Genomic DNA, 128,409 nt, shown 5'->3' with positions numbered 1-128,409 from the left:
GCCCAGGCAATGGTAAGTTTTGACGTAAAGTCTTCGTGAATTCAAAGTTGAGGACGTTCCTTCTTAGATTCAGTGCAGCTGTGGACCAATGAGCGGCTGCCGGCTGTGAGCGGGGTCCTATTCCCCGGGGGAGGGGTGCGCTGCTGGACGCCGCTCTTCACAGGAATTCGCTCACAGCTCTGAGGGGGCGGGTCAGAAGTGATTGACACCTCTGTAAACCAATAGCAGGGACTCAGACGAAGACAAAGAGAGTCGATGTGCCGAGATCACTCACTTTCTCTGGGTCTGGAAGAGAGAAGGAGCGCCTGGGAACATATTTTAGAATAAACTTAAATTGACTTGTTTTATCGCAGAACAACCAAATAAAACCTTTATGTTTGGTGACAGACTATTTTAAACGTTTGGTCACTTTGAGGTACATACTGTCTACATTCAGTGTTAAAGTCTAGTGTTAAAGTGGAACCGCTCTAAAATGAGCCGGAAACTGCATCTGTGTAAGAATGAGTGTTTTAAAATAAGAGCGGTATTTCCAACGAGGGCCACAGGGGGGCAGTGTGAGCCCGCAGCGCTTTACCTCCTCTCCCTCCTTTAATGATTTTGCTGGTAGTTTTATGGAGAGAGATTAGTCTCAAAATACTTTACAAATGCGTAAATGTTAATCCACAAATTAAACACAAGTCACAGATATGTTTCACTGTTCACAAATGAACACATCACACTCTGTGTCTCACGGTCTGCAGTTTGTACAAATACAGTTACATTCATAAACGTGTGTTTGGTTTTCATAGATATATCATCATTTTATGTGAAAATAAATACATTTGTTTAAATTTACATTGAATATATTTGTAAAATCACTGTCTCGAATTTAAAATGTATTTGTAAAGTGTTGAATCTGCGTTTGTGGAAGTCACTGCGTTTATTTGTTTATTTCCTCTCGAGGGTTTTTATTTGGAGCAAACTGGAGGATTTCCTTTAATAAAATTTAGAATAAAAATGACAGGAACACGATAATTTAAAGATCCTTTATTGAAGTGACATGTCCTGATATCTTCATTACATTCACTAAATAAGAAACATCTATAATTAAATTATATTTACAAACTAATTTAGGGGGCAGTGTGTTCATCTGAACACAGAGTAAAACATAATAAACACTCTTCACAACAAGGACACACTTCCTTAAAGAGTCATTTAAAACCATGCAGAGAAACTAGATGAAGTACAGTGCACTTCTCTGTACGTCTGTTTATATTCTTAGTTTAAGTTGAGCCACATTCACCTGAAAAGGGTGCAGCACTGTCTCAGAATTCATTAAACCATCACTACATTACAGTGAGTTTCCACTTCACTAAGTTCACCTCACTTGCAGCTACATGCACTGACTACACTGTCATATACACCCACTGTGACTGAGTGCTCATGGGAGGTTTGCTGAATATTACGACTGTTTGTAAGTTATTAGCACCATTTCTACCATTGTCCATTAATGGAGAGGAGCTGCTATAAATATTCATTTCAATAGTGGGCCATTTTTGAGGGTGTTACTTAAGGGTTTACACATTTAAACTGATTATAATCCAGTACTGTGCTGAGTACAAAACAAACACAGTCCCATAATGTTCTGTAATCACATTAAATACACACTGAAAATAAATCCTACTGTTGATTATACACATTGATGTACAGTCGTCTACAACAAAAAGTGGACAGGGAGTGTTCTCCAAAAACATTCAGTATTTTGGATTCAAATTTCAGTCCAGAATCCCTCAGTCTGTTTTACTACATTACTTCATGTCCCTGATCAGTGTCATCATGCCATATAACACACAGCACTGTATTATTTAAACTATTACCATTTCCCATCATTGGTCTTTACATTTTAGAGCTTTTTCCTGGCTGTGAAACATGTTCTGTTACGTCACTGTGGACATTTACATCACAAAGCTCAACTCATCTTCTTCTCTGTTTAGTCCCTTTAAGTGTGGCAACAGGACAAGCAAAGAAGTCCAGACTCTACTCTGAGCTGCTCCTGGGGCGCTGAGCTCCTCACACGATCACAGAGAGATGCCCAGTAACCCACCTCAGTTCAGCCTCTCGTATCCACAGACTTGTTCTTTTAACCATCATTGTCTTGTTCTTTTGACCATGATCTTTGGGTGGACACACAGACTGAGTGTAAAACTGAGAGCTTTGCTTTAAGGCCCAGCTTCTTCTTCACCACCACAGTCCAGCACAATGACCACAGGACTGCAGCCCCTACACCCAGCCTATGATTAATCTCACATTCCCTCTTCTCATCGCTCCTGAACAACTGACCCCAAGATACAGAGACTCCTCCAATTTGAGTGGGTTCTTGACCCCTACGTGGAGGGAGCACACCATCTTTTTCTGGGAAATAACCATGGCCTCTTTGAGGTGCTGATTTACAGACAGACTGCAACAAAAGCTCAAGTGCACGCTGGAGTCCTCCGTACACCATCATCTGCAGAGATGACACCTCCCAAATCCCCTGAGAGAACACTCCTGTCCCATTAATATTTATTGGTGAATATAATTTCAGCTTGGGACCTGTTCTTTATCAAGTACATTATACTCATTAGTGGTGTCAATGTAAACACACAACTAATGTGAAATGTTTTTAAACATTTAATTTAAAATAAATTAATAACTGTATCAAATTTGACCATGACTTCCTCCAATTATACAACTGTTTTACAGAACAAGTCACGTAGGCAATGTAAACACAGCATTACTACTGTTGTTCTCATAAATCTCATAACTAACCTTCACTCTCGCCGTCTCTCTCTCGCGCACGAGCTCACAAACAGCTGCTGCTAGAAGTTTGGCTCATTGTTGTCCCCCATCTTCCTCCTTAATCCACACATTCATCTCTCAGAGTTGTTGAAGTTAGATAATGGAGGTGTTTTATCGTCTGAGCTCTGAGCTGTGAGCTGCAGTTTTCTCAGTTAAATGAACACTATGTAGTATTTTTACCTTAAAATCACAACGATGTTCCACTGAGCTGTAACAGCGAGAATAGAGCCTCTGTGGCTGCTACACTGGGTCTTCTGCTGGTTTACTGCACTAAGAAACTTCTGAATCACAGGGTGGAGGACTCTCCCGAGAAATGCGTAATGCTTTACAGAGAAGAGTCTAGCTCGGTATTCCTGGTACAGACATTATATGGCAGAGAGAGTGACGTATATTTAAACATAAGGCCTTAAGTGCAGTATTAAGAGATGTTCACTGTTCTGTGTGTTTAGACGTATGCTCTGTGTCTGTGCTCCAAAGAGAGAAATGTTCAGGATAAGCTGTCACTGAGGATAGAGATTATACATTTTACTCCTCCCTTAGTCCCTTGAACGTGCAAATGTAGACCAGATTCCTATTTGGAAACATTAAGAATTATATAGATCAGGGTCCTAGCCAAGAGCTGGCAGAGAGAAAGTAGAGAGAAAATGGGAAGAGACGAGTGCTCGCTGAACACCGCTGACACCTCTCTCACAGGATCCTTAAGAACCAATACACTGTTTCTGTAAATAAAGATGTATTTATGCCTTTAACCATGTCTGTGGAGATTATTTTCCATCACCTGTCTTCACAACACAGCAAATAAACAACAAGAGCAAGGAGGAGAGAGAGAGAGAGAGAGAGAGAGAGAGAGAGAGAGAGAGAGAATGAATGGTCATACAAGAGTTAATACTGGACTGAATTAACACAGTAGAATACATCCCAATCTGTGTTTCACTGTATGCAATTTGTACAAATACAGTTAAATTAATAAATACACAGATATATCATAATTTTATGTGAAAATAAATACACTTGTTTACATTTACATTGTATATATTTTAAAGTCGGAGTCTCAAATTAAAGTTTTTTTTTTTGTAAATTGTTGAATCTGAGTTTGTGGATCGAGTCACTCAGCTACTTTCCTTACTGTGGAGTTGTCCTAACACTGAGGCCACAGTGGAAGTGAAAGTTGCAGAAAGAGAAGAGGGAGGGCTCTGCACTTCACCGCTTCGACTTTAAAGTAAGTTCGTTAATGATCTTTAATGCGTTTAAACCGTTGTGGAGTCTCTTCGTTGAATCTGTTAAATTATTAAAACCACTCAATCCTGCGTGTGAACAGGGACAAAGCTCACAGTGACGGCGGTGTGAAAGTGATGAACATCTCTCTGAATTTAAACCGCTGTGGAATAAGCTGCTGTAGCTGTAGATAAACGCTTTAAACCGGAAATCACGGCAGATCTGCGGATACATGAATAAAACATTTAAAACAAACGGGACCTGACGTTCGCTCCGTGGTGTGGACATCAAACAGGGACTTCTTCCACCGAGAGCTGCGAGTGTCTTCAACTAAAGCTGTTTTTAAGCGGTGCTCCAGCTCTGGTCTGGTCCGAGGAGAAGCGCGTTCATGTGATTAATGTGAAACTCCGGTGAAGTTCGTTTCATATTCGCATATTCAGATTTATTTCTTCAATAGCTCTCAAACTGTGCATGCAGATGACTTAATGCTTACATATATTATGTAATATAATTACTTTATAATACTTTATAATAATTATAATACTTACAAATACTTTGTTTTTGGGATCCAAGACAAGCAGCTACAACTCAGTGTATGTCAGAAATGTTTGCCATTTAAAAAACACGAAATATATTGTTTACTATGGGCTGCCGCCATCTCCGCGAGAGCTAACCCAGTAAACATTTAGCCGTTGATTCAACGTTGAAATAACGTACTTGACTGTCGTCTAATCAACGTTTTCTTAAGGTTGAAAATGAAAGTTGAAAAGACGTCCAAACACAGACGTTGAAAAAACAACGTTAATTGTACCAGTCAGTTCACAATCCCGGTTGGAAAAAACATTACACCCATAGGTAAAAAGCAAAATATTTATAAACATATTGGCAAATTTTTGTAATTAGCCCAAAATATGTGACTCAAACATGGCATACATGTATAAATGTATATATAAAAAAATTTATATAATATATATATATATATATATATATATATATATATATATATATATATATATATATATATATAATGAAAATATAAAAAAAAATAATGTTCTGTATTCAGTTACACATGTAAATGAAACAAAAATTTGCATACTAAGAAAATTAAGTACAGATTTGAACAAAGTATAGAGTGTACAAAAGCTTGTCACTGGGGCTGTACCTCTTTTAGGTACAATGCAGTACCTTTCAGTGTTCTTTTATGTAGTCATGTTTTTGTACTAGTTAATGTACTTGGAACCATAAGGGGCTAAAATGTATCATTACCATTAGCTTTATATATACCACCCCAGTGACAAACCATTTTGTACCCTGTGGTGACTAAAGTGTACCAGAATTATTAACACAAATATTCATAATGGGTGGTACGGTGGCACAGCAGTTACTGTTGCAGTTACACAGCTCCAGGGACCTGGAGGTTATGGGTTCGATTCCTGCTCCAGGTGACTGTCTATGAGGAGTTGGTGTGTCCTCCCCACTTATGTAAAAAGGCAAAATGAAAAATATAGCAATTTTTAAATGAATAAAAATCCACCTGAAGAGGAAATACACAAAACCGACATTTTAATATATACATTAAATTTTACCTTTTTTTTAATCTGTTTAACCCAATAAATTTAATTAATAAAAATATGACAGTGGAAGGAAATATTTGCTTGTGTTTTCAGTACACATCTGTTAGAATGAAATTTGAAAATATTGTACTGGCAGTCATACCACAGGTTATACTGTACATGTCCACGCACAGGCCAATGTGTTGTTTGAGTTTGGCAAAGGTAAACTTTCTATGCAGATATTGTGTGCATTGTTTCAGTGGAGGCATGAAAGGTTTAGTACAGGAGGTTGATCACTCGAGTCACACTCTGCAACTCCATGTTTAAAATGCATCTCTGGAGAAATGTCATGATGTTTTCAGGTATGCAGGGTATTCAATTTTGAAGTCGTGATACATACAGGAGTTTGTGAAGAAGGCCTCATCTACTGCACTATGACAGCAAACCTCAACTCAGCTTTCACCACACTCTGGCTTCCTTTGGAAACACCAGTTTCCCAGTCCTGATCTGTCACGGTGGCGTGAGGAGAGGACTTACGGGAGGCGGACACACTCGCTACAACACAGACAGTTTAATGAAGAGCAAACAGAACAAACGAACTAGACGAGGGACACGAAATAACATTACTTATAAACATAGGAAACAGGCAGGAGACCGAACGAGGAACGAGAAAAGAGAAACGAAAAATAAACACTAATATAACAACAAACGAACTTGAAGGTAAACACGAATGAGGCATGAAAGGAGTAAGAGAGACGAGCAAGAACGAGGACGAAAACATAACATAACAAACGACAAATGACCGATAACAGGAAGTGACAAGACCGGAACTTATATACATCAACAAACAAGAGACACCTGACACAGATAACGAGGGAAAATGACCAGGAGGCGGAACAAAGGTGGAGCTAGAGTGAAACGAGTGTGGAGATAGGAAAAACAACACAGACAGAGCCACATGGAAGGGGAAAACAAACAAGAAAGTGCCAGGGTGTGACATGATCTTTCAGCTGAATTATCATATATTATGTTGTAGGTTCACCCTACAGAAAAACAGATATAGACTTGGCATGACACACTAAGTCATAATACTGACTTTCCGTTGACTGTGACTATTTCAGTTGGTGTGGCAACAGTTTACTTTATTATACTTAATGAGGGGGTCAGAGTTGTAAGTCAAGAAAAACAAGTTATTCTTGCCTATACATCATGAAGAAAAATGCTTTAATAATGATCCCATACCTATTAACTATTAATTTATATTGGTGCCCCCCTCTGGAGTTTGGTGTTTTCTTACTGTGTCTGTATGGGTTTCCTTTGTGTGCTCGTGGTTTCCTCCCATGATCCAAACACACATTGTTTTATCGCCCAATCTAAGTTTAATCTCACGACTTATCAAAGCAGGTGAAACTTATTCGTGGCCAGAATAAGATATCACCCATAAGATTAGTTGAGAGCGGATACATTAGCGTTATAAGCCGACTTCTGAAGGCACCACTTCTGGAGACTCGAGTGACGAGCTAACTACTCTGAGACGCCTCCCCTTTCTCAGGGGAAAGACCAGCCAGGCCTGCAGTCCTCCGTGAAAGGGAACTCCCGACCGACGTCACCCCACCTAAGGCCAAGAGTGTCTGACTCAAACTGGAAGGAATCCCCTTTCCAGCGAGCCTACCTTCAACGACGCGGGGAGGACAAGAAGCAAAACCCGGAGCACGGAGATTAAAACTGTGGGACGCGACGGCTCGGAAAAGGCAAAAGAGTAAGCAAGCAAAACTTCACTCACTTTTCAAAGCTGGTGTCTAATTAAGTCTCTTGATAAATTTATACATTCATTAAAACCTCAGTTAGTAACACATTAGTTACAAGTCCTAGCGCCTAGCTTATCTTTAAATTCGAATCGGCTTCACCTGCATTGATGCCGTGAGACTTTGAGATTATGCTATGTTAAGTAAATATTCTTTTTGTTAATAAATATTTCCATTATTTGAAATCACAGTGTGTGGAGTCTGTTCATTAAAAGTCTGAAGATCCTGAAGAACTCACGTAGCTTGGCCATTATTCATTCTCTAACTACTTGTTAATGTTTTAATTATTTAAGTCAATCATAAAATTTTAATTATTATCATTAGTCAAACATCAGTAATCTAAAGAGTTTGAATAAGGTCAAACGCTATAAACAAAATATACAAATATATATAATATATATATTTGTATATATATCACGGTGTATACACAACATACACTACATATACCATTATTATTTTTGGCGCCCACGCGAGGCCAGGAAAAAGGCTTTTAATGAACAAACTGTAAACACTGATAAATAATCTCAGCTTGGGTTTATGAAATGCTTTCCGCTGTTTATGTTGCTGAATAACGATTGAGATTCAAAGCTTGATGTGGGCAATTTTGTGTTGTGTATGTTACTGATGAAAATCTGTTCTGTGGTATATACCGTTGAAAAAAATAAGCTTGGTTGTTTTTGAAGTGCGCGGCTCTGCGCCATTTTGTATGCATTAAATTTAGGCCTCGGCAGCCCCCCATTGCGCGTATTCCGCTTTGGGACATTGCAGCGGTTCAACCCTCGATATATTTATATATATATCACGGTGTATACACAACATACACTACAATATTATATATAATATTTTCAGAATTATAAAAGATACAATAATACTTATATGATGTTGGTTCACTTGCTACCAGCACTGGGCATTTGGTGACAAAGCTGTTGATGCATCTGTTGACCTCCTTGCTTGATAAAATTACTGAAACCTTCAGATCTCTGCAACATTGAAAAGTGGCACATTTTCTAGCTTTCGCTTGAGTGACATATGCAAGGTGTGCTGGAGGATGGACAGTATTGACTCAAAACATGTATGGTTTCATTAATAATCAGATCACAGCTTATAAGTTTTAAAATATTATTACTAATTCTACAATATAATAAAATACATACTTGCATTAGTGTTCTCCACAACATTTATATTTCACAATTAAACCTTTGGGAACATGAACATTTTCCAAGTTAGTTGGAGTTTGACGTTATCAATTGGTCCCGAAATGATGGACTTGTTTTCAACGCATTTCGGACGTCCATTGACGTTGTCAATTGGTCCTGAAATAACTTGACTTGTTTTCAATTAATTTTGGACGTCCACTGACGTTTAAAATATGTCCTTGACGGACCAACTACTTTTAGACCTTTTTTGAACGTCCAGGGACGTTCCTTGTTTACTGGGTTAAAACTTAAAAACGGTTAGAAAATCAGGATTATGTTTTCCTCGGGTACAATTTGAGATTACTGATATTGTTCCAAAACTGTACATGAATCCAAAAAGGGGGGGAAATCACCGTAAATATCTTCAGACTCTTACAGGGGTTTAGTCTGTGAACCTTCTCTAGATAGAGTTTATTGTTCTAAATGTAGACTTCAACATTTTTAAAGATTTCTCTGGGAGCTTGGGTCTTTCATTTCTCTTATCCTTTAGCTTATATACTGTGTTGAATATTTTAGATTCAAATAAGCCCACAGTTTAGATATGTTTATGTTTTTAACTGAAATTAATTTCCAAAACCATACAAAACCAAGTACAAAGTGTGTCATCAGTTAAATTCAATTTAAAACATTTATGTGGTTCTGTGTGTTTTAATGTAGATGAGGGGAAAATAACACATCACTTCTCTTCAGTCTCTCACACAGTAACTGTCTTGTTGTGTTGTGTGATACTGTAGTAAACATAAATACATTATGTGATTCCCACAGCATTACTTCTGCATTATTCCAAAGTGCACACTAGCGTACTACAAAGGGTATAAAAAATAGTAATGCTTAATTATCAGAAGGGCACTCGGTAGAAGGTCAAGTTCAGTCAGTTGTGGTTTGGGACACAGCATTAATCAGACGCACCAGTGAATTTAGCCTTTAAAGATGGAACTGAATATACAAATAAAATGCAGGTAAATAAACAGTTTTAAAAACAAAGGTCTTTATTGAGCTTGATAAATTGCGATACAACACCAAACCTTACTAATCAAATGTGCACAACGTTAACAAAAACATGAACTTGGTTCAAGCGTGGTCCAGACTTTCAGGTATAAACACACTTTAAAACACAGTTTAAACATTACATTACAGTAATTACTTCATATGAGCGATGTATGAGATAGTAGATGAAACAGGAGCTCTGTCTGTGTGTCACAAACTCACTGTGTATGTGTTAATGTCACAGGCTGTGTCAGTGCCCTAGTCATTAAGTCATTTGTTTTTTTGTTGTTCTGACATTTCTGCATTAGTCTGAACACAAAAAAGTGCACTGTTTTCAGTGCATTCAAACAATCCACAACACACCTCCATCAGCAGCGTACAACCAATGTAACAGAGCAGACAGCGGATTCTCTCTGGCTCCTTTTATCTCTCTTTCTCTCTGGCTCTTTTTATCTCCCTTTCTGTCTGGCTCTTTTTTTCTCTCTCTCTGTCTGCCTCTATCTCTCTGTCGCTTTCTCTCTCTCTCTCTCTCTCTCTCTCGCTTTCTCTCTCTGCCTTTCTCTCTCTCTGTCTCTTTGTCACTTTTCTGGTTTTATTGAACTGTCTTAGGGCTGGACAATAATTTTATGTTAATATATATATCACAATATTAAATGTTTCAATAACAAAGATATGATTTTAAAACACATGTTCAATATTTCTGTATACATTATTTACAGCACGTGTTACTGACTGACGTTCATTACAGGGCACTGCTCTCAATTTTAAAGTTAGTTTATAAATATTACAGGTTCCAACAAATTGCAAATGCTTTTGGACATGCATCAATTGCTTCCAGACAATTCTCTGCTGTTTTATAACTGTGGACAAAACTGTCCTGCATGTTTGTTGATGCAAATAATTGGAACAGAAGAGATTAACACAGAGTTTGAGTGAACAATCAAAACAGTTTATTATACAGAATTCTGGGAAGAACAGTACAGCATGCTTCTTCTCCCTTAGCTGGTCTGTTCTTTGCCTAAGTGACCTCTGACTCCCTGTATTATAATAATGGTAGTCCTTCCCCCTAGGTATATGTTTCACCTGATTGGCTCCCTGATGAGTCAGTCATTGCTAGGGTGTTGCTAAGGCTTTCCAATGACCTAGTGACCCCTCTGCTAGAACACCCTGTTGTTTACTGCTGAGTTCAAGCAGTTAATCACACACACCCTTCACACACACCCCTTTTCCTGTTGCGCAGATTATAAAGTTAATACTGTTTCTTAAAAATAATAAAAGTTTCAAGCTAGCTGAAAAATATAATGATTACTGAATCATTTTCCCACAATTCCCATTTTGACCTGTCCTAATGACAGGTCAACATTACACATATACTGTGTGAATCAGTGGTGATAGCGGGCATTTACACCACACCCTTTTTAAGGGAGGGGCAACCTCAGTCCTACACACCACTTCTTTTCTAAATGGTTTTATTGCCCTATATGTGTATGTGTAAAGGTGTAAAGTCTTCTGTCTTCTTATGGCGAGCAGGTCTGCGCTGGGAGCAAGGGTAGACTGCCCTTGTTGTGCTCCTGCCTCAGGGGATTATTCTGCCCCTATGTTGGTTGAGGCTACCTGATCTGCCTCTTCTGAAGTATTGTTTTCCTTCAGTGAATGTTTAATATTGGGTGCCGGTGCAGCTCTGCACTGTGTGAGGTGGTACCACTGTGAACCTTTACCCCTCAGCCGGACTGCGCAGCTGGTTCTCTCCGTCAACTGGTAAGGCCCTGTCCAGCGAGGTTCACACCACTTCCGCTTAATGACCTTCAGGAGCACTAAGGGTGAGACTGTCACTTCTGGATCCTTCTCTTCCGGTTCTTCTCCTTCTCTCCTTTCCTGCACCTGTATAGAGAGATCTTTACAAACAGCTTTTAGTTCTTCATATAACTGTCGGTACTCTGCTTGAGGTAGTTTCTGGGGAGACGCAAGCACATTGTTGGGGCCCAGAAATGGCATGCGCCTCACTAATTCAAAATGAGTAAATCCTGTAGTTCTATTCACTGAACTACGGACACTAATTAAAGCAATTGGAAGGGCATCAAGCCAATTCATGCCCGTGGCCAGTTTGATTTTTGCTAATTTGGTTTTCAAAGTTTGATTCATCCTTTCCACCTGACCTTGTGAAGCCGGATGGTACACACAACCATAGCTATGTTTCAATCCTAGTGATTGTTCTACCCACTGCAGTGTCTTACTAGTAAAATGAGTTCCATTATCGGAGTGAATCTTTTTAGGAAACCCATGTTGAGGGATCCAGTGGTTGGTCAACATTTTGCAGACTGATTTGGCATCCCCCTTAATTGTGGGGATTGCCTCTACCAATCCTGAATACCTATCTACTACCACTAGAAGGTACTTATATTTGCGTATAGGATCGATCATATCTGTATAATCAATCTGAATTTCTTCCCCGTGGGTTAATGGCCGTGGAAACCTTCCCTGTGTTAACTTGTATGCCTTTCCTGTGTTATAAATGAGGCAAATGTTACAGTTACAAATAATAGCAAATACAGATAAAACAAAAACATCTGAGATTTCAATACACTTACACAGATTACATTTCATGAGTCTATAAGTCTTCATAATAAACAGTTGTTACAATTTTTAATATCACTCGTATAATGGTTTATCAATATCAAAGATTACTAATAATAAACAATTCAATAGGAACGTATGACATAATATTGTCTTTTCAGCAATTCACATCTTCTGATGTGATGTTGATGACATATTGAGCTTCAGCAAGTCTTCACCATTCTGTTTCAAAGTCCTTCTGTTTTCCTCTCCTCTATTGTGAGTTTTTGGATCCCTGTAGCATTTCAGGAACCTCGAACAACCATCCTCCCTTACAGTGATCTTCCCCCCTTTTTCTTTCTGGAAGAAAGAAACAACAGCCAGTATCTTTTGCAAAAATGACAGATGCAAATAAACATCAAATACAACTTTAATAATAGTAAATAGTAAAAATAGTATTACTAATGGATTAAACCCAAATGAGCAACATTAAAGCTCAACATCCAACTGAAACAACACCATTCCAACACACTTTATTAATTCATTCCAAATTTCATCTTGTGGCAGCTCTCTCCATATAAGGCCATTCCTCAGTTCCACTGGCCTAACACTATTACCCCATACAATGTGTCTCAATTTCATCAAACTATTGCATTCAAAGAGAACCCAAACAAATTACTGCTCCACCAATTCACTCTCACCCACTATGTTAAATTTATCCTCTATTTCCCTTATATTTTAGATCATAAGCACAACACATGCACCACACCCATAGAAAAACTCAGTTCAAATGCACCCATTCTCAGGAGCTCCAAACCCCTACACTATACATCAATATTTTCCGTACATTTATATTTTTAATTTGCCCAAATAACTATTAGTTTCTATTTAAACCAAATCAACGTGGCTTTTATCAGTACGTCACAAATCAAAGTCCTGCCATCTCTCTCTTTTTCAAGAGTGGAACAATCAAAGTGTAAGATCTTAAAGCTTCAGCGAAATTTAGAGGAGCTTAAACCCGTGATCTCTTTTTTCTCCCAATAAAAGCCAACACATGGAGATTTCAAATTCTCCCCTTTTCCCCAATAACAATTTTACCTTTAATTCCCATAATTAAACCTTACAGTTTCCCCAATGTACCCTATTAATTACTCTCCTTTTCCTATTCTCAGCATCTAAAAACGTCTTTCTGGAGCTCATTGTCTATAGTTTTCTTAATGTATAGTCTCCCAGAATGCTCATTTATTTTTACTTTTTCTTTTTTTTTTAATTTAAAAACGTCTTCCGTTCAGGCTCATTTAAATAACTGTCCTTGAACGAAGCTCATAATTTTTACCATTACAAATTTCTTTCCCTATTAATTTCTAAATCTCTCATTCTTCATCACATTTCCCCTCTTTCTCTAAACACTCTCTCTCTCTGACACTCTTTGGGCAGAGGTGTCCTTTCCCCCCTTTCTCTAAACACACCCACAGAAAATGTATGGCTCTTTACAGCGCAAGGGAAAGACCACTTCTCCCCACACACACTCATGAGTAACCAAAGAAGGGAGGGGGGTTGATCATTCCCCCACTTTCTCCTTTTTCTCCCAAAAAAATTCTTTCAGCTGACACACACACATAGTTACAGACTAAGGGGCAAAGTTATAGGATGGGAAAAGGGAGGGGTGAGAGACACACTCACACTGACACACACACATACACAGCAAGACACTCCTTTTTTTTCTTAACTCACTAAGCACACACACACATACACATCATCCAACAACCCCCAAACAGCGCTTACACACACACATCACTTTCAACACAATTCTCATAGTTGACTCATTCACACATTAACAGCATGCTTTCTTATTGTCGCCCTTTCTTTTATTTCCTTATTTCCTTATTCCTTTATTTTTAATTTATGCTACCTTATGAGGTGTAATAATTCAAAAAGAGGCAGCATCAATACAGTGTTCGTCAACAGTGTTTCGAGTGGGCACCCCTAATTAAATCTCTGCATCACACCTCCAGTTTCTCATCAAACTGACCCAAAAAATCACCTAGTGAATTTTTCAGGATTTACGGCCGGGCTAATCCCGCCTCCAGGGGAGGGCTTAAATCCAAAATCTGTGGCATCCTCTCTTTATTTAACTCTATTATCTCTTTTCCTCTTTTTTCCCATATATTCCTCTTATATTCCTTATATTCCTTTAACCTTAAATAAATTTTAAATAAATTTTAACCAAATGCCACTGGGCCCAGGGCTTCTCACTATTTCAATATAATCCAATTCCACAATAACTCAAAGATTACTTTCACGCAATGACTGTGATTCATGTCTTACAGTTTCAAACAAAAATAGGGCCCTGTTTACCCAAACGTGCATGTCATCATCAGCTCACCTCATCGTTACTAATTAAGCTATTCTACACTTATACTTCAACTTTTCCTTTCCTTTTCTTTTTTCCTTTTCTTCTATTCCTTTTTACTCTTTTCTTCTATTCCCTTTTATTCCCTTCATTTCTCTATTATTATGACTATAGTTAAACATTTAGAACGGAGAAACTTTATCCAGCACCATCATCAACACAACACTGCATACACTAATGAGTCTATCTCGGTGCAACTCTTTCTGCATCAGACAGCCCAAACACCCAACCAGCGCTCAAATTTGTGAAAATCTCACCTTCTATTTGCCGGCTTTAAGCGGGAGTTCAAATGCAGGAGCCGTCCGAAGCAGGAAGACCACAACTCAGCATCCCATCCTCGTCACCATCTTTGTTGTTACCTTTGCTGTGTTGTGAAGACCGGTGATGGAAAAGAATCTCCGCAGACACGGTTAAAAGTGTAAATACATCTTTATTTACCAAAACAGTGTCTTACGGGTTCTTAAGGATCCCGTGAGAGGAGTGTTCAATTCAGTGCTCAAAATCTCTCTCCCCCCTCCTGGCTAGGACCCCAATCTATATGGTTCTCTAACCTTACCAAATATAGTAAACATAGAGGTTGGTTAATGTTTGCATATACTAAGGGAGGGGTAAAATTCATAGTCTCTTACCCTCACTGACAGCTTATCCTAAACATTTCTCTCTGTGGAACACAGACACAGAGCATATGGCTGAACATAAAAAACAGTGAACATTCCTTAATACTGCACTTAAGGCCTTCTAATTAAATATACCTCAATACACAAATGTTGAACTAGTTGTCAAAAGCAGTCAAGAATATCTTATGCGTTTCTTTATAATTTTTTCTGAAAATGTCTCCCAGATTGAACAATTCCTCTCAGGTGAACCTCAGCTTTCACTGATGAGGAGTGTTTGTAACCAATGATAAGCCACTTCTCCACAGTCCCTGAAAGCTGAATCCCATGAACCCTCAATTGGCAAGCATATATGAACCAAGCAGGACATAGTGTGTGCCATTTTGTCAATACAGTGACACAGAAATGAAAGGTCAGCATCGTGGAAGAGAGGTGAGGATGTGTGGAGGAAGGGGAAGGGGACAAACCAGGGGAAGAAGAAGAAGAGGCCAAGTACATAGGCAGATTCCTGATGAAATTAGGGCTACAGAAAACGGCGTCCTCGCCCATATCCCCTGTGTTGGTCCATACAACACACAGCATTTCTGACTTTTTTAGCCACTCTTTAGAGGGACATAATCACTGAGAATGAAAGGGGTCTAAATGGGACCATCTGAACAAGTTTGTTGGGATAAAGTGCGTTTTCACCACTCAGATTTGGTCAGACAGTGGTTTGCAGCACATGAAAGGCTGCTGGTGGAATATCTCCCTCCATACTCCCCATTCCTTAATGCAATAGAGAAGTTTTTCTCTGCCTGGAGGTGGAAGGTATATGACCAGCATTCACAGACCCAAATGGCCCTGTTAGTGACCATGGATGCAGCTATGGATGATATCACAGCAGCATCCTGCAGAGGGTAGATTCACCACTCGAGGAGATGATGTTCGCTGTGATGTCAATGCAAACATGTGGCCAGACAGACAGGAACGTATGGATGTGCAAGAATGATTTACAGTACTTTGTATGTTCCTAGCCCTGTGAAGGACTGGCGCCCCCTTCAGGGTGTATTCCCGCCTTGCGCCCAATGATTCCAGGTAGGCTCTGGACCCACCGCGACCCTGAACTGGATAAGGGTTACAGATAATGAATGAATGAATAAATGAATGTATGTGGGAGACTGACAGCAAGAAATTGGACTTGAATTTTGTTTGCACTGCAATTCATTGACAAAAAACAGATAGAAACTCAGGAAAGAGACGACTGTTTGAGAGAACTCTAGAACTCAAAAGAAAAACTGTAAAAATTAGAAACTTACTCTACACATTCAAAACAACCTGAGACAACAACTTAAGGAATTATAGTGCTTTCATTTCTGTACATCCAGACGCTCTTTTCTGTTGGGCCACATGTTTTCATTCACGTCACACTGGACTTTCCTCCCTCTTCCTCTGTCCTCTTCCTCTGTCTTGTCCCCTCAGCCTTCCTCCACGCACCCCTCTTCTTGACTGTTCACCCTGTTTTCAGCCTTGTCTTTCCATTGTGAGACTTAGTGACATTGCAGTGTTTGGTGTCTATATATGTTTGTCAATTGAAAGTTCATGAGATACACCTTTGACCTATGGTAGAGAGCTGTTTGATCATAGCTTGATCTAAAACTTCACAAATTCCTCTTCTTAACCAAAAGCCAAGATTCAACTGAGAACAATTTAATCAATTTAGAATAAATTACCAAAATTTACCAAAAGGGTTTCATAGAAATGTATAAATTATGCCTGAGAGATTATGACAACATGCTCAGCACGTTTGCATGTAATGACCTAGGCGATGACCTAAAGCCTAAATGTTTTGAAGGGTAAGAAAATTCAACAGAAAATCAGTAGAACACATTTTGATAAACGTGACATAAGGAATTGAGAATGCAAAAAACAGCCGATAATTGTACATGACCATCTGCATTAATGTACAAAAGCATTTGCAAAATGTGAAACACAATGAGAAATGCTATTATGATGTGCACAAGTGATAAGGAGATGTGAAGATTGAATGAATAGTTTTGAGAATTTCAATTCTGATCTGAGAAATGAACCAAACAGACTGTAGAACTGTCTGTAGAAAGAAAAACTGTAACAAAGATATGATTTTAAAACACATTTTCAATATTTATGTATACATTATTTACAGCACATTTACAGCAACACTGACATTCATTACAGGGCACTGCCCTCAATTTTAGAGTTAGTTTATAAATATTAATATTGACAAAGCCAAGAGGGTGTTGTTTGATGGTAATGTCATGTTTCTTTCAGTTCTTGGCAGTTTTTCTTTGGCTTTTTTTATTGTTCATATCGATATGAGAATTATCGTATTGACCGAAATTAAGAAATATATTGTGATATAAATTTTGGTTCGTATCGTCCAGCCTTTAATGAGAATATCTTTTCACAGGAAGCAGAGAAGAATATCCAGTGTCCAGCTTTATCTATAAAGTATAGAAACTTCATGATGGAGACTCATGACTTCAGCAGCGGAAAAAGAGCTTCAGACTCAAAGTGTGTTACTTTCTATTACTGATTTTATACATCATTACTTTTTCCAGTTTTATTGATTCCTGCTACTCACGTGTCAGTGATGTTGATTCCCAGAGGTCCCAGTCGTACGATGCAGCATTTAATTATGGAATATTCGAGGGATAAATAAGAATTTTACGTTTAAATAAGTAGCACACTGTCACAGATCACGGGGCGGACTGACGGAAGCGGACGCACTTGCTAAAACATGGAGAGTTTTTATTTTAACAAAAGATCTAACAAAACAAAGACAAGCTATAAAGAAAACAACAAGACGAGGATATTAAACTGGGGACGGGAAAAACACAGAAAGACAAATCTATGAAACAAACATGACCTGACTAGAAAACAGGAGATAAACAACACGACATGACTTGTGACAAAACAAAGGTGAAACAACGACAAAAGAAAATGAAACGACGACAGGGAAAACTTCGGAGACAGACAGATAACATGACCAACTTGACAGTGGACAACGGAGAAATGAGAAATGTTCGACCAACAGGACGTGAGACAAGGGGGCTTAAATACTAGACACTGACAAGACGCACCTGGACAGATAACGAGGAGGACGAGTTAACACATAACACAGACGAGGAGGCGGAACAAAGGCGGGACAAAGGTGGAGACAAGGACAATAACAGACAAAGCCATGTGCAGATAAAGCACATGGCAGGGACAACAAACCTGACAGGACGAGGGCGTGACACACACATTGTCTTAAGCAGATATAGACGTAAGTATTTTTATTCAGTAAGATTACTTGTTCTGCTGCACTGTGGCTTAATCTGCTTCTTCTTTTACTGATGATATCACCAGCTTTTGAAAACACACATTCAACATAATACAAAAAAAAAAAAAATGGGGAATGCTTCGACAGTGTGTGGAATGTCCCATCCCTAGTAACAAAGAGCCTTTTAGATTTTTCTTGAGTTTAGTAATAATAATAATAATCATTCATTCATTCATTATCTGTAACTGCTTATCCAATTCAGGGTCGCGGTGGGTCCAGAGTCTACCTGGAATCATTGGGCACAAGGCGGGGATACACCCTGGAGGGGACGCCAGTCCTTCACAAGGCAACACAGACACACACACACATTCACTCACACTCACACCTACGGACATTTTGAGTCGCCAATCCACCTGCAACGTGTGTTTTTGGACTGTGGGAGGAAACCAGAGCACCCGGAGGAAACCCACGCGGACACGGGGAGAACACACCAACTCCTAATAATAATAATAATACTTTTTATTTCATCTGTCACTCAAGGACACCTTACAGAAAAAAGTAGGCAATAGAATAAATAATAAAGAAACAAAAGAGTAAGCAACATTAAAAAAGTTAGAATAAGACAACACAACTGAGTCAGTCTTAAACAGGTGGGTTTTGAGTGTGGACTTAAATTGTAAAAGTGAGTTTATATTCCTTATGTCCGGTGGTAAAGAATTCAAATTCTGTGGAGCAGATCGACTGAAGGCTCTACTCCCCATGGTAGTGAGACAGGCGGAAGGTTCAGACAGATGAATGGAGAGAGATGATCTGAGGGTGCGAGGGGGAGTAGCAACATGGAGAAGATTGGAAAGATATTGTCACAGTTGAAGGAGGATGAGGAGGTGGACGTACACGCAAGGAAGATTTATTAAACCAAAACTAAGGCAAACACCCAACAAACAGAAAACAAACAGGAGCAGGGAGGCAAGAAAACAAACAAGAACTCAGGGAACATAACTGTGATCTGGTGGTAATGTGTAAGACAGCAAACAAAGAAACACATCTACACACACAAGAACTGACAAGGGAACACTGAAACAAAGGGACTATATATACACAGATCACTGATAAGGAACACCTGGGGACAACAACGAGAAGGCAGGACTACAAAGGAGACTCCGAACAGAGGGCAGAGCTAAGGCAGGACTAGGGCGGAGACAGGAAGAATAAACAGAGCCATGTGCTAAATGAGCACATGGCTAGAAAAACAAACACAGGACGTGATAGATATGGAGGAGAAAAATTGTGGATGGCCTTGAATGTGAGCAGAAGGATTCTGTTTGTGGAGTGTGCAGTGTTTGTGTGGTGTGTTTGTGGAGAGTGCGTTTTTGTGTGGCATGTTGTTAGTGTGCAGTGTTTGTGTGGTGTGTTTGTGGAGTGTGCAGTGTTTGTGTGGTGTGTTTGTGGAGTGTGCAGTGTTTGTGTGGTGTGTTTGTGGAGTGTGCAGTGTTTTTGTGGTGTGTTTGTGAAGAGTGCGTTTTTGTGTGGCATGTTGTTAGTGTGCAGTGTTTGTGTGGTGTGTTTGTGGAGTGTGCAGTGTTTGTGTGGTGAATTTGTGGAGTGTGCAGTGTTTTTGTGGTGTGTTTGTGGAGAGTGCGTTTTTGTGTGGCATGTTGTTAGTGTGCAGTGTTTGTGTGGTGTGTTTGTGGAGTGTGCAGTGTTTGTGTGGTGTGTTTGTGGAGTGTGCAGTGTTTGTGTGGTATGTTTGTGGAGTGTGCAGTGTTTGTGTGGTGTGTTTGTGGAGTGTGCGGTGTTTGTGTAGTGTGTTTGTGGAGTGTGCAGTGTTTGTGTGGTGAGTTTGTGGAGTGTGCAGTGTTTGTGTGGTGTTTGTGGAGAGTGCGTTTTTGTGTGGCATGTTGTTAGTGTGCAGTGTTTGTGTGGTGTGTTTGTGGAGTGTGCAGTGTTTGTGGAGTGTGCGGTGTTTGTGTGGTGTGTTTGTGGAGTGTGCTGTGTTTGTGGAGTGTGCAGTGTTTGTGTGGTGAGTTTGTGGAGTGTGCGGTGTTTGTGTGGTGTGTTTGTGGAGTGTGCGGTGTTTGTGTGCGGTGTTTGTGGAGTGTGCGGTGTTTGTGGAGTGTGCGGTGTTTGTGTGGTGTGTTTGTGTGGTAACAAGACTGAAGACTGAACAAGACTGAAGTCTTGTTACTAGGTACAGATACTCAGATACATTCACTCAGAAATGCTGCTATTAATCTTGATAACTCAACAGTAAAACACAATACCATTATTAAAAACTTAGGGGTAGCCTTTGATTCGACTCTCACATTTGATACCCACATATCCAATACAGTCAAAACCGCCTTCTTCCACCTACGCAATATTGCCAAAATTCGGCATATTTTATCATTAAAAGATGCAGAGAAACTAGTGCATGCATTTATAACTTCATGTCTAGACTACTGCAACACGCTCCTGGTAGGGAGCTCGTGCAAAGCGTTACACAAGCTTCAGTTAGTTCAAAATGCAGCAGCCAGGGTGTTCACTAGACCATATCACCCCAGTTCTCTCGTCCCTACACTGGCTACCTGTAAAATTTCGCATTGACTATAAAATACTCCGCTTAGCTTATAAACCTCTAAATGGTTTAGGCCCGCAGTATCTTACTGAACTTCTCATACCTTATCGCCCGTCACGTACACTTCGTTCACAGGATGCCCATCTACTCTTTGTTCCTCGCTTTAAGAAAAACACTGCAGGAGGAAGAGCATTTTCTCACAAAGCTCCTCAACTCTGGAATAGACTTCCGCTTACTGTTCGGGGCTCAGACACACTCTCATTCTTTAAATCTAGATTAAAAACCTACATTTTCAAACAAGCTTTTGGTTAATCACTCACTTCCAGGTTACTCCTTCTCTATTGGTGTTTTTGAGCTGGTTTTCATATTATCACTGTTCTGTATTAACCCTGTCATATCACCATAGCTACAGCTTTTTAGTTAGCTTTCTAACCGCCAACACGCTGTCTGTTGCTGGGTTCTCTTACCTGACCCGTGGAAGCTTTTTTCGCAGGACAAATTTGCCCGTTCTTTACCATGACCCTTCTAACCTCTGTATTTTTATTTGTTACCTTTGTCTGGTTTTCTTTCTCCTGTCTCTCTCATGCTTTGAGATGTCCTGCTGCTCTCCAGGTGTTGCCCTGATCCAGCCCCTGTGTATCCTGTGTAGTGGAAATAGTATGCACACGTTGCGGTTGCATTTGCACTACATAGCGGAGTCAATGATAATTCATTATTATTTTATTAATAATTAATTATTTAATTCATTTTGCTAAACGCCATGTTTGGGAGCCATTAACTAATATGTAGTGTCTTTACCTGTCTTAATTTCAGCTTAGACAAGTAGGTCATCTTCACATATTATACAGCAGAATTAGCTAGAATTAGTTATTATTAATGAATTATGCTCATTGACACGCCATGGGTTCTTGACTCTGAAATGGAATCTGAACTAGAAGTTATAATTCCATACAAGAAAGGTGCACACACAAACAAATAACCAAGGATTAGTTTTATCACAAAACTGGTTTATTAATAATAATATCAAATAATTAATATTGATTAGACATTCATATAATAAAATGGATTACAGCGATATATGAGGGAACAGGGAGATTAATATATGAGGGAATTTCTCTATGATAATTATTGTCCTAAGTTCTAAGAAAGGCTATTGTTTATCCAAGCAAACTTTCAGTACCAACCCATGAGCCATGAGAGACATGAGACCATGTGACCTTACGTATCCGGAGATGAACGGGGAGCATGTCGCTGACGGTGACTTCCTGGAGAATTGCAGACGTGGGCCTTGTAGGTTGCAACTGCGGGCGTTCATTTTCTCCCAAGGCTTTCGGACGCAGCCGTCAGAGCTGGTGGTGTTCTGAAGGTCTCTGTGGGGATTCTTCGTCATCGCTAATCTGCTGCCTTGTGAGAGAGAGACACATCCATGCAGGTCTCTCCTGGGGCCTCATCTCAGAAGATCATTCTGAGGGTGCGTGCAGCCGTCCTCTTTGTGGCGTTGTCGTCGTTTGGAGGGTCAGAGGTCTAAGGTTGCCTTCATGCTCTGGGTGTGGCGTTGAAATTTCGCTAGGGTTAAACTATAGCTTTTCTTAATCTGTAGTTTCTATCTGGACCACGCTTTAAAGGCCAAAGACTGTTTAAGAAAGCCATGAGTCTGACGCCTGCAGAGTCATTTCCAAAACTCAGGTAATTTTACTCTTTTAGCTTTGAAAAAGGCTAAAAGATATAACGCCCCAAGTGTCTGGAGCCTTGAAGTGAAGAGTCGAACATCGGAGAAAAAGGGGCAGAAGCCCAAACAGCTTAAAAGCTCAACAACTTGAAAAAGCTTGTGTCATTTGGTGCCACAGGTTTTTAACCAGTGTTTAGAAAACCCGCCCTGAATACCTGATTCGTCATCAATGAGGGAGAATTGGAGCCTTTCTTGCTCCTGATTGGCTGTTTCCTGTACCTTGGGAGTGGCATCACATAGAATTTATGACACTTGACAAGACAAAGACTTGACCATCCCTGAGTGAATACTTTGCCATATAAAAGATTAGATGTTAACACAAAGTAATATCATTAAGAAAAAGACAACCATGTTCTATATAATTATTAACCAACTAAACACATAGTATGTGGCTACCTTGGTTCTACATAAATTCATATAAACAAAAATGATTTTAAACACATGTAAATTAGTTCCACCTATTTTGTCAAAACAGGATTAATCCCAAACAGTTGTGCACATATGTAACTTCAAATTGTTTTAAACCAATGGGAATTAAGGTTTGTGATTGTTTTGTTTAACAATCTTTCAAAAGGTGTGAGAGAACAATTTTAATCAAATTTGAGTCTGTTTGTCTCTCTGCACTTTGCTGAGATTCTCCTCTTGAACCTGGGACCTTGGGTCGTAAACGTCCTGGAGTGAGGTTTTACGAGCCTGCTCTGGATGCTAATCTTACATTCCGATCTTTGTTGGAAATGTCTCTGAAAACTAGCGAAAGCTTGGGTATTTAAAATCACATCTTCAGAAAGTAAAAATTTCTTATTAGAAATTAATACACATTCATCATATCCACTACACCTGTACAAGATCCTGGCCTTGTCTCATCTACAACATCATGCTTGGCCATGCTGTTTTATCTCATATTAACTCTGCACCTACTTTTAACTCACACAGAATCCCTGATCACCTTCTCCTTCCTCAGACTCATACATCACTAATACACTACATTTATATTACTATAACCCCTTCATCTGTCATCATTTCACTTTTACTTCTGTTCTGTTCTCTGTTATGTCTCCGGTGTCAACCCGAGGAGGATGGGTTCCCTGTATGAGTCTTGGTTCCTTCCAAGGTTTCTTCCTCGTGTGCTGAGGGAGTTTTTTCTTGCCACTGTTGCCCTTGGCTTGCTCATAGGAGGCTTGGACCTGGATCTCTGTAAAACTGCTTTGTGAAAAGCGCTATATAAATAAAATTTGATTTGATTTGATTTGTTTGTAGAGTGTGCGGTTTTTGTGTGGTGTGTTTGTGGAGAGTGCATTTTTTGTGTGGCATGTTGTTAGTGCGGTGTTTGTGTGGTGTTAGTGGAGTGTGCAGTGTTTGTGTGGTGTGTTAGTGGAGTGTGCAGTGTTTGTGTGGTTTGTGTAGTGTGTTAATGGAGTGTGTGGTTTTTGTGTGGTGTATTTGTGGAGAGTGAGTTTTTGTGTGGCATTTTGTTGGTGTGCAGTGTTTGTGTGGTGTGCTAGTGGAGTGTGTGGTGTGTTTGTGGAGTGTAAAGTTCATAGCGTAGCTTTAACTCTTCCTTATGTCTCCACTTCACATTTCCAGATGGCAGACATTCAGAGCAGAATCTCCAGAGCCCAGCTGTGTGTCTCTGAAGAGCAACAACTCAATGTTTCTTCCTCCACGTTTCAGCAATGAAAGAATCAGTTCTGATCTGAGGTGAGACATGAGCCACATTCTAGTGAGTTTTACCATGACTCGCCTCAACAAGCAGCCTTTTAATTTTTCTTGAGTTTTCTTTTGTGTGTGTGCGTTTTTGCAGTGTGTTTGTGGAGAGTGAGTTTTTGTGTGGTGTGTTTGTGGAGTGTGCAGTGTTTGTGTGGTGTGTTTGTGGAGTGTGCAGTGTTTGTGTGGTGTGTTTGTGGAGTGTGCAGTGTTTGTGTGGTGTATTCGTGGAGTGTGCGATTTTGTGTGGCATGTTGTTAGTGTGCAGTGTTTGTGTGGTGTGTTTGTGGAGTGTGCAGTGTTTGTGTGGTGTGTTTGTGGAATGTGCGGTGTTTGTGTGCGGTGTTTGTGGAGAGTGCGGTGTTTGTGGAGTGTGCTGTGTTTGTGTGGTGTGTTTGTAGAGTGTGCGGTGTTTGTGTGGTGTGTTTGTGGCATGTGCAGTGTTTGTGTGGTTTGTGTAGTGTGTTAATGGAGTGTGTGGTTTTTGTGTGGTGTATTTGTGGAGAGTGAGTTTTTGTGTGGCGTTTTGTTGGTGTGCAGTGTTTGTGTGGTGTGCTAGTGGAGTGTGTGGTGTGTTTGTGGAGTGTACATTTCCTAGCGTAGCTTTAACTCTTCCTTATGTCTCCACTTCACATTTCCAGAGAGCAGACATTCAGAGCAGAATCTCCAGAGCCCAGCTGTGTGTCTCTGAAGAGCAACAAGTCAATGTTTCTTCCTCCACGTTTCAGCAATGAAAGAATAAGTTCTGATCTGAGGTGAGACATGAACCACATTCTAGTGAGTTTTAGCATGACTCGCCTCAACAAGCAGCCTTTTAATTTTTCTTGAGTTTTCTTTTGTGTGTGTGCGTTTTTTCAGTGTGTTTGTGGAGAGTGAGTTTTTGTGTGGCGTGTTGTTAGTGTGCGGTGTTTGTGTGGTGTGTTTGTGGAGTGTGCGGTGTTTGTGGAGAGAAAGGATTTGGCAAATTTTCATGGGCTCAACCCACATTGTGCTCTCACCAGTCCTGTTCACCCTGTACACATCTGACTTCTGCTACAACACTGAGTCGTGCCACATGCAGAAGTTCTCTGATGATACTGCGATTGTGGCGTGTATCAGGAACGAGCAGGAGGAGGAGTACAGGAGCCTGGTGGAGGTCTTTGTGCAATGGTGCAAACTGAACCACCTCCAACTGAACACTTCAAAGACCAAGGAGATGGTGGTGGACATCCGCAGGTCAAAGCCTGTCCTGCTACCAGTCACCATCGATGGGGTCGACGTGGAGGTGGTGGACACATATAAGTATCTGGGTTTACACCTAGACAATAAACTGGACTGGTCAGCCAACACTGAAGCACTCTACAAGAAAGGGCAGAGCAGGCTGTGCTTCCTGAGGAGGTTGGGGTCCTTCAATGTCTGCAGCAAGCTCCTCAAGATGTTTTACCAGACTGTTGTTGCCAGTGTCCTCTTTTATGCTGTGGTATGCTGGGGAGGAAGCATAAAGAAGAGGGATGCTGGGCGACTAGACAGGCTGGTTAAGAAAGCTGGCTCTGTGGTGGGGGCTGAACTGGAGTGCATCACTTCCATATCAAACAAGAGGACCCTGAACAAACTGATTAGCATCTTGGACAATGAGTGCCATCCACTCCACAGTATCATAACCAAGCAGAAGAGCTTGATCAGCTGGAGACTTCGCTCACTGCCAGGCTCAACTGACAGACTGAGGAAGTCATTTGTCCCCAGGGCTATTGAGATGTTCAATGCTTCACTAAAGGGGAGAGGAGAGATGGACTTCTCTACATAGTCTGTCTGCCCATCCAACACCACCACCACCTCCACCTCCTCCATATTTGTGCTTCTGTACCTAACTGGACAATAGACAGGTCAACCACTGGACAAGTCAACCAACTCATCTACCTCATGTGTACCTTAATCTGATAGCTACAATAGTAGGTTTATACTTAATACAGGTACATTGCACTGAGTTGCCTTGCCTTGCACTATTTTATTTAATATATTTATTTCTAATTCTGAAACTGCACTGTTATTGCACTGTACTTATATTGCACATTCCATACCCTTTGCACTATCCACACTTTTTCAACTTTTAAACCATATGCTGCACTAAAGAGATCATCCTCAGCTGCTCACAGTATCACAGATCCTTGCCAGGCTATGTTTGATTATTCTGATGAATGATTGATTATTCTTAAGCACACTATGTCAACTTCTTGGGTAGTTGATTTTGATACTTTGATATTTGTTTTAGTTTTTTTTTTTTTTACTTTATTAGTTCATTGCTGTTTAGTGATTGTTGTATGTGATGTCTGTAAGTCTGTAAGCTACTGAGACCTTGAATTTCCCCTGGGGATCAATAAAGTATCTATCTATCTATCTATCTATCTATCTATCTATCTACTCAGCTCTACTGCTCATCCCACAAATGCATGTTCCTTACAAATGTGACACCATTTAAAAGGGACATTAACAGTCTTTCCAATGGTACAAGATTTATTGCCAAGAAGCATTGTTACAACAAAGAAATAATCTACAAACACACATTTCCTTACTTTTTATGCTGAGTTTAGTTTATTACAGAGACCACTACCAGAAACCTCTGCTTTTCAAAGGTAGTTCTAAATCCTCCAGTAATGTATTTCAGGCTTTGGTCTTTGTTTACTGAAGTATGATTGTGAGAATATGTAAATGTACTCACTCACTTTTAGTTTATAATTCCTCTCTTTTGATGTATTTCAGAATGAGTTTTAAATATTAAAATATTAAGATCAGTTCTAAAGGGAATATGCAAACAGTGAAGTGTTCATTTGTTGGATTTTTTGTAACATCCCGTGAACAGTACATTACTGAAGTAAAGATGAGAAACAACATTGGTTCCATTTCTTAGTGCCTTGTGTCAGGCAGGTGATCCACTTTTCTAAATATGTGACATTGATTTATTTTCTGTAAATACAAATCGTGTTTATTTTCTCAGGTTTAAGCCATGTTTCTGTGTCAGTAACACATTACCCTCTGTGCTAAAATGATTATTAGTAGATGAAGAAATGGAGAGTAGCTACTCTTTGGTTGAACTGAGTTGTCAGTGAATTACTCACTTGTACAAACTTATGTTTAAGTCAAGTTCAAGTTTCAGACTCTCTCACTCTTACATATTCTGATTCATCAACACTTTGATTTTTCCTCTAGCTCTGGGACAGATGTGCGGCTCCAGGGTGGTTCCAGGTGTGGAGTGTGTGAGCAGATTCAGACAGATCCAGTCTCTATCACCTGTGGACACTCTTTTTGTAGACAGTGCATCAGGAGCCTTAGAGACCAGTCTGTCCACTCAGGAGACTTGACCTGTCCCTGCTGCATAAAGAGGTTTAAAACAGGCTCTGTTCAGTTTCCACACACGGAGGAGTCCATGGAGCTGGAAGAATACAAACCAGTGGATGACGTTCTGCTCAGTGTCTCAGAGAGAAACAAAATCAGCCTGAAGAACAAGTACGAGAGCTTATTTGAGGGATTCAAAACACAAGAGAATAAAATCCTCCTGAACAGGGTTTACACTCAGCTCTACATCATCGAGGGAGAGAGGGAAGGAGTGAATGAAGAACATGAAGTTTTACAGATTGAGAACAAACCCTGGAAACAAAACCTGCCAGATACACCAATAAACTGTTTAGACATATTTAACCCTGTACAGTGTACGATGGGAGAAATGGAAGAAGACAACACCAGAGCTGTGATGGATGAAGATGTGAGACGTGAAGAAGGAGAAGAAGATAAAGATCCACAAGTGGAAAAACTTAAAAGCGTTCTGACTAAAGGCATTGCTGGCATTGGAAAAACTGTCTCTGTGCAGAAGTTCATTCTGGACTGGGCTGAAGGAAAAGCCAATCAGGATATAGAGTTCATGTTTGTGCTTCCATTCCGAGAGCTGAACCTGATTAAAGACAAACAGTACAGTCTTCATGGACTTCTGTGTGACCTCCATCCTGAGCTCCGAGGTCTGGACACAAAGGAATATGACGTGTGTAAAACTGTGTTCATATTTGACGGCCTCGATGAAAGCAGAATTCCACTGAAGTTCTCAGAGTGTGAGAAAGTGTCAGACGTGACCAAGGTGTCTTCAGTGGACGTGTTGATGACAAACCTCATCAAAGGAGACCTGCTTCCCTCTGCTCACATCTGGATAACCTCCAGACCAGCAGCAGCCAATCAGATCCCCTCTCAGTACGTCAGCCGTGTGACAGAAATTCAGGGATTCAATGATCCACAGAAGGAGGAGTACTTCAGGAAGAGGATTAATGACCAACACCAAGCCGACAGTGTCATCTTCCACATTAAGACGACGAGGAGTCTCCACATCATGTGCCACATTCCAGTCTTCTGCTGGATCTCAGTGACTGTGCTTCAGCGAATCATGAAACAAGGGACCACAGAAATCCCTAAAACTCTAACTGCAATGTACTCACACTTCCTGTGCACTCAGACAATCATGAGGAAGGAGAAGTATGAGGAGGAAGGTGAGAGAGGAACTCTACAGGAACTCCTGAGATCCAACAGGAACATGTTTCTGAAACTGTCTGAACTGGCTTTCAAACAGCTGATGAGGGGCAATGTAATGTTCTACGAAGACGACCTGAGAGAGTGTGGGATTGATGTCACTGAGGCCTCAGTGTACTCTGGGATTTGCACTGAGATCTTTAGGGAGGAGTCTGTGCTTTACCAGAGGAAGGTTTACTGCTTTGTGCATCTGAGCTTTCAGGAGTTCCTGGCTGCTTTCTATGTGTTTCACTGCTGTGTGAACAACAACGCGGAGGAACTGCAGCTTCTGAAGCCTCAGTACATGAAGTGGTCTGACAGTATTTCACTGGACGAGCTGCTGGAAGGAGCTGTGCGTACAGCTATAGAGAGTAAGACTGGACACCTGGATCTGTTTCTCCGTTTTCTGTTGGGCATCTCACTGGAGTCCAATCAACAACTCCTGCAGGACCTCCTGACACACACAGTGAGCAGCTCTGAGAGCATCAAGGAAACAGTTCAGTACATCAAACGCATTATAGAACTAGAGGATCTTCCTCCTGACAGATCTATCAACCTCTTCCTGTGTCTCACTGAAATGAATGACTCCTCTTTATCCAGTAAAATCCAGGAGTATCTCAAATCCAAGGATCAGTCAAATGAGAGACTGTCTGTTGGAGAGTGTTTAGCGTTAGCCTACATGCTCGTGAACTCAGACGAGGTGCTGGATGAACTGGACTTGAGGAAGTACAACACCACTGAGCTGGGCTATTGTAGACTGATCCCAGTTGTGAGCAACTGCAGAAAGGCCATGTGAGTGTTTTCTACATGTGTTTTTTTATATTTTTCAGTGTTGTTGTTGACTGAGACAAGTTTCCAGATTGTTTTACTGTGAGTAGAAGTTCCTCACTGTGTGTATAATTAGGATGTGATAAATAAAATGAATGAGACATTACAGAACAGGTGGAGTTTGATGAACATGGATAAGACTGATGCCTTTCTCTTGTTTTCTCACTCACACTGTATCTCACACAAATCCCCTAAGTTTATAAAAGCAGCAAATCTGATGTTTGATTCCTGTGAGGCTGAATTTCAAGGAGTGTTCAGACTTGTAGTTCAGTTTCCTTGGGTTGGACCAAATATGTAAATTCATATATTGTTATATTTTAGTTCTGGTTTGGTCCTGAACCAAATATGTATTTTAAAAAAGTGATGATGTATGACGTGCAAGCGACGCATGTATGACATTAGTTTTGTCGTCTAAACAATGCCCCACACTGAGCTTAATGCACTTCTCGGGGCTGTGTACCTGGTGGTATTTTTTTTTCAACTGGAAACACAACAAAACGTGGTCAAATGGATAAAGGAGTAAAAACAGCACCTGAAATTCCTCTACTGCACAGAATAAAAAAGCAGTTGCTGTTTGTTTGGTGACAGTGTCAAAAGGAAGCGTTCACATTTGCTCTAACAAACCAAACTAACAGACAGTTCCTCACCTTCACTTTTTACTGTATTATGCACTGTGTTTACATTGTGTTGCAGATTGTCTGGCTGTAAGCTGACCATGAATTCCTGTGAAACTCTCTGCTCTGTTCTGAAATCACCAAACTCACCCCTGAAAGAGCTGAAGTTCAGTGAGACTGAGCTGCAGGATTCAGGAGGGAAGCTGATCTCTGAGGCACTGAAGAGTTCAAACTGTAAACTGGAGACTCTCAGGTGAGATTTTGGCTGAATGTCCATGTGGATAATGAGGGTATTCTCCTGCCCCGATTGGCTGTAGTTTGCCCTCGAAAAGTTTAGGCCATTGTTTTTACATCCATAAAGTTGAGAGATTTTACTATTTGTGTTTGTACTATATTCTATTAGTAAACTGACATTTATTCCCAAAAGAAAACATTATAATAATTAAATAATTTGCGGCACAGTGACTACGACTACATAAGGCATGACAGAAGATGATCAGTTCAAGGAAGGACTAGAGACTAGACCCTGGGCTAAAGTGAGACTAAGACCAGTCACTCACTCCCCTGCTCTTATGTGTGTATTCTCCTGCTCCAGCCAACTGTAGTTTACTCTCGCTCTGTTTATGTTTGTGAAAGAAGAGTGAAGAGTGTTTAGTTTGGAGTGAATGTGGAAATAGAATGTAAATAGCACTAAAACATTCAGAATAACATTCAAAACAAATGTTCAGATTGAGCTCATAATGTACACATCCCTGAATAATTAATATTGGAGAAATACTGATGTATGAAAATCTCATAATTCCTGATTCACATGAGTCTGAATTTCACATTCTCTATTTTAACTTCACTTTCTCCTGTATTTACTTTACCTTGCAGACTCACAGACTGTAAATTCACCCTGAATTCCTATGAAAGTCTCTGCTCTGCTCTGACATCACCAAACTCACCCCTGAAAGAGCCAGACCTCAGTCAGACTGACCTGCAGGATTCAGGAGTGAAGCTGGTCTCTGAGGGATGGAGGAGTTCACACTGTACACTGGAGATAATCAGGTGAGATTTCTGTGTGTTCCTGAATAGAAAAGGTTTGTAGAAACAGTAAGATTTGCTCTAGTTTTACACAGAACATTTAATAAAGGTGGGTCTGTGATTTGGACAGAAGTGATCTAAATGTTTCTGATATTCAACATTCAAAGCTCACATAGTTTTCCATTGAATGGTGCAGAGGATGGCTCTGAGATTGTTTACGTTACAAGGTTTTAAACCAGTCACCTCAGTGTGTTTATTAGGAACATTTGGTGGTTCATCTTTGAGGTAAAGTCTTAGTTTTAATATTTCAGGTGTTATAAATGGACAGCTGTGATGTAGTGGTCAGAGAAGAGGGTTTGGGGCTGGAAGGTCTCTGATTCAATCCCCACGACCCACAGGAATAATTGTGCGGGTTGGGACTGAACGGAAATTTTTTATTGTATTTATTGTCATTGTAGCAGTACAATAAAATTAGGAAATACTTGCTTTAAAGTGCAAAGATTAACACTGAACAGAGCACTAACATTTATATTACAGTAGGGTTAGGGTTAAAAAAAAAAAGTTAAACATTTATAAATAAATAAAGTGCACTGTTCCTCATTCTGCAGTTGTGCAGTTACAGCTTGAGCATAAAAACTGTTTTTTAGTTTTTTGTTTGTTCTGGCCGTCAGTGAAAATGAAGAGCACTGTCCTCCTTCAGTCCACATGTGTGTGTGTGTGTGTCTGTTTACTCAAAGACAAATTTCATTGTACAATGACAAAAAAAGCATTTAATTTCACCACAGAATGCGGTGGAGGGAAATTTCCAAAACTCTATTCATTTTCCCAATAAAGGAAATTCCTTTACCCCAGAGGATCTTTCCAGAGGAATAAGAACAGAGCACTGATCTACAAAGTGAAAGCACTACTTCAGCGGTGATGAGTCACAGTTAGCGTTACTGCCACATAGCTCCAGCGTCTCTGGGTCCTAGAGTCAGTCCTCACCTTGAGTCACTGACTGTGAAGAGTGTGGTGTGTTCTCCCTGTGTCTGTGTGGGTTTCCTCTAGTGACTCTGGTTTCATCCCACAGTCCAGACACACATGTTGGTGTGAGTGAGTGAGTGCGTGCCTTCCTTCCTTCCTTCCAGTGATTTTTAGTAAGACTCCAGTCCCACTGCGACCCTGATCAGGATGAAGCTGTAACTGACATTTAACAAATGAATGTATTCCTTCATTCACTGGTTATTTTGGTGACATTTAGAGCAGACTGTAGCTATTTTCCATCGAGACTAGTCCTCAACACTGTCATCATCTGACTGTAACTCTCTCTTCCCCCGTTTCTGCCTCCTGAAGTGAGAGGGAGTTTAAAGAGAGTTTCATTTTGGGGGTGAAAGTTCATGTGGAGAAGAGAATACAAACAGTGCTGAAAATATTCAGAACAATATTCAGAAAAAATGTTCAGACTGAGTCTGTTATTAATGCCCCTCTGAATAATGTAAATAATGGAAAGTATTATTTTACTCATTAATCTCATTAAACTGATTTTGAGTCTGAAATCCACATTCTGTTTGAACTGTGCTGTATTTACTTTGCTTTGCAGACTGAATGTGTATAAACTCACCATGAATTCCTGTGAAGTTCACTTCTCTGCTCTGAAATCACCAAACTCCTCCCTGAAAGAGCTGGACCTCAGTCACACTGAGCTGCAGGAATCAGAAGTGAAGCTAATCTCTGACGGACTGAAGAGTTCAAACAGTAAAGTGGAGATACTCAGGTATGACAAGCTTTTTATCTTTTAATTTCTGACAGAAATGTTTGAAAGTGTTTGAAATATCAGATTGTGGAGGTCTGAGGGCGTGGCTCTGCTGCTTCAGCTTCATGATTCACTTTATATTTTACACACAGCACATGTTCACTATGTTCTTATTCTTATTTCATATTTTATGGGGCATTTTATTGAATGAGTCTCATCAAACCACACTCTCCAACACTATTTACTGAGATCTTCCACATGGATCTGGATTTTTGGAGCTGTCAGTTCAGGAACGAGACGAAGGGACTGAAGCACATGCAGAGATGGAGATTTATTAAACAAGTAACGGGAACAAGAAATAAACAAAGGGAGCACAAATGACACAGACACAAAATGAAGGACAAACCAGGGACACAGAGAGGAGCTTATGAAGGAAAACACGATAGGAAACACCTGTGAACGCTCAGGACTCACAGGTGCAGGGCGTGGCTAGGAAACGAGCGGAAAAGACACATGGCAAGAAAAACAGAACTGAACACGTGATCAAAACATGACAAAGGACATAAACACTGGAGAACAGTCACAGATTATAACAGGAGTTAATAACAGGGGCAGCCGTGGCCTTGAGGTTAGAGAAGTGAGCTTGAGGCCGGGAGGTTGCCGCTTAAATTTTTCAAGGAAAAGTTCATTCAAATTTCAAATCAAATCAAATTTATTTATATAGCGCTTTTCACAACTGATGTTGTCACAAAGCCGCTTCACAGAATTCCAGTAAGACAAGATTTGACATGAAATGTAAAAACAAATGTAAAACCCTCAAGTGAGCAAGCCAGGGGCGACAGTGGCAAGGAAAAACTCCCCCAGCTGAGGAAGAAACTTTGGGAGGAACCAAGGCTCACAAGGGGTGACCTATCCTCTTCTGGTCAATCTACTGGTGATAATAGTTAGTAGTCCATGAGAACTTGTGTAGGGGCAGCTTCAAGGTACTTGGTGGTTGCAGGAGCGTGGGCAGCTGATCTGAAGCTTGGAGGAGGATCTCAACAGTCATCCATCAGTGTCCAGACAGACAGGTGGGCACTCGTTTACTCGGAAAGATGTAAAGGGATGGAATTAGTTTTGAACTGTTTTGTGTAGAAAATATGAAAATTTCCAGAGTGTGGCTAATGACTCCGGCAGATCTGACTATGACTAAACTAAAAGGAGAGAACCAGAAGGACACACAGACACGGGAGCATCCTGAAACACTGGCATCCCTCCGCTCCACCGTCAACAAACCTGAGTGATCGCGAGAAGCGGCGGGACGACAGCACCAGCGTCTCAGTTTACTATAATTCCCTGTGTCCATGCACCCCCCGGATCTGCCGCCTTTATGTATGGGGGAGCATTAGCTATCAAATGATAAACTAAACAAATGAGTTTTTAGCCTACATTTGAAGATTGCGACTGTGTCTGAGTCCCGAACATTTTCTGGAAGATCATTCCAGAGTTTGGGGGCTTTATAAGAAAAGGCTCTTCCCCCAGCTGAGACCTTCTGAATTCTGGGAACAATTAAAAAACCAGTAGTCTGTGATCTGAGTGAACGTGAAGACTCATAATAGGAAATTGTATCTTGAAGGTATTCAGGAGCAAGCCCATGTAGAGCTTTATATGCTAATAACAAAATTTTGTAGTCAATGCAGAATTTAACAGGCAGCCAATGAAGAGATGATAGAACTGGGCTAATATGTTCATATTTTCTAGTTTTAGTGAGGACCCTGGCTGCAGCATTTTGAACTAGTTGAAGTTTTCTTAAATTGCTGCTGGTGCATCCTGACAGTATTGCGTTACAGTAGTCAAGCCTTGAAGTAATAAAGGCATGTACTAATGTTTCTGCATCCTGAAGGAATAAGACATTTCTAATCTTAGCAATATTGCGAAGATGTAAAAAAGCTGTCCTAGTGATACTGCCTATGTGTTGATCAAATGATAAATCTGGGTCAATTATGACACCAAGATTTTTTGCTGCTGAACCAGGTTTAACTGGAAAGTCAGCGAGATTTAAAATTAAATCTGATAATTTATTTCTTGCCACTTTTGGACCCAAAAGCAGGACCTCTGTTTTGTTGCTGTTTAGAAGGAGGAAGTTACGCAACATCCAGCCTTTCACGTCTTTTACACAGTCCTCTATTTTCTTTAATCTGTGTTTGTCATCGGGCTTGGCTGAAATATACAATTGCGTGTCGTTAAAAGTTAATGTCATGGTTTCTTATAACTGTGCCTAGCGGTAACATGTATGTAACTTGTGGAATTCCAAATCTTACTTTAGAATAATTTGAATTTAGATTGTTTACTTTTACGAATTGGTAACGTTCCGTGAAGTAAGATTTGAACCATAATAGGGCTGTCCCTGTGATTCCAACCATGTTTTCTAACCTTTCTAGGAGAATATTGTGGTCTATTGTATCGAAGGCTGCGCTTAGGTCAAGAAGCACCAACAGGGATACGTGGCTTTGATCAGAGGCAAGAAGAAGATCATTTGTTATCTTGACTAGAGCTGTCTCTGTACTATGATGTTGCCTGAATCCAGATTGGAATTTTACATATATATGATTCTTATGTAGATATGAACTAAGTTGTTGGGCCACGGCTTTTTCTAAGATCTTGGACAGAAATGGCAAATTTGAAATAGGCCTGTATTTAGACAGTGTACTAGCATCAAGATTTGGTTTCTTGATCATAGGTTTAATAACTGCTAGTTTAAAAGCTTTGGGTACATGTCCCAGGCTAAGGGATGAGTTTACTATAGTTAGTTAAGAGGACTGATAATAGCTGGTAGTACTTCTTTGAGCAATTTTGTGGGAATTGCATCAAGTGTGCAAGTTGTACAGTTTGCGGAAGTGATAATTTTCTCTAGTTCTAATTGTGGGAGTGGGTAAAAGGTTTCAAGTCTTTCTTTTACAGTTACATTATATTTTATATCATTTACATCGGGTGGCAGCCAGGATGGATTTAATCCTGTGGCTTGAGTTTGTTGTCTAATATTCTCAGTTTTATTATTAAAAAAGTCCATAAAATCTTTACTGGTGAGAGTTGCTGGAATTAGTTGTTCGGAACCTGCTTGATTTTTTGTAATTCTAGAAAACACACTAAACAGTGCTCTCGGATTATTTTTATTATTGGAGATCAGCGAGGCTGAGCGAGCTTTAGTGAGGGCATTTCTATACTCTATAAGGCTGTCCTTCCAGGCAGAATGAAACACTTGTAGCTTTGTTGATCGCCATTTCCACTCTAGTTTTCGTAATGTTTGTTTTAAAGTACGGGTCTTATAATTATACCATGGTGCGAGCTTTTTCTGTCTTATACGTTTATGTTTAAGTGGTGCTACCTTTTCTAAAGTAGATCGACAGGTATTTTCTAGGTAATCAGTTAGTACATCTAGGTCCATTGGGTCTGATGGAGTTGGGACTGGGGTTGATAGTTCTGGGAGGTTTTCTATAAATTGTAGGGCGGTAGATGGTTTTATTATACGCCTTGTAGAATAACGAGGGTTCTTACATATATTATGGCTAAGACGTAGCTCATATGAAATTAAGTAATGGTCGGAGATTGCTGAGGATTGTGGTAAGATATTAATTATATTCATTCATGGCTGAAGTGCCCGTAAGCAAGGTGCCCGATCCACGAACTGCTCCCTGAGCACTGAGGTGGTTGGCAGCCCCCTGCACTGGTTGTGTGTGTGTTCACTGCCCCGAGTGTTTCTGAAGAATTGCTCACTAGTGTGTGTTTGTGTGTTCACTGCCACAGATGGGGAAATTACTTCTCTGCATTTTACCCAAAAGGATCAATAAACGTGTTTCTCCTTCTTCTAATTTAGTGCCTGAAAAGAGTAAATAAATGAGATGTTGTGTAAATGTTCTCCCACTGTTTACAAAAACAAACCTTTAGAAACAGTGTGTTTTTTAAATGATATACATTTCTTTCAGAAGAAAATGGAGCTGTTTTCTGAAACATTTCGCTTGAGAATAAACAGGTTTTACAAATACAAATATAAATGTTAGTAAAGAATTGATGTATTTCCTGAAGAATTTCTCCAGATTAAATCAGTTCAGTGGCTGAGTTTCTCTGCTCTTCACAGCAGCAGGTTTTTTTTTTCTTTGTTTTTCTCGTACATTTAAGAAAGTCATCATTGAGTGTGATCATAAATGTCAGTGTGAATCCTAAATCATAAAAGACCTCATAAATGTCAAATAAGTGAGTGAGTGAAGACCTGTGATGCACTGGGGCCCTGTCCAGGGAGTGTTCCTCTTGGAGCCAGTGATTCTGGGGAGGATTCAGACCCACGTGACCCTGAACAGGACGAAGCACCTACAGAAAATGAATGAATGTTCAGATTGAGCTCATTGTTTGTGTCTCTTAATAACATTTATAACACACAGACCCCAAGTTTATAACAGTAGTGTTTTCCACACGTCATAATTCTTGATTCCTGTGAGGGTGAGTTTCACATTCTCTGTTTTAACTCTACACTGTGTTTACTTCTCCTTACAGATTGTCTCTCTTTAATCAGCCCTTGAATTCCTATGAAAGTCTCTGCTCTGTTCTGAAATCACCAAACTCACCCCTGAAAGAGCTGGACCTCAGTCACACTGACCTGCAGGATTCAGGAGTGAAGCTGATCTCTGAGGCACTAAAGAGTTCACACTGTAAACTGGAGACACTCAGGTCAGTCCTGTCAGTTCAGATTTGAACATTAAATTTATACATCTTTAACATCTTATTTAGAGGATACAATGTTGTGCCCCACACTCTTTTGTAAGATGTATCTAGAGGTATCAAGGAATTGGTGTAACATGGAATGTGTGGTGTAATGTGGAAGTGACGGAATAACAGAATGCTCTTTTCAGTTTTTATCTAAAGCAAAGTACAAGGTACAATAAAGCAGCAGCAGTGGTATGATAATGGTTTAAGAATACAACAATGCAAATGTAGTTGTAGCAGTGATATGAGAAGTAGAAGACAATGAAAAATCTCAAATGCTAAAACCCACTGACTACTACTGGGTGGACTGTGGATGGTGCCAAAGAAAAGAAATAAACAAAAGCTCCATAACAAATAAAACTAAGCTGCCCCAAAAATACAAATGTGGCACTCACCCCTTACCTAGTGTGTGTATATACAGGGTTTGTCCACCATGAATTGTATAGGTGCCTGTACTTGCCTGTCCACACCAGCAGTGGCGGTAGAGAAATTTAACAAGGGAAGATCAATCCACAGATTTAAAATGGCTAAGGTGAAGCTAGGCTAAAGTAAAGTTAGCAGCACCACAACTAAACCTCAAACTCTAGCTAGTGACAGCAACAACAATCTCAATTTGAGCTAGCAGCAAAGATCATCAAACAAAATAGCAGCAACGTCTGTAAACATAAGCTAGCAGCAACAAGCCTCAAACCATAAGTTAGCAGCATTCAAGTATCACACAGGTAAAAAGCTCCCCCCCCTCACTGTTCTACTTGGTGGGCTTCATATCCAAGAGGTCCTGCCTCTTCCAGGTGAACCGCTCGTCCTATAGGAGGATTAGGACAGCAGTCTTGGGCAGCAGCTCCCCCATTGGCTGAACAGGTAATAAACTAGTGAGAGAGGAAGTGAAAGAAAGTAGAGGGAGAAAACAAAACAAACAGTGCCTCTCTGGCACGTAACATACAATATGAAATATTAAAGTGAAGTCAGGTGCTGGATTCCTAGATTATAATTCACTACACACAAATATCATATCATCTTCTCCTACATTATCTCTGCTCTCTGAACACTTCAGGACTTCTGTAAAGTGTTTCCACTGCTGGAGTAACAGTCAACAGCAGACTCTCCCCATGGTGATATTATCAGTCATACAGGCTATGAACCAGAGCAGAGGTTTATTATTATAGTGATATACAGACACTGACTCTTTGGTTTTTATCTTTTAAAGTGTTCTACACAGAGTCTGATCAGTGTAATGTAAAAGATCAGACTGAACTCTGTTATTCCTAAAGTTATCTTGTTATTTTAAGCATTTCTCTTTAGCTGCTCTAAGAGGTTTCTGTGAAGCTCCAGTTCTGTTCTGTTAAACTGTGTGTTTAATGTTTAAATGAAGCATTTTCTCCCCCCACTGGAGGAAAGATGAGTCGCAGTGGGATTTTTTAGTTTGTTTTTTTGTTGTTGTTTGTGTGTTTCTCCTCTAAATGAAATCAACATGTCTTTCTTAATCCTTTCAGAAATGTTCCTGTAACTATTCAGTGAGTAACGTCCTCTCTCTTTACAGACTAACCGTGTGTAAACTTGGGGAAAAGTCTTGTGAAGATCTGGGCTCAGTTTTACTGGTGAACTCCTCCCTGAAAGAACTGGACCTCAGTAACAATGACCTGCAGGATTCAGGAGTGGAGAAGCTCTCTGCTGCACTGAAGAGTTCACTCTGTAAACTGGAGACACTCAGGTCAGAGTTCTGGGATTTTATTCTTCATTTTATATTCTTCACAAACATGACTTTATACATTAAAAAATAAAAATAGTTATTTTCTAAGCTAAAAAATTAAAGCTCTAGTATAAAATATTAAGGAAAAGACTGGATTACTAGATTATAATTTACATAATGTAATATATAATGTAAGATGTGCAATTATTTGTCATTGTATAACGAACAATGAAATGTGTCCTCCGCATTTAACCCATCTGTGGCAGTGAACACACACACACACACACACAGACAAACACACTAGTGCACTAGGGGCTGTGAACACACAATCAGAGCGTTTGGGGTTCAGTGCCTTGCTCTAGGACACTTTAGCCGTGGATGTTCCTGCTGCACCTGGGGATTGAACCAGCAAACTTCCGGAACCAAACCCGGTCTCTCACCATAAGCCAAGGCTACACTCCATTGGGATTAAAACACAGCACAAGTACTTTTTAATGTGTATCTGTCTCTGTCAAATCACTGTCAAAAATAGAGGACGCAGTAACACCAGGTGAAACATTTAAATCTGTACCTTTTTAAAATTTAGTTAGAGAGAGAGAGAGAGAGAGAGAGAGAGGAATCGCGCTCACACAGATAATAATAATCTCACTCTCAAACTGTCTGTTTTTTTTTTATTCTCAAAGGTTTTTTACCCTCTTCATTTTAAATGTTTTGAAATGGGAGGGTTTGTGACAGTTTGTACATTTTGAGAGTATGGTTCCAAGGCCATCCCACAGCGTCTTTGTGTAGTGAAAGCGGGTGGAACTCAAAGTAAATGTGAACAGGAGTCGACTCACGAACGGATACATTTTTGAGCATCTGGAAATACGACTTGAGCATCGACTCTTGACAAATGATTAAGAGAATCAACCTCACTGTTAACTCAGTCTAAGATTTCTAACGTCTTACTGCAGTGAATATCATTTCCACATGTTTATCACATATTACTATGATCTGAACTCACTGTAGACAGTGGAATATGGCCTTATCTCGACTCTGTGTATGAGGCAGTCACAGAACCAGGAGACATCAGCCAATAACATTCACTGAGAGAAACTGCCCTGACCCCGCCCCCAAACCTCCCATTTCAAAACCTTTAAAAGAATAAAATTAGGATCATAACTTAAACAGGGAGGTCATAGTATAGAAACCTTTACTGGATTAATGTCTGTATATTTACTTCTAGTAATAACCCCTCTGTGGGACACTGTTGTGATAATGTTGTGTTGTGATTTGATTTCATTTTTATTGAATGACGTTTTGAACAGACACTAAAATGTCTTAGATTTATGAAAACAAACATCTAGGTCTTATTATTAATTATGTTAATGTTTTTAAACTTCTTTTATAACTTTTACCTTTAGATTTCAACGTGTTTGATACTAGAGTGTTTTCTGTAAATTAAACAGAATTTGGTGCTTGTTGATTTGATTCTAAACAGCAGCTTGTTTTGCTCTGAATAAATACCACATCTCTCACTTTACCTCCCTCTCTCTCTCTCTCTCTCTCTCTCTAGATTGTCTGGTTGTTTAGTTACAAAGGAAGGCTGTGCTGTTCTGGCTTCCGCTCTGAGCTCAAACCCCTCACAACTGAAAGAACTGGATCTGAGCTACAATCACCCAGGAGACACAGGAGTGAAGCTGCTCTCTGTTAAACTGGAGGATCCACACTGCAGACTGGACACACTCAGGTACGGACAGCTTTCTGTATTTGTGTGTGTTCAGTTACTGATGCCATCTGCTGTTACTGTATTTCTATAAAGCTCTACAGCTCATTGTTCCTTCTTCATTTAGCCTCTGCTCTGCTCTAGTAGTATTTAATGGTTAGAGTATCACCCTTCACCGCTCTGTCTCCACTGTTCAGTGTGTAAATGTTGTCAGTGGCTGAGGGCTTGTGAGACACTGAAGTAAAACTAAGCCCCATATAAAAGTCTCTTTATGTAAATTGTAGACTGTCTCTAGAACAGTCTTCAGAAATGTACATTCAGTATTTAGGGGAGTACAGGAGTAACACTTCAGACTGAAAGATCCTACACTACTGCTGCGTCCTGAAACTGAGTCGACTAGTCCATCATTATCTCTGTATTCCTATCATTTCGGGGCATCTAAATGGGTCGGGATCAATGGTCAACAGATTGAAGAGCAGACTTTAATACCCAGAATGGTGTTATCAGTCATACAGGCTACAAACCAGAGCAGAGGTTTATTTATTATAGTGATGTACAGCCATTGACTCTTTGGTTATTAATATTTTAATGTCGTCTACAGAGAGTCTGGGGAGTGTAATGTAAAAGTTTAGTTTAATCTGTGTTCTTCCTAAAGTTATTCTGTTATTCGGGGCGTTTCAGTTTAGATTCTCTCAGAGTTTTTGTGTTTATCTGTGAAGCTGCAGACCATCAGTTCTGTTCAACTGTGTGTTTTGTTTTTCCTGAATGATCCTGATCAGAGATCACACAAACACTTGGTGAAGTAGAATGGTATAAAATGGACAGTAGAACTCACTGCTGTGTTTAACAGTGAAAGTAAGAGCATTTCACACAGGACTGGGATTAAACAGCTGTGTGGTCTTTAGAAAACCACTGCTCAGTGTTAGAGATTAATCAGAAAACAAAGCTTCAGTTCACTATGGAGCATAAAGACTGGACTCTGGAGCAAGGTCATGTGATCTGATGAGTCCAGACTGACCCTATTCCAGAGCAATGGGGGTGTCAGGGTCAGAAGGGAAGTGGATAAAGTGATGCCTCCGTCATGCACCATGCCCCCTGTACAAGCCTCTGGAGGAAGTGTTATGATCTGGGCGTCTTCAGTGGGTCAGGTCTAGACTCAGCAGTGTTACGATCTGGGGATCGTCAGTGGGTCAGGTCTAGACTCAGCAGTGTTATGATCTGGGGTTCTTCGGTGGGTCAGGTCTAGACTCAACAGTGTTATGATCTGGGGGTCTTCAGTGGGTCAGGTCTAGATTCAGCAGTGTTATGATCTGGGGGTCTTCAGTGGGTGAGGTCTAGACTCAGCAGTGTTATGATCTGGGTCTCTTCGGTGGGTCAGGTCTAGACTCAGCAGTGTTATGATCTGGGGTTCTTCGGTGGGTCAGGTCTAGACTCAGCAGTGTTATGACCTGGGGCTCTTCGGCCGGTCAGGTCTAGACTCAGCAGTTTTATGATCTGGGGGTCTACAGTGGGTCAGGTCTAGACTCAGCAGTTTTATGATCTGAGGGTCTTCAGTGGGTCAGGTCTAGACTCAGCAGTGTTATGATCTGGGGGTCTTCAGTGGGTCAGGTCTAGACTCAGCAGTGTTATGATCTGGGGCTCTTCGGTGGGTCAGGTCTAGACTCAGCAGTGTTATGATCTGGGGGTCTTCAGTGGGTCAGGTCTAGACTCAGCAGTGTTATGATCTGGGGCTCTTCGGTGGGTCAGGTCTAGACTCAGCAGTGTTATGATCTGGGGGTCTTCGGTGGGTCAGGTCTAGACTCAGCAGTGTTATGATCTTGGGGTCTTCAGTGGGTCAGGTCTAGACTCAGCAGTGTTATGATCTGGGGCTCTTCGGTGGGTCAGGTCTAGACTCAGCAGTGTTATGATCTTGGGGTCTTCAGTGGGTCAGGTCTAGACTCAGCAGTGTTATGATCTGGGGCTCTTCGGTGGGTGAGGTCTAGACTCAGCAGTGTTATGATCTGGGGGTCTTCGGTGGGTCAGGTCTAGACTCAGCAGTGTTATGATCTGGGTCTCTTCGGTGGGTCAGGTTTAGACTCAGCAGTGTTATGATCTGGGGTTCTTCGGTGGGTCAGGTCTAGACTCAGCAGTGTTATGATCTGGGGCTCTTCGGCCGGTCAGGTCTAGACTCAGCAGTTTTATGTTCTGGGGGTCTACAGTGGGTCAGGTCTAGACTCAGCAGTGTTATGATCTGAGGGTCTTCAGTGGGTCAGGTCTAGACTCAGCAGTGTTATGATCTGGGGGTCTTCAGTGGGTCAGGTCTAGACTCAGCAGTGTTATGATCTCGGGCTCTTCGGTGGGTCAGGACTAGACTCAGCAGTGTTATGATCTGGGGGTCTTTGGTGGGTCAGGTCTAGACTCAACAGTGTTATGATCTGGGGGTCTTCAGTGGGTCAGGTCTAGACTCAGCAGTGTTATGATCTGGGGCTCTTCGGTGGGTCAGGTCTAGACTCAGCAGTGTTATGATCTGGGGGTCTTCGGTGGGTCAGGTCTAGACTCAGCAGTGTTATGATCTTGGGGTCTTCAGTGGGTCAGGTCTAGACTCAGCAGTGTTATGATCTGGGGCTCTTTGGTGGGTCAGGTCTGGACTCAGCAGTGTTATGATCTTGGGGTCTTCAGTGGGTCAGGTCTAGACTCAACAGTGTTATGATCTGGGGGTCTTCAGTGGGTCAGGTCTAGACTCAGCAGTGTTATGATCTGGGGCTCTTCGGTGGGTCAGGTCTAGACTCAGCAGTGTTATGATCTGGGGGTCTTCGGTGGGTCAGGTCTAGACTCAGCAGTGTTATGATCTGGGTCTCTTCGGTAGGTCAGGTCTAGACTCAGCAGTGTTATGATCTGGGGTTCTTCGGTCGGTCAGGTCTAGACTCAGCAGTGTTATGATTTGGGGCTCTTCGGTCAGTCAGGTCTAGACTCAGCAGTTTTATGATCTGGGGGTCTACATTGGGTCAGGTCTAGACTCAGCAGTGTTATGATCTGAGGGTCTTCAGTGGGTCAGGTCTAGACTCAGCAGTGTTATGATCTGGGGGTCTTCAGTGGGTCAGGTCTAGACTCAGCAGTGTTATGATCTGGGGCTCTTCGGTGGGTCAGGTCTAGACTCAGCAGTGTTAGGATCTTGGGGTCTTTGGTGGGTCAGGTCTAGACTCAGCAGTGTTATGATCTGGGGGTCTTCGGTGGGTCAGGTCTAGACTCAGCAGTGTTATGATCTGGGGCTCTTCGGTGGGTCAGGTCTAGACACAGCAGTGTTATGATCTGGGCTTCTTCAGTGGGTCAGGTCTAGATTCAGCAGTGTTATGATCTTGGGCTCTTCAGTGGGTCAGGTCTAGACTCAGCAGTGGTGTGTGGTCGTAAAATGAAATCCACTGAGGACCTGAATGAACGTCGTCCCAGCAGTGGATTGTTCCAGGACGACACCAAGATTCATCAGGCTCAGATTGTGAAAGAGTGAGGAATCATTTTCACACATGAACTGACCACCCCAGAGTCCTGTCCTGAACCCACTGAGAGTCTTTGGGACATGCTGGAGAAGACTTTACGGAGTGGTCCGACTCTCCCGTCGTCAATACCAATCCCGTCATTCAATCTCCACCAAAAATGAAGGCAGCTCTGGAGCAAATAAATGTTGTGGTGTTGTAGAAAGTTGTAGAAACAGAGCCGTGGTGAATGTGGAGCGTGATCAAAGCTAAAGGTCGTCCAGTGAAATATTAGAGTGTGTGAGTTGTGTTGGTCGGGCAGTGTAGGGGTCTGTGATGAAATGGTCAGTGAGAGCAGGCACAAGGCAGAAGAACCTAATAAATGAGCAGCTGAGTGTAGGATCTAGAAAGGGTTTAATGGAGCAGTTGTAGAAGAGCGACTCTGCTGCATTATTCTGTGTTGAAGGCTGAGAGGAACAGAGGGAAATGGAGGAAATGAAACACAGAGAAAGAGAAACAGAATATTTCTCTGTGATAAAAAGACAGAGAGGATGAAACACCACAGATGATGATCTTTCTTCTGTTTCCAAAAATGACATCAATGAATGATGCTGTAATGAAGCTGAATGTGGGGCTCAGAGAGAACAGTGAGAACACACACCACTCAAACACATCCATCAACTCACAGCTGTGTGTGTGTGTGTGTTGTAGGTTGGAGCATGGAGGAGAGATCAGGATTAAACCAGGACCAAGAAAATGTAGGTCTCATATCTCTCTCTCTCTCTCTCTCTATCACTCTCTCTCACACACACACTCTCTCTCTCTCTTTCTATCTCTCATGCTCTTTTGCGTTTTCTGTTTCACTTTCACTTTTCCTTTTCTCCCCTGCTTTCTCTTTACATTCGTTGTGTCTCATTTTGTGTTGTTTGTGTGTTGTGTAGGTAGCACTTCAGAATAAGACTTCACTTATAAATGTTTATAAATGTTTTAAAGTCTGTTTATTAATAGTTATGTTGTTAACACATTAATAATCAGTTATAACACAGATATAAAGGGCACCAGTGACCTGCTGTTTGCCAAATAGTGAAACCACACCCATCCACAGTTAAACCTCAGATCTTGCCGAATACTGACCTCACTGTGTCTCCTCCATCAGTCGACATTAACCCCGTCAGCTCCAGCACATATTTGTTAATGAGTTTAACCCTTTAATGAATTACCCACCACCAGAGTGTCTTTTTCTACTTTAATGATAATGTGGTGAACCTTAACATGTGAAATGACTAAACTCACATTCTCAGGTCTGAGCTTATTCTTTACCTCCACATTTTCACTAAGTTCACTAAGACACAAACAAGTTCACTGTCACACTTCCTTTCTCTGTGTTACAAAGGATTATTAATCACTTTTAAAGTGTTCACAGTGTAATTAATAACCATGTAATAACAGGCGTTTAAACCATTTATAAACCTTTATTAGTGTATTCTTATTTTAATGTGGTACCATTGAAGGTCTGATTGTGTGTCGTGTGCCTAATTGTGTGTTTTGTATCTGATTGTGTGTTGTGTATCTGATTTTGTGTCTGATTGTGTGTCGTGTGTCTGATTGTGTGTCGTGTGTCTGATTGTGTGTCGTGTGTCTGATTGTGTGGTGTGTATCTTGTTGTGTGCAGATGCCTGTGAGCTCACACTGGACCCAAACACATTGAACACACGCCTCTCTCTGTCTGAGGGGAACAGGAAGGTGGAGCGTGTGGAGAAGAGACAGTTGTATCCTGATCATCCAGAGAGATTCAGTGACCAGTGTCAGGTTCTGTGCAGAGAGAGTCTGATTGGACGCTGTTACTGGGAAACTGAGTGGAGTGGGAGAGGGGTTTATATTTCAGTGGCATATAAATCAATCAGGAGAAAAGGACTCAGTGATGACTGTAGGTTTGGAGAGAATGAAAAGTCTTGGAGTCTGATCTGCTCTAATAACAGTTACTCTGTCCTTCACAATAAGAACAGCACTGATCTCCCTCCTCCTCCTCCCTCCAGCTCTAACAGAGTAGGAGTGTATGTGGACTGTCCGGCCGGCACTCTGTCCTTCTACAGCGTCTCCACTGACACACACACACTCACACACTTACACACACTCACCACCACATTCACTGAACCCCTCTGTGCTGGGTTTCGTCTTTATTTATTCTCCTCAGTGCGTTTGTGTCAGATAAAATAGTGCTGTGTGTGATCTATTGTTTTGATTGGTCTTTTCTGTCAAACGAGCTGCTGCTTTAAAATGTGAGGAGAATCACAAAAGACGATGAAACAGAAATGAAGCTCAGTTTGTAAAAGAAAGCGAGCAGAGAGACTCTTCAGGGACAAAACAGTGATAAAACCTGGATCTGAGTGAACACTACACCCCTGCACTTCTCTCTCTTTTATATCCCTGATGTAAACAGGATTTTTCAGCTGTTTATTTGATTTCTCTCGTTATAAAGCGCTGTGTTTATTTACACTGTGCGCTGGTCTCCATCGTCTCTCACATCAAATCTATGGGGAGTCAGTTACAAAACAGTGGATTCTCTGTCTCTGACGTGTCCAGCTCGGTCCTCCTTCTGTATCCCAGGCTCCTCAACACCATCTGAGCGCCTCTTCTCTACAGCAGGAAATATAGCTTCAAACAGAGAGAACCAGCCTTAGCCCAGAACATGGGAGAGGTTTCTATTGTTACTCTGTAATGAAGAAGTGAGGGTGTGAGTGAGTGAAGGTGTTTCCTGTAGGAGGAAAGAGGACAGAGGGGATCAGGGTGTAATGGGTGGGTTGTGTCCATCTGTGTCGTCAGTGTAAACACAGACCCTCGTCATAGTGCACTTCCACCTCCAGAACTCTTCAGATATTTGTAAATATTAAATATTTAGTTTTCAAACGACGCCAAACACAATGTAAGTGTGGGCTAACACTGAACTGTCTTTGTTCTTGTTAATCTGGTTAATGGTGTAAACTGAGCACAGACAGTGTGTTGATGCTGAGTGGACGGGGGTTAAGAGACGTGTCTTAAAGCTGAAAGGAAACACAAACATAGGAACAGAAGGAAAAGATGGGGCTTCTCTAAGAAACTCTTCTCCTTTCTGTGAGATTGGATTCTGGGGGTTTGTTGTGGGGGGAATGAAAGAGTGATGTTTGTTGGTGAAAAAGAAGAATTCTGAAATATACTTTTATTAAAGTTTAATATTATGAACATTTAATAAATCTCTTAAAAAAACAGGAGTCTGTCTTTCTACTGCATCTCCACACACACACACACACACACACACACACTCTGAAGCCCTCTATTCAGGGTCTAGTAACGGATTCTGAATAAAATTCAACATTTTCTCACATTTTAAAGCACTGAGAATGTGGCGGTCACACCCTGTTACTGAAGAAGAATATTCTGTTGTGTTTCACTGCGACAACAAGCTGAATGTATGAGAGTAAAGACTATAAGAGAATGTAAACACAAAAGATCCTCAGTGATTTCTCTGGTAAAAAAGAAAGAAAAAGACCCAATGTTCCCATGACTAACTCCACAGCTATTAAGAGCTTTATTTATATAATCAGTTTATATAATCATGTACCAACAGTGTTTTAAGAGAAGAATATTCTTTTCTATTGTGTGTCTTCATGTGATTTTAATGCTGTTTTAATCTATGAAATTAGTCACTTGATAAACCACAGTGTAAATAAATATTAATCGTTTTAACACAAACTCAGAAAAGAAACCAGTGTCTCACTGTTAACAGCAGCAGTGTTTAATAATTCTTCAGTTTAATTCTTGCTGTAATTACAAACTTTTATTACTATTTTTTATTGTTGGGATTAAAACCATGAGCCTGAAGCTAAACGTGACACAGGGGGTGTTTCTACAGCTGTAGTGGCTATGACTCCAGAAGTAGAGGGTGAGGAGGAAGAGGCTGTCAAGAAAAAAGCTCTGTGCCTATTATGTCCACTAGGGGTTGGAGATAATAAAAGTTTATAAATTATTTAAAAAAAAAACTGTCCCACTCAGCCTCAGACCAAAGTAACTCTTAAATAAAGTCACAAAAAAAAAACAAAGAAACAGATACAGAAGGCAATAATTTATTGTTTTTAGTGTTAAATATTGCCTCATGACAGCTTTAAAAGCTTCTTAGAAAACAGGATAAAGCTTCAGGGGGACCACAGGCCAAAATAACAAACAATGACTAAAAATAAACCAATTCCACCAACTAAACTTACAGAAAAGAAAATACAAATATCTGCCCTGTCTACTCTCACCAAAAACAGGGCCCAAAAGCACAAACAAAATGGCAGGTCTCCCTTACAAATCCTGTTTAAAATACAACAACCACAGAATACAACATCAAAGATCTTTGGTCTGACACTGTTGGGCAGCCAGCTGAAGCAAAGGATCGGCTTGGACAGAAGAAAAGGAGCAGCTCTCCAACTCCAGGACAATAGTCCTTTATAAATCTCCCGCCATCAGAGCCAGCCAATCAGAAGTGAAGCATGTGGGTGGAGCAACAGGCAGCAAATCAGCCCCAAGAGCATTCACCTAAAATCTCCAACAAAGAGAAAGATAAACTAACACTCCAAAATAACACGGGACGTAACACCCCCCCACCACCAAAATTTAACATACCGTGTTATTTTACAATTTAAACACGAGAAAGAGCATCAGCGAATACACTCCCTGACCCTTTTTTATAACAAATCTACAGACTCCTGAACAATAAGTGCCCACCTCATAATTCGATGATTTGAGTTTTTAATTCGAGAGAGAAATCAACGGATTATGATCAGTGTACACAACACGTGGAGAAATTATTATTCTTCATTCCACACTCAGCTCAGAGAAATCTACGTAAAAGGCAAAAAAGAAACCACTTTAAGGGACTACAATGGACAAATGTTACAGCAAAAGTCATTCGATCTGTGCACCCATGCTGCAGTTCTGCATTTCTTGGTCACAGGATTAAAGCTCTTGGATCAAAGAGAAATGCACCACTTTTTAAATGCTCAGGGTGCTGTACATTTAGTGAGTGTCCAGTTGAAGTAGATGTTGTAGTGCACAGTGAGGCTACTCTGAAAGCACTTGTGTCCTTCAGAGGTGAAACTGCGGTACACAGCGAAACTGAACTGAAGAGGCGTCCTGTGAGAGCAGAAGAACAACTTCGTACAGATCAACAACTTGTAGGCACATTTCCAAGGGCCCTTTATCTTCAAAATCTGCAGAAACTTCAGAAACCTGTATTTGAGTCTGGTTGCAGAGATGAAGCCCCAACTCCTGGGGTTCTGAAATCCATCTCCTGGAGACAAAGAGGCAAGAAAAGACCTCATAAAAATGAAACTCTGAGTCTCCAGAAACTGACTCGCCTCACAATGTGCTTCAAAAACTACTCCTCCTTCCTAAAGGAGCAATGCTGTGGTCAAAAAGGAGCACTGACAGTTTTCACAGACGATCAAAAGAGGACTCAGTGTATCTAGATGCTACAGGGAGTATTCTAAAAAAACAAAAAAACAATCCAGATCCATTTTATGTATGAGATCGTGGAGAGAAACCAAAACAAAGGTTGTCCTTCTTTCCCTGTCGCAACTGATGTGACATGTGATCACACCACTGCTTCTGTTCTTTATTTTCTCAGTGTGTTTCAAACGGATCGTGTCAGACTTCATGGACACAGGAATATAAACCCAATAATGATTGTAGGTGATGGCTCTATTGTCCTCATGCAGGAAATATCACAAGTTTTTTGCCAAACAACCCTCAGCGATTTGCTTGTGAAATACTTCAAAACAGTAACTGGAAAAGGCACCACAGAAGACTTCAGTCTCACTGTTCTTCATCGCTGTCTGAGCCACATCATGAAGAACGCAAAGACCCTATGGAAATAAACAGTTAGTAACATTTTGTTTGTTTGTTATTAATGTGTATTAGTCTGTGTAACTGACCTGTAATATGTACATTATAACAACTCTAAACTTTCTATTCCTCAGTCAGTGCTCCCAGTCACTACAAGTTGTGTGTGCATATATTTGACCTCCTGACATCAGCACAATGGCAGAATTAGACGAGGTGCTTCTCAGCTGCACTGTGCTTTTTTCAAGTCCATGCAGTTCTGAAAATGTACAGAAGCACTTCACTGACCTCCAGGCACTGCTTATGGCCTTTGGAGAATCTCCTGTCAATGACAGCAGCATTGTTGCCGAGGACCTTGAGGTAAAAACCTCATTATGATTTTCATTAAACTTCTCTCTTTACCCTTTTCCTCAATCCGTAAATATGTGATTTATTTTATAGGTCACCGTAAGTCAAACACCATTTCAAACACATTTCAAGAATCTCATCAGCAGCGCACCTCTGGACCAAGAAGGAGACCCTAATGTTTACTGCTCTAGGACATTCACCTCTTCCTTAGTCACTTACGTCTCGCCCCAGGCAGCTCTGTGGACAGGTTTGACGCTGGGTGGGTGATTCATTCAGGTGATTCCAGTCTTAGTTCATGCACAGAATGTACATTTGTGAAAAAGTATATCTCACAACAGAGGAACATTTCAGGAACATGGTTTTATTTTCGGTGACCTGGGGAGGCGTGGTGAGGGGCTGTTTATCAGCAGTTCTCAAAGAAATGTTCCAGAATTTCAATGAAGACCATCCAGGTGAAATATACTTCAAGTGTTTCTCAGTTTAAAGTATGGTCTGTATTTTACTAGTCGTGCTGCTGGAAATAATCTGATATATTACAGTGAAACACGCCATTGATCTTCAGAATTTCACCAAAGACGACAGAACCCAAGGGAATCATGGAGAAGAGCCAGTGGGAGCTCAAAAAAACACGATTCAATAGACAACGAATAACAAGACGTGATGACTCTGTGAGAAGTGATCAGGACGCCCATGTTGCCCTTTTAAGGGAATGTGGTGATGGAGAACGAACCACGAGGAAAAAAGAGAAAAGGTTTGAAAAAAAACAATACACACAAACACATGATATAATATAAAAGATAAATATATATTAATTGAATGTATTTATTAAATTATTAAATAGGATTTATCAGACTCTGCTCAGACAGTCATTTAAGAGTTATTTAAAGATCTGTTTTTCATCTTTCCGGACGTCTACAATAAGACAATATTCATATGTAACAGTGATTGTATATTTTTATCTTTAAACCGTTATGAATGATTGTATAAGTATTAATTATTAACACCACACTTAGTGCAAAAAGATAAACACGTGCAGCACAGAGAAACCAAACATCTGTATTTTAATTACTATTAATGTCATTATCTAGGAGCAGAAAATACAGAAAGAGGTGTGGAAACAAAGAGAAGGGAATCAGAGGGGAGTCTGTGTCACGCCGATGAAGTAGACATTTTTGTACAAAGTGAAAAATATAAGAACCAACAGTGAGTTCATGAATTAACACCTGATAGTGTTTTATTTATTTGTTTTTTAAATGTACAATGTTTTAGATAAAAATTATACAAGATAATGATTAAAAATTATTAGGTAATTGTTAAAAATGTAGTGAGTGCCAAAAAAACAGTTATTTTGAATGTTTTAAAGAAGTCTTCAAGAACAAACAGCACACATTTGAAAGCAGAAGAACCAGTGGACGATGAAAGGGATGAGGACCTCATTTATAAGCGGCCGAGTACAGCACAGGAGCCTTTTTATAGCTCATAGTTTCATGGTCATATTATTTGGACAAAATGTAATAAATACTCTACTATTTGTGTTAAAACTCTATAGACTTGTGCACTGACGTGTAGTTATTTATTTACTGACATGACTTTTCCAGTTTAAAACAGAACACTAAATCCCCATTGACTTGTGCCTCGCCTACAGCTGACATTCAGGAAACAGCATCAGTGACAGTGAGATAACCACATATCACCACATTAATAATATATTATTCTACAACTGACACTTCTTTAGGTTTTTAAACAGTGTCTGTCTTCAGAATTATAATAAGTTTTCACAAAGGAAATATCTGAATGTGAACTAATGCATATTTCTATATGATTAATATCCACAGAGTCATCCCATGACATTAATTACATCTACGCCATCCACATCTTATGAGCCTCTAACTTCAGAGCGTGAGCCGAGACAGAAACAAGTTCATGAAACAAAAGAAACTGTTCCTTTAAAGGTGTTTATTTTATTCAGTCTGTAGCTCAGTACCTTCCAGTGATTCTAGAAGAGTAATAAAGGCTTAGCCACGAAGCATTAAAACACTGTACCACTTTAGAATAGGACTACACTTATACACTTTTATTAACATTTAACAATCTGTTTATTTATGATATTTATTGTGTTGTTAATATATTAAAAATAATTAATGATGTTATAAAACATAAATAGAAATGGCCTCTTTGCCAAATAGTGAACCCACATCCATCTGCACTGTTAGACCTCAGATCTTGCTGAATACTGACCTCACTTTGTCTTCTCCATCAATCGACATTAAACCTATCAGCGTCAGCACAGATTTCTTAAAAATGGCAAACATTTAATGAATAAACCACCAACAAACTCGCTTTTTATACATTAACTATAATGCGGTGTGTACCCTGACATAACAACACAATCAGCCAAATTCACATCATCAGGTCTTAGCTCATTCTTTATGTCGACATTTTCAATAAGTTCTCAGACATTTTCAGCATTAGGCAATAAACACAGGTCACTGCTGCTTTTTCTATCTGTGGGTCACAAATGATTATGAATTATATAATTATTATATATTATTATAAGGTGTTTTACACAGGTTTTTAAATCATTTGTAAACCTTTATAACTGTGGTCTTATTTTAAAGTGATACCCAAAGCGTATTTATGTAGTGCTCTATATTTAAATAAAACTGCAGCTTCAGACTTAATTCAGCTTCATTTAAATTACTGATATTGCACTTAGCTTTCAGTTCTCAGCGTTAACATTTATATGTTTTATATTATTTGTAACAGAGAGGTAAAGGAATGAAAACAAGAGCACGGAGAGAAAACCTTGGGCCAGTTTGGGGAAATCATTCACCGCAAGAAGTCATTCCAGCAGCAGCCAGATTGTCGAGACCAGTGATTATTCACCGTGATCAGTGGATTAGCATCTGGACCCGCAGACATGGCTAAGCAGTGATGAGATAGAGTTAGCTTGCTTTTACATGGCACAGAAGTATAATGATATTGATGGCTTTCAGTCATGCCTGTTGTTCTCAGCCCTTCATCGTGGCAGTATTGTTGGTGCCCCAGTGAAGCCATTTGTGCAAGTACTGAATATTAATGACAACCACTGGATTACTGCAAGTGCTGCCGGCCCCAGGTCTAGGGGTGTCTGGGCCAGCAGCAAGGGCCACACAGACCGAGCGGCACTGTGTATCCTTAGAGTCTATGGATCTGTGAATCTGTGAATCAGTGAAGAAACACGACAGCAGTGACAAGCTTAGTCGAAGACAGCGCAAGTTTATTTCTGAACTGCGCATGCTCAGAGTCTAAATTTTAGTGTGTTCTCCATGAAACTCAATGGGATCTAGGGGTTGAGTGGTGTAACACCATATCAAACAAACAAGAATGGCTTCAAAAGCTTTTAGAATGGTTCTGATGATTAAAATAATAAAATAAGTGTGAGGAGGGGGTGGTCTGTGTTAAATTAACTGTAGATGGAGGCAATTTTCTAACCCTCTACACAAGCAACATTCTCTGTCAGCCAAATGAGGTGTGCATATATGACAGCTTAAATTCAGGAGTAAACAACACCACTAAACAAATGCTGTCACGGATGATTCGACCGTCAGCACCTTGTTTCATTATCAGAAAGACTACTGTGCAGATTCAGCAGTCAGGGAGCAGTTGTGGACTTTTTGCCCTGGCCTTTGTAAAGGTGTTGTGTGACAGAGTTAGACCAGAGGAGTGCCTTATTGAGGAAAAACTAAGGCAAAGACTCTACAGAGGGATATTGGAGAAAAGGGTCCCAGACTGTGCTTACAAAAAAACACAGACAGCCAGAGAGGGATGCAGTAAAAGTATATGTTCACTGTGTCTGCAGGACTTCTCATAATAATGAAGTGATGGTCCAGTGCAGCAAATGCAGTTCCTGGTATCATCCCCCACTTGTGTGAGGGTCCCCAAGTGTGCACTGGACCCCACAGCAGAGGAGTGGCACTGACAAACCTGCATAGGTTAGTGTTTGAAAAATAAAAGACAAACAAACGGTCCTTCATTTAGTTTGTTCTTCTACATTTCAGAGTCTTCTTTACATTTCAGAGTGTGGTGTTGGTGGTGGGTGGTGGGGGTGGTGTTTAACTTGAAACGCTTGGCTTGGATTTAATGAGTACTTTCAATTAAAACATTTCTCTTGAACATCTGATTTAACGTCTTCATTTAAGGTCCATGTTTAAGGAATTAATCAGTACCAGTTTCCACATTTAAACAGTGTAATAACTAAGCGTCACTGCCACAGTTACCTGGTGTGTGTTTGTTAAGAATAGGGCTGATTTTATTTGGTAAACTTAGATATTAGTGTTTTATGGAGTTAATAAATGTGATTATTTACTGATCAGAAACGACAGTTTGACATCCTACTGCTACAAACTCCTACAGAACTGACATGACAATTATACCCTGGGTACATAAGGATACATCCCAGAATACTTCAGTGGGGTTTTCAAATCACAGTTTGATTTAACCCTGTTACGACGCACAAAACATGGATTTTTAAAAGAATTCTGAAGACAAGAGTTCAAAACTGCTGTGGTAAAGACACCAGCCAAAATCACCCCCTGTATCTCAGGATATGGTCTAAAAACTACAGTATTTTTTCTGGTAATAAACTGATTTAACCATTTTACTGAATTTAAAACATAAAAATACAAAACTGATTCATGTTTATTTATTCTTTTTTATATCTTTAAATTGATTAGTTTTTTCAAAAAGAATTATTCATAAATGTGCCGCTCTATGACTCAAATATCATAGTGTGAAAACCAAAGACAATCATTTTTAAACTTTAAACACTGTTTTCCAGACTACAGTCATGATCTCTAGTGTCTTTTGAATTGAACGTTTTTTACAGTGTTTAACGTTCTAATATAACTGTCATTTTCAGGAAATGTGAATTACTAACAGGAGTTAATTATTAACTGCTGTTATCCACAAACACCACAACTACACCACAATGAAACCTTATGAACACTGTACCTGAGAAAAAAGGTACAAGACTGCACTTGTCTCCCTGGTAACACTACAGTTGTATTTAACCATAATGTTTTGGGAAATTTGAAATATTACTATTCAGTTTGATTTAACCATTTCATGGCCTTCAGCATTCTTCAATTTATGGAATTGTGTTGTTATTCTTATGACGTTTGTAATGCTATTACTTCACATTCTTACAGTAAAAATGTATGAACATTATAATCTGGGTGATCTAGAACATGTTCTTCAAGACTGCAGTGGAATGGTCTGGTAACAGTTTGGGCCATATGTGTAAATTAATCATCATTCCCTCCATTTTATAGACCTTTCTGGACTTTTTAAGGGTTGTAAACCGTTCTTTTAGCCACTCAGTTCTGTTTTTAATATTAACTGTAGTGAATTATGTGGAATTATGTTTAAAATTCCTTTTCTATGAATTTTCAGTATCTGCTCTTTTCTGTGAGTCCCCCCTCTCGCTCTCACACGTTCTACCGTAAACCGCGATGTAGACGCGCACAGGAAATCCTAGTGTAGATGGCGTGATGCGTATTTGCGAAGTGCACAGGGTGTGACCGTGGTACTGTAGGGCAATGCGGGGGAGCAGACCGTTAGGGAGCCCCTTGAACGAGACGGACGCGTTGAGAAGGGACTCGGTGATCACGTTCTGCCGAACAAGGTAAGGGCTCCAGCGCCAGTGGAGGCTGCGGAAATGGAAATAGACCCGGTTTTTAAAGCTCCTATTAAAAGGAAGAAGGAGCGCGTTGGGAGAAAAGCCAGTAAACAGGTCAGACTTGTGGATGACTCAGACAGTGATGGCGGACTCTCTGACTCAGGGTGGTCAGTTCTCAGGAAGATGCTTTACCCTCTGTTTATTCTGTTGATGACATTAATTATTTACTGAAGCGCACCAAAGGGCTACGGGGGGTGCAGGTCACTGACCATTTCTCAGATGGTCCTCAGTTTGCCTTCACTGAACTGGAACTGTTTCGTATAAAAATTACTGACCAAATTAAAAAGGGAGAGTAACAGTGAAGACTGATGCAGAGGTTTAGTTTACTCTTAACTGGGTTGTTTTTTTCTTATGGAGCGGGTTTTCTTTATATTCTCTTTTAATGGAGGGGTTTAAGATCGCGACTCTGAATGTGAATGGTGCGAGGGACTGTGTGAAAAGATCCAAAGTGTTTGAATTAATTAAACAAAAAAGACTTGATGTGGTTCTTCTCCAGGAAACACACAGTGATGAGGGCAATGGAGCAGACTGGACTAAGCAGTGGGATGAGCTCAGCATTTTAAGCCATAACACCTCTCTCAGTGGTGGGGTGGGGCTTTTATTTGCACTGAGTTTTATTCCCTGTTCTTATGATGTTGAGGAAGTGGTAAGAGGGAGGCTTTTAAAAATAAGAGCATGTTTTGATAGTGATATTTTTATTTTTATTTTTATTTTTATTTGTGTTTATGCACTGACTCTGGGGCCTGAGAGAATGGTCTTTTTAAAAACACTTAATGATGTACTAGAGAGCATCAACTCAGAGGAATTTTTAATTTTGGGGGTGATTTTAACTGCACTACTGACAGTTTAGACAGGAATCACTTAGAACCACATCCTGCCTCTCACAGACGGCTGACGGAGATTGTGCGAATGAGATCCCCACATGTAGTATTTCAACTCTTGCACGGGTGGAGATCAGCCCTCACCGCCGAGGACTAGTTTCTCCTGAAGGACTCTATTACAGCAACTGAGCTTGAGAAAAAGGAACCATTCCCAAACGTGGGCGACTGCAGGGGCCCGCTCCTGGAGTTTAAGGGGGAAGCCAGCATAGTCTTAGGGGTGGTCAGTGGAAAACTTTTGTACAAAGCTTGTGTAAAAGCTCTAAACAAGAAAAGGCTGGAGGGTAGGTCGGACTCTTCGTGGCGCAGGGAGCTAGTGTTAGATAATGACACAAAGCCAGAGTGGAGGGTCTTATACAAACCACCTTTAACCAAAAAAACTGCTGATCTTCAATGGAGAATTCTCCATGGCATTGTCTCAGTGAACTCTTTTATCTCTGTTTTAAATCCTGGAGTTTCCCACAAATGTCCATTCTGTACATAAAGAGAGACAGTGTTTCATGCTTTTACACAATGTTTTAGGCTCCGTCCTCTTTTTAATGTTTTACAGAATGTTTTTATACATTTTAATGTTACTTTTACACCACAGCTTTTTATCCTCGGGGTTAAATACGTCCGAAGCCAGAAGCACAAATGCCAACTAATGAACTTTGTCCTTGGTCAAGCTAAACTCACAATATACTTGAGCAGGAAGAACAAAGTCACACTGGAAATGGATGATGACGCCATGCAGATTTTTTCGAGGCTAATTAGAGCGAGAATAAAGATTGATATTAACTTTTATAAAAGCATGAATGACTTGGAGGGGTGTTATGTTCTTTTTCTAACTTCGCTCGGTGTTTCACTATGGGAATCGCCTTGGGCGTGACCAACTACGGAAGCTCCAATTGCATCACGTCTGTCCATGACAGACAGGTCAACTTGTGATGAGGCTCCACCTCTCCCCCTTAGCCACAGTCGGCCTCCCTGAGAGGGTTATTCGTGCTTTCTTCCCGTGAAGGACTACAATTTCCCTCAGCGCTCTAGGCAAGGCTGTGCTCGCTAAACAGTTCTTAGACGGGCCGTCATTGGAATCCGTCGCCGAACGCAACCGCAGCTTAGCATTAGAAGTGCTGAATAAGTCCCTTCATCAAGAAGTGCATTTTTCGCTGTTAATTCAGCTACAGAGAAGGGCGACTGCGTCGAGGTGAGCTCTTCTCTGGCTAACTCGGTAGCTTTCGTATTAAATTACTGGAGCTACTATTGTGCTATCCCTACTTAGCATTAGCTTGCCAAAGTAGGATCACCATAGCTTGAGGTTAAACGCATCAAGGCGGGCCTTATTTGTCATCTTGGCCAACGGGCTAGTTAGCTGGCCCCTAGATATCTCTAAGAATTTAGCTAACGTGTCATGATGAGCTATATTTCTTTTATCAGGCCTTGTTGACGTTAATTAAACTTAAGTCCCTACTTAAGTTCTCTCTCCTCTCAACCACAATGTCCTCGGTTTCGACCCCCACCAAAGGGAAGGAACCAGACGTTAAAGAGGCTGCATCCCGCCCGTGTCCAGCGTCATGCGGAGCCACCATCTCGGGCAGGGACCCTCACGCACTGTGCATTCTGTGTATGGGCAATAAACACGCCCAAGCGTCACTGGTAGACACGCAAACATGCACTCACTGTGCTTTGATGCCACAGAAAGTAAGAGAAAGGAGGTTGAGAGTGGCTGTAGCGAACGTAAAGGACCCCATCTGTCTGGGGCGATACCCAAAGCTACAGCCAGCGACCATCAGCCACGAGCCTCCATGAGCTGGGCAGACGTGATGGAAGATGAATCCCCCGAAATGCCTTCCCTTTTTGCGGATGTTCTCACTCAAGCGGAAGGGGAGCCGGGGGGCGAGGACTCGGAGGGCGATGCCAACTCTGATCTCCTCTGTGTGGGTGACATGGAGGAGGATGAAGAGGATGACTCCACCTTCCCGGCCCAACAGCCTAGACCACTCAATGCATCCGACACTGGCTCTCAGGTTGACAATAACCTGTATGAGGTGTGTAAACGGGCTGCCGCTAAACTGGCCATACCTTGGCCAGCAGCATTGAACAAAACAGGAGCAGAAAGGGACCTTTATGATGGGAAAAGGCTCCCTCCAGCGCAACCCTCAATTCGACAGCTTCTTCCTGCGGTCAATGCCTGCATGAAGGAGATGGGTCGCTGCTGGTCCAGCCCTTTCAAGAGCAAGTTCCCCACAAAGGGATGCTCTAAGCTGGAAATTCATGGGATAGTGGAGCTGGGGCTGACTGGACCCCTGACAGTAGAGCCTTCAGTGGCCTACCACCTCCATCCTAACCGCCACATCATCTCAGCCTCCTCTAACATTTCTCGACCCAGTAAAACGGATCGCCTCACAGCATCCATTTTTCAACGTGTGTACAAATTTGCTGCCCAGTCAGTGTGCTCTCTGAATGCTGTCACACTTCTGCCAGCATATCAGGCAGAAATTCTGGAGGAAATGGGGCGGCAGTTGGATTCAGGGGCACCGAATCCCGTTCTCTGGGACGAAATTTGTGTTGTGAATGACCTGCTTCTTTGCTCCTTCTGTGGGGATGTGTCATGGGTCTGGCCGTGTCAGGAGAGAGAGCTCTTTTGCTAAACCTGTCAGGCCTTAGTGACAGCCAATAGGCAGAGATCATGGACGTGGCTTTTGACCCCACCAAGGGTCTTTTCGGACCAGCTTTGGAGAAAATGAGAGAAACTAGTACTATCAGAAAGCAAGATGATGAGGCATTTCATCTGTGTTTGCCATGCAGACATGTGCCTCACCCCCCTCCATCAGCTCAGCAAGGCTTTGCAGTCACGGCCGTAAGAGCTAGGTGTGGGGGGGGCAAAGCTCAGAGGCCAAACATGGGGGCTCAACAAGTCAGTCAGCGACCTAGAACAGTTAACCCCGGGCCGTGGGGAAAACAGTCCTTTGCAGCTGTAGCAGCTAAGAACCGTCTGCCTCCCCCCCTACAGTAGAAAATAAAAACAAAACAAAGTTTTCTCTGTCTACGGCCACTAGAGGGGGCTCACGCCCCTTCTTTGAGCGGAGACGCCTGTCTCTACGTGAGATCGACGTCATCAATCCACGACAGAGGCTCTTTTGCAGCTCGGGCAGCCCAGTGGCGCGCATTCGCTATTCATCCATGGGTCCAGTCCACAGTTTCTCGCGGGTACAGACTGCAGTTTACTATGAAACCGCCAAAATTCAACGGTGTGTTGGTCTCTTTGGCCAGCGGGGATTCAGCTCTCATCCTAAGGGAAGAGATTATATCCCTATTAAACAAAAAAGCGATCATTTCAGAAAAGGAAAGTCAGCAGGGTTTTCACTTCCGCTACTTTGTCGTTCCAAAGAAAGAGGGCGCAGCACCCCGCCCTCTCTTGGATCTCCGTGTGCCTACAAATATCAAACGGTCCCGTTCGGGCTATCTTTGGCACCACGGGTATTCAGCAAATGTGTGGAACCAGCACTTGCCCCGTTGAGAAACAAAGGGATCAGGATTTTTTCTTATATAGACAATTACCTTGTTTGTTCCCGCACGAGGGAACAAGCTCTCAGAGATTCCAACACAGTGTTGAATCACTTAGAGAATCTGGGGTTCAAAATAAACCTGACCAAGAGTCATCTAGAGCCCTCACAGTGCACAGATTACTTAGGCCTGACTATAAACTCCCTCTCCTATCGAGTTCGGCTGTTGGAGAGGAGAGTAACGTCATTAAAACAATGTCTTTCCCATTTTCGATTGGGGAAGGTGGTCTCGTTACGGCTTTGTCTACGCATGCTGGGACTCATGGCTTCAGTCGTTTCAGTGGTGCAGTGGGGACTTCTCATGATGAGAGATTTTCAACGATGGGTAGCGTCACTGCGGTTATGCACCCGCAGTCATCTCTACCACCCTGTCAAAGTGACAGCAGCTTGTGTGACGGCTCTCCATCATTGGAGAAACTCTGTTGTCTTAACAATGGGGATTCCCCTTGGGGGCGTGTCCGCGAGGATAACTCTAACGACGGATGCGTCTTTGTTAGGCTGGGGAGCAACTCTGATGGGCAGAGCTGTGAATGGGTTGTGGCCCCCCCAGCTCAGTCTGGCTCACATAAATTATCTGGAGCTTCTCACAGTGGTCTTGGCACTGAGACACTTATAGGATTTTCTTCAAGGTCAGCATGTTTTGGTGAAAACGGACAACTCTACTATGGTGGCTTATATAAACCGCCAGGGTGGGACACGCTCACTACAGCTACACAAGCTGGCTTAAAGGCTTCTCCTGTGGAGCAGCACCCGGTTTTTGTCCATTGGCGCGACACATGTACCGGGGATACTGAACAGAGGGGCGGATCTTCTGTCAAGGGGAAATCCTCTGTACGAAGATTGGAGACTTCACCCGCAAGTGGTGACTCAGTTGTGGCAGGAAAACGCACAATGTCTTCTTTATTTTTCCCTGTGGGACGAAAACGCACCTCTGGGTGTGGATGCTCTAGCCCACCCATGGCCAAACGTCCTTCTTTATGCGTTTCCTCCCTTAAGCTTGATTTCTCCCACACTGACGCGAGTGAGGGAACAGGTCTCTTATTCTAATAGCTCCACATTGGCCGTCGAAGCACTGGGTGGCGGAGATTGTTCAAATGCTTGCGGGCCAGCCTTGGCCGCTCCCATTGAGGAGGGACCTATTGTCACAGGCGAATGGGGAAATATATCATCCCCACCCAGACAAGATGGCACTTTGGGCCTGGCCCATGAGAGGTGGAATCTGAATGTGATAGGTCTGCCACCTGCTGTCATTGATACAATTCAAAGAGCCAGGGCTATTTCTACGCGCACATTATATGACCATAAATGGCGAGTTTTTGAAAATTGGTGCGTACTAAGAAATGTCACTCCTTTTCAGTCCTCAGTTTCGGAGCTTCTCTGCTTTTTTCAAGAGTTGTTGGATAAAGGGAAAGCTTTTTCAACAATCAAGGTGTATTTAACAGCCATCTCAGCTTGTCATGTGGGTTTTGGGGATAAGCCTGCAAGACAGCATGCTCTGGTCTCTCGGTTTATGAAAGGGGCACGCCGTAAACGGCCTGTCTGCAGACCTTTGGTTCCGCTGTGGGACTTGTCCTTGGTACTTGATGGACTCTGTTGTCACCCTTTTGCATATTTAGAGGGAGTGGGGCTGAAGTTTCTTTCCATTAAAACAGCTTTGCTCTTGGCACGGACCACAGCAAAGCGAGTTGGTGAATTACAGGCATTAGCCATCCGCCCTTCATGTTTGCAGTTTGAACCAGGCTACACTAAGGTGCACCTGTGTCCTAATCCTGTATTTGTGCCAAAAGTGATAGGCTCGGCTTACAGATGTCCGACAGTAGAACTGGCGGCTTTTTACCCCCCATCTTTTAACACTGTGGAGGATCAGAAACTTAACAGCTTGTGCCATGTAAGGGCCTTGCATCAGTATATAGATAGAACTGCTGGTTTTAGGAGACATGATCAGCTATTTGGATCATGGGCCACTCCTCATAAAGGAAAATCCTTGTCTCGTCAACGGTTGTCACATTGGATTGTAGAGGCTATAGCAGTGGCATATAGATGTAAGGGCTCACAACCACCAGAGGGTCTACGAGCCCATTCCACTAGAGGTATGGCAACATCCTGGGCATTGTTTAAGGGTGTTTTAGTACTGGACTTATGCGCTGCTGCGAGCTGGGCCTCAGTGAACACGTTTGCACGGTTCTACCGGCTAGATGTTTCAGGTCCATCTTTAGCACATGCAGTACAGGAGGCTGGTGTGTCTGATTCATTCTGATGGGACATTTATCCAGAACCTTCTTTCTATTGTCTGGAGAGTGCAGTCCAGGAGTTGTCTATATCTCCCATAGTGAAACACTGAGCGAAGTTACAAAAAGAACTTTGGGTTACTTGACGTAATCCCTGGTTCTTTTATAACAGAGTGAGGTGTTTCACCAACTTTTCCCTCCCTGCACTGGGATGGGAAGAAATCTCTCTAGAATAACCCTCTCAGGGAGGCCGACTGTGGCTAAGGGGCAGAGGTGGAGCCTCATCACAAGTCGACCTGTCTGTCATGGACAAACGTGATGCAATTGGAGCTTCCATAGTTGGTCACGCCCAAGGCGATTCCCATAGTGAAACACCTCACTCTGTTATCAAAGAACCAGGGATTACGTCAAGTAACCCAAAGTTTTTTACTGTTGCCATGTTTTAATTTGTGTTCTTTTACACGTCTATTTATTTATTTAAATTTTTTTTGTTTTCATTAATTATGATATTTGTTATTGTACAGTTTTGACATGTGGATTGATTTATAATAAAGGTGTGTTAAAAACTAAAAAAAAAAAGTCTCTCTCTCTCTCTGCCCATCTCTCACCTTTTAGACCGGATGGATTGGTTTCTGCTGGATTTTCTTTGTTTCTTTTTAACTGTCTTAGGGCTGGACAGTAATTTTATATCAATATATATCACAATATTAAATGTTTCAATAACAAAGATATGATTTTAATACACATTTTCAATAATTTCTGTTACTGACTGACTGTCATTACGGGGCACTGCCCTCAATTTTAAAGTTAGTTTATAAATATTAATATTGACAAAGCCAAGAGGGTGTTGTTTAACGGTAATGTCTTGTTTCTTTCAGTTCTTGGCAGTTTTTCATTGGCTTTTTTTATTGTTCATATCGATATGAGAATGATCCTATTGACTGAAATTAAGAAATGTATTGTGATATAAATTTTGGTCTGTATCATCCAGACTTTAATGAGAATATCTTTTCACAGGAAGCAGAGAAGAATGTCCAGTGTCCAGCTTTATCTATAAAATATAGAAACTTCATGATGGAGCCTCATGACTTCAGCAGCGGAAAAAGAACTTCAGACTCAAAGTGCGTTACTTTCTATTACTGATTTTATATATCATTACTTTTTCCAATTTTATTGATTCCTGCTGCTCACTTGTCAGTGATGTTGATTCCCAGAGGTCCCAGTCGTACGATGCAGTATTTAATTATGGAATATTCGAGGGATAAATCAGAATGTTAAGTTTAAATAAGTAGCACACATTGTCTTAAGCAGATAATAGACGTAAGTATTTTTATTCAGTAAGATTACTTGTTCTGCTGCACTGTGGCTTAATCTGCTCTTTCTTTTACTGATGATATCACCAGCTTTTAAAAACACACATTCAACCTAATACAAAAAAAAACATTGTTTCTCGAGAAACGCTTTGACAGTGGGTGGAACGTCCCATCCCTAGTAACAAAGAGCCTTTAAGTTTTTCTTGAGTTTTCTTGTGTGTGTGTGTGTGTGTGTGTGTGTGTGTTTTAATAATAATACATTTTATTTCATCTGTCACTCAAGGACACCTTACAGAAAAAAGTAGACAATAGAATAAATAATAAAGAAACAAAAGAGTAAGCAACATTAAAACAAGTTAGAATAAGACAGCACAACTGAGTCAGTCTTAAGCAGGTGGGTTTTGAGTGTGGACTTGAATTGTAAAAGTGAGTTTATATTCTGTGACAGAACGGACAATACAAGACCACTAGATAAATATTTCTGTTCCCCTCTTATTCCTCATAGCCCTTTCTGTCCCTGTTTTATCTCACAGTAGCCCACACCTACATTATTCTTTTTCAATTTTACATCCATATTGCTAGCTTGGTAACCAATCTCACCCTTTCAGTTAAAATATACTACTGAGTTGTAAAACAGATATTTCATACTTACATAGGACTTACTGCACCTTCCTGTTCAAAAAAAGGGCCCAAACTGAGTTTTAGGTGTCCTTAAATAGTGCCTGAGCAAATTCAGACCTGCCTGTTGGAGCCAGGTTGGGTTGGTCCATTTGAGTGAGGGGGGGGTTGTATGATTGGAAATATTTTTCTTTTATTTTCATTTTAGATTTAACCTTGTTCATGATGTATGTTTGTAGTTTGATTAGTATCAAGTAGTCACTTTTTGAACAAGGGTTTTGCAGAGTAGAATTGCATGTTTGTTTGTTTTTTTTTCTTTGATTGTCTCCCCCTGTAGAAGAGGAGGAGTGGTACATGCTGAATTAGTTAAGCCACTAGGAGTCTATATAAGGACTCATTTTGAGGACAGAAGGGGGAGCGAAGGTTGGAGAGTTGGCTGAATAGATGTGCCAAGAAAGTATCTTTATATTGGAAGAGAAAAGATTGTTCCCTCTAATCCCCTGTTTGTAATTGGTAACTAGGTTATTTATTTTATTTTTTATTTTTTTTTATTTTTCATGTTTCACTAAATAAAGCACCCTTGCACTGAAGGCACTATTGTGGTTTGCCATCATTTAATTAATTTATAGTTATTTATTTTATTAACCCATAACCTTGTCGAGACATACTACCCTCACCAGTGAGCAAGGTGTGACATATGGTGGCAGCGGTGGGATGGCAAGCCACAAGAAAGTGAATGTGCCAAAGAGAACTGGATTGCGGTCACAGAAAGTGGTTCCAGTGAAGACAAAGTTACCTGCAACAGACTCGGACACCGATGAGCAGTGGGGCACAATGGACTCTGAGGAGGTGTCTGGGAGACCTCAGGGGTGTCTGAGCTAACCATACTGCTCGGCCAGTTTCTCTCCACTCAGCAAGATCGGGAGGAAAGGCTATTTCATGAGTTCCGTGAACTGAGGACCAGCCTTGCAAAAACAACCCCAGAGCATGTCATTGTTGGGTCAGGGGATACGGCTGCAGTTGGGACACCAACTTCATTGTCTTTGAATGACCAGAGCCCCAGAATACCTCTTCCAACACCTGCACCGCGACGTTCACAAGTGTTTGATCTTCCGGAGTCTCAGGAGTCAGTCTCTCAACCACCACTGGTTACTACTCAGTCTATACCAGCAGAACCTATCCAGAGGCCCAGAGAAATGTATCGGACTGATCCAAAAATGCCTGTTTTTCAAGCTGGAGAAGACATGGAGAATTATCTCCTCCACTTTGAAAGGCTAGCAAGAACCTGGGGATGGCTAAGGGACAAATGGGCTTACCGACTTGTTCCATTGCTGACAGGCAAGGCCCTTGAAGCTTACACAGCCATGGATGAGGAGATTTCCAACTCATATCCAGATCTGAGGGAGGCACTGCTCGCCAAGTTTGACATATCTTCTATCGTCAGCGATTCAGGGCGAGGTTGATACCAGCAGGAGAAACACCAAAAGAGACTTATAACCGTCTGAAAGGACTTTATCGCCGCTGGGTTAAACCAGAGCTAAAAAGTAAGGAAGAGATCGGGGAGCTCATCATCCTGGAGCAGCTGTTACGGATCCTACCAACCGATGTCCGCACCTGGGTCCAGGAGCATGAGCCGGCAAACGGACTGACTGCTGCACAGTTGGCTCAACAATACCTGAATGCTCGACGAGGTTTGTCACGTTCCTCAGCAAATCCAGCTAGGGAACTAAAGCTTCCAGAGGGAAATATCCTTCCTTATGGGGAACAAGGCCAACCTAAAGATGTGCGAGATGGACAAAAAGCCAAAGGTATTCTGGTTTGTTTTGTTTTGTCGCCAGCAAGGACATAAAGCATCTGTATGCCCTCTTAAGAAGCCTAAACTGTCTAATTACTGTTATGTGCCAAGAGAGGGAGATGTGGTCTTACAAGACAAAGATAAGACAGTGAAAAATCAATGTGGAGAAATGTCACTCAGTAGTTTGGGGAACTCCAAAGACATTTTAGTAGAGGTTAATGGTCAGCCTCTGCAGGCTTTGTTGGACACTGGGAGTGCCATGTCTTTGATAAAGGGGGAATTTTTGCCACCTAGCATGGTTGATTTTTCCAGACTAACAAAAATACAATGTGTACATGGTGAGGTAAAGGAATATCCCACAGCTGATATTACACTTGGGGTCTCGGACAATGTATTTCTATTGTGGGTGGGTGTGGTCAATGATTTGCCAAAAGATATGGTAATTGGAAGGGACTTACCCGTGCTGTCCGAATTGCTGGGGGAGGTAGTGCGGCCCAAGGTTAATTTGTCCTGTGCAGTCTTGACACGTTCCCATACCAAAACAGGTATTGAGCCACTACCTTCTATGTCTGATAGCCTGTTTGAGGGTGGGACGAAGGGACCACGTAAGTCACGCCAGAAACGATGAATAGAGAAAGCACTGGGATCACCCGTACCCCCACTAAACACAACTAATCTTACCAGCACGAGCCAATGGCAGGTTCCCATAAACATAGCTAAGCTTCAGAGAAAGGATGCATCCCTGGCTCATTTATACAAGCAGGTGGGGGAAGAGAAAGGCAATGGGTCACTTAGTTGTAAAGACCGTTATGTTCTTGAGAACAACATTCTTTATTTGGCAGATTCACCTAACAACCGTTTGATTGTCCCCAGTAGCTGCCGACCTTTAGTCTTACATCTTGCACACACTATTCCATGGGCAGGCCACCTGGGTCAAAATAAAACCTACCTCAGGGTTAGCCACCGCTTTTTCTGGCCTTCTATGTATGCGGATGTCCAGGAATACTGTAGTTCATGCCCTGACTGCCAAAAAACCAGACACATTCGTCATTTTGACAGAGCACCTTTACAGCCCATGCCCATTATTTCAACACCATTTAAACGTATTGCAATGGATATCATAGGTCCCCTTGAGAAGAGCAGTTCTGGACACAGATACATATTGGTTGTTTGTGATTATGCCACCAGATTCCCAGAGGCATTTCCCCTACGCTCTATCACCACACCTAAAATCATTACTGCCCTTGTGCAATTCTTTTCTAGAGTGGGATTCCCTCAGGAAATCCTCACTGATCAGGTCACAAATTTTACGTCACGTCTCATGTCACAGTTTTTTCAGCACCTGGGCATCACTGGAATTCACACCACACCCTATCATCCACAAACTGATGGTCTGGTTGAGAGGTTCAATCAAACCCTAAAGACCATGTTGAAAAAGTTTGTGTCTGACACTGGAAAGGACTGGGACAAATGGCTACCCTTCCTCCTCTTTGCATACCGGGAGGTACCCCAAGCTTCAACTGGGTTCTCACCGTTTGAGCTTCTTTATGGATGGTCTGTTCAGGGACCCCTTGATCTGTTGCGCCACCAGTGGGAGAACAACCCTGAAGTTGGTAAAGAAAGCATTGTCAGCTTTGTCCTACAGATGAGAGATCGTCTGAAAGCCTATAGAGAAGAGGCCAGTCTGCACCTGGAGAAAGCCCAGTATAATCAGAAAACATGGTATGACCAAAAAGCCCGTCTGCGTGAATTTAAACCTGGACAGAAGGTCCTTTTGCTACTTCCCACCTCCACCAACAAACTTCTGGCAAAATGGCAGGGGCCTTTTGAAGTCCTACGAAAGCAAGGGCCAGTGACCTATGAAGTACTGCATCCTGAAAAGGGGAAAAAATCACAAACATACCATGTTAACCTCATGAGACAATGGAAGGAATGCACAGAACCCAACCTTGTCCTGATGGTCCAGCAAGTGGAAGAGGATGGTGAAGATGAGATTGATGAACTCTTATCGTGGAAGTCTTCACATAAGCCTACACTAGGCCATCTGACTCCTCTTCAACAAATAGATTTGAGGTGTGTATTTAATAGACATCCTTCCCTTTTCCAATCTAAGCCTGGGCGCACACATGTCACACAGCATAGTATTCATCTTAAAAGACGATCATCCCATCCGACAGAGGCCTTATCATGTACCAGAAAGACTTGTCGAACCTCTTAAGGCTGAGGTCCGCACTATGCTGGATCTGGGGGTCATTGAACCATCAGATAGTGAGTGGTGTAGCCCAATAGTGATTGTCCCTAAACCTGACGGAACCTTAAGGGTCTGTATTGATTTTAGAACATCATGGACCATGTTCTGAGAGGCTGTGAAGCTTACAGTTCAGCATATATTGATGATGTCGTGATATTTAGCAACAACTGGAGTGACCACCTCAAGCATGTGGTAGAGGTCTTAGAACGAATTGACAGAGCTGGCTTGACACTCAATGTGGACAAATGTGAATGGGGTCAGGTGGAGACTCGGTACTTGGGATACCACCTTGGAAGAGGTCTAATACAACCACAGGTTGACAAGGTGGAAGCTATTAGAAATAGTCCCAGACCTCACACCAAAAAACAAGTGCGGTCTTTCCTTGGCTTGGTTGGATGGTATCGTAGGTTTATTCCACAGTTTGCCACCATTGCTGCCCCACTGACCGAACTGACCCTCAAATCTGCAAAGAATCCAGTCCGATGGACGGAGGATTGTGAGAGGTCATTCACAGTCTTGAAAAATGCTTTGTGTTCCAAGCTTGTTCTAATCAGCCCAGATTTTTCCAAGCCATTTACAGTACAGGTTGATGCTTCAGCTGTTGGAATTGGAGCAGTCTTATTACAAGGTACTAACGAACAGGAACAACCAGTGTTGTACCTTAGTAAGCTGTTACCAAGAGAGACAAGATATTCCACCGTGGAAAAAGATGCAATAAAATGGGCTTTGGAAAGTCTCCGTTATTATCTGCTGGGAAGACAATTTATGTTAGTAACTGATCACAGAGCTCTGACATGGATAAATTCAATGAAAGACGATAACTCACGCATTACCAGGTGGTACCTGGCCTTGCAACCCTTTGCTTTTCAAGTCTGTCATAAGCCTGGATGTCAGAACATTATGGCTGATTACCTTTCTTGTTTGCCGACCTTGGTCAAACCAGAGGAGGTGGTGGGTGATGTGACAGAACGGACAATACAAGACCACTAGATAAATATTTCTGTTCCCCTCTTCGTCATAGCCCTTTCTGTCCATGTTTTATCTCACAGTAGCCCACACCTACATTATTCTTTTTCAATTTTACATCCATATTGCTAGCTTGGTAACCAATCTCACCCTTTCAGTTAAAATATACTACTGAGTTGTAAAACAGATATTTCATACTTACATAGGACTTACCGCACCTTCCTGTTCAAAAAAAAGGGCCCAAACTGAGTTTTGGGTGTCCTTAAATAGTGCCTGAGCAAATTCAGACCTTCCTGTTGGAGCCAGGTTGGGTTGGTCCATTTGAGTGAGGGGGGGTGGTTGTATGATTGGAAATGTTTTTCTTTTATTTTCATTTTAGATTTAACCTTGTTCATGATGTGTGTTTGTAATTTGATTAGTATCAAGTAGTCACTTTTTGAACAAGGGTTTTGCAGAGTAGAATTGCATGTTTGTTTGTTTTTTTTTCTTTGATTGTCTCCCCCTGTAGAAGAGGAGGAGTGGTACATGCTGAATTAGTTAAGCCTCTAGGAGTCTATATAAGGACTCATTTTGAGGACAGAAGGGGGAGCGAAGGTTGGAGAGTTGGCTGAATAGATGTGCCAAGAAAGTATCTGTATATTGGAAGAGAAAAGATTGTTCCCTCTAATCCCCTGTATGTAAATGGTAACTAGTTTTTTCTTTTTTTCTTTTTCACGTTTCACTAAATAAAGCACCCTTGCACTGAAGGCACTATTGTGGTTTGCCATCATTTAATTAATTTATAGTTATTTATTTTATTAACCAATAACCTTGTCGAGACACACTACCCTCACCAGTGAGCAAGGTGTGACATATTCCTTATGTCCGGTGGTAAAAAATTCCAAATCTGGGGAACACATTGGCTGAAGGCTCTACTTCCCATGGTAGTGAGACAGGCGGAGGGGACAGTCAGATGAATGGAGAGAGATGATCTGAGAGTGCGAGACGGAGTAGCAAAATGGAGAAGATTGGAAAGATATGGAGGAGAAAAATTGTGGATGGCCTTGAATGTGAGCAGAAAGATTTTGTAATCGATGCGGCACTTGACAAGGACCCAGTGGAGCTGTTGCAAGACAGGAGTGATGTGGTGACTGGAGGGGGTTCTAGTGATAATTGTACTATTCATTATATAAAGCTACAGAAATTAACTGACAAACTGTATAAAAATCAGTGATAAAAATAATTGGCAGCAGATTAAATTTTCAAGTTTTTATTGATAATTCTTTAGTAACACAGATGTGTTTCTCCTTTGAATCATAGTGTAGCTTTAAGTCTCCTGTGGTGTGTTAATGGAGTGTGTGGTGTGTTAATGGAGTGTGCAGTGTTTGCGTGATGTGTTTGTGAGGTGTGTCATTGAAGTGTGCTGTGTTCGTGTGGTGTGTTGTTGGCATGTGAGGTGTGTTAGTTGAGTGTGCAGTGTCTGTGTGGTGTGTTCTTTGAGTGTGCAATGTTTGTGTGATGTGTTGGTTGAGTGTGCAGTGTTTGTGTGATGTGTTAGTTCAGTGTGCAGTGTTTGTGTGATGTGTTAGTTCAGTGTGTGGTGTTTGTGTGGTGTATTGGTTGAGTGTGCAGTGTTTGTGTGCTGTGTTAGTCGAGTGTGCAGTGTTTGTGTGCTGTGTTAGTCGAGTGTGCAGTGTTTGTGTGATGTGTTAGTCGAGTGTGCGGTGTTTGTGTGATGTGTTAGTTGAGTGCGCGGTGTATGTGTGATGTGTTAGTTGAGTGCGCGGTGTATGTGTGATGTGTTAGTTGAGTGCGCGGTGTTTGTGTGATGTGTTAGTTGAGTGTGTGGTGTTTGTGTGATGTGTTAGTTGAGTGTGCGGTGTTTGTGAGATGTGTTAGTTGAGTGTGCGGTGTTTGTGAGATGTGTCAGTTGAGTGTGCGGTGTTTGTGAGATGTGTTAGTTGAGTGTGCGGTGTTTGTGAGATGTGTCAGTTGAGTGTGCGGTGTTTGTGAGATGTGTTAGTTGAGTGTGCGGTGTTTGTGAGATGTGTTAGTTGAGTGTGCGGTGTTTGTGAGATGTGTTAGTTGAGTGTGCGGTGTTTGTGTGATGTGTTAGTTGAGTGTGTGGTGTTTGTGTGATGTGTTAGTTGTGCAGTGTGTTTGTGGAGTGTGTGGTGTTAGTGGAGAGTGCAGTGTCTGTGCGGTGTGTTAGTGGTGTGTGCAGTGTTTGTGGAGTGTGCTGTGTGTTTATGGAGTGTGCAGTGTCTGTGCTGTGTGTTTGTGGAGTGTGTTTTGTGTTAGTGGAGTGTGCACTGTCAGTGTTATGTGTCTGTGGAGTGTAAAGTGCCTAGTGTAGATTTAAGTCTTCCTTATGTCTCCACTTCACATTTCCAGAGAGCAGTCATTCAGATCAGAATCTCCAGAGCCCAGCTGTGTGTCTCTGAAGAGCAACAACTCAATGGTTGAGCCTCCAAAATTCAGCAATGAAAGAATCAGTTCTGATCAGAGGTGAGACATGAACCACATTCTAGTGAGTTTTAGCCAGACTCGCCTCAACAAGCAGCCTTTACTTTTTTTTTTCTTGAGTTTTCTTTTGTGTGTGTGTGTGTGAGGTGTGTTAGTGGAGTGTGCAGTGTTTGTGTGGCGTGTTTGTGGAAAGTGCAGTGTTTGTGTTGTGTGTCTGTGGAGTGTGCAGTGTTTGTGGATTGTGTGGTGTTTGTGTGGGGTTTTAATGAAGTGTGGAGTGTGTTGTGCTTGTGCTGTGTTAATGGAGTGTGTGGTGTGTTAATGGAGTGTGATGTGTTTGTTGTATTAGTGGAGTGTGCAATGTTTGTGTGGTGTGTTGTTGGCATGTGAGGTGTGTTAGTTGAGTGTGCAGTGTCTGTGTGCTGTGTTAGTTGAGTGTACAGTGTTTGTGTAATGTGTTAGTTGAGTGTGCGGTGTTTGTGTGGTGTGTTAGTTGAGTGTGCAGTGTTTGTATGATGTGTTATTTGAGTGTGCGGTGTTTGTGTGATGTGTCAGTTGAGTGTTCGGTGTTTGTGTGATGTGTCAGTTGAGTGTTCGGTGTTTGTGTGATGTGTTAGTTGAGTGTGCGGTGTTTGTGTGATGTGTTAGTTGAGTGTGCGGTGTTTGTGTGATGTGTTCGTTGAGTGTGCAATGTTTATGTGATGTGTTAGTTGAGTGTGCAGTATTCGTGTGATGTGTTAGTTGAGTGTGCGGTGTTCATGTGATGTGTTAGTTGAGTGTGCAGTGTTTGTGTGGTGTTTTAGTTGAGTGTGCGGTGTTTGTGTGGTGTGTTAGTTGACTGTGCAGTGTTTGTGTGGTGTGTTAGTGGAGTGTGCAGTGTGTTTGTGGAGTCTATGGTGTGTTAGTGGAGAGTGCAGTGTCTGTGCCGTGTGTTAGTGGTGTGTGCGGTGTTTGTGGAGTGTGCAGTGTGTTTGTGGAGTGTGCAGTGTCTGTGCTGTGTTAGTGGAGTGTGTGGTGTGTTAGTGGAGTGTGCAGTGTTTGTGTGTTTTGTGTTAGTGGAGTGTGCAATGTCAGTGTTATGTGTCTGTGGAGTGTAAAATGCCTAGCGTAGCTTTACCTCTTCTTTATGTCTCCACTTCACATTTCCAGGGAGCAGACATTCAGAGCAGAATCTCCAGAGCCCAGCTGTGTGTCTCTGAAGAGCAACAACTCAATGGTTGAGCCTCCAAAATTCAGCAATGAAAGAATCAATTCTGATCAAAGGTGAGACATGAACCACGTTCTAGTGAGTTTTAGCATGGCTCACCTCAACAAGCAGCCTTTTTTTTATTTTTTCTTGAGTTTTCTTGTGTGTGTGTGTGTGTGTGAGTTGTGTTAATGGAGTGTGCGGTGTTTGTGTGGCGTGTTTGTGGAAAGTGCAGTGATTGTGTGGTTTGTCTGTGGAGTGTGCAGTGCTTGTGTGGTGTGTTTGTGGATTGTGTTGTGCTTGTGGTGTGTTAATGGAGTGTGATGTGTTTGTTGTATTAGTGAAGTGTGAAATGTTTGCGTGATGTGTGTTATTGAAGTGTGCTGTGTTTTATGTGGTGTGTTGCTGGCATGCGAGGTGTGTGAGTGTTCTGTGTGTGATGTGTGTTATTGAAGTGTGCTGTGTTTTATGTGGTGTGTTGCTGGCATGCGAGGTGTGTGAGTGTTCTGTGTGTGATGTGTTAGTTGAGTGTGCGGTGTTCATGTGATGTGTTAGTTGAGTGTGCAGTGTTTGTGTGGTGTTTTAGTTGAGTGTGCGGTGTTTGTGTGGTGTGTTAGTTGACTGTGCAGTGTTTGTGTAATGTGTTATTTGAGTGTGCAGTGTTTGTGTGGTGTGTTAGTTGAGTGTGCAGTGTTTGTATGATGTGTCAGTTGAGTGTGCAGTGTTTGTGTGATGTGTCAGTTGAGTGTGCGGTGTTTGTATGATGTGTTAGTTGAGTGTGCAGTGTTTGTATGATGTGTTAGTTGAGTGTGCAGTGTTTGTATGATGTGTTATTTGAGTGTGCTGTGTTTGTGTGATGTGTCATTTGAGTGTGCTGTGTTTGTGTGATGTGTTAGTTGAGTGTGCAGTGTTTGTGTGATGTGTTAGTTGAGTGTGCAGTGTTTGTGTGGTGTTTTAGTTGAGTGTGCGGTGTTTGTGTGGTGTGTTAGTTGACTGTGCAGTGTTTGTGTGGTGTGTTAGTTGAAGGTGCTGTGTTTGTGTGATGTGTTAGTTGAGTGTGCGGTGTTTGTGTGATGTGTCAAATTCATGATTGTGTGGTTTGTCTGTGGAGTGTGCAGTGTTTGTGTGGTGTGTTTGTGGATTGTGGTGTGTTAATGGAGTGTGATGTGTTTGTTGTAATAGTGAAGTGTGAAATGTTTGCGTGATGTGTTTGTGACGTGTGTTATTGAAGTGTGCTGTGTTTGTGGTGTGTTGCTGGAATGTGAGGTGTGTTAGTGTTCTGTGTTATTTGAGTGTGCGGTGTCTGTGTGGTGTTAGTTGAGTGTGCAGTGTCTGTGTGGTGTGTTAGTTGAGTGTGCAGTGTTAGTTGAGTGTGCAGTGTCTGTGTGCTGTGTTAGTTGAGTGTGCAATGTTTGTGTAATGTGTTATTTGAGTGTGCAGTGATTGTGAGCTGTGTTAGTTGAGTGTGCAGTGCCTGTGTTATGTGTTATTTGAGTGTGCAGTGTTTGTGTGGTGTGTTAGTTGAGTGTGCGGTGTTTGTGTGATGTGTCAGTTGAGTGTGCGGTGTTTGTGTGATGTGTTAGTTGAGTGTGCGGTGTTTGTGTGGTGTGTTATTTGTGTGTGCAGTGTTTGTATGATGTGTTATTTGTGTGTGCAGTGTTTGTATGATGTGTTGTTTGTGTGTGCAGTGTTTGTATGATGTGTTATTTGAGTGTGCGGTGTTTGTATGATGTGTTATTTGAGTGTGCGGTGTTTGTGTGATGTGTCAATTGAGTGTGCGGTGTTTGTGTGATGTGTCAAATGAGTGTGCAGTGTTTGTGTGATGTGTTAGTTGAGTGTGCAGTGATTGTGTGATGTGTTAGTTGAGTGTGCAGTGTTTGTGTGATGTGTTAGTTGAGTGTGCAGTGTTTGTGTGATGTGTTAGTTGAGTGTGCGGTGTTTGTATGATGTGTTAGTTGAGTGTGCGGTGTTTGTATGATGTGTTATTTGTGTGTGCAGTGTTTGTATGATGTGTTGTTTGTGTGTGCAGTGTTTGTGTGATGTGTCAATTGAGTGTGCAGTGTTTGTGTGATGTGTTAGTTGAGTGTGCAGTGTTTGTGTGATGTTTTAGTTGAGTGTGCAATGATTGTGTGATGTGTTAGTTGAGTGTGCAGTGTTTGTGTGATGTGTTAGTTGAGTGCAATGATTGTGTGATGTGTTAGTTGAGTGTGCAGTGTTTGTGTGATGTGTTAGTTGAGTGTGCAGTGTTTGTGTGATGTGTTAGTTGATTGTGCAGTGTTTGTGTGATGTGTTAGTTGAGTGTGCAGTGTTTGTGTGATGTGTTAGTTGAGTGTGCAGTGTTTGTGTGATGTGTTAGTTGAGTGTGCAGTGTTTGTGTGATGTGTTAGTTGAGTGTGCAGTGTTTGTGTGATGTGTTAGTTGAGTGTGCGGTGTTTGTGTGGTGTGTTTGTTGAGTGTGCGGTGTTCATGTTATGTGTTCGTTGAGTGTGCAGTGTTTGTGTGGTGTTTTAGTTGACTGTGTGGTGTTTTAGTTGACTGTGTGGTGTGTTAGTTTACTGTGCAGTGTTTGTGTGGTGTGTTAGTTGAATGCGCAGTGTTTGTGTGATGTGTTAGTTGTGCAGTGTGTTTGTGGAGTGTGTGGTGTGTTAGTGGATTGTGCGGTGTTTGTGTGGTGTTTTAATGGAGTGTGTGGTGTATTAGTGAAGTGTGAAATGTTTGTGTGGCATGTTAGTTAAGTGTGCAGTATTTGTATGATGTGTTATTTGAGTGTGCGGTGTTTGTGTAATGTGTCAGTTGAGTGTGCAGTGTTTGTGTGATGTGTTAGTTGAGTGTGCAGTGTCTGTGCTGTGTTAGTTGAGTGTGCAGTGTCTGTGTGCTGTGTTAGTTGAGTGTGCAGTGTCTGTGTGCTGTGTTAGTTGAGTGTGCAGTGTTTGTGTGCTGTGTTAGTTGAGTGTGCGGTGTTTGTGTGGTGTGTTAGTTGAGTGTGCGGTGTTTGTGTGGTGTGTTAGTTGAGTGTGCAGTGTCTGTGTGGTGTGTTATTTGAGTGTGCGGTGTTTGTGTGGTGTGTTATTTGAGTGTGCGGTGTTTGTGTGGTGTGTTATTTGAGTGTGCGGTGTTTGTGTGATGTGTCAGTTGAGTGTGCGGTGTTTGTGTGATGTGTCAGTTGAGTGTGCAGTGTTTGTGTGATGTGTCAGTTGAGTGTGCAGTGTTTGTGTGCTGTGTCAGTTGAGTGTGCAGTGTTTGTGTGCTGTGTCAGTTGAGTGTGCAGTGTTTGTGTGGTGTGTCAGTTGAGTGTGCAGTGTTTGTGTGGTGTTTTAGTTGAGTGTGCGGTGTTTGTGTGGTGTGTTAGTTGAGTGTGCGGTGTTTGTGTGGTGTGTTAGTTGAGTGTGCAGTGTTTGTGTGATGTGTTAGTTGAGTGTGTGGTGTTTGTGTGATTTGTTAGTTGTGGAGTGTGTGGTGTGTTAGTGGAGTGTGCAGTGTGTTTGTGGAGTCTATGGTGTGTTAGTGGAGAGTGCAGTGTCTGTGCCGTGTGTTAGTGGTGTGTGCGGTGTTTGTGGAGTGTGCAGTGTGTTTGTGGAGTGTGCAGTGTCTGTGCTGTGTTAGTGGAGTGTGTGGTGTGTTAGTGGAGTGTGCAGTGTGTTAGTGGAGTGTGCAGTGTTTGTGTGTTTTGTGTTAGTGGAGTGTGCAATGTCAGTGTTATGTGTCTGTGGAGTGTAAAATGCCTAGCGTAGCTTTACCTCTTCTTTATGTCTCCACTTCACATTTCCAGGGAGCAGACATTCAGAGCAGAATCTCCAGAGCCCAGCTGTGTGTCTCTGAAGAGCAACAACTCAATGGTTGAGCCTCCAAAATTCAGCAATGAAAGAATCAATTCTGATCAAAGGTGAGACATGAACCACGTTCTAGTGAGTTTTAGCATGGCTCACCTCAACAAGCAGCCTTTTTTTTATTTTTTCTTGAGTTTTCTTGTGTGTGTGTGTGTGTGTGTGTGTGTGTGTGTGTGAGGTGTGTTAATGGAGTGTGCGGTGTTTGTGTGGCGTGTTTGTGGAAAGTGCAGTGATTGTGTGGTTTGTCTGTGGAGTGTGCAGTGCTTGTGTGGTGTGTTTGTGGATTGTGTTGTGCTTGTGGTGTGTTAATGGAGTGTGATGTGTTTGTTGTATTAGTGAAGTGTGAAATGTTTGCGTGATGTGTGTTATTGAAGTGTGCTGTGTTTTATGTGGTGTGTTGCTGGCATGCGAGGTGTGTTAGTTGAGTGTGCAGTGTTTGTGTGATGTGTTAGTTGAGTGTGCAGTGTTTGTGTAATGTGTTATTTGAGTGTGCAGTGATTGTGTGCTGTGTTAGTTGAGTATGCAGTGCCTGTGTTATGTGTTATTTGAGTGTGCAGTGTTTGTGTTATGTGTCAGTTGAGTGTGCGGTGTTTGTGTGATGTGTTAGTTGAGTGTGCAATGATTGTGTGATGTGTTAGTTGAGTGTGCAGTGTTTGTGTGGTGTGTTAGTTGACTGTGTAGTGTTTGTGTGGTGTGTTAGTTGAATGTGCGGTGTTTGTGTGATATGTTAGTTGATTGTGTGGTGTTTGTGTGATGTGTTAGTTGAGTGTGCAGTGTTTGTGTGGTGTGTTTTGAAGTGTGCTGTGTTTGTGTGGTGTGTTGCTGGCATGTGAGGTGTGTTAGTGTTCTGTGTTATTTGAGTGTACAGTGTTTGTGTGGTGTGTTAGTTGAGTGTGCAGTGTTTGTATGATGTGTTATTTGAGTGTGCGGTGTTTGTGTGATGTGTCAGTTGAGTGTGCAGTGTTTGTGTGATGTGTCAGTTGAGTGTGCAGTGTTTGTGTGATGTCAGTTGAGTGTGCAGTGTTTGTGTGATGTGTCAGTTGAGTGTGCAGTGTTTGTGTGATGTGTCAGTTGAGTGTGCGGTGTTTGTGTGATGTGTCAGTTGAGTGTGCGGTGTTTGTGTAATGTGTTAGTTGAGTGTGCGGTGTTTGTGTGATGTGTTAGTTGAGTGTGCAATGATTGTGTGATGTGTTAGTTGAGTGTGCGGTGTTTGTGTGATGTGTTAGTTGAGTGTGCGGTGTTTGTGTGATGTGTCAGTTGAGTGTGCAGTGTTTGTGTGATGTGTCAGTTGAGTGTGCAGTGTTTGTGTGATGTGTCAGTTGAGTGTGCAGTGTTTGTGTGATGTGTTAGTTGAGTGTGCAATGATTGTGTGATGTGTTAGTTGAGTGTGCAGTGTTTGTGTGATGTGTCAGTTGAGTGTGCAGTGTTTGTGTGATGTGTCAGTTGAGTGTGCGGTGTTTGTGTGAAGTGTCAGTTGAGTGTGCAGTGTTTGTGTGATGTGTTAGTTGAGTGTGCAATGATTGTGTGATGTGTTAGTTGAGTGTGCAATGATTGTGTGATGTGTTAGTTGAGTGTGCAATGATTGTGTGATGTGTTAGTTGAGTGTGCAATGATTGTGTGATGTGTTAGTTGAGTGTGCAATGATTGTGTGATGTGTTAGTTGAGTGTGCAATGATTGTGTGATGTGTTAGTTGAGTGTGCAATGATTGTGTGATGTGTTAGTTGAGTGTGCAATGATTGTGTGATGTGTTAGTTGAGTGTGCAATGATTGTGTGATGTGTTAGTTGAGTGTGCAATGATTGTGTGATGTGTTAGTTGAGTGTGCAATGTTTGTGTGATGTGTTAGTTGAGTGTGCAGTGTTTGTGTGATGTGTTAGTTGAGTGTGCAGTGTTTGTGTGATGTGTTAGTTGAGTGTGCGGTGTTTGTGTGATGTGTTAGTTGAGTGTGCGGTGTTTGTGTGATGTGTTAGTTGGGTGTGCGGTGTTTGTGTGATGTGTTAGTTGGGTGTGCAGTGTGTTAGTGGTGTGTGCAGTGTCTGTGCGGTGTGTTTGTGGAGTCTATGGTGTGTTAGTGCAGAGTGCAGTGTTTGTGCATTGTGTTTGTGGAGTGTGCATTGTGTTTGTGGAGTGTGCAGTGTGTTTGTGGAGTGTGCAGTGTGTTTGTGGAGTGTGCAGTGTGTTTGTGGAGTGTGCAGTGTGTTTGTGGAGTGTGCAGTGTGTTTGTGGAGTGTGCAGTGTGTTTGTGGAGTGTGCAGTGTGTTTGTGGAGTGTGCAGTGTGTTAGTGGAGTGTAAAATGCCTAGCGTAGCTTTAACTTTTCCTTATGTCTCCACTTAACATTTCCAGGGAGCAGACATTCAGAGCAGAATCTCCAGAGCCCAGCTGTGTGTCTCTGAAGAGCAACAACTCAATGGTTGAGCCTCCAAAATTCAGCAATGAAAGAATCAATTCTGAATCAATTCAAAGGTGAGACATGAACCACATTCTAGTGAGTTTTAGCATGACTCGCCTCAACAAGCAGCCTTTTAATTTTTTAATTTTTCTTGAGTTTTCTTGTGTGTGTGTGTGTGTGTGTGTGTGTGTGGTGTGTTAATGGAGTGTGCGGTGTTTGTGTGGTGTGTTTGTGGAATGTGCAGTGATTGTGTGGTTTGTCTGTGGAGTGTGCAGTGTTTGTGTGGTGTGTTTGTGGATTGTGCAGTGTCTGTGTGCAGTGTTAGTTGAGTGTGCAGTGTTGGTTGAGTGTGCAGTGTCTGTGTGCTGTTAGTTGAGTGTGCAGTGTCTGTGTGCAGTGTTAGTTGAGTGTGCAGTGTCTGTGTGCAGTGTTAGTTGAGTGTGCAGTGTCTGTGTGCTGTGTTAGTTGAGTGTGCAGTGTTTGTGTAATGTGTTATTTGAGTGTGCAGTGTTTGTGTGCTGTGTTAGTTGAGTGTGCAGTGCCTGTGTTGTGTTATTTGAGTGTGCGGTGTATGTGTGATTTGTCAGTTGAGTGTGCAGTGTTTGTGTGGTGTTTTAGTTGAGTGTGCGGTGTTTGTGTGCTGTGTTAGTTGAGTGTGCAGTGTTTGTGTGGTGTGTCAGTTGAGTGTGCAGTGTTTGTGTGGTGTGTTAGTTGAGTGTGCGGTGTTTGTGTGGTGTGTTAGTTGAGTGTGCAGTGTTTGTGTGATGTGTTAGTTGAGTGTGCAGTGTTTGTGTGGTGTGTTAGTGGAGTGTGCGGTGTGTTTGTGGAGTGTGCAGTGTCTGTGCTGTGTTAGTGGAGTGTGTGGTGTGTTAGTGGAGTGTGTGGTGTGTTAGTGGAGTGTGCAGTGTGTTAGTGGAGTGTGCAGTGTTTGTGTGTTTTGTGTTAGTGGAGTGTGCATTGTCAGTGTTATGTGTCTGTGGAGTGTAAAATGCCTAGCGTAGCTTTACCTTTTCCTTATGTCTCCACTTCACATTTCCAGGGAGCAGACATTCAGAGCAGAATCTCCAGAGCCCAGCTGTGTGTCTCTGAAGAGCAACAACTCAATGGTTGAGCCTCCAAAATTCAGCAATGAAAGAATCAATTCTGATCAAAGGTGAGACATGAACCACGTTGTAGTGAGTTTTAGCATGACTCACCTCAACAAGCAGCCTTTTTTTTTATTTTTTCTTGAGTTTTCTTGTGTGTGTGTGTGTGTGTGTGTGGTGTGTTAATGGAGTGTGCGGTGTTTGTGTGGCGTGTTAATGGAGTGTGCGGTGTTTGTGTGACGTGTTTGTGGAAAGTGCAGTGATTGTGTGGTTTGTCTGTGGAGTGTGCAGTGCTTGTGTGGTGTGTTTGTGGATTGTGTTGTGCTTGTGGTGTGTTAATGGAGTGTGATGTGTTTGTTGTATTAGTGAAGTGTGAAATGTTTGCGTGATGTGTGTTATTGAAGTGTGCTGTGTTTTATGTGGTGTGTTGCTGGCATGCGAGGTGTGTGAGTGTTCTGTGTTATTTGAGTGTGCAGTGTTTGTGTGGTGTGTTAGTTGAGTGTGCAGTGTTTGTGTGATGTGTTAGTTGAGTGTGCAGTGTCTGTGTGCAGTGTTTGTGTAATGTGTTATTTGAGTGTGCAGTGATTGTGTGCTGTGTTAGTTGAGTATGCAGTGCCTGTGTTATGTGTTATTTGAATGTGCAGTGTTTGTGTGATGTGTCAGTTGAGTGTGCGGTGTTTGTGTGATGTGTTAGTTGAGTGTGCAATGATTGTGTGATGTGTTAGTTGAGTGTGCAGTGTTTGTGTGGTGTGTTAGTTGACTGTGTAGTGTTTGTGTGGTGTGTTGAATGTGCGGTGTTTGTGTGATATGTTAGTTGATTGTGTGGTGTTTGTGTGATGTGTTAGTTGTGCAGTGTGTTTGTGGAGTGTGTGGTGTGTTAGTGGATTGTGCGGTGTTTGTGTGGTGTTTTAATGGAGTGTGTGGTGTGTTGTGCTTGTGGTGTGTTAATGGAGTGTGTGGTGTATAAGTGAAGTGTGATGTGTTTGTGAAGTGTGCTGTGTTTGTGTGGTGTGTTGCTGGCATGTGAGGTGTGTTAGTGTTCTGTGTTATTGGAGTGTGCAGTGTTTGTGTGATGTGTTAGTTGAGTGTGCAATGATTGTGTGATGTGTTAGTTGAGTGTGTGTTAATGGAGTGTGCGGTGTTTGTGTGGTGTGTTTGTGGAATGTGCAGTGATTGTGTGGTTTGTCTGTGGAGTGTGCAGTGTTTGTGTGGTGTGTTTGTGGATTGTGCAGTGTCTGTGTGCAGTGTTAGTTGAGTGTGCAGTGTTAGTTGAGTGTGCAGTGTTGGTTGAGTGTGCAGTGTCTGTGTGCTGTTAGTTGAGTGTGCAGTGTCTGTGTGCAGTGTTAGTTGAGTGTGCAGTGTCTGTGTGCAGTGTTAGTTGAGTGTGCAGTGTCTGTGTGCTGTGTTAGTTGAGTGTGCAGTGTTTGTGTAATGTGTTATTTGAGTGTGCAGTGTTTGTGTGCTGTGTTAGTTGAGTGTGCAGTGCCTGTGTTGTGTTATTTGAGTGTGCGGTGTATGTGTGATTTGTCAGTTGAGTGTGCAGTGTTTGTGTGGTGTTTTAGTTGAGTGTGCGGTGTTTGTGTGCTGTGTTAGTTGAGTGTGCAGTGTTTGTGTGGTGTGTCAGTTGAGTGTGCGGTGTTTGTGTGGTGTGTTAGTTGAGTGTGCGGTGTTTGTGTGGTGTGTTAGTTGAGTGTGCAGTGTTTGTGTGATGTGTTAGTTGAGTGTGTGGTGTTTGTGTGATTTGTTAGTTGTGCAGTGTGTTTGTGGAGTGTGTGGTGTGTTAGTGGAGTGTGCAGTGTCTGTGCAGTGTGTTTGTGGAGTCTATGGTGTGTTAGTGGAGAGTGCAGTGTCTGTGCCGTGTGTTAGTGGAGTGTGCAGTGTGTTTGTGGAGTGTGCAGTGTCTGTGCTGTGTTAGTGGAGTGTGTGGTGTGTTAGTGGAGTGTGTGGTGTGTTAGTGGAGTGTGCAGTGTGTTAGTGGAGTGTGCAGTGTTTGTGTGTTTTGTGTTAGTGGAGTGTGCATTGTCAGTGTTATGTGTCTGTGGAGTGTAAAATGCCTAGCGTAGCTTTACCTCTTCCTTATGTCTCCACTTCACATTTCCAGGGAGCAGACATTCAGAGCAGAATCTCCAGAGCCCAGCTGTGTGTCTCTGAAGAGCAACAACTCAATGGTTGAGCCTCCAAAATTCAGCAATGAAAGAATCAATTCTGATCAAAGGTGAGACATGAACCACGTTGTAGTGAGTTTTAGCATGACTCACCTCAACAAGCAGCTTTTTTTTTATTTTTTCTTGAGTTTTCTTGTGTGTGTGTGTGTGTGTGTGTGTGTGTGTGTGTGTGTGTGTGTGTGTGTGTGTGTGTGTGTGTGTGTGTGTGTGTGTGTGTGTGTGTGTGTGTGTGAATGGAGTGTGCGGTGTTTGTGTGGCGTGTTAATGGAGTGTGCGGTGTTTGTGTGGCGTGTTAATGGAGTGTGCGGTGTTTGTGTGGCGTGTTTGTGGAAAGTGCAGTGATTGTGTGGTTTGTCTGTGGAGTGTGCAGTGCTTGTGTGGTGTGTTTGTGGATTGTGTTGTGCTTGTGGTGGGTTAATGGAGTGTGATGTGTTTGTTGTATTAGTGAAGTGTGAAATGTTTGCGTGATGTGTGTTATTGAAGTGTGCTGTGTTTTATGTGGTGTGTTGCTGGCATGCGAGGTGTGTGAGTGTTCTGTGTTATTTGAGTGTGCAGTGTTTGTGTGGTGTGTTAGTTGAGTGTGCAGTGTTTGTGTGATGTGTTAGTTGAGTGTGCAGTGTCTGTGTGCAGTGTTTGTGTAATGTGTTATTTGAGTGTGCAGTGATTGTGTGCTGTGTTAGTTGAGTATGCAGTGCCTGTGTTATGTGTTATTTGAATGTGCAGTGTTTGTGTGATGTGTCAGTTGAGTGTGCGGTGTTTGTGTGATGTGTTAGTTGAGTGTGCAATGATTGTGTGATGTGTTAGTTGAGTGTGCAGTGTTTGTGTGGTGTGTTAGTTGACTGTGTAGTGTTTGTGTGGTGTGTTAGTTGAATGTGCGGTGTTTGTGTGATATGTTAGTTGATTGTGTGGTGTTTGTGTGATGTGTTAGTTGTGCAGTGTGTTTGTGGAGTGTGTGGTGTGTTAGTGGATTGTGCGGTGTTTGTGTGGTGTTTTAATGGAGTGTGTGGTGTGTTGTGCTTGTGGTGTGTTAATGGAGTGTGTGGTGTATTAGTGAAGTGTGAAATGTTTGTGTGATGTGTTTGTGAAGTGTGCTGTGTTTGTGTGGTGTGTTGCTGGCATGTGAGGTGTGTTAGTGTTCTGTGTTATTGGAGTGTATAGTGTTTGTGTGGTGTGTTAGTTGAGTGTGCAGTGTTTGTATGATGTGTTATTTGAGTGTGCAGTGTTTGTGTGATGTGTCAGTTGAGTGTGCAGTGTTTGTGTGATGTGTCAGTTGAGTGTGCGGTGTTTGTGTGATGTGTCAGTTGAGTGTGCGGTGTTTGTGTGATGTGTCAGTTGAGTGTGCGGTGTTTGTGTGATGTGTTAGTTGAGTGTGCGGTGTTTGTGTGATGTGTTAGTTGAGTGTGCAGTGTTTGTGTGATGTGTTAGTTGAGTGTGCAGTGTTTGTGTGATGTGTTAGTTGAGTGTGCAATGATTGTGTGATGTGTTAGTTGAGTGTGCGGTGTTTGTGTGATGTGTTAGTTGAGTGTGCGGTGTTTGTGTGATGTGTTAGTTGAGTGTGCAGTGTTTGTGTGATGTGTTAGTTGAGTGTGCGGTGTTTGTGTGATGTGTTAGTTGGGTGTGCAGTGTTTGTGTGATGTGTTAGTTGTGCGGTGTGTTAGTGGAGTGTGCAGTGTCTGTGCGGTGTGTTTGTGGAGTCTATGGTGTGTTAGTGCAGAGTGCAGTGTCTGTGCATTGTGTTTGTGGAGTGTGCAGTGTGTTTGTGGAGTGTGCAGTGTTTGTGGAGTGTGTGATGTGTTAGTGGAGTGTGCAGTGTTTGTGTGTTTTGTGTTAGTGGATTGTGCAGTGTCAGTGTTGTTTCTGTGGAGTGTAAAATGCCTAGCGTAGCTTTAACTTTTCCTTATGTCTCCACTTAACATTTCCAGGGAGCAGACATTCAGAGCAGAATCTCCAGAGCCCAGCTGTGTGTCTCTGAAGAGCAACAACTCAATGGTTGAGCCTCCAAAATTCAGCAATGAAAGAATCAATTCTGAATCAATTCAAAGGTGAGACATGAACCACATTCTAGTGAGTTTTAGCATGACTCGCCTCAACAAGCAGCCTTTTAATTTTTCTTGAGTTTTCTTGTGTGTGTGTGTGTGTGTGTGTGTGTGTGTGTGTGTGTGTGTGTGTGTGTGTGTGTGTGTGTGTGTGTGTGTGTGTGTGTGTGTGTGTGTGTGTGTGTGTGGTGTGTGTGTGTGAGGTGTGTTAATGGAGTGTGCGGTGTTTGTGTGGTGTGTTTGTGGAATGTGCAGTGATTGTGTGGTTTGTCTGTGGAGTGTGCAGTGTTTGTCTGTGCAGTGTTAGTGGAGTGTGCAGTGTTAGTGGAGTGTGCAGTGTTAGTTGAGTGTGCAGTGTTAGTTGAGTGTGCAGTGTTAGTTGAGTGTGCAGTGTTAGTTGAGTGTGCAGTGTTTGTTGAGTGTGCAGTGTCTGTGTGCTGTGTTTGTTGAGTGTGCAGTGTCTGTGTGCTGTGTTTGTTGAGTGTGCAGTGTCTGTGTGCTGTTTGTTGAGTGTGCAGTGTCTGTGTGCTGTGTTTGTTGAGTGTGCAGTGTCTGTGTGCTGTGTTTGTTGAGTGTGCAGTGTCTGTGTGCTGTGTTTGTTGAGTGTGCAGTGTCTGTGTGCTGTGTTAGTTGAGTGTGCAGTGTCTGTGTGCTGTGTTAGTTGAGTGTGCAGTGCCTGTGTGCTGTGTTAGTTGAGTGTGCGGTGCCTGTGTTATGTATCAATTGAGTGTGCGGTGTATGTGTGATGTGTCAGTTGAGTGTGCGGTGTTTGTGTGATGTGTTAGTTGTGCAGTGTGTTTGTGGAGAGTGCAGTGTCTGTGCGGTGTGTTAGTGGTGTGTGCTGTGTTTGTGGAGTGTGCAGTGTGTTAGTGGAGTGTGCAGTGTTTGTGTGTTTTGTGTTAGTGGAGTGTGCATTGTCTGTGTGATGTATCAATGGAGTGTAAAGTGCCTAGCGTAGCTTTACCTCTTCCTTATGTCTCCACTTCACATTTCCAGAGATCAGACATTCAGAGCAGAATCTCCAGAGCCCAGCTGTGTGTCTCTGAAGAGCAACAACTCAATGGTTGAGCCTCCAAAATTCAGCAATGAAAGAATCAGTTCTGATCAGAGGTGAGACATAACCATATTCTAGTGAGTTCTAGCATGACTCGCCTCAACAAGCAGCCTTTTAATTATTACATTTTTTTGTGTGTGGGTGTGTGGGTGGGTGTGTGTGTGGGTGGTGTGTTAATGGATTGTGCGGTGTTTGTGTGGTGTGTGAGAGGTGTGTTAATGGATTGTGCGGTGTTTGTGTGGTGTGTGAGAGGTGTGTTAATGGATTGTGCGGTGTTTGTGTGGTGTGTGAGAGGTGTGTTAATGGATTGTGCGGTGTTTGTGTGGTGTGTTAGTGAAGTGTGTGGTGTGTTTGTGGAGTGTGCTGTGTTTGTGGAAAGGATTTGGCAATTTTTCATGGGCTCAACCCACATTCTCAGCTCTACTGCTCATCCCACAAATGCATGTTTCTTACAAATGTGGAACCATTCAAAAGGGATATTAACAGACTTTCCAATGGTATATGATTTATTGCCAAGAAGCATTGTTACAACAAAGAAATAAACTACAAACACACATTTCTTTACTTATTGTGCTAAGTTTAGTTTAATACAGAGCCCACTCCCAGAAACCTCTGCTTTTCAGAGGTAGTTCTAAATCCTCCAGTAATGTATTTCAGGCTTTGTTCTTTGTCTACTGAAGTATGATTGTGAGAATATGTAAATGTACTCATTCACTTTTAGTTTCTAATTCCTCTCCTTTGATGTATTTCAGAATGAGTTTTAAATATTAAAATATTAAGATCAGTTCTAAAGGGAATATGCAAACAGTGAAGTGTTCATTTGTGATTTTTTGTAACATCCTGTGAACAGTACATTACTGAAGTAAAGATGAGAAACAACATTGGTTCCATTTCTTAGCGCCTTGTGTCAGGCAGGTGATCCACTTTTCTAAATATGGGACATTGATTTATTTTCTGTAAATACAAATCGTGTTTATTTTCTCAGGTTTAACCCGTGTTTCTGTGTCAGTAACACATTATCTTCAGTGCTAAAATGATTATTAGTAGATGAAGAAATGGAGAGTAGCTTCTCTTTGGTTGAACTGAGTTGAATTACTCACTTGTAGGAACATATGTTTAAGTCTTGTTCAAGTTTCAGACTCTCTCACACTTACACATTCTGATTCATCAACTCTTTTATTTCACCTCTAGCTCTAAGAGGGATGTGCTGCTCCAGGATGGTTCCATGTGTGGAGTGTGTGAGCAGATTCAGACAGATCCAGTCTCTATCACCTGTGGACACACTTTTTGTAGACAGTGCATCAGGAGCCTTAGGGACCAGTCTGTCCACTCAGGAGACTTGACCTGTCCCTGCTGCAGAAGGAGGTTTAAAACAGGCTCTATTCAGTTTCCACACACGGAGGAGTCCATGGAGCTGGATGAATACAAACCAGTGGATGACGTCCTGCTCAGTGTCTCAGAGAGAAACAAAATCAGCCTGAAGAAGAAGTACGAGAGCTTATTTGAGGGATTCAAAACACAAGAGAATAAAATCCTCCTGAACAGGGTTTACACTCAGCTCTACATCATCGAGGGAGAGAGGGAAGGAGTGAATGAAGAACATGAAGTTTTACAGATTGAAAAAACTAGGAAACATCAAGATGACATTCCAATCAGCTGCAATGACATTTTTAAATACACACTCAAGAAAGTGCTTGATGTAAATAAAAAAGACAAAAAAGCCAACAGTCTCAGAAGCGTTCTGACTAAAGGCATTGCTGGCATTGGAAAAACTGTCTCTGTGCAGAAGTTCATTCTGGACTGGGCTGAAGGAAAAGCCAATCAGGATATAGAGTTCATGTTTGTGCTTCCATTCCGAGAGCTAAACCTGATTAAAGACAAACAGTACAGTCTTCATGGACTTCTGTGTGGCCTCCATCCTGAGCTCCGAGCTCTGGACACAAAGGAATATGACGTGTGTAAAACTGTGTTCGTATTTGACGGCCTCGATGAAAGCAGAATCCCACTGAAGTTCTCAGAGTGTGAGAAAGTGTCAGACGTGACCAAGGTGTCTTCAGTGGATGTGTTGATGACAAACCTCATCAAAGGAGACTTGCTTCCCTCTGCTCACATCTGGATAACCTCCAGACCAGCAGCAGCCAATCAGATCCCTTCTCAGTACATCAGCCGTGTGACAGAAATTCAGGGATTCAATGATCCACAGAAGGAGGAGTACTTCAGGAAGAGAATTAGTGACCAGGACCAAGCCGACAGTGTCATCTCCCACATTAAGATGACGAGGAGTCTCCACATCATGTGCCACATTCCAGTCTTCTGCTGGATCTCAGCAACTGTGCTTCAGCGAATCATGAAACAAGGGAGCACAGAAATCCCTAAAACTCTGACTGCAATGTACTCACACTTCCTGTGCACTCAGACAATCATGAGGAAGGAGAAGTATGAGGAGGAAGATGAGAGAGGAACTCTACAGGAACTCCTGAGATCCAACAGGAACATGTTTCTGAAACTGTCTGAACTGGCTTTCAAACAGCTGATGAAGGGCAATGTGATGTTCTATGAAGACGACCTGAGAGAGTGTGGGATTGATGTCACTGAGGCCTCAGTGTACTCTGGGATTTGCACTGAGATCTTTAGGAAGGAGTCTGTGCTTTACCAGAGGAAGGTTTACTGCTTTGTGCATCTGAGCTTTCAGGAGTTCCTGGCTGCTTTCTATGTGTTTCACTGCTGTGTGAACAACAACATGGAGGAACTGCAGCTTCTGAAGCCGAAAAACATGAAATGGTCTGACAGTGTTTCACTGGACGAGCTGCTGAAGGGAGCTGTACGTACAGCTTTAAAGAGTAAGACTGGACACCTGGATCTGTTTCTCCGTTTTCTGTTGGGCATCTCACTGGAGTCCAATCAACAACTCCTGCAGGACCTACTAATACACACAGTGAGCAGCTCTGAGAGCCTCAGTGATACAGTTCTGTACATCAAACGCATAATAATATCAGAGGATCTTCCTTCTGACAGATCTATCAACCTCTTCCTGTGTCTCACTGAAATGAACGACTCCTCTTTATCCAGTAAAATCCAGGAGTATCTCAAATCAGAGAAACGCTCAGATAAGACACTGACTGTTGGAGAGTGTTTAGCGTTAGCCTACATGCTCATGAACTCAGACGACGTGCTGGATGAACTGGACTTGAGGAAGTATAACACCAGTGAGCAGGGTTATTGCAGACTGATCCCAGCTGTGAGCAACTGCAGAAAGGCAGTGTGAGTGTTGTTTCTAAATGTTTTTATATTTATATTTTTCAGTGTTGTTGTTGACTGAGACAAGTTTCCAGATTTACGGTGAGAAGAAGTTCCTCACTGTGTGTATAATTAGCATGTGATAAATAAAATGAATGAGACATTACAGAACAGGTGGAGTTAGATGAACATGGATAAGACTGATGTCATTCTCTTGTTTTCTCTCACTCACACTGTATCTCACACAAATCCCCAAGTTTATAAAAGCAGCAAATCTGATTTTTGATTCCTGTGAGGCTGAATTTCAAGGAGTGTTCAGACTTGTAGTTCAGTTTCCTTGGGTTGGACCAAATATGTAAATTCATACATTGTTATATTTTAGTCCTGGTTTGGTCCTGAACCAAATATGTATTTAAAAAAAGCAATGATGTATGACGTATAACATTAGTTTTGTCATCTGAACAATGCCCCACACTGAGCTTAATGCACTTCTCGGGGCTGTGTACCTGGTGGTATTTTTTCAACTGGAAACACAACAAGACGTGGTCAAATGGATAAAGAAGTCAAAACAGAATAAAAAAGGAGTTGCTGCTTGTTTGGTGAGCACCAGTGTCAAAAGGAAGCGTTCACATTTGCTCTAACAAACCAAACTAACAGACAGTTCCTCACCTTCACGTTTTTTACTGTATTATGCGGTGTGTTTACATTGTGTTGCAGATTGTCTGGCTGTAAGCCGACCATGAATTCCTATGAAACTCTCTGCTCTGTTCTGAAATCACCAAACTCACCCCTGAAAGAGCTGGAGTTCAGTGAGACTGAGCTGCAGGATTCAGGAGTGAAGCTGATCTCTGAGGCACTGAAGAGTTCACACTGTAAACTGGAGACACTCAGGTGAGATTTTGGATGAATGTCCATGTGGATAATGAGTGTATTCTCTTGCTCTGATTGGCTGTAGTTTGTCCTCAAAAAGTTTAGGCCATTGTTTTTACATTCATAAGGTTGAGAGATTTTACTATTTGTGTTTGTACTATATTTTATTTGTAAACTGATATTTATTCCCAAAAGAAAATATTATTCTCAGGCACAGAGATAGAGAACCATTCCTGCAGAGCAGAAATCAGAATAACAGCATTTTACCAGTGATAATAATAATAATAATAATAATAATAATAATAATAATTTACAGCATTGTAGTGCAGCAGGTTAGTGTCACAGTCACAGTTTCAGGGACCTGGAGGTTGTGGGTTCAAGTCCCGCACCTAGTGACTCTCTGTGAGGAGTGTGGTGTGTTCTCCCTGTGTCCACGGTCCAAAAACACACGTTAGTAGGTGGATTGGTGACTATAGATGTGAGTGTGTGAGTGTATGTTGCCCTGTGAAGGAATGGCGCCCCCTCCAGGGTGTGATCCTGCCTTGCACTCAGTGATTCCTGGTAGGCTCCAGACCAACTGCGACCCTGAACTGCATAAGGGTTACAGACAATGAATGAATTAATAATAATAATAATAATAATAGCCCTGTGAAGGAATGGCGCCCCCTCCAGGGTGTGTTCCTGCCTTGCACTCAGTGATTCCGTGTAGACTCCAGACCAACTGCAACCCTGAACTCCATAAGGGTTACAGACAATGAATGAATTAATAATAATAATAATAATAATAATAATAATAATAATAGCCCTGTGAAGGACTGGCACCCCCTCCAGGGTGTGTTCCTGCCTTGCACCCAGTGATTCCGTGTAGACTCCAGACCAACTGCAACCCTGAACTCCATAAGGGTTACAGACAATGAATGAATTAATAATAATAATAATAATAATAATAATAGCCCTGTGAAGGACTGGCGCCCCCTCCAGGGTGTATTCCCGCCTTGCGCCCAATGATTCCTGGTAGGCTCTGGACCCACCGCGACCCTGAAACTTCACTTTCTCCTGTATTTACTTTACCTTGCAGACTCACAGACTGTAAATTCACCCTGAATTCCTATGAAAGTCTCTGCTCTGCTCTGAACTCACCAAACTCAGCCCTGAAAGAGCCGGACCTCAGTCAGACTGACCTGCAGGATTCAGGAGTGAAGCTGGTCTCTGAGGGATGGAGGAGTTCACACTGTACACTGGAGATAATCAAGTGAGATTTCTGTGATTTCATTCCTGAACGATTCAGCTTTGAAGAAACAGTAAACTATGCTCTGTTTATGAAGAGACCATTTAATAAAGGCATATCTTTGATTTGGAATTAGATTGAAATTAGCTAAAAGTGTTTGATATTCAGAATGATTTATATTTATGGGGCAGGCAATGGCTACCAAACTGTTTATGAGTTAGAAGGTTTTACATTAACAGCTGAGTGTATATATTAATAATGTTTATGTAGATATAGCATTTTTAATGTTCTGTGATATTCTTTTCTGATGTTAAAATATTAGTTTTATTAAGGTGTTATAAATGTTTTTCTTTCTAAAGAGCTCTGTTTATATTGTTTTGGCTCAGATAAAAGAATTTCTCATATCGACTAATCTCCCTCAAGCATTGACCATGACAGAGGACAGAAATCAGAGGCTAAGATTCAACGGCTTATATATTTACTCAGTACATAAGTAAATAAATAGTATCTATGTCAAATGTTCAGACATTACATGAGCCCAAGACACGTCAGAGTAGCCAATGTGTGTTGAAATTGAAATGGGAAGAGTGGTGTACACACACACACACACACCAGAGGCGATTGCTATAAGACTGCAAGGGAAGCTCAGCTTCCCCTAAAATGTCAAAAAATAAGAGATCAAATATATAATGTTGTGTGTACATGTCATTGAATAAATATGCACTACAATGCGCTCAACTTTTGTTCAGAATCAGCTTTTTATCATTGGTAAAGACGCAAATGTCCTCTCAATCATTCCCGCAGCTTCACAGTGCTTTAAACAGAGTGGACACTCAGCTCAGGGTCACGGTGGGTCCAGAGCCTACCTGGAATCATTGGGCGCAAAGCAGGAACACACCCAAAGCAGGAACACAACCTTCACAGGGCAACACACCACACTCCTCACAGTGACCCAGAGCAGGATTCGAACCCACATTCTCCAAGTCCCTGAAGCTGTGTGACTGCAACACTACCTGCTGCTCCACTGTGCTGCCCTTGAGAGCCAGCTGTAGCCAAGATGTTACTGTGCTGTCCCCATGTGTCCCGTCACACTAATACCGGAAGTATGTCACAGCGGCTACTGTTCTGTTACTGCTGGGTGTACCGGCACAGGATCCGCCATTCTGCTGGGTGTACTGACACAGTATCCGCCGTTCTGCTGGGTGTACTGACACAGTATCCTCCGTTCTGCTGGGTGTACTGACACAGTATCCTCCGTTCTGCTGGGTGTACTGACACAGTATCCTCCGTTCTGCTGGGTATACTGACACAGTAGCCGCTGTTCTGCTGGGTGTACCGGCACAGTATCCGCCGTTCTGCTGGGTGTACTGACACAGTATCCTCCGTTCTGCTGGGTGTACTGACACAGTATCCTCCGTTCTGCTGGGTGTACTGACACAGTAGCCACTGTTCTGCTGTGTGTACCGGCACAGTATCCGCCGTTCTGCTGGGTGTACTGACACAGTATCCTCCGTTCTGCTGGGTGTACTGACACAGTATCCTCCGTTCTGCTGGGTGTACTGACACAGTAGCCGCTGTTCTGCTGGGTGTACCGGCACAGTAGCAACTGTGACATACTTCTGGTATTAGTGTGACGGAACAAAAGGGGACAGCACAGTAACATCTCCACTACAGCTCCTACTGGAGCCCTTAGAGCACCTAATACTGTTAAAAATGTCTTTATTTTGGAAAAACTAGTGAAAAACCTATAGATTTAAATGTTAAAAAATTATTTAAAAACCCATTTGATACATTCAGAGAATCATCTCATATTCCTCTGTTACCCCTCACAACTCCACCACCCATTCTTACTCCTCCTCCTCTGTTCCTCTGTTACCCCTCACTACTCCACCACCCATTCTTACTCCTCCTCCTCTGTTCCTCTGTTACCCCCTCACTACTCCACCACCCATTCTTACTCCTCCTCCTCTGTTCCTCTGTTACCCCTCACAACTCCACCACCCATTCTTACTCCTCCTCCTCTGTTCCTCTGTTACCCCTCACTACTCCACCACCCATTCTTACTCCTCCTCCTCTGTTCCTCTGTTACCCCTCACTACTCCACCACCCATTCTTACTCCTCCTCCTCTGTTCCTCTGTTACCCCTCACTACTCCACCACCCATTCTTACTCCTCCTCCTCTGTTCCTCTGTTACCCCCTCACTACTCCACCACCCATTCTTACTCCTCCTCCTCTGTTCCTCTGTTACCCCTCACTACTCCACCACCCATTCTTACTCCTCCTCCTCTTTGGTGAGGTGGTAGTTGTTGGTTCGTTGTTGTGTCCAGGTTCCTCCAGGTTCAGAAACTAGTGATTCTTTCAGTGAAGCTCTGTTAATGTCTTTGACAGTGTCCACACTCATGAGTAACTCCTGTACCCAAACCTCCTCTGTCCCTCTGTTTCCCCCCTCACTACTCCACCACCCATTCTTACGCCTTCTCCTCTATTCCTCTGTTACACCTTAACTACTCCACCTCCTCTGTTCCTGTTACCCCTCACTACTCCACCACCCATTCTTACTCCTCCTCCTCTTTTACCCCCCTCACTACTCCACCACCCATTCTTACTCCTCCTCCTCTGTTCCTCTGTTACCAATCACTACTCCACCACCCATTCTTCTTCTTCCTCCTCTATTCCTGTTACCCCTCCACTATTCCACCTCCTCTGTTCCTGCTACCCCTCACTACTCCACCACCTATTCTTACTCCTCCTCCTCTGTTCCTCTGTTACCAATCACTGCTCCACCACCCATTCTTTTTCCTCCTCCTCTATTCCTGTTACCCCTTCACTATTCCACCTCCTCTGTTCCTGCTACCCCTCACTACTCCACCACCTATTCTTACTCCTCCTCCTCTGTCCCTCTGTTCCCCCCCTCACTACTCCACCAACCATTCGTACTCCTCCTCCTCTGTTCCTCTGTTACTCCTCACTACTCCGCCACCCATTCTTACTCCTCCTCCTCTGTTCCCCCCTCACTACTCCACCACCCATTCCTACTCCTCCTCCTCTGTTCCTCTGTTACCCCCCTCACTACTCCACCACCCATTCTTCCTCCTCCTCCTCTATTCCTGTTACCCCTTCACTACTCCTCCTCCTCTGTCCCTCTGTTCTCCCCCTCACTACTCCACCACCCATTCGTACTCCTCCTCCTCTGTTCCTCTGTTACTCCTCACTACTCCACCACCCATTCGTACTCCTCCTCCTCTGTTCCTGTTACTCCTCACTACTCCACCACCCATTCTTACTCCTCCTCCTCTGTTCCTCTGTTACCACTCTTATTCCTCCTCCTCTATTCCTGTTACCCCTTCACTACTCCACCTCCTCTGTTCCTGTTACCCCTCACTACTCCACCACCCATTCTTACTCCTCCTCCTCTATTCCTCTGTTACCCCATCACTACTCCACCACTGCTGTTCCTCCTCCTCCTCTGTTCCTTTTACCCCCCTCACTACTACACCACCCATTCTTACTCTTCATCCTCTGTTCCTCTTTTACCCCTCACTACTCCACCACCCATTCTTACCGCTCCTCCTCTGTTACCCCCTGACTACTCCACCACCCATTCTTATTCCTCCTCCTCTGTTCCTCTATTACCCCCTGACTACTCCACCACCCATTCTTACTCCTCTGTTCCTCTGTCCCCCCCCTTACTACTCCACCACCCATTCTTATTCCTCCTCCTCTGTTCCTCTATTACCCCTCACTACTCCACCACCCGTTCTTACTCCTTCTCCTCTGTTCATCTGTTACCCCTCACTACTCCACCACCCATTCTTACCCCTCTGTTCCTCTGTCCCCCCCCTTACTACCCCACCACCCATTCTTATTCCTCCTCCTCTGTTCCTCTATTACCCCTCACTACTCCACCACCCGTTCTTACTCCTTCTCCTCTGTTCATCTGTTACCCCTCACTACTCCACCACCCATTCTTACTCCTCTGTTCCTCTGTCCCCCCCCTTACTACTCCACCACCCATTCTTATTCCTCCTCCTCTGTTCCTCTATTACCCCTCACTACTCCACCACCCTTTCTTACTCCTTCTCCTCTGTTCATCTGTTACCCCTCACTACTCCACCACCCATTCTTACTCCTCCTCCTCTGTTCCTCTGTTACCCCCTCACTACTCCACCACCCATTCTTACTCCTCCTCCTCTGTTCCTCTGTTACCCCTCACTACTCCACCACCCATTCTTACTCCTCCTCCTCTTTGGTGAGGTGACAGTTGTTGGTTCGTTGTTGTGTCCAGGTTCCTCCAGGTTCAGAAACTAGTGATTCTTTCAGTGAAGCTCTGTTAATGTCTTTGACAGTGTCCACACTCATGAGTAGCTCCTGTCCCCAAGCCTGACAGGACGTGTGATTGGTCGATGTGAGATGTGATTAACTCTCCATTCATTAATGAAGTCCCATAACAGGCCTTTTATCCATTTACAGATATCAGAACAACATAATATCAGTCATATTTATGGGATATAGAGTCTGTCGGTGTTAAAGGTGACATTCACAATTGTAATAAAAAAAACCTTTTTTGTTAAATTCAGATGTTTCCTCACCATTTGCTGCCCTTCAGTCTGTTTGTACACTTAAAACCAGTCTAATGTGTTTACACAGCCTTAGTAAATATGTTGGTGATATTTCATGCAGTCTGTAGCTATGTTCCCTTGAGACTAGTCCCCAACACTGTCTTCATCTGACTGTAACTCTCTCTTCCCCCGTTTCTGCCTCCTGAAGTGAGAGGGAGTTTAAAGAGAGTTTAATTTTGGGGGTGAAAGTTCATATGGAGAAGAGAATACAAACAGTGCTGAAAATATTCAGAACAATATTCAGAAAAAATGTTCAGACTGAGTCTGTTATTAATGCCCCTCTGAATAATGTAAATAATGGATAGTATTTTTTTACTCATTAATCTCATTAAACTGATTCTGAGTCTGAAATCCACATTCTGTTTGAACTGTGCTGTATTTACTTTGCTTTGCAGACGGAATGGATATAAACTCACCATGAATTCCTGTGAAGTTCACTTCTCTGCTCTGAAATCACCAAACTCCTCCCTGAAAGAGCTGGACCTCAGTCACACTGAGCTGCAGGAATCAGAAGTGAAGCTGATCTCTGACCGACTGAAGAGTTCAAACAGTAAAGTGGAGATACTCAGGTAAGACAAGCTTTTTATCTTTTAATTTCTGACAGAAATGTGTGAAAGTGTTTGAAATATCAGATTGTGGAGGTCTGACGGCGTGGCTCTGCTGCTTCAGCTTCATGATTCACTTTATATTTTACACACAGCACATGTTCACTATGTTCTTATATTATTTATATCAAATGGGGCATTTTACTGAATGTTCTCATCAACACAATTTACTGAGGTCTTCCACATGGATCTGGGAGTTAATTTAGTGCCTGAAAATAGTAAATAAATGAAGTGTTGTGTAAATGCTCTCCCATTGTTTACAGAAACATAATGAAAACTCAGAAACAGTGTTTTTCAAATGCTGTACATTTCTGTCAAACAAATTCAGAGCTGTTTTCTGAAACATTACACGAAGATAAACAAGTTTTACAGAAGTAAATGTTAGGAAAGAAAAGTCTTTTCATAAGAATTTCTCCAGACTAAATCAGTTCAGTGGCGGAGTTTCATGGCCCTTCACTGCAGCATGTACAAAAGACTGTTCATTTACCTGTTTTCATCCTTCAAGTCTAGTATGCCTGTAGTTTAGTGTTTTGTATGTAGTTCTAATGTCCGCAACTAGGCGGCTACCCGAATGCACCGATGCATAATCCTGCTAACACACGTGGTTCAGAGAGGTATTGGCATGAAACGCTCTTCATTTAATCGGTCTCATTAACAGTGTGCGTCCATTGAACGTGAGGAACCTTATTTGTGCTTTATCTTTGGTTGTATAAGACCGAAATATATATATTTTCCCTGTGTTTTGTTTTGTCGAGTGTTTTTAAGTAATTTGAGTAAGTCAGCTGCTAGCTACTAGCTTTACCTAATTGAGGTGTGTAAGCCTGTGTGTGACGCAGTACATGTCCGTAGTTTGTTTTTCCTAATTAAATGCATCCATAATATGTTTGTGTGATGTATACCTTGTGTTGAGTAGATTACTTTTAGCTGTGATAAGTAATGTATGTGCATTTATGTTGTACATCTTCAGTTCATTTATAGTCAGGTCTTAGCCTCGTGACAAGCCTTTAATGATGTTTATTTATTATGGACATTTTAAGTTGTATTTGTAATAAGGGGATTACTAATAGACCAGTGTTTCTAATTGTATTTGTTTATTATCTCTGTGTAGAACACCACACCCACTTCTACTTACATGTGGAGACCTGTACCAGATTAATATTAATGGACAAGTCAAATTAAAGACAGTTTCTATTTAAATCCTGGACCTGAACATTATCTCCTTTTATCTCAACTCACCTGAACGTATATAATTGTTGTCCTGACCCGCCCCCTGAAGTGATTGTTAATACACATACAAACCAGTTACAGTCATTAATACAAGCAGGTGACTTTAAATTGTTCTTCTAGACAATAAGTTGGAATAAAGGTTTTTTTTTTCTTCTTCGTTTCTTATAAGTTTAAAAAGTCTCATCATTAAAGGAACTCTATGTAGTATTTTTACCTTAAAATGAATTCATTCATTCAATCATTCATTATCTGTAAGCACTTATCCAGTTCAGGGTCGCTGTGGGTCCAGAGCCTACGTGGATCATTGGGCGCAAGGCAAGGATACAACTTGGAGGGGGCACCAGTCCTTCACAGGGCAACACACACACTCACTCATTCACTCACACACTCACACATATGGACACTTTTGAGTCGTCAATCCACCTACCAACGTGTGTTTTTGGACTGTGTGAGGAAACCGGAGCACCCAGAGGAAATCCACGCAGACACAGTGAGAGCACACCACACTCCTCACAGACAGTCACCTGGAGGAAACCCACTCGGGCACAGGGAGAACACACCACACTCCTCACAGACAGTCACTCGGAGCGGGAATCGAACCCACAACCTCCAGGTCTCTAGAGCTGTGTGACTGAGACACTACCTGCTGCACCACCGTGCCGCTACCTTAGAATTACTGTTTCAAAATGTTTGTGACGCTCCTCCGACATGTAAGAGGGGGAATAGCACCTCTCTCAGAGAGAGAGAGAGAGAGAGAGAGAGAGAGAGAGAGAGAGAGAGAGAGAGAGAGAGAGAGAGAGAGAGAGAGAGAGAGAGAGAGAGAGAGAGAGAGAGAGAGAGAGAGAGAGAGAGAGAGAGAGAGAGAGAGAGAGAGAGAGAGAGAGAGAGAGAGAGAGAGAGAGAGAGAGAGAGAGAGAGAGAGAGAGAGAGAGAGAGAGAGAGAATTCTTCAGCTCAGAAGGTGTGTGTGAGAGAGAGAGGCGTGTGTGAAAACTTCTTTTGATTACAGTACTATACACATGAAATACACTCAGCAACAGGTAGGGGGCGCTCAGGAGACTAAAAGCCCATTCTTACATAGTATTCCTCTAAGTGTGATCATAAATGTCAGTGTGAATCCTAAATCATAAAAGACCTCATAAATGTCAAATGGGTGAGTGAGTGAAGACCTGTGATGCACTGGGGCCCTGTCCAGGGAGTGTTCCTCTTGCAGCCAGTGATTCTGGGGAGGATTCAGACCCATGTGTCCCTGAACAGGACGAAGCACTTACAGAAAATGAATGAATGTTCAGATTGAGCTCATTGTTTGTGTCTCTTAATAATGTTTATAACACACAGACCCCAAGTTTTTAACAGTAGTGTTTTCCTCACGTCATAATTCTTGATTCCTGTGAGGGTGAGTTTCACATTCTCTGTTTTAACTCTACACTGTGTTTACTTCTCCTTACAGATTGCCTCGCTTTAATCGGTCCTTGAATTCTTATGAAAGTCTCTGCTCTGTTCTGAAATCACCAAACTCACCCCTGAAAGAGCTGGACCTCAGTCACACTGACCTGCAGGATTCAGGAGTGAAGCTGATCTGTGAGGCACTAAAGAGTTCACACTGTAAACTGCAGACACTCAGGTGAGAGTTGTGTGATTGTGAGTTGAATGTCCATGTGGATAATGTGTGTGTTCTCCTGCTCCAGTTGGCTGTAGTTACCCTCACAAAGTTTAGTTTGGAGTGAAATTACATGTGGAAATAGAATGTAAATAGCACTAAAATATTCAGAGTAACATCCAGAACAAATGTTCAGATTGAGCTCATAATGTACACACCCCTGAATAATTAATATTGGAGAAATACTGATGTATGAAAACATCATAATTCCTGATTCACATGAGTCTGAATTTCACATTCTCTATTTTAACTTCACTTTCTCCTGTATTTACTTTACCTTGCAGACTCACAGACTGTAGATTCACCCTGAATTCCTATGAAAGTCTCTGCTCTGCTCTGAACTCACCAAACTCACCCCTGAAAGAGCCGGACCTCAGTCAGACTGACCTTCAGGATTCAGGAGTGACACTGGTCTCTGAGGGATGGAGGAGTTCACACTGTACACTGGAGATAATCAGGTGAGATTTCTGTGTGTTCCTGAATAGAAAAGGTTTGTAAAAACAGTAAGATTTGCTCTAGTTTTACACAGAACATTTAATAAAGGTTGGTCTGTGATTTGGACAGAAGTGATCTAAATGTTTCTGATATTCAACATTCAAAGCTCACATAGTTTTCCATTTAATGGTGCAGAGGATGGCTCTGAGATTGTTTACGTTACAAGGTTTTAAACCAGTCGCCTCAGTGTGTTTATTAGGAACATTTGGTGGTTCATCTTTGAGGTAAAGTCTTAGTTTTAATATTTCAGGTGTTATAAATGGACAGCTGTGGTGTAGTGGTCAGAGAAGAGGGTTTGGGGCTGGAAGGTCTCTGATTCAATTCCCACGACCCTCAGGAATAATTGGGGGTTGGGGGAGTGAAGGAAAAGCCCTGTCCTTCTTCAGTCCACGGCTGAGGGGCCCTTGAGCAAGGCACCGACCCCCAACTGCTCCTCAGACTTCGAGGATGACTGCCCACCACTCTGTGTGTGTTCACTGCCCCTAGTACACTAGTGTGTGTTAGAGTGAGTGTGTGTTGGCATGTGTTTAAGGAGACACACAGCTCTATTTATCCTTTCCTCCAGGTGACATTTCAGTGGCAACTCTAATCTCTGACTGTCTCTCTGACATATCTACATGGATGAAGGAACATCACCTTTAATTGAATTTATCCAAAACTGAACTACTGGTCCTCCCAGCCAAGCAAGCTATTCTCCACAACATCAGCATCAAGCTAGAGTCCCTATCAGTGGCTCCCACCAAGGTTGTAAGAAACCTGGGTGTCATGGTTGATGACCAGCTGACCTTTGCAGATCACGTTACCGCTGTAGCTCGATCATGCCGCTTCTCCCTATTCAACATAAGGACGATTAGGCCATATCTAACTCAACATGCAACACAGCTCCTCGTTCAGACGTTAGTAATCTCCCGTCTTGACTATTGCAACGCCCTCCTGACAGGTCTTCCGGCCTGTGCTGTGAGACCGCTACAGATGATCCAGAATGCTGCAGCACGCCTGGTACACAAACAGCCTAAAAGAGCACATGTCACGCCCCTATTAGTTGAGCTGCATTGGCTACCCTTAGCTGCTCGCATCAAATTTAAATCACTAATGATGGCCTTCAGAGTATTCACTGGCTCTGCTCCCATCTACCTCAATAGACTCTTAAAACCATACGTTAGCGCCCGCCCTCTCCGTTCCTCAAAGGAGCGCCAACTAACACGCCCCCCGTACAGGTCAGTTGAGGCTATTCTCATCTCTGGTACCACGCTGGTGGAACGAGATTCCAAGCACTATCAGAGCAACAGAAACCCTCTCCGCATTCAAGAAATCATTGAAAACCCAGCTCTTCCGAGAGTATCTTTTGCACTGAAAGTCTTTCTTTAATGCACTTATTACTTCCTGGCATATTGCACTCAATGTAAGGTATTTTGTATAATTTGTGCTGTAGTTTGAATGTTAGATCCTCTTTTGTAAGTCACTTTGGATAAAAGCGTCTGCCAAATGCGTGTGTGCGTGTGTGCGTGTGTAAATGAGAGAGAGTGTTATGTTCCTGCCTTGCTCCAAGTGATTCTTAGTAAGACTCCGGTCCCACCGTGACCCTGATCAGGATGAAGCTGTAACTGACATTTAACAAATGAATCTATTCCTTCATTCACTGGTTATTTTGGTGACATTTAGAGCAGACTGTAGCTATTTTCCATTGAGACTAGTCCTCAACACTGTCTTCATCTGACTGTAACTCTCTCTTCCCCCGTTTCTGCCTCCTGAAGTGAGAGGGAGTTTAAAGAGAGTTTAATTTTGGGGGTGAAAGTTCATGTGGAGAAGAGAATACAAACAGTGCTGAAAATATTCAGAACAATATTCAGAAAAAATGTTCAGACTGAGTCTGTTATTAATGCCCCTCTGAATAATGTAAATAATGGAAAGTATTATTTCACTCATTAATCTCATTAAACTGATTCTGAGTCTGAAATCCACATTCTGTTTGAACTGTGCTGTATTTACTTTGCTTTGCAGACTGAATGGATATAAACTCACCATGAATTCCTGTGAAGTTCACTTCTCTGCTCTGAAATCACCAAACTCCTCCCTGAAAGAGCTGGACCTCAGTCGCACTGTGCTGCAGGAATCAGAAGTGAAGCTGATCTCTGACGGACTGAAGAGTTCAAACAGTAAAGTGGAGATACTCAGGTAAGACACGCTTTTTATCTTTTAATTTCTGACAGAAATGTGTGAAAGTGTTTGAAATATCAGATTGTGGAGGTCTGACGGCGTGGCTCTGCTGCTTCAGCTTCATGATTCACTTTATATTTTACACACAGCACATGTTCACTATGTTCTTATATTATTTATATCAAATGGGGCATTTTACTGAATGTTCTCATCAACAAAATTTACTGAGGTCTTCCACATGGATCTGGGAGTTAATTTAGTGCCTGAAAATAGTAAATAAATGAAGTGTTGTGTAAATGCTCTCCCATTTTTAACCCAGGTTATAAAAGCCTGATTTATTAAAAGAATATTTTATTATTAAAAGGGCACAAAAGTTGAGTTAGACTGAAGCTGAAATTGAATATGAAGCATAATATAATAATTGAAATATTATAAATAAATAAAGACACAAATATGTGAGGAACAGAAACTTTATTCACTTAAAAAATAATTATTTTATATATTTTTGAGAATATTTAATTTGTTTTAGTAGTATGTCACACGCTACAGCCAATAAGGTGATTGACTATGTTGATAAGCGCGGGTAGTTCTGCTGATCTGGACCCAGTTCTTTCTTTTGGGTCGAGCAGCCGTCGAGAGCAGAAGATATCTGCAGAAGAAAGAGAGAAAGATAGATTAGAATTTAGATATATGTAGTAAAGAACTGCAGTGTTACAAGTAAACCCTCTTTAGGCTAGATCACCGAGCTGGTGGACCTGGGAAGCCCTCCGTGGCGAAGAGGAGTTTTATTAGCTGGTTACACTGAGTTTTGCATCGGTGAGTTAATTTAGTAATTACTGCGCTAGCCGACTATGCTACACTAACCATGCATTTTCATTGGGATTGTGGTGATGCCTGTGCTTAAACGTGTCAATATAACTCTTTGGGGTTCTTTATAGCTTATATGAATCATTATTTATTGGAGATATTTCAGCCTGTATAACCACAGGCTGGCCTTTGTGAGCCCACGATAAGCGCGCCACAAATTCGCGCGCGTTGCGAGAATTTAACCCCTTGTGTGCCAAGCAGTGCATTTATCTTTATTTTCTCTGTACATAAATCTCAAATATTGTAAATATGTTCAATTAATTGGTAAAGAAGGTAAAGATGTTGTAAGTGTGTGTAGTTGAATGTGAATTATTGTGTTTAGAGCTGATATGTGTTCATATAAAAACTTGATGTTGACTGAGTATTAATGGCCTATTATAGGTCAGGTTTTTGACTAGATTCAATTTGGACCCCCCTTTTCTACATTTGATGGTGAGCCTCCCTGGATCCCGACCCTGGAAGCTGTTCACAAGTGCTGTGGACAACTCTGCTCTGTGAAACCCCCTTCTTTTCATTGTTTCTGAACTTTCACTCCTCTCCAGAGCAGTAGAAGAAACACGTACCTTTCCACAGACTGGACCTTTTTGCACATACTCAGTTCCAACTGCCACCTGTGAAACAAGCGGACATTAATTACTCATATATACACACACAGACAAAAAAAAGGATATTTTGATATTAATAGATATTGGTGTATAAATAAATATATAAATATATATTTTCTTATTGATGTACATATTTTCCTACCCGGGTAGTAGTATATAAATATTGATACAGATACAGTTATCCGATATATATATATATATATATGGTAATAACAGTAATATAAGGTTTATTATTTATATTGAATATCCTGCCTGTTTTTTGTATTTTATTTTATAATATTTTACTTACCTTTTTATTAAAAGGAGGCTAACCTCAAAATCTCAGAGCAGTGGTGCAGTGTCATCTCTTGCGTGGTGTTGTCCTTGGCTCCGTAGACGATCCTAGGTTTTTTCTGATTGGCCCACAGTATTATTTTATATTTCTTGTTAATTAATCCCAGATACTTACCTTTGGTATTTAAATATTGAAAACTAGCTAAGTCACTACTATTTTTCTAGCAATTCGCTACACATTGTTTACAGAAACATAATGAAAACTCAGAAACAGTGTTTTTCAAATGCTGTACATTTGTCAAAAAAATTCAAAGCTGTTTTCTGAAACATTACACGAAGACAAACAAGTTTTACAGAAGTAAATGTTAGGAAAGAAAAGTCTCCCTGGAATCATTGGGCACAATGCAAGGATACACCCTGGAGGGGGCACCAGTCGTTCACAGGGCAACACACACACACTCACACCTTCACTCACACTTTTGAGTCACCAATCCACCTACCAACATGTCTTTTTGGACTGTGGGAGGAAACCGGAGCACCCGGAGGAAACCCACTCGGGCACAGGGAGAACACACCACACTCCTCACAGACAGTCACTCGGAGCGGGAATCGAACCCACAACCTCCAGGTCCCTAGAGCTGTGTGACTGAGACACTACCTGCTGCACCACCATGCCGCTACCTTAAAGTTACAGTTTCAAAATGCTTCTGACGCTCCTCCGACATTTAAGAGGGGGAATAGCGCCTCTCTCTGCTGCGTCGGGCTGGTCCCCTAAAACCTGGCTATACAACTTCAGGATCAAGGACTGGAGAACTCTGGTGAGAGCTGAGTAACACTTTATGGCTCACGAGTGTTTAGTTCTTTACAAGTAGAATCTAGCTCGGTTTTCCTCATACAGACATAGAGAGAGAGAGAGGTGTAAAACTTCTTTTGATTACACTCAGCAGCAGGTAGGGGGAGCTCAGGAGACAAAAAAGCCCATTCTTAGATAGTATTCCTTTAAGTGTGATCATAAATGTCAGTGTGAATCCTAAATCATAAAAGACCTCATAAATGTCAAATGGGTGAGTGAGTGAAGACCTGTGATGCACTGGAGCCCTGTCCAGGGAGTGTTCCTCTTGCAGCCAGTGATTCTGGGGAGGATTCAGACCCACGTGACCCTGAACAGGACGAAGCACTTACAGAAAATGAATGAATGTTCAGATTGAGCTCATTGTTTGTGTCTCTTAATAATGTTTATAACACACAGACCCCAAGTTTATAACAGTAGTGTTTTCCACACGTCATAATTCTTGATTCCTGTGAGGGTGAGTTTCACATTCTCTGTTTTAACTCTACACTGTGTTTACTTCTCCTTACAGATTGTCTCGCTTTAATCAGTCCAAGGATCTCTATGAAGGTCTCTGCTCTGCTCTGAAATCACCAAACTCCTCCCTGAAAGAGCTGGACCTCAGTCACACTGACCTGCAGGATTCAGGAGTGAAGCTGATCTCTGAGACACTAAAGAGTTCACACTGTAAACTGGAGACACTCAGGTGAGAGTTGTGTGATTGTGAGTTGAATGTCCATGTGGATAATGTGTGTGTTCTCCTGCTCCAGTTGGCTGTAGTTACCCTCACAAAGTTTAGTTTGGAGTGAAATTACATGTGGAAATAGAATGTAAATAGCACTAAAATATTCAGAGTAACATCCAGAACAAATGTTCAGATTGAGCTCATAATGTACACACCCCTGAATAATTAATATTGGAGAAATACTGATGTATGAAAATCTCATAATTCCTGATTCACATGAGTCTGAATTTCACATTCTCTATTTTAACTTCACTTTCTCCTGTATTTACTTTACCTTGCAGACTCACAGACTGTAGATTCACCCTGAATTCCTATGAAAGTCTCTGCTCTGTTCTGAACTCACCAAACTCACCCCTGAAAGAGCCGGACCTCAGTCAGACTGACCTGCAGGATTCAGGAGTGAAGCTGGTCTCTGAAGAGTGGAGGAGTTCACACTGTACACTGGAGATAATCAGGTGAGATTTCTGTGTGTTTCTGAACTGAAAAGGTTTGTAGAAACAGTAAGATTTGCTCTAGTTTCACACAGAACATTTAATAAAGGTTGGTCTGTGATTTGGACAGAAGTGATCTAAATGTTTCTGATATTCAACATTCAAAGCTCACATAGTTTTCCATTTAATGGTGCAGAGGATGGCTCTGAGATTGTTTATGTTACAAGGTTTTAAACCAGTCGCCTCAGTGTGTTTATTAGGAACATTTGGTGGTTCATCTTTGAGGTAAAGTCTTAGTTTTAATATTTCAGGTGTTATAAATGGACAGCTGTGGTGTAGTGGTCAGAGAAGAGGGTTTGGGGCTGGAAGGTCTCTGATTCAATTCCCACGACCCTCAGGAATAATTGGGGGTGGGGGGAGTGAAGGAAAAGCACTTTCCTCCTTCAGTCCACGGCTGAGGGGCCCTTGAGCAAGGCACCAACCCCCAACTTCTCCTCAGGCTCCGAGGATGACTGCCCCTAATGTGTGTGAGAGTGAGAGTGAGAGTGAGAGTGAGAGTGAGAGTGAGAGTGAGAGTGTGTGTGTGTGTGTGTGTGTGTGTGTGTGTGTGTGTGTGTAAGTGTAAGTGAATGAGAGAGTGATATTCCTGCCTTGCTCTGAGTGATTCTTAGTAAGACTCCAGTCCCACCGTGACCCTGATCTGGATGAAGCTATAACTGACATTTAACAAATGAATTTATTCCTTCATTCACTGGTTATTTTGGTGACATTTAGAGCAGACTGTTGCTATTTTCCATTGAGACTAGTCCTCAACACTGTCTTCATCTGACTGTAGCTCTCTCTTCCCCCGTTTCTGCCTCCTGAAGTGAGAGGGAGTTTAAAGAGAGTTTAATTTTGGGGGTGAAAGTTCATGTGGAGAAGAGAATACAAACAGTGCTGAAAATATTCAGAACAATATTCAGAAAAAAATGTTTAGACTGAGTCTGTTATTAATGCCCCTCTGAATAATGTAAATAATGGAAAGTATTATTTTACTCATTAATCTCATTAAACTGATTCTGAGTCTGAAATCCACATTCTGTTTGAACTGTGCTGTATTTACTTTGCTTTGCAGACTGAATGTGTATAAACTCACCATGAATTCCTGTGAAGTTCACTTCTCTGCTCTGAAATCACCAAACTCCTCCCTGAAAGAGCTGGACCTCAGTGACACTGAGCTGCAGGAATCAGAAGTGAAGCTGATCTCTGACGGACTGAAGAGTTCAAACAGTAAAGTGGAGATACTCAGGTAAAACACGCTTTTTATCTTTTAATTTCTGACAGAAATGTGTGAAAGTGTTTGAAATATCAGATTGTGGAGGTCTGATGGCGTGGCTCTGCTGCTTCAGCTTCATGATTCACTTTATATTTTACACACAGCACATGTTCACTATGTTCTTATATTATTTATATCAAATGGGGCATTTTACTGAATGTTCTCATCAACACAATTTACTGAGGTCTTCCACATGGATCTGGGAGTTAATTTAGTGCCTGAAAATAGTAAATAAATGAAGTGTTGTGTAAATGCTCTCCCATTGTTTACAGAAACATAATGAAAACTCAGAAACGCAGTGTTTTTCAAATGCTGTACATTTCTGTCAAACAAATTCAGAGCTGTTTTCTGAAACATTACACGAAGATAAACAAGTTTTACAGAAGTAAATGTTAGGAAAGAAAAGTCTTTTCATAAGAATTTCTCCAGACTAAATCAGTTCAGTGGCGGAGTTTCATGGCCCTTCACTGCAGCATGTACAAAAGACTGTTCATTTACCTGTTTTCATCCTTCAAGTCTAGTATGCCTGTAGTTTAGTGTTTTGTATGTAGTTCTAATGTCCGCCACTAGGCGGCTACCCGAATGCACCGATACATAATTCTGCTAACACACGTGGTTCAGAGAGGTATTGGCATGAAACGGTCTTCATTTAATCGGTCTCATTAACAGTGTGCGTCCATTGAACGTGAGGAACCTTATTTGTGCTTTATCTTTGGTTTTATAAGACTGAAATATATATATATTCACTGTTTTGTTTTGTCGAGTGTTTTTAAGTAATTTGGGGAAGACAGCTGCTAGCTACTAGCTTTACCTAATTGAGGTGTGTAAGCCTGTGTGTGACGCAGTACATGTCCGTAGTTTGTTTTTCCTAATTAAATGCATCCATAATATGTTTGTGTGATGTATACCTTGTGTTGAGTAGATTACTTTTAGCTGTGATAAGTAATGTATGTGCATTTATGTTGTACATCTTCAGTTCATTTATAGTCAGGTCTTAGCCTCGTGACAAGCCTTTAATGATGTTTATTTATTATGGACATTTTAAGTTGTATTTGTAATAAGGGGATTACTAATAGACCAGTGTTTCTAATTGTATTTGTTTATTATCTCTGTGTAGAACACCACACCCACTTCTACTTACATGTGGAGACCTGTACCAGATTAATATTAATGGACAAGTCAAATTAAAGACAATTTCAATTTAAATCCTGGACCTGAATATTATCTCCTTTTATCTCAACTCACCTGAATGTATATAATTGTTGTCCTGACCCGCCCCCTGAAGTGATTGTTAATACACATACAAACCAGTTACAGTCATTAATACAAGCAGGTGACTTTAAATTGTCCTTCTAGACAATAAGTTGGAATAAAGGTTTTTTTTTCTTCTTCGTTTCTTATACGTTTAAAAAGTCTCATCATTAAAGGAACTCTATGTAGTATTTTTACCTTAAAATTAATTAATTATCCAGTTCAGGGTCACTGTGGGTCCAGAGGCTACCTGGAATCATTGGGTGCAATGCAGGGATACACCATGGAGGGGGCACCAGTCCTTCACAGGGCAACACACACACTCACTCATTCACTCACACCTGCGGACACTTTTGAGTCACCAATCCACCTACCAACGTGTGTTTTTGGACTGTGGGAGGAAACCGGAGCACCTGGAGGAAACCCACGCGGACACAGGGAGAACACACCACACTCCTCACAGACAGTCACTCGGAGCGGGAATCGAACCCACAACCTCCAGGTCCCTAGAGCTGTGTGACTGAGACACTACCTGCTGCACCACTGTACCGCTACCTTAAAATTACAGTTTCAAAACGATTGTGACGCTCCTCTGACATGTAAGAGGGGGAATAGCGCCTCTCTCACTGCTGTGCCGGGCTGGTCCCCTAAAACCTGGCTATGCAACTTCAGAATCAAGGGGTGGAAAACTGTGGTGGGAGCTGAGTAACGCTTTACGGCTCACGAGTGTTTAGTTCACTACAAGTAGAATCTAGCTCGGTTTTCCCTCATACAGACATATGAGAGAGAGATGTGTGTTTGTTAGGGAGAGACAGAGATGGTCATGACACATGAATATTCTTCAGCTCAAAAGTTGTGTGTGAGAGAGAGATAAGGAGAGGTGTGTCTAAAACATCTTTTGATTACAGTGCTATAAACGTGAATTACACTCAGCAGCAGGTAGGGGGAGCTCAGGAGACAAAAAAGCCCATTCTTACATAGTATTCCTCTATGTTTTTTTGGGGGGTTTTTTGCTTTGTTTTTCTCGTACATTTAAGAGAGTCATCACTGAGTGTGATCATAAATGTCAGTGTGAATCCTAAATCATGAAAGACCTCATAAATGTCAAATGGGTGAGTGAGTGAAGACCTGTGATGCACTGGGGCCCTGTCCAGGGAGTGTTCCTCTTGCAGCCAGTGATTCTGGGGAGGATTCAGACCCACGTGACCCTGAACAGGACGAAGCACTTACAGAAAATGAATGAATGTTCAGATTGAGCTCATTGTTTGTGTCTCTTAATAACGTTTATAACACACAGACCCCAAGTTTATAACAGTAGTGTTTTCCACACGTCATAATTCTTGATTCCTGTGAGGGTGAGTTTCACATTCTCTGTTTTAACTCTACACTGTGTTTACTTCTCCTTACAGATTGTATCACTTTAATCAGTCCTTGAATATCTATGAAAGTCTCTGCTCTGTTCTGAAATCACCAAACTCACCCCTGAAAGAGCTGGACCTCAGTCACACTGATCTGCAGGATTCAGGAGTGAAGCTGATCTCTGAGGCACTAAAGAGTTCACTCTGTAAACTGGAGACACTCAGGTGAGATTTCTGTGTGTTCCTAAATAGAAAAGGTTTGTAGAAACAATAAGATTTGCTCTAGTTTTAAACAGAACATTTAATAAAGGTGGGTCTGTGATTTGGACAGAAGTGATCTAAATGTTTCTGATATTCAACAGTCAAAGCTCACATAGTTTTCCATTTAATGGTGCAGAGGATGGTTCTGAGATTGTTTACGTTACAAGGTTTTAAACCAGTAACCTCAGTGTGTTTATTAGGAACATTTGGTGGTTCATCTTTGAGGTAAAGTCTTAGTTTTAATATTTCAGGTGTTATAAATGGACAGCTGTGGTGTAGTGGTCAGAGAAGAGGGTTTGGAGCTGGAAGGTCTCTGATTCAATCCCCATGACCCGCAGGAATAATTGGGGGTGGGGGGAGTGAAGGAAAAGCACTGTCCTCCTTCAGTCCACGGCTGAGGGGCCCTTGAGCAAGGCACCAACCCCCAACTGCTCCTCAGGCTCCGAGGATGACTGCCCACCACTCTGTGTGTGTTCACTGCCCCTAGTGCACTAGCTGTATTTACTTTGCTTTGCAGACTGAATGGGTATAAACTCACCATGAATTCCTGTGAAGTTCACTTCTCTGCTCTGAAATCACCAAACTCCTCCCTGAAAGAGCTGGACCTCAGTCACACTGAGCTGCAGGAATCAGGAGTGAAGATGATCTCTGACGGACTGAAGAGTTCAAACAGTAAAGTGGAGATACTCAGGTAAGACAAGCTTTTTATCTTTTAATTTCTGACAGAAATGTGTGAAAGTGTTTGAAATATCAGATTGTGGAGGTCTGACGGCGTGGCTCTGCTGCTTCAGCTTCATGATTCACTTTATATTTTACACACAGCACATGTTCACTATGTTCTTATTCTTATTTCATATTTTATGGAGCATTTTACTGAATGTTTCTCATCAAACCACACTCTCCAACACTATTTACTGAGATCTTCCACATGGATCTGGATTTATGGAGCTGTCAGTTCAGGAACTAGACGAAGGGACTGAAGCACATGCAGAGATGGAGATTTATTAAACAAGTAACGGGAACAAGAAATAAACAAAGGGAGCACAAATGACACAGACACAAAATGAAGGACAAACCAGGGACACAGAGAGGAGCTTATGAAGGAAAACACTACTATTCAGCAACTATTCAGTGAGTAATGTCCTCTCTCTTTACAGACTAACTGGGTGTAAACTTGGGGAAAGGTCTTGTGAAGATCTGGGCTCAATTTTACTGGTGAACTCCTCCCTGAAAGAACTGGACCTCAGTAACAATGACCTGCAGGATTCAGGAGTGGAGAAGCTCTCTGCTGCACTGAAGAGTTCACTCTGTAAACTGGAGACACTCAGGTCAGAGTTCTGGGATTTTATTCTTCATTTGCTATTCTTCACAAACATGACTTAATACATTAAAAAAAAGAAAAGTATTATTTATTAAGCTCTAGTATAAAATATTAAGGAAAAGACTGGATTACTAGATTATAATTTACATAATGTAATATATAATGTATGATGTGCAATTAATTGTCATTGTTTAACGAACAATGAAATGTGTCCTCCACATTTAACCCATCTGTGACACACACACGCACACACACTAGTGCACTAGGGGCTGTGAACACACAACCAGAGCGTTTGGGGTTCAGTGCCTTGCTCAAGGACACTTCAGCCGTGGATGTTCCTGCTGGACCTGGGGATTGAACCAGCAACCTTCCGGTACCAAGCCCGGTCTCTAACCATTAGCCAAGGCTACACTCCATTGGGATTAAAACACAACACAAGTACTTTTTAATGTATATCTGTGTCTGTAAAAGGAAACATATGGCATCACATCAATGTCAAAAATAGAGGACGCAGTAACACCAGGTGCAACATTTAAATCTGTACCTTTTTAAAATTGTGTTAGTTAATCGCAAATGTGAAACCCATGAAGAGAGAGCGAGATCATAATCTCACTCTCAAACTGTCTGTTTTTACCCTCTTCATTTTAAATGTTTTGAAATGGGAGGTTTGTGACAGTTTGGGGGTGGGGTCAGGGCCGTTCTTCTCATTGAATGCTATTGGCTGATGTCTCCTGGTTCTGTGACTGCCTCATACACTGTATATGTCCCTCCTACTGGGAGAAGCCTTCTACAGAAAAACAAACATGGAGGATGTGTACCGTGGTTATTTGTGTTTCGTTTTGAAACGGGGAAAATGTAAAATAGGACACTACTCCGTATCAAAATTAATTTGAGAGTATCGTTCCAAGGCCGTCCCTCAGCGTGTCTGTGCAGTGAGAACGGGGGAATACAAAGTAAATGTAGCTAGTGAACAGGAGTCGACTCAAGAACAAATTAATTCTTTGAGCATCTGGAAATTCGACTCAAGCATCGACTCTTGGCAAGATCATCAAACGAAATAGCATCAACATCTGTAAACATAAGCTAACAGCAACAAGCCTCAAACCATTAGTTAGCAGCATTCAAGTATCACACAGGTAAAAAGCTCCTCCCCCTCACTGTTCCACTTGGTGGGCTTTATATCCAAGAGGTCCTGCCTCTTCCAGGTGAACAGCTCGTCCTATAGGAGGATTAGGACAGCAGTCTTGGTCCAGCAGCTCCCCGATTGGTTGAACAGGTAATAAACTAGAGAAAGAGAGGAAGTGAAAGAAAGTAGAGGGAGAAAACAAAACAAACAGTGCCTCTCTGGTATGTAACATACAATATCAAATATTAAGATGAAGTCAGGTGCTGGATTCCTAGATTATAATTTACTACTCACAAAAATCAGATCATCTTCTCCTACATTATCTCTGCTCTCTGAACACTTCAGGACTTCTGTAAAGTGTTTCCACTGCTGGAGTAACAGTCAACAGCAGACTCTCCCCATGGTGATATTATCAGTCATACAGGCTATGAACCAGAGCAGAGGTTTATTATTATAGTGATATACAGACACTGACTCTTTGGTTTTTATCTTTTAATGTGTTCTACACAGAGTCTGATCAGAGTAATGTAAAAGATCAGACTGAACTCTGTTATTCCTAAAGGTATCTTGTTATTTCAGGCATTTCTCTTTAGCTGCTCTAAGAGGTTTCTGTGAAGCTTCAGTTCTGTTCTGTTAAACTGTGTGTTTTAATGTTTAAATGAAGCATTTTCTCCCCCCACTGGAGGAAAAAGGAGTTGCAGTGGGATTTTTTAGTTTTTGTTGTTGTTTGTTTGTTTTTCCTCTAAATGAAATCAACATGCTCTTCTTAATCCGTTCAGAAAGGTTCCTGTAACTATTCAGTGAGTAATGTCCTCTCTCTTTTCAGACTAAATGTGTGTAAACTTGGGGAAAAGTCTTGTGAAGATCTGGGCTCAGTTTTACTGGTGAACTCCTCCCTGAAAGAACTGGACCTCAGTAACAATGACCTGCAGGATTCAGGAGTGGAGAAGCTCTCTGCTGGACTGAAGAGTTCACTCTGTAAACTGGAGACACTCAGGTCAGTTCTGTCAGTTCAGACTTGATTTTTAATGCTTCACCAACATTAGTTTTATAGATCTAAAGCATGTTTATTTAGAGGATACAGTGTGAAATATTAAGATGAAGTCAGTTGCTGGATTCCTAGATTATAATTCACTACTCACAAAAATCAGATCATCTTCTCCTACATTATCTCTGCTCTCTGAACATTTCAGGACTTCTGTAAAGTGTTTCCACTGCTGGAGTAACAGTCAACAGCAGACTCTCCCCATGGTGATATTATCAGTCATACAGGCTATGAACCAGAGCAGAGGTTTATTATTATAGTGATATACAGACACTGACTCTTTGGTTTTTATCTTTTAATGTGTTCTACACAGAGTCTGATCAGTGTAATGTAAAAGATCAGACTGAACTCTGTTATTCCTAAAGGTATCTTGTTATTTCAGGCATTTCTCTTTAGCTGCTCTAAGAGGTTTCTCTGAAGCTTCAGTTCTGTTCTGTTAAACTGTGTGTTTTAATGTTTAAATGAAGCATTTTCTCCCCCCACTGGAGGAAAAAGGAGTTGCAGTGGGATTTTTTAGTTTGTTTTTGTTGTTGTTTGTTTGTTTTTCCTCTAAATGAAATCAACATGCTCTTCTTAATCCATTCAGAAAGGTTCCTGTAACTATTCAGTGTGTAATGTCCTCTCTCTTTACAGACTAAATGTGTGTAAACTTGGGGAAAAGTCTTGTGAAGATCTGGGCTCAGTTTTACTGGTGAACTCCTCCCTGAAAGAACTGGACCTCAGTAACAATGACCTGCAGGATTCAGGAGTGGAGAAGCTCTCTGCTGGACTGAAGAGTTCACTCTGTAAACTGGAGACACTCAGGTCAGTTCTGTCAGTTCAGACTTGATTTTTAATGCTTCACCAACATTAGTTTTATAGATCTAAAGCATGTTTATTTAGAGGATACGGTGTGAAATATTAAGATGAACTCAGTTGCTGGATTCCTAGATTATAATTCACTACTCACAAAAATCAGATCATCTTCTCCTACATTATCTCTGCTCTCTGAACACTTCAGGACTTCTGTAAAGTGTTTCCACTGCTGGAGTAACAGTCAACAGCAGACTCTCCCCATGGTGATATTATCAGTCATACAGGCTATGAACCAGAGCAGAGGTTTATTATTATAGTGATATACAGACACTGACTCTTTGGTTTTTATCTTTTTATGTGTTCTACACAGAGTCTGATCAGTGTAATGTAAAAGATCAGACTGAACTCTGTTATTCCTAAAGTTATCTTGTTATTTGAGGTATTTCTCTTTAGCTGCTCTAAGAGGTTTCTGTGAAGCTTCAGTTCTGTTCTGTTAAACTGTGTTTTAATGTTTAAATGAGGCATTCTCTCACCCCACTGGAGGAAAGATGAGTCGCAGTGGGATTTTTTAGTTTGTTTTTGTTGTTGTTTGTTTGTTTGTTTCTCCACTAAATGAAATCAACATGTCTTTCTTAATCCTTTCAGAAATGTTCCTGTAACTGTTCAGTGAGTAATGTCCTTTCTCTTTACAGACTAACTGTGTGTAAACTTGGGGAAAAGTCTTGTGAAGATCTGGGCTCAGTTTTACTGGTGAACTCCTCCCTGAAAGAACTGGACCTCAGTAACAATGACCTGCAGGATTCAGGAGTGGAGAAGCTCTCTGCTGCACTGAAGAGTTCACTCTGTAAACTGGAGACACTCAGGTCAGAGTTCTGGGATTTTATTCTTCATTTTCTACTCCTCACAAACATGACTTCATACATTAAAAGAAGAAAATTTAAGCTCTAGTATAAAATATTAAGGAAAAGACTGGATTACTAGATTATAATTTACTTAATGTAATATATAATGTATGATGTGCAATTATTTGTCATTGTATAACGTACAGTGAAATGTGTCCTCCACATTTAATTAAATAATAAATACCACATCTCTTACTTCTCTCTTTCTTTCTTTCTTTCTCACTCTCTCTCTCTCTGTGTTCTTCTCTGCTCTCTTTAGATTGTCTGGTTGTTTAGTTACAAAGAAAGGCTGTGCTTTTCTGGCTTCAGCTCTGAGCTCAAACCCCTCACACCTGAAAGAACTGGATCTGAGCTACAATCACCCAGGAGACACAGGAGTGAAGCTGCTCTCTGTTAAACTGGAGGATCCACACTGCAGACTGGACACACTCAGGTACGGACAGCTTTCTGTGTGTTTAGTCTCTTTATGTGGATTGTAGACTGTTTCTAGAACAATCTTCAGAAATGTACAATCAGTGTTTAGGGAAGTACAGGAGTACTCTGGTACAACAGTTCTACCACCTCAATGCTGAAACACTTCAGACTGAAAGATCCTACACTACTGCTGCATCCTGAAACTGAGTCGACTATTCCATCATTATCTCTGTATTCCTATTATTTCGGGGCGTCTAAATGGGTCGGGATCAATGGTCAACAGATTGAAGAGCAGACTTTAATACCCAGAGTGGTGTCATCAGTTATACAGGCTACAAACCAGAGCAGAGCTTTTATTATAGTGATATAAAGTCATTGACCCTTTGGTTATTAATATGTTAATGTCATCTACAGAGAGTCTGGGGAGTGTAATGTAAAAGTTTAGTTGAATCTGTGTTCTTCCTAAAGTTATTCGGTTATTCGGGGCGTTTCAGTTTAGATTCTCTAAGAGTTTTTGTGTTTATCTGTGAAGCTGCAGACCATCAGTTCTGTTCAACTGTGTGTTTTGTTTTTCCTGAATGATCCTGATCAGAGATCACACAAACACTTCGTGAAATAGAATGGTATAAAATGGACTGTTGAACTCACTGCTGTGTTTAACAGTGAAAGTAAGAGCATTTCTCACAGGACTGGGACTAAACAGCTGTGTGGTCTTTAGAAAACCACTGCTCAGTGTTAGAGATTAATCAGAAAACAAGGCTTCAGTTCACTATGGAGCATAAAGACTGGACTCTGGAGCAGTGGAGAAAGGTCATGTGATCTGATGAGTCTAGACTGACCCTATTCCAGAGCGATGGGGGTGTCAGGGTCAGAAAGGAAGTGGATGAAATGATGCCCCTGTCATGCAACATGCCCCATGTACAAGCCTCTGGAGGAATTGATATGGCTCTGGGGGTCTTCAGTGGGTCAGGTCTAGACTCAGCAGTGTTATGATCTGGGGGTCTTCAGTGGGTCAGGTCTAGACTCAGCAGTGGTGTGTGACTGAGGACCTAAATGGACTGAATGACCAGGTCGTCCCAGCAGTGGATTGTTCCAGGACGACACCAAGATTCATCAGGCTCAGATTGTGAAAGAGTGAGGAATCATTTTCACATATGAACTGACCATAGTCCTGACCTGAACCCACTGAGAGTCTTTGAGACGTGCTGGAGAAGACTTTACGGAGTGGTCCGACTCTCCCATCATCAATACAAGATCTCAAGTTCAAGAAGTTTATTGTCATTTCAGCAGTATACAGTGTTTAAAGTACACAGTGAAACGAAATAGCATTCCTCCAGGACCAAGGTGCTACATAAAACAATACACAACATTAAAGTGCAACTAGTGCAAACATAAAACAGTGCACACGCATTAAAGTGCAAAAGATGTGGCTAAGAAAATACAAAACAATGTCCATACAGTACAATACAATACAATGCAATACAAGACAATGCAAAACCATAAGTACGGAGGGGGTGAGGGAGAGAGACACTGCAATTTTAAGTGTATTTGTGCTGTAAACGGTAACTGGATGTAACCATGACGTAAACAGGATATGTGTAAACAGTACACTCATTTTCAGTCCAACAGACCAGTGTTTGCGTGAAGAAGTGTGTGTGTGTGTGTGTGTGTGTGTGTGTGTGTGTGCTTCTTCAGTCCAATCTCAGTCTCTAGGTGTTCAGGAGTCTGATAGCATGTGGGAAGAAGCTGTTACGGAGTCTGGATGTGAGGGCTCGAATGCTTCGATACCTTTTTCCAGATGGCAGTAGGTTGAGGAGTGTGTGTGAAGGGGGTGTGTGTGATCTCCCATAATGCTGAGTGCTTTGCGGGTGCAGCGAGTGGTGTAGATGTCTGTAATGGAGGGAAGAGACACACCGATAATCTTCTCAGCTGTCCTCACGATCCGCTGGAGGGACTTGCGATCTGCCACAGTGCAGTTTCCAAACCAGACAGTGATGCAGCTGGTCATGATGCTCTCGATGACTCCTCTGTAGAAAGTGGTGAGGATTGGAGGGGGGAGATGAGCCTTCTTCAGCCTTCGCAGAAAGTAGAGGCGTTGCTGGGCTTTCTTTTTGATGTTACTGGTGTTAGTCGACCAGGTGAGATCATCCGCTAGGTGAACACCAAGGAATTTGGTATTCCTGACAATCTCCACAGCAGAGTTGTCGATGTTCAGCGGCGAGTGCTCACCCCTTGTTTTTTTGAAGTCTACAACCATCTCTTTGGTTTTGTCCACGTTCAGAGACAGGTTGTTGACTTCACACCAGTCAGTTAGCCGCTGCACCTCCTCTCTGTATGCTGACTCGTCGTTCTTACTGATGAGACACACCACAGTCGTGTCATCAGTGAACTTGATGATATGAATTGAGCTGTGCATCACTGCATGCACAGTCATGGGTCAGCAGTGTGAACAGCAGTGGACTGAGCACGCAGCCCTGGGGGGCTCCAGTGTTCAGTGTGATGGTGCTGGAGGTGTTCCTACCGATCCTGACTGACTGAGGTCTCCCAGTCAGGAAGTCCAGGATCCAGTTGCAGAGAGAAGTGTTAAGGCCCACCAAAAATGAAGGCAGCTCTGGAGAAAATAAATGTTGTGGTGTTGTAGAAGGTTGTAGAAACAGAGGCGTGGTGAATGTGGAGCGTAATCAAAGCTAAAGGTGGTCCAGTGAAATATTAGAGTGTGTGAGTTGTGTTGGTCGGGCAGTGTAGGGGTCTGTGATGAAATGGTCAGTGAGAGCAGGTACAAGGCAGAAGAACCTAATAAATGAGCAGCTGAGTGTAGGATCTAGAAAGGGTTTAATGGAGCAGTTGTAGAAGAGCGACTCTGCTGCATTATTCTGTGTTGAAGGCTGAGAGGAACAGAGGGAAATGGAGGAAATGAAACACAGAGAAAGAGAAATAGAATATTTCTCTGTGATAAAAAGACAGAGAGGATGGAACACCACAGATGATCATCTTTCTTCTGTTTCCAAAAATGACATCAATGAATGACGCTGTAATGAAGCTGAATGTGGGGCTCAGAGAGAACAGTGAGAACACACACCACTCAAACCCAACCATCAACTCACAACTGTGTGTGTGTGTGTGTGTGTGTGTGTGTGTGTGTGTGTGTGTAGGTTGGAGCATGGAGGAGAGATCAGGATAAAACCAGGACCAAGAAAATGTAGGTTCTCTCTCTCTCTCTCTGATGATGATGTATTTGGAGACATTGTGAGATGATTATTTTCTTTATTTATTGTAATATTTTCTGCTGATTGTAAACAAAGTGGAACAACAAAATGTGATTAAAATAAACCTCTTTCTCTTTGACACTCACTTAATTTTTCTTTATCAGTCTCTTTTCTTTTTGAATCTCTCTTTCCTCTGGATACTCACTATCAGTTTTTTTGTCTTCTCCCGCTCCCCTCTCACTCTCTCTTCCCCCCTTTCTCTTTCTCTCTCTCCTTCATACTTTTCTTTTTCTCCCCTGCTCTTTCTCTTTACATTTGTTGTGTCTCATTTTGTGTTGTTTGTGTGTTGTGTAGGTACCACTTCAGAATAAGACTTCACTTATAAAGGTTTATAAATGGTTTAAAGTCTGTTTATTAATAGTTATGTTGTTAACACATTAATAATCAGTTATAACACAGATATAAAGGGCACCAGTGACCTGTTGTTTGCCAAATACTGACCTCACTGTGTCTCCTCCATCAGTCGACATTAACCCCGTCAGCTCCAGCACATATTTGTTAATGAGTTTAACCCTTTAATGAATTACCCACCACCAGAGTGTCTTTTTCTACTTTAATGATAATGTGGTGAACCTTAACATGTGAAATGACTAAACTCACATTCTCAGGTCTGAGCTCATTCTTTACCTCCACATTTTCACTAAGTTCTCTCACACTTTCAGTATTAGACACAAAAGAGTTCACTGTCACACTTCCTTTCTCTGTGTTACAAAGGATTATTAATCACTTTTAAAGTGTTCACAGTGTATTTAATAACTATGTAATAACAGGCTTTTAAACCATTTATAAACCTTTATTAGTGTATTCTTATTTTAATGTGGTACCATTGTGTGTCTGATTGTGTGGTGTGTATCTTGTTGTGTGCAGATGCCTGTGAGCTCACACTGGACCCAAACACAGTGAACACAGAGCTCTCTCTGTCTGAGGGGAACAGGAAGGTGAAGTGGGTGATGGAGAGACAGTCGTATCCTGATCATCCAGAGAGATTCAGAGACCAGAGGCAGGTTCTGTGCAGAGAGAGTCTGACTGGACGCTGTTACTGGGAAACTGAGTGGAGTGGGGAGTGGGGGGTTTATATTTCAGTGGCGTATAAATCAATCAGGAGAAAAGGAGACCGTGACTGTGAGTTTGGAGAGAATGAAAAGTCCTGGAGTCTGATCTGCTCTAATTTCAGTTACTCTGTCCTTCACAATGAGAACAGAACTGATCTCCCTCCTCCTCCCTCCAGCTCTAACAGAGTAGGAGTGTATGTGGACTGTCCGGCCGGCACTCTGTCCTTCTACAGCGTCTCCACTGACACACACACACTCACACACTTACACACACTCACCACCACATTCACTGAACCCCTCTGTGCTGGGTTTAGATTTGATTTTTATTACTCCTCAGTGCGTTTGTGTCAGATAAAATAGTGCTGTGTGTGATCTATTGTTTTGATTGGTCTTTTCTGTCAAACGAGCTGCTGCTTTAAAATGTGAGGAGAATCACAAAAGACGATGAAACAGAAATGAAGCTCAGTTTGTAAAAGAAAGCGAGCAGAGAGACTCTTCAGGGACAAAACAGTGATAAAACCTGGATCTGAGTGAACACTACACCCCTGCACTTCTCTCTCTTTTATATCCCTGATGTAAACAGGATTTTCAGCTGTTTATTTGATTTCTCTCGTTATAAAGCGCTGTGTTTATTTACACTGTGCGCTGGTCTCCATCGTCTCTCACATCAAATCTATGGGGAGTCCGTTACAAAACAGTGGATTCTCTGTCTCTGACGTGTCCAGCTCGGTCCTACTTCTGTATCCCAGGCTCCTCAACACCATCTGAGCGCCTCTTCTCTACAGCAGGAAATATAGCTTCAAACAGAGAGAACCAGCCTTAGCCCAGAACATGGGAGAGGTTTCTATTGTTACTCTGTAATGAAGGAGTGAGGGTGTGAGTGAGTGAAGGTGTTTCCTGTAGGAGGAAAGAGGACAGAGGGGATCAGGGTGTAACGGGTGGGTTGTGTTCATCTGTGTCTTCAGTGTAAACACAGACCCTCGTCATAGTGCACTTCCACCTCCAGAACTCTTCAGATATTTGTAAATATTAAATATTTAGTTTTCAAACGACGCCAAACACAATGTAAGTGTGGGCTAACACTGAACTGTCTTTGTTCTTGTTAATCTGGTTAATGGTGTAAACTGAGCACAGACAGTGTGTTGATGCTGAGTGGACGGGGGTTAAGAGATGTGTCTTAAAGCTGAAAGGAAACACAAACATAGGAACAGAAGGAAAAGATGGGGCTTCTCTAAGAAACTCTTCTCCTTTCTGTGAGATTGGATTCTGGGGGTTTGTTGTGGGGGGAAATGAAAGAGTGATGTTTGTTGGTGGAAAAGAAGAATTCTGAAATATACTTTTATTAAAGTTTAATATTATGAATATTTAATAAATCTCTTAAAACAGAAGTCTGTCTTTCTACTGCATCTCCACACACACACACACACACACACACACACACTGAAGCCCTCTATTCAGGGTGTAGTCTGTGTGATGGTGTCTCCTCAGGGGGTTGGGATGGTTGTGAATATTCAGTGGGGTTGTGTCAGATGGAGCTTCAGTAAATCTTCAACTATCTTCAGGAATCTGTGTAAAATCTGTTTCAAGGCGGTTCCAGTAATGAACTTTATAGTGGAGCTTGTTGAGAACGTGCCAAAGATCTCTGAACTCCTTCAGATGTTAAAAAGCTCCAGAGCTGGGATTTTCAGGGCTGTGAGTTCTGTTCTAAAGCTGAAGACCAGGGCTTCACTTCACTGCTCCTGTAAAGGCACTCTTTAGAGATACGAGGTTCTGACACAACAGCCGTGACACGCCTCCTTTCTATCAGCAGCTTCAGTGCAGTTCATCACAAGTTTGGGTACACCTGAGTACATGGTTGAGTCTCTGAGGTGAAGGAGATGAACACAAGATAAATAAATGAATTTAGAGAAACAATAAACTTGTAGGTGACTGGGGGGCGTCCAAACTTTTCCACTGAACTGAATCTGTGACGTCATCCTTTAATTCTGGCTTTTCTTCCAGACCACGGTCATTTAAGCAGTGTGTGTGTGTGTGTGTTGGGGGAGGGGAAGGGTGTGTGTCACTGAATGGAGGGTGGACGGTGCTCGGAGGGTTACTTTTAAAATGGATTCCGTTAAAAGGCCCCCGTCAAAGTCTGGTTCCTTCCAAGGCTTCTTCCAGACAGGGAGTTCTTCTTTGCCACTGTTGCCAATGTCTTGTTTTTCGGGGGTTGGGCTGTGGACGCTGCAATGGACCTTTCACAGAATATTCTCCATAATTCTGAAATTCTAATAATAATAAACTGATAAAAGTGAAAACATCTCTTTGTCTCCTTTGTCACAGTTCAGCATTTTTTCTCACATTTAATGAACACAGACAAACATTAATGTCCCCACTGCGCATGGAAACAAACACAGAGAGAAAACATTAATATGGTGAAGACGACGTATACAGCTCCTACACTGACCCATCTCTTACCAATGTAAAATACTGTGGCAGTTTATTTAACACAAAAAGAATAAAGGTGTTCAGTTGAACTCAAGTGAATTGTTTACACACAGGAACATTTAAAAACATAAAACACATCAATAGACGATAGACGTACAGTGATAATGTAGATGTATTTTCATGAGCTCATCACACATGACCCTCCAACTGGGAGAAGCCTTCTGCAGAAAAATAAACATGGAGGATGTGTACCGTTGTTATTTGTGTTTCGTTTTGAAATGGGGAAAATGTAAAATATGAGACTACTCCGTATCCAAAATTATTTTGAGACTATGGTTCCAAGGCCGTCCCTCAGTGTCTCTGTGCAGTGAGAGCGGGTGAAATACAAAGTAAATGTAGCTAGTGAACAGGAGTCGACTCACGAACGAATCTATTCTTTGAGCATCTGGAAATAGGGATCGACTCTTGGCAAATGATTCAGAGAATCAACCTCACAGTCGACTCAGTCTCAGTTTTCTAAAATCTTCCTGCAGTGAACATCATTTCCACATGTTTATCACATATTACTATGATCTGAACCCACTGTAGACAGTGGAATATGACCTTATCTCGACTCTGTTTATCCATGGTGCTGTTCCTGGGAAAACAGCAGCTCTGCTTCTCCCAGTAGGAGGGACATATACAGTGTATGAGGCAGTCACAGAACCAGGAGACATCAGCCAATAGCATTCACTGAGAGAAACTGCCCTGACCCCGCCCCCAACCTGTCACAAACCTCCCATTTCAAAACATTTAAAAGAATAAAATTAGGATCATAACTTAAACAGGGAGGTCATAGTATAGAAACCTTTACTGGATTAATGTCTGTATATTTACTTCTAGTAATAACCCCTCTGTGGGACCCTGCTGTGATAATGTTGTGTTGTGATTTGATTTCATTTCTATTGAGTGAGGATTTGAACAGACTCTAAAATGTCTTAGATTTATGAAAACAAACATCCAGGTCTTTTTATTAATTATGTTAAGGTTTTTAAACTGCTTTTTATAACTTTTTACCTTTAGATTTTAACCTGTTTGATATTGAAGTGTTTTTGTAAATTAAACAGAATTTGGTGTTTGTTGATTTGATTCTAAACAGCAGCTTGATTTGCTCTGAGTAAATACCACATCTCTCACTTTACCTCTCTCTCTCTCTCTCTCTCTCTGTGTGTGTCTCTCTCTGTAGATTGTCTTTTTGTTTAGTTACTGAGGAAGGCTGTGCTTTTCTGGCTTCAGCTTTGAGTTCAAACCCCTCACACCTGAAAGAACTGGATCTGAGCTACAATCACCCAGGAGACACAGGAGTGAAGCTGCTCTCTGTTAAACTGGAGGATCCACACTGCAGACTGGACACACTCAGGTACGGACAGCTTTCTGTATTTGTGTGTGTTCAGTTACTGATGTCATCTGCTGTTACTGTATTTCTATAAAGCTCTACAGCTCATTGTTCCTTCTTCATTTAGCCTCTGCTCTGCTCTAGTAGTATTTAATGGTTAGAGTATCACCCTTCACCGCTCTGTCTCCACTGTTCAGTGTGTAACTGTTGTCAGGCTGAAGGCTTGTGAGACACTGAAGTAAAACTAAGCCCCATATAACAGTCTCTTTATGTGGATTGTAGACTGTTTCTAGAACAGTCTTCAGAAATGTACATTCAGTGTTTAGGGAAGTACAGGAATACTCTGGTACAACAGTTTTCCGACCTCAATGCTGAAACACTTCAGACTGAAAGACCCTACACTACTGCTGCATCCTGAAACTGAGTCGACTAGTCCATCATTATCTCTGTATTCCTGTCATTTCGGGGCGTCTAAATGGGTCGGGATCAGTGGTCAACAGATTGAAGAGCAGACTTTAATACCCAGAGTGGTGTTATCAGTCATACAGGCTACAAACCAGAGCAGAGCTTTATTTATTATAGTGATATACAGCCATTGACTCTTTGGTTATTAATATTTTAATGTCGTCTACAGAGAGTCTGGGGAGTGTAATGTAAAAGTTTAGTTGAATCTGTGTTCTTTCTAAAGTTATTCTGTTATTCGGGGCGTTTCAGTTTAGATTCTCTAAGAGTTTTTGTGTTTTTCTGTGAAGCTGCAGACCATCAGTTCTGTTCAACTGTGTGTTTTGTTTTTCCTGAATGATCCTGATCAGAGATCACACAAACACTTGGTGAAGTAGAATGGTATAAAATGGACAGTAGAACTCACTGCTGTGTTTAATAGTGAAAGTAAGAGCATTTCTCACAGGACTGGGACTAAACAGCTGTGTGGTCTTTAGAAAACCACTGCTCACTGTTAGAGATTAATCAGAAAACAAGGCTTCAGTTCACTATGGAGCATAAAGACTGAACTCTGGAGCAGTGGAGAAAGGTCATGTGATCTGATGAGTCCAGACTGGCCCTATTCCAGAGCGATGGGGGTGTCAGGGTCAGAAGGGAAGTGGATGAAGTGATGCCCCTGTCATGCACCGTGCCCCTTGTACAAGCCTCTGGAGGCAGTGTTATGATCTGGGGGTCTTCAGTGGGTCAGGTCTAGACTCAGCAGTGGTGTGTGGCAGTAAAATGAAGTCCACTGAGGACCTGAATGGACTGAATGACCAGATCGTCCCAGCAGTGGATTGTTCCAGGACGACACCAAGATTCATCAGGCTCAGATTGTGAAAGAGTGAGGAATCATTTTCACACATGAACTGACCGCCCCAGAGTCCTGACCTGAACCCACTGAGAGTCTTTGGGACGTGCTGGAGAAGACTTTACGGAGTGGTCCGACTCTCCCGTCGCCAATACAAGATCTCCACCAAAAATGAAGGCAGCTCTGGAGGAAATAAATGTTGTGGTGTTGTAGAAGGTTGTAGAAACAGAGCCGTGGTGAATGTGGAGCGTAATCAAAGCTAAAGGTGGTCCAGTGAAATATTAGAGTGTGAGAGTTGTGTTGGTCGGGCAGTGTAGGGGTCTGTGATGAAATGGATAATAAATGAACAGCTGAGTGTAGGATCTAGAAAGGGTTTAATGGAGCAGTTGTAGAAGAGCGACTCTGCTGCATTATTCTGTGTTGAAGGCTGAGAGGAACAGAGGGAAATGGAGGAAATGAAACACAGAGAAATAGAAACAGAATATTTCTCTGTGATAAAAAGACAGAGGATGAAACACCACAGATGATGATCTTTCTTCTGTTTCCAAAAATGACATCAATGAATGACGCTGTAATGAAGCTGAATGTGGGGCTCAGAGAGAACAGTGAGAACACACACCACTCAAACACATCCATCAACTCACAACTGTGTGTGTGTGTGTGTGTGTGTGTTGTAGGTTGGAGCATGGAGGAGAGATCAGGATAAAACCAGGACTAAGAAAATGTAGGTCCTCTCTCTCTCTCTCTCTCTCCTGCTCTTTCTCTTTACATTCGTTGTGTCTCAATTTGTGTTGTTTGTGTGTTGTGTAGGTACCACTTCAGAATAGACTTCACTTATAAAGGTTTATAAATGGTTTAAAGTCTGTTTATTAATAGTTATGTTGTTAACACATTAATAATCAGTTATAACACAGATATAAAGGGCACCAGTGACCTGTTGTTTGCCAAATAGTGAACCCACATCCATCTACAGTTAAACCTCAGATCTTGCCGAATACTGACCTCACTGTGTCTCCTCCATCAGTCGACATTAACCCCATCAGCTCCAGCACATATTTGTTAATGAGTTTAACCCTTTAATGAATTACCCACCACCAGAGTGTCTTTTTCTACTTTAATGATAATGTGGTGAACCTTAACATGTGAAATGACTAAACTCACATTCTCAGGTCTGAGCTTATTCTTTACCTCCACATTTTCACTAAGTTCTCTCACACTTTCAGTATTAGACACAAAAGAGTTCCCTGTCACACTTCCTTTCTTTGTGTTACAAAGGATTATTAATCACTTTTAAAGTGTTCACAGTGTAATTAATAACCATGTAATAACAGGCGTTTAACCCATTTATGAACCTTTATTAATTATTCTTATTTTAATGTGGTACCATTTTATGTCTGATTGTGTGTGTCATGCTTTTGAGTGTGTGTGTGTGTGTCGTGTACCTTGTTGTGTGCAGATGGCTGTGAGCTCACACTGGACCCAAACACAGTGAACACACGCCTCTCTCTGTCTGAGGGGAACAGGAAGGTGAAGAGTGTGAAGTGGGAGGAACAGTCGTATCCTGATCATCCAGAGAGATTCAGTGACTGGGAGCAGGTTCTGTGCAGAGAGAGTCTGACTGGACGCTGTTACTGGGAAACTGAGTGGAGTGGAGGAGGGGTTGATATTTCAGTGGCGTATAAATCAATCGAGAGAAAAGGAGTCAGTGCTGACTGTGAGTTTGGAGGGAATGGTAAGTCCTGGAGTCTGAACTGCTGTTCTTACGGTTGCTATATCCATCACAATAATAACAGAACTGATCTCCCTCCTCTTCCCTCCAGCTCTAACAGAGTAGGAGTGTATGTGGACTGTCCGGCCGGCACTCTGTCCTTCTACAGCATCTCCACTGACACACACACACTCACACACTTACACACACTCACCACCACATTCACTGAACCCCTCTGTGCTGGGTTTAGGTTTGATCGTTATGATAATCATTCAGGCTCCTCAGTGAGTTTGTGTCAGATAAAATAGTGCTGTGTGTGATCTATTGTTTTGATTGGTCTTTTCTGTCAAACGAGCTGCTGCTTTAAAATGTGAGGAGAATCACAAAAGACGATGAAACAGAAATGAAGCTCAGTTTGTAAAAGAAAGTGAGCAGAGAGACTCTTCAGGGACAAAACAGTGATAAAACCTGGATCTGAGTGAACACTACACCCCTGCACTTCTCTCTCTTTTATATCCCTGATTTAAACAGGATTTTTCAGCTGTTTATTTGATTTCTCTCGTTATAAAGCGCTGTGTTTATTTACACTGTGCGCTGGTCTCCATCGTCTCTCACATCAAATCTATGGGGAGTCAGTTACAAAACAGTGGATTCTCTGTCTCTGACGTGTCCAGCTCGGTCCTACTTCTGTATCCCAGGCTCCTCAACACCATCTGAGCGCCTCTTCTCTACAGCAGGAAATATAGCTTCAAACAGAGAGAACCAGCCTTAGCCCAGAACATGGGAGAGGTTTCTATTGTTACTCTGTAATGAAGGAGTGAGGGTGTGAGTGAGTGAAGGTGTTTCCTGTAGGAGGAAAGAGGACAGAGGGGATCAGGGTGTAACGGGTGGGTTGTGTTCATCTGTGTCGTCAGTGTAAACACAGACCCTCGTCATAGTGCACTTCCACCTCCAGAACTCTTCAGATATTTGTAAATATTAAATATTTAGTTTTCAAACGACGCCAAACACAATGTAAGTGTGGGCTAACACTGAACCGTCTTTGTTCTTGTTAATCTGGTTAATGGTGTAAACTGAGCACAGACAGTGTGTTGATGCTGAGTGGACGGGGGTTAAGAGATGTGTCTTAAAGCTGAAAGGAAACACAAACATAGGAACAGAAGGAAAAGATGGGGCTTCTCTAAGAAACTCTTCTCCTTTCTGTGAGATTGGATTCTGGG

At 41.9% G+C, this 128,409-nt stretch overlaps 2 protein-coding genes and 1 long non-coding RNA gene across 3 annotated transcripts; all 3 read left to right on the top strand.

The window, feature by feature from the left end:
- The first annotated feature begins 22,413 nt into the window (after positions 1-22,413).
- On the top strand, positions 22,414-46,942 carry LOC136678238 (NLR family CARD domain-containing protein 3-like). Its single transcript, XM_066656212.1, has 13 exons — positions 22,414-22,502; positions 24,301-24,414; positions 25,062-25,175; positions 25,279-25,292; positions 25,422-26,034; positions 27,706-28,101; positions 28,162-29,736; positions 30,466-30,639; positions 37,672-37,845; positions 39,422-39,592; positions 41,127-41,300; positions 45,437-45,483; positions 46,398-46,942. The coding sequence occupies exons 1-13, from the start codon at positions 22,414-22,416 to the stop codon at positions 46,940-46,942; spliced, it is 4,200 nt and encodes a 1,399-aa protein (XP_066512309.1).
- Positions 46,943-51,566: 4,624 nt separating this feature from the next.
- On the top strand, positions 51,567-53,802 carry LOC136687373 (uncharacterized). The gene is made up of 6 exons (XR_010800449.1): positions 51,567-51,683; positions 52,021-52,135; positions 52,296-52,443; positions 52,531-52,606; positions 52,768-52,884; positions 53,699-53,802. It is a non-coding gene; the product is annotated as an uncharacterized lncRNA (long non-coding RNA).
- Positions 53,803-60,197: 6,395 nt separating this feature from the next.
- Positions 60,198-127,497, top strand: LOC136678230 (uncharacterized). Its single transcript, XM_066656199.1, has 28 exons — positions 60,198-60,379; positions 60,568-60,759; positions 61,233-61,703; positions 62,125-62,306; positions 64,294-64,423; positions 65,941-66,082; positions 66,148-66,691; positions 66,742-67,049; positions 67,574-67,633; positions 68,359-69,101; positions 72,619-72,732; positions 73,840-73,953; positions 77,646-77,759; positions 80,049-80,168; positions 81,134-81,247; positions 83,281-83,394; positions 85,267-85,386; positions 86,377-86,490; positions 87,626-89,695; positions 90,389-90,562; positions 110,985-111,158; positions 111,625-111,795; positions 113,741-113,911; positions 114,593-114,763; positions 115,916-116,089; positions 119,223-119,269; positions 120,204-120,696; positions 127,440-127,497. The coding sequence occupies exons 1-28, from the start codon at positions 60,198-60,200 to the stop codon at positions 127,495-127,497; spliced, it is 7,581 nt and encodes a 2,526-aa protein (XP_066512296.1).
- Positions 127,498-128,409: the final 912 nt, after the last annotated feature.

The sequence above is a fragment of the Hoplias malabaricus genome, chromosome 2 (assembly GCF_029633855.1).
Source record: "Hoplias malabaricus isolate fHopMal1 chromosome 2, fHopMal1.hap1, whole genome shotgun sequence".
In the NCBI taxonomy this organism is placed as follows: Eukaryota; Metazoa; Chordata; class Actinopteri; order Characiformes; family Erythrinidae; genus Hoplias; species Hoplias malabaricus.
The sequence above is the reverse complement of the archived record's forward strand: the minus strand, read 5'-3'. Positions and strand labels throughout refer to the sequence as shown.

Bases quoted from the DNA above. Each gene is read 5' to 3' on its own strand.
- LOC136678238 (XM_066656212.1), top strand. From the start codon at position 22,414: ATGCAGGTCTCTCCTGGGGCCTCATCTCAGAAGATCATTCTGAGGGTG. The intron at 26,035-27,705 runs GTGCCATCCACT...CTCTTTTTGTAG, and splicing joins ATTAGCATCTTGGACAATGA to ACAGTGCATCAGGAGCCTTA. The intron at 29,737-30,465 runs GTGAGTGTTTTC...ATTGTGTTGCAG, and splicing joins AGCAACTGCAGAAAGGCCAT to ATTGTCTGGCTGTAAGCTGA.
- LOC136678230 (XM_066656199.1), top strand. From the start codon at position 60,198: ATGGACGTGGCTTTTGACCCCACCAAGGGTCTTTTCGGACCAGCTTTG. The intron at 67,634-68,358 runs GTAAGTCACGCC...CTCATGTCACAG, and splicing joins GGGTGGGACGAAGGGACCAC to TTTTTTCAGCACCTGGGCAT. The intron at 86,491-87,625 runs GTGAGACATAAC...TTTCACCTCTAG, and splicing joins AGAATCAGTTCTGATCAGAG to CTCTAAGAGGGATGTGCTGC.